Raw genomic sequence first — 144,179 nt, forward strand, 5'->3', positions numbered from 1 at the left:
GCTGGCAGTAGCTCATTGAAAGTCAGTTTCAAATGTGATAGCTTTCAAAGACCCTTTTCATATATTTTCTGACGTCTCCCTGAAAGGATCCCTTTCTTTGTGAGCAACGCTGGTGAAGATGGCCTCTATAAACCAAAATGGATTTGAAGGTAAGCATGGTTCTTGAAGGAATAGAAGCCAGATTCAGAAATGTTTATTGAACTGGAGAAATCCAACTGACTTTGCTATCCAGGCATACCAATTTTGCTCATTTTCAAAGTGGACATGACATTCTTTTTTTTTTAATACTTTTTTTAAGTTTATTTACTTTGAGAGAGAGTGTGTGAGTGGAGGAAGGGAAGAGAGAGAAGGAGAGAGAGAAAGAGAGTGAGAAAGAGAGAGAGAGCAGAATCCCAAGCACACTGTCAGCACAGAGCCCGATGCTGGGCTCTAACAGACAAACTGCGACATGTCCTGAGTGGAACTCAAGAGTTGGACGCTTAACCGACTCAGCCACCCACATGCCCCTGGACACCACATTCTAAAGGTCCAACAGCCCATTTAGGAAATCAGTGAGCAGCTGTGTCTGCACAGGCTCATGCCATGTGTCAGCACACTTTTCTATGGGATTGGGCTGCTGTGGCATTTCATGTTGTGTTCCCTGTGTCTTTTCAGCTTGTACAGTCATTTATGATCCCTGGAGTGGTTTCTCCACTGCCATCTGCCCCTAAAGTCAAATACTTTTTTTCTTTTCTGAATCTTCACTGATGTTAACTGCTTGGAAGTTTTGTTTTGTTTTGTTTTGTTTTGAGAGAAAGAGGGTGGAGGGTGGAGAGAATGAGAGAGAGAGAGAGAGAGAGAGAGAGAGAGAGAGTCCTATGCAGGCCCCACACCCAGTGTGGAGCCCAATGCAAGCCTCGATCCCACAACCTTGGGATCATGACCTGAGTCAAAATCAAGAGTTGGACACTTAACTGACTGAGCCACCCAGGTGACCCCAGATGCTTGGAACTTTTGCAAACAATGGGAATCAATTAATACAGAAGCAACAATTCAGAGCCTGGGAAGATGGGACTGGCCATCCATAAAGGATGTCTTTCAGTGTTCCTCTTGTTCTTGGGGACAGACATTAGGTGCTTGTGTCCCTCAGGGATCAAACACATAAAGCTAAACATGAGGGTTAAATGAGATAATGCCCCAGAGGCCCAACTCCAAGGTGGTCCATACTCCTCAACTCCACCCACCTTGCATCACTCTTTCTAGAAGGGAGGCAGCTGTTATGTATTCTTTGAATCTTGTCTCTCAGGGCAAACACCTGTGTGTTTTGTTTTGTTTTGTTTTGTTTTGTTTCCTTTTCAGTGTTCCTCATGCAATCAGGCCTGTGCACCTCCTCAACATATTTGTATTGTCCTTGACTTAACACTATTTCTTTTCATTTCAATTGTGATACATGGTACTGAACTCAGTGCTCCGGGGCAGGCCACCTCCAGAGAAGGGAATGGCCTTTATACCCTCTCTGAACATGATTCCTCCCTCCTATCAGACCAATTTCACTTCTTGGTTCACTCATTGTGCCTCTGATCCGTAACAAGGTGAAGATCCAGCTGTGCTCTGACTACAGCATGGCCTTCATTGACTGGTTACCGAAAACAAACAAATGAACAAACAAAAAATCCATGGTGTTATTTTCCATGAGGGTGGGAATTTCTTTCATTCAGAAGACATTTACTGATGTCACTGGTAGGCATTGGTTTATTTTTGAATAAATAGATGAATGAATCTGTACTTCATGAATTAATTGGTTCCTGTTACTCCCTTGGACTGGTTTTAACACGTGTTTTAAAGCCAAACTATGGCTTGTGCAATTTACTTTAGGGAATTGTAATGACAGCAGCCCTACTGTCATCTTCTGTCCCTCAGCAAGTATATTTCAGTTCCCTTCTCAGAAGGAACTGTCAATGGCTAAGAAATCTTAAGAGCCCACCGCTTTAACTTGTGGGGATGAACTGGTTCCGAGTAGTGTCCCTTTCTCTCACAATCTCACATATTCAGATATTTATGCTTCTGTATCCTCTCATTAATGTTTATTCTATTGTTCTTGGTCTGAAGTCTCTTCTTCGTGAAAGAAAACCAAAAAGCAAAATCGAACACATTTCTATTCCTGCTTTCTTTTGGTCATTGGTCAATATTATACTATTTGCTACAAGAAATGAACCTGTCCCTTCTGGTCTTCTAACTTTGTATAGTATTAATGGGGCCATTGTTTATGACTTAAGAAACCTAGGCCTGGACAATTGTGTCTTTCAGCTACTGATACCTCCCAGTAACTAACTGACCTGCTGAAGTTCTCACAGAGGAACTCAGAAGAGCTTGTGCTATTGATGAGCTTTTGGGTAGTGTCTAGGGTGCCAAAGTGAGCAAATACTTCTGAGCGCTCAAACTCTATTTATGGCTTATAAAAGCTTGTTTGAAAAAATATAGCATTTATATGTTTTGTTCACTATTTCCTATACAAATATTATGATGATATCAGTGATAACTACATGTATGTCACACTGGGTGCTTCATGTGTAATGCTCACAATGCTACTCTTTATTTTCTTGCCTTGTTTTTTGTTTGTTTTTGTTTTTGTTTTTTGTTTTTTGGTAAGAATGGTGACAATCTCTGTTCTGCATCCTGGGATTATAAAAGAACTCGAGATCTGGAGTTCCATAAACCCTAGTTTGAATTCCAGTTCTTCCATTTATTAGCCATATGACCGTAAGAAGTTGTAACCGCCTCTCTCTACAACCTCAGTTTCCTCATCTATGAAGTGGGTGCACTGACAGCATCCTGCAGAGTTGTCATGAGGATCAAGTGAGATGACGTGTGTACCGTGAGCCTGGTTAGAGGATCCTGTGATATCATGAGAGGAGGCCACGTTGTGACTCCGTGCAAATCAGGTTATTGTCATTAAGTGACTTGGCCAAGATCACATAGGAGGGGATGAACACCAAATAGTGTCCAGAGGTGTCCAAATGTCCCCAGACACGCAGCACTCAGAAGCGAGCCAGCAGCTTCTCTGATGGCTTGGATGGAGGGTGGGGAAGAGAAAGGTGGAAGGTAGAAGGTGGGGCTGGAAATGAGGCCGCGTGTCCATGTCTTGCATGCTGACAACAATGATGTTATGGTTTACATTTTCACAGTTGGAGTTGCTGAAGCTTCAGAGTGTGTAGTAACTCACGCAAGCTCACCCAGCTAGAACATGCGGAGTTGTGGTAGAATTCAGGTTTGCATACCTAAAGCCTGCACTTCTTCCACTACATTACCCTGCTAACTAACTTCTATTCTTCTATTTGAAAAATATATATTAAATGCCAGACACTGTTCTAAATGCTTGGGATATGTGAATGAAAAAAGGCAAAGCTTCCTGCCCTTATGAATTTTTTTTTTTTTGGGACAAGGGGAGAAAAAGAGAGAAAGTGGGGGGGGGGGGGGGGGGGGGGTGGGGGGAGGAGCAGAAGGAGAGGGAGAGAGAGAAATTTAAGCAGGCTCCAAGCCCAGCACAGAGCCCAACACATGGGGTTTGCTCTCACAACCTGAGAGATCATGACCTGAGCTGAAATCAAGAGTCAGATGCTTAACCAACTGAGCCACCCAGGTGCCCCAAAATTTTAGACTCCAGCAGGAAAGACAAAGAAACAATATAATTTTATATAAAATTTATATACTTGCTTACAGGGGACAGAGAAAAGGAGAACAGAATTAAAGGAGTCTGGAAAGCAGTGGGGCCCAGGACAGGTTGCCTTATTAGATGGATGTCATTTGAAAAAAGACTTGAAGGAAGTGAGGGAGTGAGTGAGCCATGCAGATCTCTGAGGAGAGACATTCCAGGCAGGAGGAACTGGGGGAGGAAAGGCTCTAGAAAGGGAATAGTCCCTGGCTAGTCCAGGGACCAACAAGAGACCAGGAGAGTCGAGTATAGGGAGTGAAAGGCAAAGGAACAGGAGAGGAGGTCAGAGTGGAAATAGGCCCCTGTAGGGCTGTGAATGTAATGGGTAGGTAGTGTGGACTGGAACATTTTGAGCGGTGAAGTGACTTAACCCTCAGCGGGGTCACTATATCACCCACATTGAGAAGTAACTGTCAGTAGGGAAAATGTAGAAGACAGGCTGTTTAAGAGGTATTTGTAAAAATCCAGGCAAGATTCGATATCACTTGTGTTCTGATAATCCAGACCTCAGTGGGAGCAGAGGTGGGAGTGGGAAGTGGTCAGATTCTACATGTATTTTGAAGGTAGAGCCACAGATTTGCTGAAGGAGTGGGTAAAAGAATTGAAAGAGAAAGAAAAGTCAAGATGACACCAAGGTTTTGCCCTAAGCAGCTGACAGAATAAACATGGTGTCAACTCAAACAGAAAGTCTGGGGTGAAGATAAGGAGCTTACTTTTGTTGTATTGTGGTTTAGGTGCTGGTTAGATACCGAAATGCAGTTGGGAGTAACCAGGCGGAAACTTCCCAAACAATTTATATGCATCCTCATGTAGTTTATTGATAAAATGATTTGTCCTATAAATGGTTTGAATAATTGGTAAGTCCTAAACATCTTGTCTTCATCTTCATTTGCTTATAACTATATTTGTTGGTGTGATTCGTTGAGCACCGTCATTAGATTCTAAACTGCATGAGGACAGGGATCACCTTTGTTAGTGCTCATTTCTTCTTTATGTTTCCGTCGTCTAGCAAATGTGCCTGTGAGGTGGTAGGTGCTCGAGGCAGGTATCAGCCACTCAATTCGTATTTATTAAATAAATTGATATTTGTTAAAAGAGTGGAATAAAAAATAAATAAATAAGAGTGGATTTTTTTTTTTCAAGTTTAGAAGAGGGATACTGATTTGAAAATATTTAGAGATAAGAAAAAATTTTTCAAATTTTTTCCAGTGTTACTACCATGCTGTTTTGCCACAGGTATCCACCAACTTTAATTCAGAATTTAAAAAATGATTTGATCAGAAATTATAGTCTTCTTAAATATGACATTTCAAAAAGTCTGAGGCATCATGACATGTGACTATTAATGTAGCTCGTGAAAAAATAGATATTTATTAAATATATATAAATATGTAAATTTAAACTGTGTATACAGATGTATAAGTTGTGCTCTTCAAGTGAGATGGAATGTCTGAAATGACAATGTGCCCCAAGGAAAAGCATTAATAAGGTTTATAAACATTGCAAAAAAGTAAGTCAGAACTTTTCTAGAATGCCTCAAACTTGTAAAGAGAGACTCGCTTAATATAAATGCTATGGATGGCAGTGGAAGGAGAGCAAGGAAATGGTGGGGTGACAGTGGGTGGAATATCTTGATGCAAAAACCATCAGAAGTTTGGATTTTGAGACACTCTGTGCTCCTGAGTGACCCAACCTCAAGGAAAGTAAACCATCATGTGTCCTTGGATTGATTCATCCGTGTCCTCAGTGAAGAGCTTTTCTTGAGTCTTAGAGCCACTACCTCCTCTGTCTGATGTGGTTAAAAAAAGGAATGGCCAAGACCCTTCATGTACATCCTACTTCATTCATTTCTTGGAGATCTTCTGGATTTCTCATCCCGAGATAAGGAAGGGACACACACAGAGCAACAGTGCTGCATGAGCTCTGGAAGAACTGATGGTATCTAGTTAGTTGATTTCTATGATTTTCCCAAAACACATAATTCTGACTTCCTCAGTTGAAACTGGACACAGATATGGAAAAAGTGAAATAATGTGTCTATATCTATTTTTACAATGTTTTCAGACCAGTTGGCAAGCCTGTACAATCTGAACAAGCCAAGATTTCCTATGGCTTTCTCGACCTAAAGCAGATCATTCATCAGAGTGTATATCACTCATTCATCAGAGAAATCCATCAAGGAATAAACTAGATTAAATATCACAGCCAGAGCCAGTGATATCAGTCTGCTTATTTCTTCTTACGGTTTGAATATATTTTACCAGTTCCTCATACTTCCCTCTGCAGAGTAAATGAAAATATGTGCCTTTGGCAGCCACACAAAGCAACGCTGTGCAAATTTTTTAAACTCTAAGCATCAAATTTTTAAATATATAAAATGGTTTACTAAGTGAGTACATCAGAAACTTTTTATGGGCTAATACATGTAGAGTTAACACATGCTTATGATAGCATCTGGTACAGAAGTGTTGTAAATAATCGCTTCGAATACAGACAATTTGTATGAAACATCATTGTGGTTATAAATAAAGTAGGGTGGGGTTAGAATCCAGAGTCAATTCACCTTAATTTGCTGTTGAATGCTTCCTACCCTTGGATTCAATCTTGGGCTTTCCTTAAAAGTCTTCTCCTCATTAAAAAATTACAATGGCATCCGGGTACTATGAAACATAATACTAAATAGTTTAAAATAGTTCAAAAGATAGCAAGTCTTAACTCACAACTTATTACTAGCTTGTTGAAAAACAGGCATTTTGAGGCACCTGGGTGACTCAGTCAAACACCCAACTCTTGGTTTCAGCTCAGGTTATGATCCCAGGGTCATGGGATTGAACCCCATGTCAGGCTCTGAGCTGACAGTTCAGAGCCTGCTCAGTATTCTCTCTCCCTGCCTCTGCCCTGTTCACACTCTCAAAACGAATAAATAAACATAAAAAGAAGAAGAAGAAAGGCAGGCATTCATTCAGCAGAAGGAAGGACAATGAACTCACCTGGGCAGTAGAGGTGGACACACCTTGCAACAGGTGTAGGCCAATGTGTCCCCTTCAGAATTCATAACTGCCTCTCCCATCTTCTGCAGGTCATTATCTTATCACCACATTCTTATTGTCACAGCTCAGGAATGCCTACATTCCTGATTGTGAATCCTCCCATATACTTTTTCTGCTCTTGACTTAATTGGAAGAAGTCAACAGCAAAAAAAAAAAAAAGAAATCTTTGCAGATTTAGATCTCTGTAGAAACTGAGAGCAAATACAATTCCAAATGAAAACCTGTCAACATAACTGCCATCGAGGGAACAAGGAAATACGTGAGGATCTTGCCTTAAATTGGCAGAGGCTCAAAACAAAGGGCAGAACATCAAGACAGTAGATTCTCTGGCTGCACTTGGATAAAGGTATGAAGTCCCAGAAGATACTCTCTAGGGGGGCCTCCCATGGTGGTAGTTAGTTCAGTGCTTGTGGGACTTGGGGATGGTCAGGGTTATTTCTTACCTCCAAGGCCCAGCCTCCTCCCCTTTTTCACTTCATCTGCTCTCATCTTCCCTCTCCAACTCTGCTGCAGCAACACTGGACCCCTGGGCATTCCTCAGAAAGGCCAGGCAGGCACCAGCCTCAGAGCTGTGCACCTGCCAGGTCCCTATTCCTGCAACACTCCTTCTCCAGATGCCCTTCCTCACCTCCTTCAGGACTTAGATGACACCTTCTCAGTAAGGCCTTCCCTGGCCACTATGCTTAAAATTGTAACCATCCCTCCCTAACACTCCTCTCCTCCTCCCACTTGTTTTTCTCCATAGAACTTACCATTTGCTGATACACTATGTGTTTTATTTACTTATTTTCCTTGTTATTTGCATCCCCCCAGTAAAACATAAGTGTCAGAAAGGCAGGGATTTGTGTCTCTTTCTTCATTGCTACCTTACCAGTGCCAGCCATGTGTGGGGGATAAGCTTGGGAATCCCCTAGTCTTATTCCAATGGGTTGACAAGGCATAAAGAAATACACAATCATAAAATGCTCACACCCAAGTTTGGGTAAACCAGATTGGCACCCCAAGAATGGGGGGGTGCAACAGTGCCAGAAATAGGAAGGTGCAAAGGCACCCCAAAATAGAGAAGGGTTGCTGAGCCCCCAAAATAGAGATGGAGAGGCAAAGGCCTGAAATAGAAACGGCACAAAGGTGCCCAATACATAGGTATATGAAATAAACAAGATTAGATGTTCAGGGTGGAAGCACCCCAATTCAGTACTAAAGCAGAAAAGCTGCTTTCACAGGAGGATATGGCCATGTTAGGTAAATTGGTGAATTGGACTATGGATTGCTGCCCTGCAGGCAAAGCAGCCCAGAGTGAGATGGTTAACAAAAGAAAAGGTGCCTTATTAACCCTGAGGTTATCTCCCCTGTCTCATCCCCGAGGCTAGCTAAGATAAACAGAGGTGCTGCTTCATGTCCCCTGTAAACAACCTTCCTCCCTACTGCCTGGCACCCAGATTTGGTTTTGTATTAACCCAAACCCCTAACCACAAATATCCCAAGACCCCCTTTTCCTCACATCCACAAGTTAATATTCACAGATTCATTATCTCTTTATGCACGTCCATCGCCATGTTTGTAAGCCTTCTGATCCTAATAAAAACGGGCAAGGACCCTTATTTGGGGCTCTTGTCTTTTCCTGGACATTAGCCATCTCTCACTTTCAATACTGCATCCCTCTCTTTTGCTAGACAAGAGAGAAATTTAGACCCAGAGTCTACAACAGCCATGTAATAGGCTCTCAGTATCTTTCTGTCACACACAGAGATGAATGTCCATAAAAAATGGGTGGAAGGGCCTTGATGGTGGTAGCAATGGTGGTAGTGAAGGTTAAAGCAGCTCAAGATAGCAAGGTGGACAGATTGAGGGCTGGAGAGGATTTGATAGGCCTGCTGAGGTTAAACTTATTAACTTATTTTCTTTCTTTCTTTCTTTCTTTCTTTCTTTCTTTCTTTCTTTCTTTCGAGATAGAGTGAGCCACCCATGCATGCATGAGCAGGGGAGGGGCAGAGGGAGAGGGAGAAAGAGAATCCATGCTGGGCATGGAGCTCAGTGTGGGCCCTGATCTCACAATCATGAGATCATTACCTGAGTCGAAATCAAGTATCAGACACTTAACCAACTGAGCTACCCAGACACCCCAAACCTATTTATGACCTGCTAGCTCTATATTGGAAGTAGATTAGACCACTGGTGAGGACTTCCAGGCAACTATGTCATTGATACTGATTAAGAGTACAGTTTTCTGGAAACAGGACTCTGAAGAAAATAACATAGGAACCCAATGGTCAGCAGGGTGGAGCACATCATAGGTTGTTACGGAGTGGATGGGACAGACCTAGGATGGTGAGGAGCAGAAAGGACACTAGGAAGCAGCAGAAACCAGGGCAACTGGAATATCTTGGGAATACAGAACATGAATTCATACCAAGGCTATACGTGTTCTTAGAGCTTTTCCACACCTGTTTTCTGGAAACCCTTCTCCAGATGTGCCTAGCCATTTATTGTGGATTTTTAAATTCCCTCTTAGCCAAGGGATGTTCCATCTTGTTCCACTTGCCTCATTAGGTATGAAATCCTGATTTATCTTATTCACTAATTTTTCCTTCTTTCTTTTATCCAGATAACCTACACTACCTCAAGTGGGGGAATGCTGTCAGGAGTAAGGTTCAATAAAACAAGGTTAGAAAATGAATAAGCTGATTTCAGAGTGCACAGTGCCCTTTGTGTGCATTTTTATTGTCATAGTCATTTCAGATGCTCCGTGCCCTCATCCTCTCTCTCTTCTTTCCCTATCAGAACCAGCTCCCGGTTGTCATTAACTTTTCTCCACTGAGATATAAATGCTAGATAAAACATTCTATCATCCATCTCAACAATACTTGCATTTTGGTAAATAAAGGGTTAATATAGGTAAATAAAGCATTAAGCTAATGAAAGCATTCCCAACATAGTTATTGTGTAATTTCAACATCCTGTGGTTAATGAGGGAATACTGGAACCTGGAGGTTTTGGTTTCTGAAATGAAAGTCTATGTCCGTGAACGCATGTATGAGATACACCCAGCCATGCCCACCACCTTCAGATTGGTGCTTCCTCTGCCTGGTCATCTTTGGGATCCTAGAGAGACTGATCTATGCACAATAAGTGCTTCATTTTTTTTTAATTTATTAAAATTTTTTTAACGTTTATTTTTGACAGAGAGAGAGCATGAGCAGAGGAGGAGCAGAGAGAGAAGAGGACACAAAACCCAAAGTAGGCTCCAGACTCCGAGCTGTCAGCAAAGAGCCCGACACAGGGCTCGAACTCACGAACCCTAAGATCACGACCTGAGCCAAAGTTGGATGCTTAACTGATGGAGCCATGCAGATGCCCCAGTGCTTCATTTCTGACTTTAGATTGTAGAGATCACAAAAACTTTAGACTTTATTCCTCTGGAGTCATCACTGATCAAGAAGGCTAGTCAATTATTATTGGTTACTCTGTGTGGTAAGACTTCGATCTTTATTTCTCTATAAGAAATCATCGACACAGCAACATGTAAGTGTTAATATTTCCTGATAATTCCAGCATATGTTATTTTAACTTTGCTCGTGGGTTTGAGAACTAGTAGTGCGTTCTCATTAGCAGAGCTCTATTCCAGGAGTTGGAAATTAAGAAGCAATAAATCATGAAAAATACTTTCTGGTTGTAGTAATAAGTCTGGCTGTTTCAGCGTATTTTTCTATGTTTACTTAGCAAAAGGCTTAAGTAAGCCCACACTGAATAAATATGGGTCAGGGTTCCCTTCCCTCTCTTCCATTCTACTTCTCTCCAAGGAAATTGGTGTGGAAGAAAATCGCTCTGTCTGAAATGGTGACCCTCCTTGGAACCGGACTCATCCAGATCTCCATCAGCTCACTCTCAAGACATTTAACTCAAGCTTCATACAGAACCCTTGGGCATTACATTTATAGTTTCTACAGGAAGGCTTATTGAGAAGGAGAAGAGTGAGGGCAAATATGGAACATCGGTGCCCAGGGAGCTGATGGAGGTTGGAATTCTCTTTCTTGCACCCTGGGAGAGTGGTGGTCTCATTGACACTCACTCTCAGTACAGATCTTGGTTCTGGCATGAGAAGTCGGGCAAATTCCCACAAGAAGAAGAAAGGAGGAAAAGGTATGGACAGGATCCAAAGTTTCAAACTCCCTCTTGGAAAACCAAATTAATAATAAATGATTTGAAATTTTAGAATAAAAATTTTTATTTAGTGTTTTAAATATAAAATTGTATCATAATAGTATTTCCCCCCAAATACACAAGCCTCACTGAAAGTCTAATATACTCCACAGAAGATCTTTGGTCTGAAGTATGGGTATTTCACCAGGGGTCCTGGTCACCCTGGGGTTTGGGGCTTGGGAGTCGGGGTTGGGGTGGGGGCTAGAGAAACACTGGAATTTCTTAGTTCTCCTCCCTGTAGGGAGTTTACCTTTCTAAACACTCCTGGTATTTTGGTCATATTAGGAGCATGTGGCATACCACCCAAAGAATGGATTTGGCAGTCATTCTGGTGATTTGATTAAGAAAACCCAGCCAACTGGAATAATTCAATTTGATGAGCATATTTTCTTTCTTCCCTTCTAGTTTGCCTGCTGTTTATAAAGTCATGATTCCCTAATTTTTTTAATGATTCCCAAATTTAAAACTTGTGCACAGACTGGTCCTGATACTGGTGGAAAATTTAGAACCTAGGATTCGATGCAAGCCAAGTAATTATTTTTTATGAGCTTAATTTTTTTTTTTTGGAGCAATTAATCTACGACAAAGCAGACAAGAATACACAATGGGGAAAAGACAGTCTCTTTAATAACTGATGTTGGGAAAACTGGACAGCTACATTCAAAAGAATGAAACTAGATCATTTCCTTACACCATATCCAAATATTGACACAAAAGGGATAAAATACTTGAATGTAAGACCTGAAAACACAAAACTCCTAGAAGAAAATATAGACTATAAGCTTCTTGATATTGCTCTTAGCGGTATTTTTTCTACCTGAATCCACAGGCAAGGGCAACAAAAGCAAAAATAAACAAATGGGACTACAGCAAACTAAAAAGCTTTACACAGCAAAGGAAACTATCAACAAGATGAAAAGGCAACCTACTGAATGGGAGAAACTATTTGCAAATCATCTATCGATAATATCCAAAAAATATGAAGAACTCTTATAATTCAAGAGGAAAAAACAACAAATCTAATTCAGAAGATCTGAACAGACGTTTTTCCAAAGAAGGCATGCAAATGACCAACAGGCACATGAAAAGATGCTTAACATTACTAATCATTGGAAAAATGCAAATCAAAACCATAACAAGATATCACCTCATACTTGTCAGAATGGCTATTATCAAAAAAGCAACAAACAAACAAACAAAAAAGAAATGATAAGTCTTGGTGAAGATGTAAAGAAAAGGAATTCTCATGTACTATTGGTGGGAATGCAAATTGGGCAGCCACTATGGAAAACAGTATGGAGTTTCCTCAAAAAATTAAAAATAGAATTACCATATAACCCAGCAATTCCACTTTTGGGTATTTATCTGAATAAAAACACTAACTTGAAAAGAGGCATACAGCCCTACCTTCATGGCAGTGTTATTTATAATAGTCAAGATATAGAAGTACATGTGTCCATTAATAGATAAGTGGATAAAAAAATGGTACATACACACACACACACACACACACACACACACACAATGGAATATTACTCAACCATAAAAAGAATGAAACATTACCACTTTTGACAACATGGATGGACCTGGAGGATATTGTGCTAAGTGAAATATGTAAGATGTAGAAAAAGACAAATATACGATTTCACTTAAATGTGGAATCTACAAAACAAAACAAATGAACAAACAAAATGAAACAAAACCCGACTCAGAGTTACAGAGAACAGACTGATGGTTGCCAGAGGAAAGGGCATTTGGGGGTGGGCAAAATGCATAAAGGGGGGATCAAGAGCACAAATTTTCAGTTACAAAATAAAATCATAGGAATGTAATGTCCAGCACAGGGAATATAGGCAATAATATTGTATTAACTCTGTATTGTGGCAGATGGTAACTAGACTTGTTATGGTGATCATTTTTGTAGTGTATATATGTAAATATTGAATCGCTACGTTGAACACCTAAAACTAATATAATATTGTATGCCAATTATACTTCAATAAAAAAGAAAACAAAACAAAGGGCTGTTTCTTTTAGCAGTATGGTATCTTTCAAATACTTCTTTTTACTATTAGCCAAAGAGTAATTTAAAATCAGCAGAACTATTGTATGATATACAAATTACATTATATGCATCATATGATAATAATACATCTTTGGGGAAAAAAACCACATGGGATATTGACGATTGGGCAATAGGATCAAGGAACATCCAGAATCTTCCTTATGAAAGGGTATTTGAATATTCCATTTTACCTGGAGCTGATGACGTCTTGGAATAAGAGGCTCAAAGGGAGTGAAAATAGGCCAGGATCGTGTCAAAAAGTGATATTAAGTGGCAAAGAAGTCTTAAGTGGTTTTTTTTAGGAATGAAAGTCATTATAGTCAGGAGAGGGGAAAGGGAGGGCAGGTCTGTTTATCTTATCACAGATCTTATAAAAAAGCACTCTGACTTTTATTTTTAAACTCCCATTTTACCTTGAAACAAAGGGTTAGTTTCTTGCATAGAGTTCTGTGTGTTTAGAAATTTACTTTGGATCCTCAGACAGGTCTGTAAATTTACACAATGATCACCTCAGGATAGAAGGTCCTTTGGAGCAATTAAGAAAAACCAGTTTGCCTCCTTTGTGGTTTTTAACCTGAAAAGTTTTTTTCAAGGTAAAAACACCTTTTTGTGTTCCAGTAGTCGTGGTCTGAAATTAAAAATGAGCATTAATTTAAAACATAATGTTAACAAGTTATGTTTGCCAATGCTTCGTTTGAAACAAAAAAAATAAAATCCTAGGAAGTTGAGAGTAAACAAACCACTACTCCAAAGTGGCAGATTCACTCTTTAGGAATAAATGGTTGGCTTCAATTTGCACCTGCTCCACAGTGACTATAACAGGAACACCATCACCAATTCTAAGGGTCCCTTAAAATTTACAAAGTGCTTTCAACGTCCAGAATCTTATCTTTCTTTTTTTTTTTTAATTTTTTTTAACGTTTATTTATTTTTGAGACAGAGAGAGACAGAGCATGAACAGGGGAGGGGCAGAGAGAGAGGGAGACACAGAATCTGAAACGGGCTCCAGGCTCTGAGCTGTCAGCACAGAGCCCGACGCAGGGCTCGAACTCACAGACCGTGAGATCATGACCTGAGCCGAAGTCGGACGCTTAACCGACTGAGCCACCCAGGCGCCCCTTAATTATCTTTCAAACAGCCTTTCGAGATGAGCAGAACAGATCGTATTATATTATCCTTATTTTTATAATGTGGAAACCAGGGATGCCTGGGTGGGTCAGTTGGTTGAGTGTCCGACTTTAGCTCAGGTCATGATCTCGTGGTTCAGGAGTTCAAGCCCGGTCCCGGGCTCTGTGCTGACAGCTCAGAGCCTGGAGCCTGCTTCAGATTCTCTGTGTCTCTCCCCCTCTCTCTCTCTGCCCCTACCCCACTTGTGCTCAGTCTCTCTCTCTCTCTCTCTCTCTCTGTCTCAAAAATAAATAAAAGCATTAAAAAATAAGTAAAAAAAAAAAAATGTTGAAACCAAAGCAGAAAGAAGTGAGGTTATTGGGCTAGGTCATTCAACCATGAAATAGAGAAACTAGGACTTCCACAAAGGTATTCTGATTACAAAACCTCTTCTCACCACAAAACGATACTTCTTTAACTACCTTACCAAATAGTTGCAGATCCTTCAAAATAGTATATTTGGGTGCAGTCCAGTTGGGATCCATGGATATCAGGCACAACCTAATCATGTGCTTCCCTTCCTGCTCTCACTGTCCCTTCTCTTCAAAGAGAATCTTGGCTCTTCAAAAAAGAATCCCCAAGGAAAATATCTGCAACTAATGGAAAAAGTTGTATGAGTAAATACATTTAGGAGGCAGATTTACCAAACACGTTGGAGGCTTAGAAAGAGTATTTTTATATAGGTTTTTATGACTGCCCTGGGATTCCACACAACAGATGGGCAAGTAAGTACTTAGGATGTTTTTAGTACATCACAGAATTGATGTAATGAAAACAATGAAAAAAAATGTGAAATATGGATTTTTATTTAACTTATGCAAATAACTATATTGTCAGAAAAATATAAAAATATTCAGTGCCAAATTTGGAGGGATCAGGTAGGGGGAAGAAAAGTTGGATGTTTTATCTTTGCCCTAAGTCATAGAAAGCTTAAGAAAAAAAGAAAAAGATTTATTTATATCTAGCAAACCAAACATTACAAAATTAGCAATGTTTCGGGGCACCTGAGCAGCTCAGCTGGTTAAGCTCCGACTCTTGATTTGGCTCAGGTCATGATCTCGTGGTTTGTGAGATTGAGCCCCACGTCAAGTGCAGGTCACTGCTGCCTGCTTGGAACTTTCTCTCTCCCTCTGTCTGCCCCTCTCTCCTTCAAAAATAAATAAATAACCTTAAAAAAATAGCAACGTTTCAAATAAAAAGTCATAAAAATTATAGGCGTTATTCTCAATTCATTCAGTCCCGTGTAATTACCTCTTGTTGATCTTTTATTATGAAGCCAGCAGTGTCTCCACCAAGGGTTCTATAAATTCTTACTTAGTTGAGTGATATTTGAAAGTTATCAGAAATCTGTACTCCGAAGTACCCGTTAGATTCCTTTCCTGAATTTCTCTGAAGATGAAACACGTTTTCAGGAAGCTTTTGTAAAAGGATCCAAATAAAACGGTAACCATCTATACATAACAAAAGACTTAAAACAGCCATAGTTAAACATCTGATGAGAGTTCATTATAATGCAAAAAAAAATTGACAAGATCATTTATTTCTGTGACACATAACATTTTAAGATAATAATAAATGGAATTATGGTTGATATTAGGACATATCACAATTCTAGGAATGTTATATAATTCTTAGAATGCTCATATTATTAACATTCATTTATATCATACAACCTAAGAAAGTTTACCATGGCTTATTCGACAATGCTTCTATGTAATTTAATATATTAAATAAGCCTAATTTGTGTAATATTTCTTTTATAAAAAGAGAGAATAAATCTTTTGAGATATCCCAGGGACCCTGTTAAGATTCTCAATATTTGTTTGAGGTCAAAAGACTTTATTTAGAATTTGATTTGGGGGAAGTTTGTCAAAAATACTGAAAAGGTTTTAAAACACTTGGTGAAATAGGATCATAGGTCACTGTGAAACAATACTTAGTTATCTATTTAACCAAAGTGATAATTATAGACCTTATAGGCAAACATAGATGGTTACATAGTTCTGAGCAAAACTTAGCTCCTTTAATATCAAGAGGGTTTAATTTAGTAATCAAAGACCTGATAACACAGGAAATTGTATTGGAAAAACATAGAATCCTTGTTTTCTAAGCAGATTTCTTTAAAAAAAAAAAAAAAAAACCTTTATTATCTCTTATGAGAAGCATAAATTCATGTGAGAAGCAGACCAATAGTCCAAGCAAACTTATTTGTTCTTTTAACAGATGAAAGAAAACTAAATTCCTTTTTTTTTTTTTAATTTTTTTTTCAACGTTTTTTATTTATTTTTGGGACAGAGAGAGACAGAGCATGAACGGGGGAGGGTCAGAGAGAGAGGGAGACACAGAATCGGAAACAGGCTCCAGGCTCCGAGCCATCAGCCCAGAGCCTGACGCGGGGCTCGAACTCACGGACCGCGAGATCGTGACCTGGCTGAAGTCGGACGCTTAACCGACTGCGCCACCCAGGCGCCCCCTAAATTCCATTTTGATATAAGTACACTATTGATACTCAAGCTTGGTTTTTTTAATGTTTATTTATTTATTTTTGAAAGAGAAAGAGAAAGAAAGAAGGCTTGAGCATGGGGAGTGCAGAGAGAGAGAGTGAGAGAGAGAATCTCAAGCAGGCTCCTCACTGTCAGCACAGAGCCCCGATGCAGGGCTTGATCTCATGAACCACAAGATCATGACCTGAGCCAAAACCAAGAGTCGGACACTTAACCCACTGAGCCACTCAGGCATCCCTCAAGCTTATCTTTTCAATACTAATAACAAGTCAATTCAATCCCGTCCAGCTAAATCACATAAAAATTCTTTCCCCACCATAAACCCTCTACAACTTTCTATGTCCATTTTAGTTTGTCTCGTTATCTTTCCCATTCAGAAATAATCAGCTTTATTTTGGGACAAAATTACTTTTTTTCTCTCAACAAAAATGCATCTTTATTCCTCATTCATTTGCTTGCTAAAAACATATATCCTACTGTTTTTGCATACAGAGTTCTCTCTCTTATTTCTAGTAGTTTTAATCACATATATTAGTTAGAATTCTTAACTGTTAGAAACTTTAATTTCTAGTGAAAATTAAAAAGTAAGCAATTATGAACTGTTATATCAGTATTCCTAGACTGGCAAAATTATTAATACACTTCATAATTTCTAGAAGTATATATCTCCTTATAGCACGATTTATTTAACATAACACAAGATATGTTTACTCATACACCCAAATCTCTTTAGTTTCTTTATTTAAAAAAAAAGGTCAAAAGTAGGTAAACCTAGACTTGCTTAGCAATTAACGTTTTGGTATTTTATCTTATTTGGAAATGATCTAGATATTCAATAAGTTCCCATAATTTAATTTAACTTAACAAAATCCTAAGGGTGGAAGTTCTGCAAGTTACCAAATAGATTCGGAAAACTTTTTAAGTACACCTATCATAATGCAATCATTGCTAAAAAGTCCACCTAAAAACTCTTCTGTTTGAAGAAGATGAGTAAGTACTCATCATCATCATCAACATCATTGTTGTTATTATTTAACTCATTTATTCTTATCATATTTAGACTACTCATGAGAATTTCTTGAGACATTAAAGCACTTAGTCATTACCTTAGGTTTTTTTCTTGCGGACAAATTTTGTGACAGAGATAACATGAGCTTATTTGAATTTTAGTAAACCTAGGTGGAATAAAAGTATCATATTTAATGCTGAGAACTCTAAAGACATATCTATATTCATTAAGCCAATAAACTTAAACTTGCTTTAATAACAACTGTTTTCCCAAGGCATGTAATTTTGAAGAGCAATAGAGTTAGTTTCTATTACCTTTTTTTGAGAATTGGAAATACTTAATTTATAAGCACTTAATTTTAACCTGATTAAATAGAGCTCTTTTATGAATTAATTTTGGTGATACTGTCCAGAGGTAGAAAAGTACTATATTTTAATGTACATATTATAGACATACATAGAGGAGAAACATAAATAGAGATCCTATGGCTTTAATTTTAAAATTTTAGTTATGAATCAGGTATAACAATATCAAACTCACTAGGTTATCAATAACATTCAGAATAAGTGTATCCATTCAGATAGCTAAAGCCTTTTACTATTTGCAAAGAAGATTTTTTTTTGTTTTAGTTTATTTATTTTGAAAGAGAGAGAGAGGAGGGGTTGAGGGGACAGATAGAAAGGGAGAGAGATGGGGGCAGACTGAGAGCGCAGAGACTGACGCAAGTCTCCATCTCATGAAGTGTGAGATCTTGACCTGGGCCAAAATCAAGAGTTTAATGCTGAACTGACTGAGTCACCCAGGCACCCTTGTGGAGAAGACTTTAAAGATTTGTATTTGTCACTGGAAGTGATCTTCAGGAAGCTGTGATATGGAGTTTGGGCAAGGGAGCCTTTTTAGTATTTGTATTTTTTAAAAGCCCTCTTTCTCTTTTCCCCCTTAGTATCAAGCCTCAGTGGGTTGTATTTCCATTTCAAAGACACGATAAGATTTACAGCCTCAAGAAACAGAGGAAGAATACAAGTGTTTTCCTCAGAGTTTTGGGGTATATTTGCCTATTACTGGAGGTAAGCCTGAAGTAACTACTATTTAAATTTTCATTCTTTTTCTCAGGTACAGAACAATTTTGTTTTCAGTATCTTGGTTTCTTTATAATATCTGCAAATTTCTGAAGGCAAATAGAAAAGGGTCTGAGTGAATTTTGAGCTGCTCTCAGAATTCTGCTTTTGCATTTCTCAAGTCATTATAAATTAAGAATCATTGATTTTAACTTCTGTTAAAATCTGAGCTTCCACAAGCTGTCTTAAAGAGTTGGGTAGCCTTTGCCCTTAGAATGCTTAGAGGTTGATTTGCCCACTCTACCACTTTATTTTGAATTTGCCTTTTTATATCTATTGGAAAATTCCCAGCTAAGATGGAAATCAAAAGATTTCTATGTTCTGCTGTCTAGGGAAGATGAATTTTTTTGGGAGGGCATTTTGGATACCACAAAGGACCTTGCATAGGAAGACCTGAAGCTGGCAAAGTCTGATTATAGAACCCAGCAAAAGGAGCCTGATTGCTCTTACCGGGTATTTGTGCTAAATTTATTTCTGGCCTTTTTAGCATTTACATGAGTAACTTGTAGACTTTGGGCCTAGAGATTAGGTTGGCGTGCTCTCTGTAAATCTTATAGGGAAAAGGAAGTTAAAACAAGCAGCTGAGTGTTTAAGGGATTTTCTGGGGAGGGTGGAGGGGTTTGAGGTATTAAGAAAATTTGGGGAGATGAGACCAGATTTTAAGAAGGGGAATTTATGTTGGATGTGGACTTTAATTTTGTTTAAAGTTTGTTCTGTTCTTTCATCTTGTTCATGGAGTCCCTAAGGCTGGCCATCATATTTTTTGTATTGACTTTTTAATTTGGTCTTTCTATAGGTACCAATCAGACAATTGTTTAGGATGATGGCCGTCTAAAATGTAGAAGTGTTTTTCAATTCAAAGGATCCATTGTATGACCATTGATGAATAGGATCTTATACTAATATAACTAGTGACTCAAACCAGCAGGTTTTTTGTTTTTGTTTTGTTTTAATGACTCAACCTGTTGGAAAAATGAATAAAGTACTGCACCAAAGATGGCTGACGGGACTAAAACAAGCTCTTGTCTCTCGCTTAGAGACCTCTCTTCCAGGTCCTTCTTGCCCTGTTTGCCATGCGCAGAAAACCCGCCATGGATATGGAAGCTGACAACTGTAAATTACCCTTCCCACTTGCACTCGGGGCTCAGATCCTTAGAGAAATGGTCTCCTCTGAGCCCGCCATTGTTAAATAAATCTCCGATCCACCAAGATCTCCAAGTGCTGCTTGGTTTTTCCGCCAGCATTCCAGCCTGGTTCCGTAACAAACCAAGGATGCAAGAAGCATCCCACAAGAGAGTGCAAGAGCTACAACCCTCATAGATCCAGACAGCTTAAAAGGATGGTGAAGTGAAAATGGTTTTTCTGGTCTCTCATAGGAACATGAGATGCCTCCAGTTGTAGGCCCACTAATCTGTGACATTGGGCAGGTGCTACTAAATTGAGACTTTTGTAGCATCAATGGACAACAAGGCTGAGATGACAAAGGTCCCTTATGGACTGGGACCTGTTTTGACCAATTTCCCTGAGAGCTGCACATCCAGACAAAGAGAATGCTGCTTGTAAGTTGGTATCTTGAAATCCCAGTCCATTCAACTGGCCACCAAAGTGGACACTGGTGAGTGCATCTTCTGGATGGTGGAGACCAGAGAGAATATTCTCGTTGGTCATATGGTCACACTCTCAGGACATAGAACAGGACAAAAGGTAAAGCCTCATTTAGCTTTCACACAGGGGACCCACAGCAAAGTTTGTTGTAAACTGACACTGGTTTGGTAAGAACTGTGAACTCACCAGTCTGTGAGGCTAGCTTGAACAGCAGGGCTTACAAGGTCTATGCCTGTGTTTTGCCCTGTGATTCTTGATCCTTATAAATGATATAATAGACAGAAACAAAGAGAAATAGTGGCCATGTTTGGGAGGAAAAGGATCAATACAAACTGAGGGTACTCATACAAAATCTTTACCAGAGACATTATATCCAAGGAACTAGTGGGGCACCTGGGTGGCTCAGTCAGTTAAGCATCTGACTTTGGCTCAGATCATGATCTCACAGTTCGTGAGTTCGAGCCTGGCATAGGGCTCTGTGCTGACAGCCCAGAGCCTGGAGCCTGCTTCGGATTCTGTGTCTCCTCTCTCTTTGCCCCTCCCCCACTCACGCTCTGTCTGTCTCTCTCAAAAATAAATAAACATTAAAAAAAATTATCCAAGGAACTAGTTCCACAAATATTTTCTCCTGATAATCCAAATTTCATAAAAGAGCAAAAGGATTTTCACCACTTACACTTCTGTTGAATTCTCTAGATAGAGATCTGGGAGGCTGACCGGTAAGAATTCTTACTTACTGCTGGTGCTTATCAGAGGCCCTGGGATCTTCCAGTTGTAGTACCAGAACACATGGTGTCCAGCCATTGAAGTATCCTGCCCACTGTGCCAAAACTGTTAGGGAAGGGACAGTTTCCCCAACCCCTCTTGGTTCTTTTGACTGGCCTAATACCTAAATTAACATAGCACAGATTAACAGAAGAAAAATAAATTTAATTTTGTATGTACTGAGCCTCATAAGAAAATGAGATCCAAAGAAATGACCAAAGGAGGGAGCTTTTATACCTTTTACACAAAGAAACAATAAATCTGTGAAGAAGTGATAAGACAAGGAAACTTAGATTTGTGTGCTAACTGATGAGGAAACTAAGAAGTTTGTTTACAAAGCCTACTTGACTTTGAATTCCCTACGTTTAGCAATAAGGATGACTCTATATCCTGGTGCAGGGAGGGTGCCTTTTGCATGGGACACTCATTTTCTGCTGTCGGAGAGAAAGAGTCAGAGTGTTCTTTTTGTACTGGCTCTTCTCAAGTAAGTTTAATTCTAGAGATACCATTGGCATTAAGCCTTGGCTCAAAAAAAGCAACTTCATGTTTCAGCTGCTCACCAGATGCGTCTGTCACCAACAGCTGTTTTCCAGACAATCTCAATCATGGCTTACTTCTAGTGAGCAGAAGAACCTGATTGAGTGAAACCTTAAAGTCCTTCTGCCTCTCCTGGGAATTACTTCACTTGTGTTTACAATTTTCAGCAATTGCTAGAGAGGGGGCCTAGGCCTCCAGGTCACGTGGCAGTCTCACCTCTGAGCTGGGAAGCCGATTTCTTCTTTATGCACAAAGGCCCAACGTTGTGACCCATGGAGTCCACGTCCTTCTATCTTGAAAGACACGTAATAATCTACTGAAATAAAATTTTGATACCTTTTACGATTTGTGATTTATAAAGCTCAAACATCTCTATTCTGAACAAAATGTAAAAAAAAAAAACAAAACAGAATAAATCTTTATGTTACAGTTTTTTTTTCTCAGTCAAGCATTCATTCCTATGAAGTGTCTTTGAAAGTTTGACTTCATATGATTGAGGAGAAAAAGCACAAGACATTCAATTTCCTGTGACAACCGCCTCTAGGTCATTTGTTGCAGTGCCTCAGGACTCAAATTAATTTAAAACAAAAAATATCTTTACTGATCTCCTTCCTTGACATCATTCTGCGACGTGCTTTCTTTTCAAATCTCCTTTTTGATGTATAACTTTTCTTATTTATGTGACTCCCCTTATTTTCAAAATGCATATTTGAATCTATTTTCAAATGTATATTTTATCTAATTTACTATTTCTCTTCCTATTTTCAGAATGCATATACCCGAATCCCATTTCAAATGTGTATTATTGTCATCATCTTTTTGAAGTTTCTTTTTTTTTCCACTTGTAAATTCAAGTGCCCCCCTGCTATCTGGCTCCGAAAAATATTTCCGTCAATGTTGGGAGTATCTTGAATTGTTCTCAGGTATAAAAGGGAACCCATAAAATTGGCAGATAAGAAACTGATATGTGAATGGTCTCCAGTTTATGACCCATGATTCATTTATCTCATTTCTTCCTCTCTACAGATGTTACATAATCAGCAAAGTTCAGTTTTCAAAATCATTGGGTCTTCCTCTCATTAAACCCTACTTATCTTTCGAAGTTTGGTCCAAGCATCACTTCCTCAGGGAATCCTTCTTTGACCACATCCTACCACTGGATAGGATTCCATCCTAATTCTATAGAATTATTTTCTCCACAGAATAAACATCCAGTTTTGTGCTGACAAAGAAGGAAGAGACAGGCCAACTGTATGGAGCTGGGAGAGAATTTGGCTCTCTACTTCTTAAACAGACTTTTAACCAATTATCCTGTTTTTAAGTCCAACTCCTATGCCCTATAACAGAGGTAACAGGTGCAGCTCATTCTACATATAAATCTAGTTGCATCTTGGTTTTTTTGCTTCTGGTTTAGGGTTAAACTTTCTTTGGTCTCCTAAAGCAGTTACCAAGGGTCCATCTGTTTTTCCACCCAAAGTTATATATTCTTGGTCATCTCTTCTCCACTTCTCTTTGCCCTTGTGGATTTATGCCTTTAAAAAAAATCATTCTGTTATTTTAGTTTGGTTTGGGAGAAAGAGAAAGAAAATATATATGCTTTGATCCATCACCATTTCCCAGAAGCCCCTGTTCATATTACTTCATTGTTTAATTTTTAAAAATCAGCTTTATTGAGGCACTTTTTGTATACAGTGAAATTCTTTGCTTTAAGGTGTGTTGTTTCATGAGTTTTGACATGTGTGTACATGGAGTCATGAACCACCACGATCATGATATAGAGCATTTCTATCACTCCCAAAAGCCTCCTTGTGCCCGTTTATAGTCAACACTGACATGCTTTCCAGCACTATAGTGTTGCTCTTCTAGAATTTCCCATAAAATTGTGTATAATATTATCCTTTTAATGTTCGGACGACTCATAGTGTTTGTGTCACCTGTTTCAATACCGGGAATTTGTGACTTCTCTCTTTTTTTTTCCTGGTAAGCCTAACTAGAGGTTTATAAATCTTATAAACTTTTCAAAGAAACATTTTCGGTGTCATTGATTTTCTTCCCTTTTTTCTGTTCTCAATTTCATTAATTTCTATTCTTCTCTTCACTATTTGCTTCCCTCAGCTTATCTAAATTTAATTTGTTCATTTCATTCTAAGTCATTGATTGGGAACTTCTTTGCTGATACCAGCTTAAACATCATAAAATTTCCAGTGTGTATTGATTTAGCTGCTTATAACAAATTTTGATTCATTATGTTTTCATTTTCATTAAATTAAAACTATTTCCATTTTCTCCTGTGATTTTTTTTTTTTTTTTGACCCAAGGGTTATTTACAAGTATGCTGTTGAAGGGGCACCTGGGTGGCTCTCGGTTAAGTGTCCGACTTTGGCATTGGTCATGATCTCGTGGTCCATGAGTTCCAGCCCCGCATCTGGCTCTGTGCTGACAGCTCAGAGCCTGGATCCTGCTTCAGATTCTGTGTCTCCCTCTCTCTCTGCCTCTCCCCTGCTCACAGTCTGTCTCTGTCTCTTTCCAAAATAGACATGAAAAAATTGTTTTAAAAAAGGAGTATGCTACTTAAGTGCCAAATATTTGGGAATGTTTTTATTTTTAGGTTAAATCTGTTGTGTTCAGAGAACATACTTTGTATGATTTCCATCCTCTTAAAAATATTGTGGCTTATCTTATGATCTATATTGGTTTTTTATTCCATAAGCACATTAAAAAAAGGTGTATTTGGCTGTTGGGTGGAGTTTTTTATATATATGCCCGCTATGTCATTTTGGTTGATATTGCTATTTAATTCTTCTGTATCTTTACTGACTTTCTATTTGTTCTATCAATTACTGAGAGAAGTGTTGAAATCTTCAAGTATTATTGTAGATTTATTTTTTCAAGTTTATAAGGTTTTGCATATATATTCTGATTAAGTGCATTCACATTTAGGATTGTTACATTTTCTTGATAAACTGGCCCCTTTATCATAAGAGAATGTCTGATATCCTTGGTAAGTTCTTTGTTTTTTGTTTGTTTTTAAACTTCTTTGTTGAATACTATTATAACATGCTCACATTTTTTAAATGTTTATTTATTTATTTTTGAGAGAGAGAGAGAGAAAGAGAGAGAGAGAGAGAGAGAGAGAGAGAGAGAGAGAACAAGCAGGGGAGGGGCAGAGAGAGGGAAACACAGAATCCAAAGCAGGCTCCAGGCTCTGAGGTGTCAGCACAGAGCCTGATGTGGGGCTCGAACTCAAAAACCATGAGATTATGACCTGAGCTGAAGTTGGACACTTAACCTACTGAGCCACTAAGTTGCCCCAACTAGCTTTCTTTTGATTAATGTTGCATGGTATATCTTTTTCCATCCTTTTCGTCTATCCTATCTGTCTTTACATTTAAGGTGAGTATCTTATGCATAGCATGAAATCGGGTTTTGCGTTTTTATTCAATATGGAAACTAATTAAGGTAGCTTTAAGCCATTTAAAAAAGTTTTTTTTAAATCTTTATTTACTTTTGAGAGAGAGAGAGAGAGAGAGAGAGAGCACAAGCAGGGGAGGAACAGAGAGAGAGGGAGACACAGAATCTGAAGCAGGCTTTATGTTCCGAGCTGTCAGCACAGAGCCTGATGCGGGGCTCAAACTCGTGAACTTTGAGATCATGATCTGAGCCAAAGTTGGATGCTTAACTGACTGAGCCACCCAGGTGCCCCAGTTTTAGTCCATTTATTATTATTTTTTTTTCAGGGGTAGAATTTAGTGATTCATTACTTACATATAATACCCTGTGCTCACCCCTACAAGTGCCCTTCTTAGTACCTATCTCCCATTTAGCCCATTCCCCCATCCACTTCCCCTCCAGCAACCCTCAGTTTGTTCTCTGTATTTAGAGTATCTTATGGTTTGCCTCGCTGCCTGTTTTTTATCTTATTTTTCCTTCCCTTCCCATACATTCATCAGTTTTATTTTTTTGAATTCCACATATGAGTGACATTATATGGTATTTGGCTTTCTCTGACTGATTTATTTCACTTAACATAATACACTCTAGTTCCATCCACATTGTTGCAAATGGCAAGATTTCGTTCTTTTTGATGGCTGACTAATATTCCATTGTACCTATATACCACATCTTCTTTATCCGTTCATCAGTCGATAGACATTTGGGTTCTTTCCATAATTTGGCTATTGTTGATAGTGCTGCTATAAACATTAGGGTGCATGTGCCCCTTGGAAACAGGATTTTTGTAGCCTTTGTATAAATACCAAGTAGTACAATTACTGGTTTGTAGGGAGCTCTATATTTTTTTTTTTTTTGAGGAAAAAATGGCTCAAAAGTTTTTGCAAATGGCTACAACACTTTGCATTCCCACCAACAATACCAAAGTGTTCCCCTTTCTCCACATCCTTGCCAACATCTGTCGTTTCCTGAGTTGTTACTTTTAGCCGTTCTGACAGGTGTGAGGTGGTGTCTCATTGTGGTTTTGATTTGGATTTCCTTGATGATGAGTGATGTTGAGCATCTTTTAGTGTGTCTGTCAGCCATCTGGATGTCTTGTTTTTTGTTTTTTGGGTTTTTTTTTAATTTTTTTTAACGTTTATTTATTTTTGAGACAGGGAGAGACAGCATGAACGGGGGAGGGTCAGAGAGAGAGGGAGACACAGAATCCGAAACAGGCTCCAGACTCCGAGCTGTCAGCCCAGAGCCTGACGTGGGGCTCGAACTCAGGAGCCGTGAGATCATGACCTGAGCCGAAGTCGGATGCTTAACCGACTGAGCCACCCAGGCACCCCTGGACGTCTTGTTTTTAAGGCTATTGTCAATATAAGTAGATTTAAATCTACCATATTATTTATTTTTTATATTCCCATCTTTTGTTTTTTTCCTGTTTCCTCTTTTCCTATTTTTTGGATTAATTTGAATAATTAACTATGATTCTATTTTATCTCCATTATTGGCATATTAGCTCTTTGTTTTGTTTTATTTTACAAGTGGTTTACTTAAAGTTTGCATTATACATCTTTGAACATGTCATAACTTATCCTCCAATAATTTTGTAACACTTCACCCATAGGGTATGAACTTTATAGTGGTAAATTTCCATTTCATTCTCCCATGTTGCATGTTATTGTTGCCATGTCTTTGACTTCTATGTATGTTATTATTAATTTTGCTGCAGTGAATTCTACTCTAAAGATATTAAAAGAAAAATCCCTGTATTTATCTAAACATTTACAATTTCCCATACTCTTTATGCCTTTGTATAGATTTAAATTTTGGTCTGATCCCATTTTCCTTCTTCTGAAGAACTTCCTTTGATATTTTTTTATAGTACAATTCTGCTGGGGATATATTCTTTCAGCTTAGTTTGTCTGACTATGTTTTAATTTTACCTTTGTTTTTCAAAGATATTTTTCACTGGGTAAAGAAATCTAGTTTGACAAGTGTTTTTTCTCTCTTTCCTTTGAAGATGTCTCTCCATATCTTATTGCTGCAAAAGATTCCAACAAGTCTGTTGTGATTCTTATCTTCCCTCTAACCCCCTCTGCATATAATACAGCTTTAAAAGACTTTTTAAAAGTGTTTATTTATTTATTTTTCACAGACAGAGAGCGTGAGTGGGAGAGGGTCAGAGACAGAGTGGGAGGTAGAGAATCCCAAGCAGTGGGCACTGTCTGCAGAAAGCCTGACAAGGGTCTCAAACTCATGAACCATGAGGTCAGAGTCACGGCTCACTTGAGCCAGAATCAAGTGTCAGATGCTTAACCAACTGAACAATCCAGGCGCTCCTAAAATTTTTTTTTAATGCTAGTTTTCAGCAATCTGACTACGATGTGCCTTGATACAGTTTTGTGTGTGTGTGTGTGTGTGTGTGTGTGTGTGTGTGTGTTGTGTGTCTGTTCTGCTTGGCATTTGTTCAAATTCTGAAATCTGTGAGTTGATAGATGCCTTAAAAATTGGAAAATTTTGATCCATTTATTCAATTACTTTGTTCCATTATTTCTTCAAATATTTTTTTTCCTAAACACCCGCCCCCATCTCCACCCCCAAAATCTTTTTCTGAAGTTCTAATTACATTTGTGCTCCTCAAATGTCCTTCAGGTCCCTGATGGTTTGTTCATTACTTTTTAGTCATATTTTTTTCTTTGTGTACTTATTTTGGATAGATTGTATTGCTGTGTCTTCAACTTCACTGTTCTTTCTATATACTGTTTTTAATATGCTCTTAAATCTATCCAGTGTATTTTTCTTTTCAAATATTGCATTTTTCATCACAAGAAGTTACATTTTTTTAACATCTTTCATTTTTTTCTTCATCATGCTACTGTTTTGCCTGTAACTTCTTTAATATATGAAGAATATTTATAATATGTATATAAATGTAATATGTATACAAGTGTATGATATTTATAATATGCTTTGTTATTTCTCCTAAGTCGCTACTAAAAAAAAAAAAAAAGAATTGGGCTGTTTGTTACATTTTATTAAGCCCTTATCTGCAGCTCCATCATCCCTGTCGTTTCTGGGTCTCTTTCTATTGATTAGTTTTTCTTATAGTAAAAATCATATTTTTCAGCCTCCTTAAATGTCTGGAAAGTTTTGACTGGACACTTGACATGGTGTGTTTTATGTTGTCCGTTGCTAAATTTTATTGTATTCCTTTAAATTGTGTTGGATTTTGCTTTAACACATAGTTAGTTGGTTACTTGGAATCAAGGCTACTTTTAAGCTTTTGTATGGTGGATCCAGACCAGCTTTGGCTGGGTCTATTTCAACTTCATTGTCAAGGTAATAATCTTCTGAGGAATCTATAGTGACCTGTGTTTTCTAAGGCTTTTCCACTCTGGCCAGTAAGAACACAAATGATCCCCAAAGTCTTTTTTTCCCCCTAAATGTCATCTGGACATAATTCTGGCCAGATTTTAAATTTTTTTAATGTTTACTTATTTTTGAGACAGATAGAGACAGAGCATGAGAGGGGGAGGGGCAGAGAGAGAGAGGGAGACACAGAATCTGAAGCAGGCTCCAGGCTCTGAGCTGTCAGCACAGACCCTGACACGGGGCTCAAACCTAGGAACTGTGAGATCATGACTGGAGCCGAAGTTGGATCCTTAACCGACTGAGCCACCCAGGTGCCCCATGATCCCCCAAATCTTAAGGGCACCTCTATAGATGCTCAGAGTAACCCTCTCCCCACTTTCCCTTCTCTCTCTCTTTTAGTTATTTCCTATCTGATAATTTTTCCCATAGATCACGGCTGTTTTGACTTCTCTGAATATCAATATTTGACTCTTCGATTTAGTGACACCATAGGGTTTGTTTGGATTTGTCTTCCCTGTGGCCTCAAAGTTGCCTTTCGGTTATAAGCTGATCAAATATAAAGATCACTCTGTTTTACTTATATAAAGGATAGCAGTTCTTACCTGCCTGTACTCAGTATGAAAAAAGCGTTTTTAAATGTTTTGTCTAATTTTATTTCATTGGCAATTCAGCGTTTCTTTGAAAATTCTCCTATTATTAGTGAAGACATTGCTTTCAATGTTTTGGCCGTATGCTTTTCTATTTCCATTAAGTGGCTATCTTAAAAAAAATTGGGTCATTTATCATTTTTTCTTAAGTACAAAACTTTAAATTGTCATTAACTTTAAATAATTATAAATTTCATTGCCTATTAATAAAAATAATACTTTATCTCTCATATTCATTTATTCTTTCAAAAAACTATTTGTTTGAAAGGTCAAGAACTATGAGGTACTTTTTAAAAAATCATCTACATTTTCTTTATATGCATTTGTGAGTTCCTTTTTGTTTTTGTTTTGTTTGTGTATGTATATATTTACATTTTATTTTTTGAAAGTTTATTTTGAAATAAAATGTGACATATCCCTTTTTTATTCTGTTTCTCCAATGTTTTCCTTTCAGGTGGCTTAAGGATAGAGAACTTCCCTCTGCCCCACTATACTCCATATTATAAGAATTAAAAACTCTGTCTTACACTAGGCCAGACCTCAGCCTCTGCTGCCCTGGATAATGTCACCAGCACAGTGAGGAAGAATACATTCTTATTCTTTGGGACCCACAGCTGCAACATTCTTACCTTCTCCCAAGACTTCAGACTATGCTACGATTATGGCATCTTTGTAACAAACGTTCTTTCCCATGGGTGAGAAGAAAGGCCACGTGGTCCTTTGGGTGGGCCCTTTGGGTCCCATGCTCATTCGTGACCAGCTTTCATGACCATATGGATAGAAAAAATGGGATGCCCCAGATTGGTGAATTTTAAAAAAGTCAGACCTTTTATATATGCATATCAAATGTGGTTATATACTTGGAGGCATATAAATGGATAATAATTTTGAAAAGAATAATGTTTTCATTTTTCTGCCTTCATTTCTTTCTTTCTCCTTCTTTCCCTTCCCTATTTCTTTCTGTCTGTCTTTCTCTTGTGTGAGTGATCTGATTCCTGATCAACTAGAATTATCCACCTGCCTCAGAGCTGGGTGAGGAAGGTAAGGTAGGGATCCTTAGCTTCATTATTCCAAATATACAAAGATACAAAGATAAAGGAATTGTTATTACAATCTTTCATCTAAAAGATATAATTTGAATACTTAGCAAGGCCATAGTCTTCAAAGCCAGGTGTTGTCAAGAATGAAAAGGGTTTCTAAATTTCTCAAATTTCCACAAACATTTAAGAGTGAGGCCTGAAAGAGCTGAATATTAATTTTGCTTTAAATCATGGGAATACAGAACTTAGAATGTGATATATAAGTCCCTTTTAGGCCAGAATGAGAGAAAGTTGACTTTGATGCTATGGAGTGTGGACAGGAGAAGTGAGAGCATTAATGAAAGCCCTCAGTTAGACACTTTTATGATGACTTTACCTTTTATGAGCTGAAATCCTGGATTGGGGTAAGCATTAGCAGGTTATATAGAAAGCATAAAGTACAGATGCTTTTACTCCACTTCCTGAGGAGCCCCCTGGAGGAACCATTGACAGAATGCTCCCCTGACTAATATAGTTAGGCAGAATATGAGTAGCACCCTGAGCTCTCTTTGACTTTCCTGTACAAAGGGAACGATTCACAAGTTCCTGCATGCATTTTGGGGATATGGAAAGTGCTGAGCTGAGAGCCAATGGAGTTATGACATAAACCTTACAGTTAAAGATGAGGTGACCCTAACTCCGAGAGCATAACATGAAGAGCTTGGACCATGGTTGGATGGAGGAAGTGGCTGTAATGAGAAGTATCTGTAGCCCTACCATGGGTTGAGGTAGAGTTTAATCAAATGTAAAGAGTTTCTGAGCTCTGTTGGAGCCAAGAAAACAAGTCAGACATTTACCAACCGCATTTCAGAAGACACAAGTGAATGTGCCCAGAGGCTAGATCAGACCTGACACTGCCCACATAAGATCAGCAAGACTCTAAAGACAAACCTCCAAAGAAGCAAGCCAATGCAAGCCTCTTCCACACTACTTAATAAGCGCTCTTTCTGTCCAACCCCTGCCAACAAACACCCTGGGGAGCAGAGGTATGGGAGCAAACAGAAAGAAGGGGCACAATTATCCCCCAAACACTGAGTTACTCCAAAGATACTGAAAGGGACTGAGAGAATATGCCCCAAGATCACCTCAATCCCCAGTTATCCTGTGAGATGAAGGCTTAGAAGGCAAGATCATTTAATATATGCTGTGCATCTGAATACTAACATATACGTTTGTGTCTTTTCTACACATATTTCCTAACATATCAAGAGGCTTCTAAAGAGCATGCATAATGCCCACAATCTTTTAGTAGCAATTTGTTACCTTGTATGGAACTGCCCATGGAGACCTCACAATGCTTAGAGAGTTCCAATAGTAAATAAAGCTTTGAAGAGGTTGTAGGGGATGTTTGTTGTTTGGCTATCTAGCATCCAATTGTCTTTCTTCTGGAACAACATTATATATTGGGGCATCAGTCCCTTCACACCTTAACTCAGCTCAACAAACATTCAACTTTTTTTAAATGTTTATTTATTCTTGAAAGGTGGGGGGATGAATTGGAGAGGGGCAGAGAGAGAGGGAGACACAGAATCTGAAGCAGGCTCCAGGCTCTGAGCTGTCAGCACAGAGCCTGACATGGGGTTTGAACCTAGGAACTGTGAGATCATGACTCACAGTCAGGTACTCAAGTCAGGTACTCAACCAACTGAGCCACCCAGGCGCCCCCACATTGGACTTTTTATATATTACCCCCATCACTGAGGTACCCCAAAGAAATATAAAGGGATTGAGATACTGTGATTTAGTCTCTATGGAGTGGACATGGGCACAGATAGGGAATTCCTAGGCTGGGGTTAAAATGAAAACTGAAGGAGAACTTCAATGCTTTGCAGGCTTACTTGGCATACTCAGGATAGAGTGCAAATTGAGAGCCTACGCATCAACGGATCTTTCAGGTACATTTTGTTGGCTTCCATGGCATCTTTAAAAATATTGACTCAGTTGCCAATATTTAAAATTTTAAACAAATATCAAAATTTCCGGCATTAATTAAAAAATCTGAAATGGATTTCCAGCTATGTTAGTGTAAAAGGATTTGCATATTCTCTCTACAAAATAGAAGTATAAAAATGGACAGATCTCTCAATAACAATAATTTCAGGGTTCTGTAAGTTGACCGATGGCAGACAAGTTGAGAAATATTTATTCTTGAAAAACTGCTAGGGCTTTGGATAAGAACAGTGAGAATTTGAGGCTTTCAGCCACCAGAGGGGTGGACTTAATTTGGTGGGGTAGTGGTGAGGTATGAAAATGGCAAAGGTAGAAAACAGCAGGACAAATCTGTAGCTATAAGTCCAGGGGAGTGTTAAAAAAGGTCAGAAAAAATAATCAGAATCCAAAGTTGCTACAACACATTACCTGACAGCTCAGTTTTCAACCCAAAATTACAATACATGCACAGAAACAAGAAAAAGTGATTCATATTCAAGGGGGAAAAAAATCTGTGTGTGTGTGTGTGTGTGTGTGTGTGTGTGTGTACATGTACCCTGTTCTCTTAATTTCTCTAAAAACACATAAGGTTTAAAATAATAACACTGCATCATTGGCTTTATAACACATATAGACTAACATTAAGAGCAAAAGAAAAGGATGAGGAAAGGAAGATGTATTACAGAAAAAACAAACAAACAAAAAAAAAAAACACTATATTTTCCCAGAATTAAGTCCGTAGTAATCTGAAGCAGGTGGTAAGTTAAAGAGTCATGTTATACAGAGCAACTGCTAAGAAAAACTCCTTTTGTTTTTTAACGTTTATTTACTTTTGAGACAGAGAGAGACAGGGCATGAACAGGGGAGGGTCAGAGAGAGAGGGAGACACAGAATCTGAAGCAGGCTCCAGGCTCTGAGCTGTCAGCACAGAGCCCGACGCGGGGCTCGAACTCAGGAGCCGTGAGATCATGACCTGAGCCGAAGTCGGACACTTACCCGACTGAGCCACCCAGGCGCCCCGAAAAACTCCTTTAAAAAAGCTGAAATATAACAGAGGAATTAGCCCAGTATAAAAAAAAAAAATTAACACAAATGTAAACAAGTGAAGGAAGAGCAGAGGGGGAAAAAGACATGAGGCACCTAGAAAGCAAATAGCAAAGTGGCAGACGTGAATTCAGATTGTTGGCACCTTGAGGTTTTGCTGGACATGAGGTATGAGAGATGACGGAAGTGGCAGAGATTGCGGCCAACCGGAAAGTGAAGGAGTGGGCTGGACAGCAGCTCCCTCTAGACGGGGTACGTGTTTTCCATCTTTCCACAGTGTCTATTACTCTCAGTTACAGTATACGCTTCACTCAATTTTCTGTCTGCTTGATGACAAACCATGGCTCCTCCACCCCTGAGAGGCAAGCATCCCTTCCGGACCCCACAGGCTCTCCTTTTATAGATGCGTTTTCAATGGCAGCTCTCAAACCTTTCCAGGAATTAAGTGTAACTCATGCATTATTTTTTAAACATTTTTAAATGTTTATTCATTTTTGAGAGAGAGAGAGAGAGAAAGAGAGAGAGAGTGAATGGGGGGAGAGACAGAGAGAGAGGGAGACACAGAATCTGAAGCAGGCTCCAGGATCTGAGCTGTCAGCACAGAGCCTGACGCAGGGCTGGAACTCAAGGACCGAGGGAAACTCAAGGACCGAGAGACACTTAAGAAACTGAGCCACCCAGGTGCCCCTAAATCATGCATTATTTATGTGGAAATTAAATTGCTTTATTCTGTTAGGGATGTCAGTTGAGTGATTTAAATATGGAAAGGATACACTTACTTTTTTATTATTTTTTATTTTTTTATTTTTTGAGACAGCATGAGTGGGGGAGGGGCAAAGAGAGAGTGAGAGAGCGGGGGACAGAGGATCTGAAGCTGGCTCTATGCTGACAGCAGAGAGCCCCATGTAGGGCTCAAACTCATGAACCACGAGATCATGACCTGAACCAAAGTCAGATACTTAACCGACTGAGCCACCCAGGCAGCCCTAAACATGGAAAGAATACATTTAAACTTTTATGTAAGTTGGGGAAATATTAACATTTTGTTGGCATTTGGAAATAATGATGTAGTTTTATGGTATTATTTGTAATACCAGTTTATAAACGAGGAAGCCGACTCAGAGGTCCTGCAATCTATCTGGACAAGGTCACATAGTTATCCAAGCTTCTCCCAGAGAGTGTATTTTTGTGCTTACAAAAAAGAAAGAGAAAGGATGTCATACAAAATCTTAATAATAAGTTAACACTATGGAAAACATTTTTTTCCACGTCTTACAAAGATGAAAGAGCCATGTAGTTTTTTTAGACCGGGCTAGATGTCTTTGGTGTTTTACTGGAGAATTGGAGAAAGCTGGAGAAGGTGTGGGGCAGCTGGTAAAAGAATTACTCTACAGCATATTTCCGTTTCTAAAAGCCAAGAAGAGCTGTTCCTCAATGTTGAGAAGTCACAGTTCAAACATAGATAAGTCAGTTTTATCTGGTGTTTTGGTCTTATCTGTGTCTCAAGTTTCAGGCAGCAAGGGAGAAACGTTTACATATGTCTGTAGAGTAAAACTTAAGGAATCTCATAAAATCTTAAACTCTCATCTTTACTGTTATACTAGATTAGAGTCTTCAATCATTAAAGCAAAGTGGTTTAGGACCAAGGATGAAACATTCAATACTATTTTTTTTAAGTTTATATATTTATTTTGAGAGAGAGAGAGAGAGAGAGAGAGAGAGAGAACGAACCAGCCGGGGAGGGGCAGGGGTGGGGGGCACAGGATCCAAAATGGGCCCAGAGAGCTCAATGCAGGGCTTGAACTCACAAACCGTGAGCTCATGACCTGAGACATTTAATCGACTGAGCCACCTAGGGGCCCCGAAACATTTGTATTAACCTTGGTCTAACCAAGAAAGTTGTGTTGCAGATTTATGTTTCGTGGTTCTGTTGTACTTAGGAGTGTAAAGCCATCTCTCAGACTATTTGGAATATAAACAAGACTGAGGCAAATCTTTGCTACAGGCATCGTGATGTCTGTAGCTAAATAATCTGAGTGGCATACTTGATCCATTCTTATTCCTTTGCTTTCACAATTTCAATTAGACTTTTATAGTTACCCATAGATGTTCTGACTGGCACAGGAGAGGCCTGAGCAATGTCAGAGGCCACATCCTGGTGGCCTGTTTGCCGGGCCCACCCTGCAGATGTGTTACATTTTGTTTGGACTTTCAAGTGTTTAAAGAAATTGTTTTTCTGAGTTTTGTAGACAAAGTTTTGCAATCTGGAGAACTCACACAAACATCTAAATTTCCTGTTTCTCTTGAGAAATCTATCTGGCCACAATGGGCACACAATCCTGCTGAGTAAATGCCTCACCCCTATAACAGGGCACACGGTTCACCCACAGTGGGGCTGCCTCTCTTATTTAGGGCATTTGAGTTTGTGACTGCAGACTATGCTGACGGGTCCCATGGGCGAAGCCTTCAAAGTGATGCTACAGTGAAGACACTGATTCCATGTGTTTTGTTAGGTTCAAAGCCACTTTGGACGTCTCTGTTCAGTTTCTTTTAGATTTGATACTCATTTGACCAGTCTCCGTGGCACAGATCTTTGTCCTTGAATCTGATTTTTGGAAGCAGTTAAAGGAAAATTTGGAGCCAAGTTTGGGGTAAAAAATATGTGTGAGTATGAAATAGTGAAAACCTGTTTCTCTTGGGTGGTTTGTAAAGCTGACTCAAAGGTAATTAAAAAAAAAAAAGAGCTCAATAATGTTTTGAGGGATGGCTTTTACTTCTTCCAGATGTCAGTTACCTTCCCACTAAACTTTCAAAATATCCTATTTGTGACTCTATGATGCACATATGACTTGGGTTTTATATTATTTTGTTTATTTTCTTTACCTACTTCGACCAGACTGAGAGCTATTTGATAAATATGTACTTTTATTCATCTTTGATATGGTATATATAGTTGGAGGTGAAAAGATTGAGTTGAAAAATTCATTATTGAATGAATGAATGAATGAATGAGTCAATATAAACAGAAAGCACCCTAAATTGACCATCTTAATGTTTATTTATTTTTGAGAAAGGGAATTTGAGCAGAGGAGGGTCAGAGAGAGAGAGAGAGAGAGAGAGACAGAGGGAGAGAGAGAGAGAGAGAGAGAGAGACAGAATCTGAAGTAGGCTCCAGGCTCTGAGCTGTCAGCACAGAGCCCCAGGGGCTCAACTCAGGAGATCAAGGCCTGAGCTGAAGTCTGACTCAACCCAGGGAGCCACCCAGGCGCCCCCTAAATTGACTACTTTAAAGGGAACAACACATACTTTATATCTATTAAATATCCATGAATTGCCTACATTCGTGTAACCAAAGTGGATTGAAAATGGATTGGTTTTTTACTGTATACCTTTCTTTGGACACTGAACTCAGTCCCTGGCATTGCAAGGCAGTTGAAAGTCACCGGTTTCACCTTGACAGAGAAGAATCACTTCGCTATACACGTGTGGTTTTTCCAACTGATGAGCCAGGAAATGTAAAAGTTGTAGAATCAAAGGCGAATCAAAACCCATCAAGAATTATAGCCCACCGTTCGTGTCCTAGTTCAAAAATAAGGTTTCAAAGTATTTCAGACTGTGTTAAAATGTTCAATATTGCTAACCAAGTATCAGGGTCAATTTCAGAATAAGGCAGCATGGGCATTTTGAAACCTTCAATACAGAAAGTCTAAAGGAACTAGTAAGTAAATATATTAAAGCCGGATACAACACAACACCGTGAAAAACTAAGTATCCATTATATATGAGCACTTTTGTTAACTAGACATGTTAAGGTTGGCTATTCCTGTCTCCGAGTAGAGTCGTAGTGGGTAGCAGGGCTTTGAGGGAATCCTCGCTCGCTTCTACGCAGGAGAAAAAGGTGGCCCTGTCCCACCCTCGACCCTCCAGCCGATTTGCACGTCCATGTAGAAACACAGGTCGGCCCGACTCCACTCCCCCGGCGTTAAGAAGCGGCACCAGCCTGGGCTGCATCTTTCTCCTCCTCCCGCTCTATTTTGGGGCCCCATGATCTCATGCCCTCTGCAGACCACATTCGGCAATTCCAGTCCAGGGCGATTGCTGCAAGTGTTCGGAAGGTGCCCGGGGCGCGGCGAGGGGAAAGCTCTGGGGGAAGTAAAAGATGCGCCCACGTAAAGGACCCAAAATAACCGACACGCAGAGTGCCCGAAATCAGACAGGAAGCCAAATAATCCGGGGCGTTGAGTTGCTTTCCCCTCACTTCTAGCGCGGGGCGGCTGGCACGGCGCCAAGGGTCTGGCGGCGAGGGGCGGGCACGGCGGCGGGCGGGGCGGGGCCGGCGCGGAGCCTATTAAAGGCGCAGCGAGGCGGCGGGGCCGAAGCGCCGGGGGCCACGATGGAGCGCGGCGGCGGCTCGGGGGGCGGGAGCAGCGGCGGCGAGGGCGGCCACGGTTCCCGGGAGGGCCCGGCGGGGAACGGCCACGACCCGAGCCACGGCCGCGCGGCTCAGGCACCCGGGGAAGGGCAGGCGGCCGCGTCCTTACTGGCCCCCATGGACCTGGGGGAGGAGCCGCTGGAGAAGGCGGCGCACGCCCGCACGGCCAAGGACCCCAACACCTACAAGGTGCTCTCGCTGGTAGGTCCGCGGCCCGGCGCCCGGGAGGGCGGGGAGGGCTGCGCCCGGCTCCTCCGCTCCGCGCGCGGTCAGCACCCGGGGCCCGGAGAGAGGCAGCGTTTCTGCCGCTCCTCTTCGCCTGCACGCGCTCCGCACTGTTCTTCTCTTTACCCCGGGGGAGTAGGTCACGTTCACGTGTGCCACCGATGCTTCTAAGGGCCTGCTTAGGAAATCACAGTGTTCATAGTGTGATCTTTGGAGATACCACCTCGCCCCCCCACCCCTCCCCATGAGAGTACGAAGTTTTTAGAAGGGAAAAATGACCAGCCCGCCAGCCCGAAAGTTGTCGGTCTTAGGAAGGACCAACTTTTTTTTTTTTTTTTTTTTTTTTTTTGCGACTGCAGTATTGATGACTTTCTTTGCATTAACTAATTTCACTTGAAAAGATTTAACAGAGCTCTTCAAGTTTTGTCAGGAACTTTAGGAAAAACCTTTTCTCTTAGCTCTACTGAGGAATTTCCTTGCAGCTGTTCAGAAATTCATCAATATTCATGTTATGCGAATGTGAAGAAACGTTTACCATTCTTTGTCTACTCTTTTAACCGTAGGTTACACGGTTTTTGTTGCTAACAAAAGTAGCCATTATTCCTCTGCTATTTGTTAGGACAGTTGCAAGATCCACAGTCACTTTTATAAAGTATTGGGGGAGGGGGTGGGAATTCATTCTAGATGGATGGTAGGAAGTGCTGGATGGAGCCAGAGCCTGGGTTCCTGGTTTAGTTGGTAGTTGCTAAGGCCTTGTATAACTCTCCCAAACCTCAGTTTCTTATTTGGTGCAATGAGGACATCGTCTTCATTGCCCACTGCATAGAATTATTGTGGGGATCCAATGGGAACAACGTCTGTGGGGAAGTAAATTGAAACTTGCAAGGAGCCATAATTTTTATTGTATTATATGGAAGTAACATTATCACTTGCTATGATTGAACAATGCTGTGTAGAGAATATCTTTTCTAATATATGAAATCTACTTTCCTTTCATAAGCATTTACATTTTCACTATGTTTTAGGTTTCATTGGAGAGGTTATAATGCTTTGAGGAACCAACATTCCTAAAAAGATGGTGTCGTATGCTTAGTACTTAGAAGTTAAGCCTAAGATTGGAAGGGTTGCAAACCACATAATGTTTGTATCTCAACATATATTTTTGCATCATATATCACTGTTTGAGTCTAGAACACGTGTTATTGATGAGAACCTAGGTTTTATCTATTGAGTACCTTTTTTTTCTTTCTGTTAATGTGAGACTTTTGTTTCTAGAACATGATCACTTAAATGATTTAGTATCACTATTTTCACGTGCTTAGCCCACTACAAGTTATCCAATAATTGTACATTGTGCACAACTCTAATGTGAAATCATTTCTAAATGCCTGTAGTCTTGAAAGGTTGCTAAATTGCCAATTGCTATATTCAGTTTTTAAATCTTTCCTACTCATTTACTTATAGATCCACAATAGGTATAAGCAAAGTCCTATTTTTGAAACACGCATTTCAGTCTATGACACGTGCAATCAGCTAAACAGCATTCCATTGTGCTCTGATGTTGCACCTCTAGGGATTTTAACAGTTGACGTCAAAGAGTTCTGGAACATGTCTTCTAGAAAGGAGCTGCACTTATGGGGTTCCTTTTTTCCAGTTAAACATCAACACACTTTTCACAAACTTGGATAAATGGACTAATTGCATCTGGTGTTGGGATTACTAGAGGCCAATCACTGATATGGTCCTCAGCCTCATGGTTTTTATCTAGCAGGATAATCACAAGAGCTGCCTTCCAGAGAATAATCAGTGGCAACTCTCGCATTTTTCTGAACATACTTTGGCTAAGCTTAAATGATGCAGTAAAGAAGGAAAGATCCTGCTCTACCCTCCCTTCTCTTTAGGTATGGTGTTTGATCCCAGGGAAAGAATTGCAGTCTCTGGTGGCTTTTGGCCCTGGGCCCTGGAAAGGCACTCAGCCAGACTGTGGAAAACTAAGAGGGCAAATACAAGTATTATTCTCTATATGCTTCAGTAGATATGTTAAATACTGAATGCCTTTCCCTGGTTCCAAATTAAATTTTGAACTGAAATTTTGACTTCAACTGAAGTCGTACTTGAAGATTTGAAAAAAAATTCTTGTTCCTGGTATTTTAAAGGGCAGAAAACTTTCTTCAAAAAAAAAAAAGTTATTTATTGTGAGGGGGGAGGGGCAGAGAGAGATTGGGGAGAAGGGAGAGAGAATCCCAAGCAGGCTCTACACTGTCTGCACAGAGCCTGACACAGGGCTCAATCTCACAAACCATGAGGTCATGACCTGAGCAGAAATCAAGAGCCGATGCTTAACTGACTGAGTCACCGAGGCACCCCAAGGGCAGAAAACTTTCAGCCACAATGCAGTACATTTTTCCATTGTCCAGTGAGTTCCTCTACAGCATTACTTTGTGTTTCTGGCCTTCTGCTGTGCTTATGAATACATACACCTGCGTATGTGTACAGGGCTGTATGTATGGGTGGTAGTTATGGGGGACTACTTTCACCTTTCAGTGAAAGAGTTCTTTGTAAGTGGCCGTGGTTGCCCTTGTTTATCAGAAGTTTGGGTGTGAAAATTATTACTTTGGTTAGCTTTTCTCCCCTTTTTACAACGCATTGTCTTATCTCTAAAGTACAATGTGGAGAACAATCAAGATGGTTCTCTGCTCTTAATCAGATTTGGACTTGGCATTATTCTTTGCTTTGTAAAATTTAACATCCGGCCAGCCATGGTTTCGCATATTTCAACATGACCAGAGCATCTTAGAGGTCAGAGAAGGCTCCTGTTTGCCTCTTATGGTTTTTGTGTCACACGTTGTGATAAAATGCATCACAGATTTCTAGGAGCCAAGTAAGATGATTGTATTTACTACTGGACCTAAGAAGGTGCCTTACACTCAATGTTGGCTTTTGGTTGAATGAGTGAATGCGCTGCATTTTTGCTTAGACCAAGTGACACTTTACCTTGGCAAAGGGCAAGATGGGAAGACAGAATATACATCCACAGACCCACATGACCAATTGAAGGTCAGGAGTCTCAGGAATCTAAATATAGATGCACTAGTAGGTACGGCTCTTGGGTATAAATTCAGGGATAAGATCAAAACTGGAATATCATTCCATTAGGGCGTTGGGAGATGGAAGAGGCAGTGAATGAACTATGAACCAGTTTCCAGCCAAGGCCAACCTTAGGACAGGCCAGACAAGGCCCCTGTGATCACTTGCATTCAGAATCAGGATCTCCCTACTGGGCATTCTCTCAGGTTCAAATGACCCAAGTGTGGCCATCTGGCATGCATAAGGTAGGTCATCCTGCAGGTACAAAGGAAAGTCTCCTCCACTTGTATCGAGGCCTCTTCTGTTTTGGTGACTTTGCTATCATACCCCAAATTCAGTCTTTGTGGCTTTTGTGGGGTATTGTTTTCTCCAGCATTGCTTTCTATTACTTCCTTTCTTCTGCTTTGAGTCATATTCTGGTCTCTCTGTCACCATTGATACCTCACCTATTTTCGCTCCATGGATACACAGCCATCCTGTCAACATTTTCTTTTTTCCCATCTATTCCACTTGTTCGGTTAACTCTGGACACTCAGTGTTGCTGTCCCCCACCCCCATTATTTCCTAATGGCTAGTGGCTGTGTTAAGAGACCTTATACATTGTGTATAATACAGAACTGAGGACCATTGGCTCATAATATTTATAGAAATTCTTACCATCTTCTCATCTTCCTCCAGCTAGCTTTTTTCTCAGATACTAATATTAAAGGTAAATGAAAATAGTTTTATATTCGGTTTGAGTTTGATAAATTCCACTGCAAAGTATCTGTGTGACTTGTAACTCATAGCAAATGTATTTCATCTGTGTTTATGGGCTTTTTGGACAAGCTAGAGAACTTAATTATGATTCATAATTGGGGGGGTAGGGAGAGAGACATTTCATGTTTCAAACAACTTAGGAACAAATAAGCTTTTGGAATACAACTTGTAATTAGAGAACTACCTTGGTTAAAATAAACATGCCTTTATCTACCATGAAACCTTTTAGCAAACGAGTTCAAGGCAGAGCATAGATTACTCTTTTAAGCCTAACAAGAACTGATATTCAGAAAACTGGCTCAAAATAAAAATCCTTTGACATCAAATCAAATCTAAGTGATGTATTTACCACGGAAAGTAAATACATTAATATATTTGAAAGGGCTTTTCTAAAGTGACCAGAATGTCCAGCTAAATATTAACTAGAACACTCTGTTTCCTGAGTATTTTAGTTATCTGAGGTTTAATTATAAGAATTAAGATAACATCTATAATAATCTTTATTTTATCCTCGCTCACTTTTAGATGTTAGAATAAGATTTGGTGGAAATGTAGGTGGTAAAAGTTTATCATTCACAAAGCACTTTGCAGTTTTAGAAAACATTTTCCCAGATAATTGATCCTCAATGCGTCAGCAACTCTGAAACAGTAAAGTATGGTGACAATTAATCCTACTTGATAGATTAGGAAACTGAGGCTCACAGGCATGCAGTCAGGTTTCTCAAACAGCAGAGTGCTTAGGAAACAGCCCAAAACTGTTAAGGACAACAGATTGCTGGGCTCCAATCCCAGTGGTTATGGTTCAGAAAGCTTGAAATTGTTATGGACTAAATGTCTGTGTCCTTCCCACATTCATATGGTGAAGTCATAAGCCCCCAATATAATGATATTTGGAAGTGGGGTCTTTGGGAGTTGATTAGACTCAGATGAGGTTGTGAGGGTAGGCTGTCATGATGGGATTAGTAGCTGTACAGGAAGGGGAAGAGAGAGGAGAGCTGAGCCGGCTCCCTCCCTTCCCTCCCTTCCTTCCCCCATGCCCATCTGACACTGAGGAAAGGTCCCGTGAAGACACAGTGAAAAAAAGAAGCCAGAAAGAAGAGAGTCTTCACCAGAAAGCAGTGTGGCTAGCATCCTGATCTTGGACTTGCCAGCCTCTAGACCTGTGAGAAATTTCTGTTAAATTACCCAGTCTATGACATTTTGTTACAGCAGTTTGAGTGGCACTAAGAAAGGAATGGACCCAAAGAATCTTGCATAATTATGACATGTACCTTAAGTTATTCAGGTGTAGTTGGTGTATTTATTCTATTTCTAGAAAGAGTAGGCTAAATTTATAGGCGAAAGTCATCTGCCATCTGTAAGTAGAAAACTATGCAAGGACTTTTAACTACAGATTTTTATTCTGTATTAATGGCAAATGGCATCCCATTCATATGCCTTTTTATCAGTGTGATGTCAATAATCACATGTTATTCTGAACTTCCAATGTATACAAATTTTGAGGAAAACGATTTTCATCTTCTTAATTTGAGTTTCTTTCTTTCTTTCTTTCTTTCTTTTAGTTTATTTGTTTTGGGAGAGAGAGAGCATGAGAGGGGCAGAGAGAGAGAGATGGAGAGAGAGAGAGAGAGAGAGAGAGAGAGAGAGAGAGAAAATCCCAAGCAGGCTCTACACTGTCAGTGTAGAGGGAGATATGGGGGCAGGAACTCAAGCCGTGAGCTGAAATCAAGAATCGGATGCTTAACCTACTGAGCCACCCAGGCACCCTTGAGTTTCCTTTTTTTTCTTTTTAATTTTTTTTTTTTTAATGTTTATTTATTTTTGAGACAGAGAGAGACAGAGCATGAACGGGGGAGGGTCAGAGAGAGAGGGAGACACAGAATCGGAAACAGGCTCCAGGCTCTGAGCGGTCAGCACAGAGCCCGACGTGGGGCTTGAACTCACAGACTGCGAGATCGTGACCTGAGCCGAAGTCGGACGCTTAACCGACTGAGCCACCCAGGCGCCCCTTGAGTTTCCTTTTTAATACATTTTTAAATGTACCAGAATAGGAAAATAGAGTCATGATAGAAAGTCATTGTGAAGGGAGTACATTTTCACAAGCATGTCTCATTTGTGGATCGATCGTTTTTCTCCCCATATCATAGGATTTTACACAGATTTAAGGTGGCAAACATTCTATCACAGGCATGGTCTGAGATCCTCGAAGAGCATTCTAGCTTGGTTTTCAGGAAGTATTTCAGAGAAAAGTACCTTGTTTCTAAAGCTGATTTCTTTCCCTTGAAACGCTTTTGACATTAGTAAGCGTCTGGGGCCTACGGTCTGTCGTGGAGAGAGAAATGGAAAGCAACTCAAGTAGTTTTTTATGATGCTGTTGTGCAGCAAAAGAAAATACAGCCGTCGTTATGACATTTTTCCAGATAGAGTCTCTGTTGCTCCAGAGTACCTTTATTTTGAATAGATATGTTTCTAAGCAAAAGACAACACAAGTAGAACAAAGTTTCAAGAGCCCACATCCACATAGTTTAGACCGCAGCCCTCAACCTGCAGTGGGTGGGTCCCTGGGTGGCCAGGGGGCCATGGATTGCAAACGATTTTAGCGACAGTAGTCAGATGTCGCCTGCCCTTTTCACTGTGCTGACCTTGACCCTGAGGGCATGAAGGCAGTGGCAGGGACCACTGCTGTCGCCTTAGCAGGGATCAAGGCAATGGGTCAATGGGTCGCACCAGCAGCTGCAGGTGGTCCTGCACTTGCGACTAAAACACAAAGAAGTCAGTTTCACTTAAAAGAATGTACTGGGTGAGGCGGTAAAAATGTCCTTGATGAAGCAGATTTTATTAAAGCTCAGCCATAAACTACCTACCTTTTTAATAGGTGGGAAATTGGAAGTACGCACTGCCGCGTCTGAAGTGCTTTTGTTTTCTGGAGGGGAAACTCTGTGATTGAGTTGTGAGCTGGACTGGTTGCTTTTTTTTTTTTTTTTTCTGGAACACCAGTTTTCGTTTTTATTTGAAAGAATGGCCGACACGCACTGGTTATTCGGAGTTAGTATTTGGCCCACATTTTCTCAAAATGAATAATGTTAGCTTGTCACTTGAAGGAAAACAAATTAAGGTACCTGTTGCCTATGGTAAAAATCCAGTCTTTTCAGTAAAAATCAGAATTTTGGGGAACTTGTACCTGTTATTGTATGATTGGTAGCTTCCCAACTTTTAAAGACTTTTCTGAAGAAATTGATGAAGATAGTAAGAAGTTCGACTTTTTTTTTTTCCCATAAGGTATGATGACTTGTGTCAACATTTGAAAGAACTACGTAACTCAGTGAACCAGTATTTTCCAAGGGACCAATGGATGATTTACAAAACTAGGAATGGGTGTAAGTTTCATTCAAAGGGCAAGAGAGATTAATGGATTTGAATGTAACAGTATTGAACGTTCGTTAATATTGTTTCAAGTTTGTGTCCTGAATACGTGGTCATTTTTCTTGTGGTTATTGATAAGCTTTAGTGTGACTGAATTTTTTATTTTTCCTTACTCAGGAGACATTCACATCCTTGCTACTCAAGGTGTGGTCTGCAGACCTCAGCCTCACCTCCTTGGCACCTGTACAAAATGCAGAATTTTGGGCCCCACCCCCCCCCCCAGACCTTCCAAACCAGAATCTCTGTTTTTGCAGATCCCCAGGGATTCGTCTACACGTTCATGTTTGAGGAGCAGCACTCCTTAAGGATCATGAACTGGTAGAGAAGGCACACCAGCCTGAATTTCTTTAGCTGGGGCTGCTAATTAGCCTTTGTTCTTCCACAGACCTCATACATGATGCTACGATTAAAAAAAAAAAAATCCTGACTGTTCCTTAAAGACCTCAACTGTGTTGGCTTTGGCTTGAAATGGCGCTGCTGCTGGTTGCATTTGGCCCCTTTCTTTCCTTGGACCTCAGAGGCGCCTTGCTTAAAGGTGCCCATTCATTGCTCTCGTTGCGTGTACAGGACATGACATACACTGTCTCTTCCCTCCCATCACGTGTGCAGTTTCCATGTGGCAGGAGCTGGCCTGCACTCTCATTTGTTTCTTGTACTTTAACTGCCTTTTCCTCACTCTGTCCTGGCTTGTCCTTTAATTGCTCTTCATTGCTCTCAGCTGTGCCAGCTTCTGCCTTTGCTGTGACCTGATAATATTTGGATGTTCCTTCCAATTCAAACATCCATCTGAATACCCAGCGGGTTTCACTTTTACATCACACCATCAATAGAACTCTTCAGTTCAGACTTTCCACTGCCAGTACCTTCTCAACGATCAACAATATACTTGACACAAAACCAAAACAAAGAAATCTTGGACCAGGGCATTTTCAGGTGGCATTGAGTCAGGTGAAGTGTCCTTGGTGCAGAGTTTATTCCATAATATTTCATCATCCAAACACATAGGCTTCCTATAGAGAGCCATCCAGCATCACTTAGATTAGAATCTCCTGGAAACTAGGAAACAGGTGAATGGAGTCTATTCAGGTGGGAAGGGTGTGGGTTAGGAGCATTATGAATAGACCATGTTGTTCTTGTCTCTCTTTGAATTAAGAAATAAGTACAGAACAACTCTACATGTACACTAAAATACCTTACTGATCAGCTCAAAAGAAGTAAATGTGAGGAATGTTGCCATATAAAAGTATTTATACATTGGTCATCTCTTGGAAAGTGTTTTTTGGTAAAAAAAAAAAAAAATGTTCACTTATTTTGAGAGAGAGAGAGAGGTTGTGGGGGAGGGGTGGACAAAGAGGGTGACGGAGAATCCCAAGCAGGCTCCATGCTGTTAGCACAGAGCCAAATGCAGGGCTCAAACTCAAACCGTGAGATCATGACCTGAGCTGCAGGCAAGAGTCGGACGCCTAACTGACTGAGCCACTCAGGCATCCCAGGTCTGGAAGCTTTTAAAGGAAAAGGGGGCATTGATTTTTCTGGGATGACTCAAGCAAGTTTTAAGAGACAGGGGTCATGTAAAGAGCCTGAAACTTGGAGTTATAGGAAGTAGTTGCTATGCGACCTTTGAACATTTGCTCTGCTTCTCTGACTTTCAGTTTCTTTGACCATGATACAAGGGGTTTGGAGTTGGTTGGCTTTCTTCTAGGTCTAAAATCTTTGTATCGAGAGCTTATAATTTTCCCCTCGTTATAAAAATACTTCATATTACAGGTGGTGTAAAGTTCAGAAAATGTGAAAAACTGTAAGAAAATAAAGATTGCGTTCTTTTTATCTGCTGTTAATCTTTCTTTTTAACCTCAGGAGTTTTCCATGTGTGCATTTCACTTCCTTTTCTAACAAAAATGAGATCACCTTACAGATACTGCTCCACTTCTTTTCATTTGTATTCTACCACGAGATTTTGTCAGTGCTAGACAGTTTTTCAGCCTTTCAAGAATAGGATTTCAAGACTTTTATTTTACTAGTTCACGGGGTAAACTTTGGAGGCGTCTCTACTCATACCTTAGTCCCCAGTAATCAAAACAAATTTTTTTAGAACACATTTTTTGTTTTATTCGTTCGTTCATTCATTCATTCATTCATTCAGATTTTTTTTAGAACACAGTTTTTGTTTTATTCATTGCTCAGCTTTACCTCCACTGCTCAGGCTTCTTTCTTATGGTTCAGTTGTTAGTTTTCCTAAACATAATACATGAGGGGAAGTGTGTGCCCCTAAACTCAGCCTTCTTTTTGCCTGTTTCTCACTGCTTGAGTACCAGTGTTACCACTTGGGGACTGGGCGTTTCAGCTTCATCCAGTCACAGCAGTCCTGGAGGTCTGTGATGTATATGTGTGGCCATGGGTCAGGCGGTATTTGTCAAGCACTTAAAGTAGACCTTTGTGCATGGTAAGAGCTCTGGAGGTGTTTGGCGAATTTATACATGCCTTTATGGAGTTGACTCTTTGTCAAACTCGACGTGAAGCACTTTTTCTCCTTTGATTGGCAAAGTTGTACGATGTAAGAGGGAGCACACGTGATGGCTGGTAAGTCCGGTCTGGGACCCACCTGTTAGGGGGACCCTGTGTCCTTTCTGTAAGATGGGACATGTGTACGTTATATGCCTAATTTGGATTCAGATGTTCGAAGACTCAGCTTGTTTTCAACTTCTGTTCTTATGCTACTGGGCCAGTTGAGAGAGTCAGACGGGGTCTCAGGATGTGTGCCCCCCGGTGTCCCAGCTCTGCTGAAACATACCTTCTATTATCGTCGGCTCAGATTTGTACTGTTTTCCAAATACACTTTGTGTTAATGATTTCTGTTTTCTACCCCAGGAATGATTTTTTTTTTTCTTTTACCTCCCTATTTCTTACCTGACGCCAGATACTCCCTGGGATCCAACTCAGCTTCCCCTGTCACGGGAAACATTCCTTAGCTGCTCTTTGTCTCAATATCCCCCGTCCCTGAAGGTCTCAGTTGCTACTTTATCACAGAGAGGTCATCGAGCTTAGTGGTTAAGGGCCAGACTGCTGGAATTGAAACCTGTCTTTCCAGTAAGTACTGTGTGCCCTTGGGCAAGTCCTTTAACTTCTCTGTGCCCCAGTTTCCTCATCTGTAAAATGGGGATAATAACAGTAGCTAGCTACCTCAGAGGTTTGTTTTAAGGGTTAAATGAATTAACATATGTACACTAATGAGTAAAGTACCTGAGACAGTATAGATGCTAGATTAGGGTTTATTGTTATTGCTGAGGTTGATAACTTACTAAACAAATATTTAGAGTTCCTACTGTGTGAGCAATCTTGTGTAAGAAGCTGGGGGCCAAATGGAGGCTAGGGGAAGGGAAAGACTTCCTCCCTGTTCTCATGGTCCACCCCCACAGGACCAGAGAGTTATCAAAGAATCCTACAAGACTGTCTCATGTTGACGCAGTGATATGTGCTGTCTAGAAGCTAGGGGGGCCCTGAGGGAGAGTCCTGAGGGGGAGGGGACCTAGTCACAGAGGTCGAAGGTGTCCTGGGGGAAGTGACCGGTGACCCAAGAGGATTCTGCTGTACACAGGCCCTGGGAGAGCCAGGAGTAGTGTCCATTCCCGAATTGGAAGGAGACCAGGCTAGGTGGTGTGCACAGGTGTGTGATGGGTGATGAGGCTGGAAAGGGGGTCTGGGGCCAGGTCCAGGCTGGGCCTTGCAGACAGACTATTGGACAGATTTTGCTTTTTAAGAGCAATTGGACATCACTGAAGTGTTTTCCTGTCTGTTTTTGTTTCTATTTTCATTCTTAATGACAAAATCTGATTTACGTTTTGGAAAGACCATTTTAGTTTCAGTGGTAGGAACAAATTAAAAAAGGATGGCTGCTGAGGAAAGTTCGCTTTTACTCTCTTTTTACTTGGCCGTTTCATAACTGCTTTCTCTTTTCCTGCTAGATGTAAGTTCCGCATGTAGTTATTTAAGTTAAAATTTATATCAACTAAAGTCCTATGAAATAAAAAGGAACTCAGGTTTTCAGTCACGTCAGCCACTTTTCAAGTGCCCAGTGGTGAAGCTACCAAAGGGGGCAATTCAGGCAAATGCCACAGTAGCGTCTTAAAAACTTCTGTGCTAGGACTTGAGGGTTGTAATATTACAGGTTTTGTTGTTGGGTTTTTGTTTGTTTGTTTGTTTTGTTTTTACTTTTATAGTTCTTCCAGCAAGTAATAATGAAAATGTATATGGAACAGATGTTCTTTGTTCAAGAAACATTTGTTAGAACAAAATAAATTGCTCAAAAGGCTTAATTTTGTGATTGTTCATACAAATGTAATTTTAAGATTTTTTTTTCCCAAATGAATGAGTGTAATGAAGTTGACTTAAGCCTAAATATACACATTAAAAGGTGACACATTTCTAAAATTATGTTCCCTCCTAAATTATAAGCCCTTGTATTCCCTTGTAATTTTTAAGTTCTGTCTTTAAGTCTCCACTGTAATTGTGACCGAGTAACTATTGTGTCTCTACTGAAAGTAAGTGGTCATTGGTTATCTCCCTGTTATCCCGTTTTCTGTCCTTGGGGAGAATTACCAGGAATCCTCTGGATAGTTTTTTTTTTGCTGTTTATTTCCCTCCGGGCCCATCTTTCAAGAATAAATGTAAGGTACTCTTCTGATCATTATGTTCCAAAATTTATTTTGGAAAAAACGCAGGAACAAATCACATAAACCTAACTGAGCACAATGTCCTGTCTCCACCTTTTGTGTTTTATCTCTGATCTACCATCTGTGAAGGCAAGATACCTGCCTAGGCAAGAAAAACAGTGTACCTTGGATAAAATCCATAGTTCCTTACCTTTTAGTCCATCTGTTTTGTCCACAGCCTGAGGGTATGTCTTATACCATAAAGGAGCTGCTTTTCCCTCTTTTTTCTGTCTCATGAGCTTAACAGACTTAAAATTTTTTTGTTCTAAAATCATTTACTAGTACTTTTATTTAATGACTCATATCTGTCTTGATCGTAGCTTCAAAAGAAACACCATTTTCAGGATTATTTTGGCAGACATTTTTTTTCTTGAAATCCAACTGAAGCAAGATCTAATTAAAAATATATATTTTTGTATCTAGGAGATTGAGAATGAAAAACACATGAATCTTCAAAATGGAAAGTTCTTTGCCAATATTCATTTTAGTTTAGATTATGCCTTTAGATCATGCCTTGGTGTGTGTGTGTGTGTGTGTGTGTGTGTGTGTGTGTGTGAGAGAGAGAGAGAGAGAGAGAGAGAGAGAGAGAGAGAGATCACTTGCTCTATTCACCAGGGTCCAATCACAAAAAGGCCATACTTGGTAATTTAATTAGGAGAATTTAGTATAAGAAACAAGTTGGAAAGGTGTTGGGGAGGACTGGACTGAAAGCCAGACTGGATAGTGTGGCAATGAGGCCGCCACATGAAGGGGAGCTGGAAGGAACTGCCACCCTCTGGAGGGCAGGAGGGGCAAAGGGAGAAGGTGGTGCAGCCAGAGCCCGGATGATTAACAGCTTGCTTTAGTCTGGTGCATTTGTCACAGCTAAAGAACCAATATGGGTATAGCCTTTTTGACTAGAGTCCTTGCTCTATTTGCATCTCCTTAGTTTTTCCCTGATGTCCTTTTCTGTTTGCTGTTCCCGTATCCCATCCAGGAGCACCACATTACGTTTCGTTGTCCCATCTCTGTAGCTTCCTCGTGGCTGTGTTTCTCAGACTTCCTTGGTTTTGATGCCTCTGACAGTTTTGAGGAGTGCTAGTCATGTATTTTGTGGAATGTCCTGCAATTGCGGTTTGTCCGACGGTTTTCTCACGAGTAGAGTGGGAACGTTCACTTTGGGGAGGCAGACCACTGAGCTAGTGTTTTTCAGCGTTCTTCGCTGTAGAGATAGTCTTTTTTTGTACTTTTCCATCCTGTACTCTTTGAAAGCCCAGCCCACACTTACAGAGTAGAGTATGTTCTACTTTGAAGGTGGTTCATCCACATAAATTATGCCGAATTCTGTACTGGAGATTGGTCTGTTCTTATTTATACAGTCATTTATTTATATCAATTTGAACTCATTCATATTTATTTTATGCTTTATATCCAAAAATATGTTATTTGTACTTTTGCTCAAATTGTTCCAGCTTTGGCCATTGGGAGTTGGGGCCTGTGTCCCTTTGACACACCCCCATCACTCCGTGTGTGTGTGTGTGTGTGTGTGTGTGTTTGTGTAACACTTCCTTCACTTTCTGGTACTACAAGAGGATTCAGACTTTCAGGCTCATCTTGTCCTATTTTTTCCCCCTAAACATTTACTAATATTCTTAATACTATAAACTAGTGAGTATAACCCAGTCTACTTTTCCACTTGAAAATTAGAAGTGGACTTGCATAAATGTTTGCGCCTAAATTCTCTGCGCATCTAGCAAAGGGAGTAAAGTACTCATCACATCGCTCACATCCCCATATCACTGTGTGGAGTATTTTTCAGGCGTTTCCCTTCGTCCAGTGAAGTGCTCAGGAACCAGGTCATTACTCTGAATGAAGCTGGCCATTTGTGTATTTAAGCAGAGTCAACTCTTCCATTGCTTCATCGATCATTTTACCTCGGGAATGATTTAGGCACAAAATCTGGGAGACGTGTGTCCTCTCCTATGGTCAGAGAGGCATACTGGTTGGTACTACCAACTTGATTGATAAATTCATCCCTGTTCAGCATCTGGTCATCAGTTGTGCAGATTCAAAACCCTCTTATGGTATTTGATGAATCAGGAATTTGGAAAAAGCTTGGCCGGGCAGGTGTGGCTCAGGGTCTGTCATGTGGTTGCAGTCAGATGGTGGCTGGAGTTGCAGCAGCATGGAGTGGGGCATCTGCTCCACTGGCCAGGCATCCTGCTCCCATGGAGGGGCCTCTGCCTGTGGTCTGTATGTTTGCATGGGATAGTTTGGACATACGGCATGCTAGCCTCAGAGTAGACTGCGTACATGGGGGCTGAAGGCTTTAAGAGGAAACACACTGGTGATGGATTTACCTAATTTCAAAATAATTGATCAGTGTTTTCTATTGTTCGGGTCTACCATAATGTATTGTATTTATTCAGTTGTTTATTAACAGAAATTTTAGGTTCTTCGCATATTTTTTTGCTGTTATAAATAATGCTGCAATAAAGAAATATCTCTGTATGCATATCCTTATACGCTTATGTGAAAACTTCTAGCAGATGAATTATTAAACTCGGAATGGCAGGAGTGGCGATTCTGTACATTTTGAATTTAGGTAGATTAATCTAAGTGACCTTTTGGAAAGGAACATACGTTTTTATGAAGATAGTGGGGAAAGTGCCTGTCTCTTTTTACATCCTTGCCAACTACATCCTTGTAGTTACTAATCTTTTTTAATGATTCTCAATTTCATTGGCTAAGAAAGGGACTCTGATTTATAGTTCTTTGATTTTTAATGAAGGTGAATGTCGTATTTTTATTAGCTGTTTCTCTTTTTTGCCTAGACTAGTTTATTACTTTTGGTATTTTAAAACCGTGGGTTATCTTTTCCTACTTGGTTTTTATGCACTCATTATCTATCATCGACATTAACCTTCTGTTGTGTGTTGAAAATGTGTTTTATCCTAGTTCCCCCACTCCAGTTTTTCTTGTGGTCGATGTTCTTTTTCTTTGGCATTACAGACATTTCTTATTTTTATGAATCAAATACGTTAACTTTTCCATTCTAGTTTTTGGAGTTTGTGCCATCCTTGTGATGGTGTTCACCACCCTAAAATGATAAACATTTTGCCCATGGTTTTCTTCTAGTGATTTCTCATTAAACCTTTAAATATTTACTCCATCAGTCATTTTATTTTGTTAGAAGGCAAGAGATAGAAATCCAGTTTACTAAACATGCTCCTGAAGATCTTTTCTCAATTGCTTTTCTTAAGAAACCACAGTAAGTCAGATTACATAAAGAAAAGCCACAAAAATGTAGTTTGCTAACTGAAGATAAACAACAGTTAAATAAGCCATCAGACCAAGAAGAGAGCGTTGATATTTAATAATTCTTTCATCACTGGTGAGCATGATCCTTGTGTGGGTGTAAACAGAAGCCCTCATGGCAGGAAGCTGCATCTGAGGAGTTGCCCTCCAGCCTTTTGAAGAGCAGCCCCTGCTTTGTTTTGAGGTGTTTTCTGTTCCTGAAAACCTTGTTCATTAGGTGCTTACCTCTCAAGATTCCGTGAGGGCGTACAGGTCATGGAGTGAAGGTTGCCGTCCGAGCTAAATCTCTATTGAAACCATCGCTTTTTACTACTGAAATAGCCACCAAATGCACCAAATGACTGTTTTACCCTTGACCTTTAACTTCAGAGAGAAATGGTCTGTGAGAGCAATTGGTGAGATCTTAGAGAAGTGATTTGCTGGATATTCTTCCCTTTGAAGTGCTTGGTACTTTTTGAAACAAAAATAAACGGACAAGTTTTTCTTTTTATTGTATCTCTGTGAGATGATGGCTTTTAGCCAAACCATGGTGATCATTTCACAATATATGTCAATCAAACCATCGTCCTATGTGTCTTAAACTTATACCGTGATGTATGTCAGTTATTTCTCAAACTGAAAAAAAAATTAAATGAACATAATAGGAAGGGACACTTGAGAATTCAGCTCTCTGGAGGCCTTGCAGCATCCCAGGAAAAATTTTAACTATGGAGGATATGCTCAGGTGAGTTTCTGATCCCCTTTCTGCTTTGCCTGCAGAAGTAAGGCTCCAGGGGTGGTGTTTCCAGTTCTTTTTATGATAACAGGCCTAATAGTTATTCCACTGGCCTGTGTTTAGCCAAGAATTTTTTTTTTTTCTTTTTCAAGTTTTTATTTAAATTCCACTTAGTTAACATACAGTTTAATATTAGTTTCAGGTGTAGAATGTAGTGATTCATCACTTATATATAACACCCAGTGCTCATCACAGGTGCCCTCCCTAATCCCCATCACCCATTTAACCCATCCCCCCCCCCCCCCCCACCTCGCTTCCGACAACCCATAGTTTGTTGTTTATAGTTAAGAGCCTGTTTTATGGATTTCCTTTCTTTTTCTTCTATGTTCATCTGTTGGGTTTCTTAAATTCCATATATGAGTAAAATCATTATGGTATTTGTCTTTCTCTGACTTATTTTCCTTAGCATAATACTCTCTAGCTCCATCCAAGTTGTTGCAAACCTTTTTATGGTCGAGTAGTATTCTACTGTGTGTGTGTATATGTGTGTATGTATATGCTGCTGTAAACATTGGGACCATGTGTCCTTTCAAATCAGTGTTTTTGTATCCTTTTGGTAAATGCCTCATAGAGCAATTGCTGGATCATAGGGTAGTTCTATTTTTAACTTTTTGAGGAACCTCCATACTATGTTCCAGAGTCAGCCAAGAATCTCTTCTTTTTGTTGTTTTTTGTCTTAATGGTTGTTCATTCTTTGAGAGAGAGGCAGAGTCAGCATGGATGGTGGAGGGGCAGAGAAAGAGGGAGACACAAAATCTAAAACAGGCTCCAGGCTCCAAGCTGTCAGCACAGAGCCCAATGCGGAGCTTGAACCCATGAGCCATGAGATCATGATGTGAGCCAAAGTCGGTCGCTCAACTGACTGAGCCACCTAGGCACCCCAAGAATTTTAATACATTTACATATACGGAGTAATATTCCTTAAGAGGGGAGGGTATAGGAGATGGGGTCAGGAGTGATCCAAATAAAGGTAGGATCAATTGTCAGAGAGAAGTAGATTCTTAGGTATTTTAGGTTTATCAGGCACCATAGAAAATATTCCATCCCAATGTGGGACTATAGATGATGTGGCTTCCTTGGTATCACAAAACTTCAAATGTAATGCACATCCTTATTTGAAAATAAAGGCATGAGAGTTATTGCTCTTTTTGTGATTAGGGCCACAATTTTGCCATACTTATATCTTTAATTGAAAACAGTTACGATTTTAATGATTTCCTCATGGTTTATGGCAAAGTACTAACATTGTTTCTGTTTTCTTAAGCAAGCCTTTTAATTTGATATTTTATTTTAATCTGCCCTAAGAAGATTATTTTTCAATGATCATCACCAGCCCTATTGGCTATCAATATGAGCTTTCTTTGAGGCTTTTCTAAAAATGCTTGCTTAGTGAGGATAGATATGTCATTGAAAATCGGGGAATTGTTGAAATGACTATTTGCTTAAGTATTAAAGATGCCGAAAGCTCTTTTCTGGACTACTAATTCTAGTTAAGGGGAGAATCTCATTGTTTTATCAGCCCAAGAGACTAGTTCAACCAAATGTGAAATTTGTTTATTCAACATAATTGTTTGGAACTGCACATTCTTTTATCAGTAGCGCCTAACAGATTTATGTTAGACTGGGGGCATTGCCTTCTCCATCTTTCATATACATACTATGAGACCTGAATGTTATAAGATATCTATTGGCTATTTTCTTTCTTTCTCACCTAGGAAAAGGTTAGATGCCCAGAGCCCCGGAGTGACAAATGGTAGCATTTAAGAGAGCCAGTATTTAAAATAGTAATAATTTAAGGATTTCGATTTTGTGTCCTACTACACTGCTGTACCTCCTTCTGACTTTATTTCTCTCTCTCTCTCTCTTTTTTAAAGATACTAGAAAAAGAACCTAAATCTTCCAAAGAAGAGCGTGTGGTTTTTCATTGTGAATATACTTCCCCTTACTCACAACAAGAATCTACTTTGATAAAGTCTGTTAAACTAAGCCTGCTCTTGATTTCCCCTGCTTACTAAATATGAGAAGTATCTGCCATTTAAAAAAATGTAACAGATTCATAGCACGATTTCTGACAAATTAGAAGCAAGTACCGTTTGAAATGGTGGCATACATTCAGCAATTCTGTTAATCAGTATTGTAAAAAAATGTGTTGATGATGGAGTTTTAGAAGGTCAAACAAAATTTCTGTGATATGTCTTCAAAGATTGTTTTTGTGGACTCCTGTCTTAATACCTCTCACTTTAAAGTTGATATTTCCCCCTTTATGTTTGTGGAAAGTGCTGTACTGGTATCCATGGAGCAGATTTATTTATTTATCAATTTATTTATATTTATGTTTAAATTTATGTTTATATTTATATTATTTATATTTATTTATTTAAATCCACAGTACTAGGAATGTCTCTGAGGGACAGTGCTGTGGCTTATGATCTTAGCTTGCTTGTAATAGAGTGTTCCTAGAAGTGCTTTAGCAGCTGGGTTTGAGCAGGGAGTAGTAACAAGTTGTGCCTCATATGCGTGGATCTTTGTAGATCCAAAGGAACCACAATAGTGTCCCCTCTGTTGGGTTGTCATTAGTCTTCCGATTGGTCCTTCTAGTTACTCTTCGAAGCAGTGGTTTGATAGCAAATGGTTTTGTCCACCAAAACCGTAGGGATTTTTTGGGTTTTGTTGTGTGTGTGTGTGTGTGTGTGTGTGTGTGTGTGTGTGTGGTTCAATAAATTGCTAGTTATTCCTGAAAGCTTCATAAAATGACTGTTCTATTTCTCTTTTGTTCTAGCACCTGCTCCTCATTCTGTCCTTGTAGTCGTGCACCTATACTAGCTATAAGATGATAAATATTACTATAATGATTTCTGCGACTCTTAATTGAGACCTATTAATGAGATAATAAAAATATCACTATTTCCATAAGTGCCAAAATTGACCTAATTGTGAGGATAAAGGGCATTCTACTTAAGACAGTTATCATATTAGATGTCCCCTGATACAGTAAAGGCAAGCATTAATATTTCTTAAACTGAATTTGACGAGCTTGACAATTGGTAAGAGAGACAGAAATATAAAAGGTATATTTCTGGAACATACCATAAATCAGAAATAAAGTTTTGAAGTCATTCTTTAAAGAAACTGTGCATGCTTATATATCTTATATGCTATGAATTATGTTCTAAATATATTACATTTGTATTATGTTATATGAAGTTAGAACAATCTGTGAAGGACCTAGCTACTGTGTAATTTATGGTATATTTCCCATAAATAAAGATATATGCAAGTTGATCTCACTTTATCTACCTCAAGTTGTGAAGATGGTCTCAAACTTGAAGTTTCTCTAATGTTTTTGGCAGGAGCAAATATAAATCCTATCTGGAGGAAAACACTTTCATCCTAGGCTTTAAAAACTCCTGAAAATCTTTAACATCAATAAACAGAACACAGTTAAAAACAACCAGGCACACGGAGGAAAATGGCACCGTGAGCAAAAGCCAGCAGGAATCCCACACAGCAGAAGCAGACAAGCAGTGACTTCAGATGGTAGTGTTATCAGACACAGGTTATAAAAGCCTTGACTATTTTTGAAGAAAATATGGAAGAAATAATATTGAATTGGAAGAAGGGTAATTTCTTGTCATCTTTCTTTTTGTGATATATATCAGATAATGTCTTCTGGACTGTCTTCCAGCTTACTAATTCTGTTTTTCACTGTGTCCCTTTTGATGTGAAGCCTCATCACTGAATTAATTTATTTTTTTATTTCTAGACATTTTATAAACATTTTATTTTTTAGTGTTTATTCATTTTTGAGAGACAGAGAATGAGTGAAAGAAAGAGTGTGAGTGGGGCTGGGGCAGAGAGAGAGAGACACACAGAATCCAAAGCAGACTCTAAGCTCTGAGCTGTCAGCACAGAGCCTGATGCAGGGCTTAAACCCATGAACCATGAGATCATGACCTGAGCTAATGTCAGATGCTCAGCCGATGAGCCACCCAGGCACCCCTATTTCTAGAAATTTTATTTGGTTTTTTAAAGACTTTCTAGGTCACTTTTTGTAGTTTAATATTTTCCTGTTAATATTATCCATTTTTTCCTTTTATTTTGAATACTATCTGAAGAGGTGGCAATTTTCTAGAACGGATGAAAGACACCAATCCTCAGATTTAAGTAGCACATTGAATCTTAAGCAGAATAAATTATATATATATATATATATATATATATATATATAGTCAACAAATGACAGAATAACATTGCAGAATGCAAAAGTAAAAGTAAGCATTTTTTTTAAAAGTAAGCATATTTAAAGGTATTAAAAAAAGACCTATTTCCTTCAAAAGTACAATAGACTGACAGCTGAATTCTCAATAGCAATGATTAAAAGCATAAGATAGTGTAATGACATCTTCCCTGTGCTGAAAGAAAATAATTGCCAAATTGCAATTATATATCCAGAAAAGAAATGCCTTTCAAGAATGAGAACAAAATAAAGACATGTATAAACTAACAAATACTGAAAGAATCTGCCATCAGGAAAATTCCAAAAGATATATTTTAGGTAGAAGAAAATGGGTTCTAGACGACTCCAGATGAAAGGTGCAAAGGAAAATGCATTAAAATGCATAAAGTCATAAATATTTGGATAAATCTAAATGAACTTATAAAACAACAATGACTTAAGGGGTTTAAAAATTAGAATAAAAGTAATATTAAAAGAGAAAAAAGTCTATAAAGCTATAACCTAAGTGTCTATATCTATAACTTATTAAAAGAAAAACAGAGTAAAATTAAACCTAGGATACAAAAGGAAAGAAAAAAATAAAGACAAGACCAAAAATCAGTAAAACAAAAAATAAACATATCAAAGAGAAGATTGACAAAGCAAAAAGTAGATTCTTTAAAATAGAGTATTATTTCTGGTGAGCCTAATTAAGCCAAGAAAGAAAGAAGGCACATTATATCAGGGAGGAACGAAGGATCACAAATACAAAATGTACAAACACTGGAAAAATAACAAAGGGCTACTATAAATCACTTTATACTAATGTATTTGAAAATGTAGGTGAAGTGAAAAATTCCAAGAAGAAATACAACTTACCAAAACCGACTCAAGAAAAAATTAGAGCATCTAGATAATTCTATAAACCCATGAAGGGATTGAACCAGAAATTAATAAGCTTACTACACAGATCTTTCTAGGCCCACAGAGCTTTACCAGTGAGTTCTACTAAACCTCTAAAGAAAAACTAACTCCAATCTTATACATCTTTATTGTTCTGTTTTGTTTTGTTTTTTAAATGAAGTTGGCATAGCTTTTCCTTTAAGGTCTTTTTGTCATTGGTGTTCTGGAATTTGAAAATCATGTAAGTATGAGCCTTCTTTGATATATCATTTTGGATATTTGACATTAGGACTTTTGGATTTGAGGATTTGCACAAATCTTGAATCCCACTGAGAATACTAATTATATGTTTGTTTTTAATATTTTTCTCTCTTCCTCTCCCTTTTTTTTCCTTTGTGTTGATATTACACTTTTTGTTTATCTTATATTGTAGGCTTACCTCAGATGAGTGGTGAATCATGGCTGTTGACTGATATTTAAGAATGAGGGAGGGGTGCCTGGGTGGCTCAGTTGGTTAAGCGTCGGACTTCGGCTCAGGTCATGATTTCACAGTCTGTGAGTTCAAGCCCGGTGTCGGGCTCTGTGCTGTCAGTTCAGAGCCTGGAGCCTGCTTCGGATTCTGTGTCTCCCTGTCTCTCTGCCCCTACCCCACTCACTCTCTGTCTCTCAAAATATGAATAAACATTAAAAAAATTTAAAAAAGAAAGAATGAGGGATATTTAAGAATGAGGTTGAATGCAATGCCTTGGTGATTCAGTCGGTTAAGCATCTGACTCTTGATTTTAGCTCACGTCATGATCTCCCGGTTCATGGGTTCGAGCCCCACATCAGGCCCTGCGCTGGTGGTGCTGAGCCTGCTTGGGATCTTGGGATTCCTTCCCTTTCTCTCTCTGCCCCTCCTCTGCTAGCTCTCACTGTCTCTAAAAAAAAAAAAAAAAAAAAAAGAGGTTGAATGGAATCAGAATTTGTTGATTGGAGTTTGCTTAGAGTATGTAGGCAGGGAGGAGTTGCCTTTTATGCTGAAAGATCCCTAAAATGTCAAAATGGGAAAACTTTACTCTGGGTCACTAATACCCATCTACTAGCCCCCTTAGTTCTTCTGCATATGGGTTCACTGTGGAAACTTTGGAAAATAAAGGTAAGTACCAAGAAGGAAAAAAAAATCACATATGAGCCCATCAGGCAGATGTAAGACTATTTATAAAAAATATACATGTATAGCAGAAAATTAGGACTATACTGCCATTTTATTTTATAATTTATAGTTTATAGTCAATAATGTGTCTTTCCCCATGCTATTAAATTTCTTCAATGTCATCATTATTGGCTGTATAGTATTCAATTACATAAGTATTTCATATTTAGACATTTTCAATTGCTGGAGATTGCGTATGTGTCTATTTTTTTCTTGTAAGGAATGCTACATGTAAATATTTGTAATAAATATTTATAGATAATTTTTTATCTTAAAGAAACTGCAAGAAGTGTAATTTTTGAGTCAAACAATATGAATATTTTAAGGTGTTTCAGAATTTTTCTATAGCTTCTTATTCCCACAGCATTTGAATCAGCCCAAGCATACTTTGTCACATGTGCAAACGTGGATCTGAAGTGTTCTTTAATATGCAGATTGGTGTTTATATGGGTCCCTTTTTCATTAGCATGGTTTGGAGAGCTGTTGTATGGATATACCTAAAATTACTGCTACCACCATCCCCGACAAAATACTACTTTGCCTTTTTTCTGTTTCGGTTGCATCCTTTGGATAGGGTTCTTTTTAACCACTGCATGGTCTTCAACAACTGTTGAAAACAGATTACTGCAGACTTAGTAACAACAACAAAAAAGAAATAAGAAGAAGAAGAAGAAGAAGAAAGTGTTAATATAGTAATTTATGGCATTTCTTTTAACAGCATATAAAAAAGAATACCCTGTAGTTGGCTTAACCATTGGTTATATTGTGGCTGTGTAAGAATCTATAGGGGGCTCTTAGTGAGTTGTTCCTAGTAGGAATGGTCATTTATTGAGCACCTCTGTGCCCCCCCGTCACCAATCCGGACACTTTCTGTACATTATGCTCAAAGCTTGTGCCAACTTTGTAAGGTAGGTATTATCAGCATTAGAAATGTTTCTAATGTTTAAAACATTAGAAATGTTTTAAAAATGAGGTTTAGTTAGGATATGAAGCATTCCCTTATCACACATTTCGTGGTTGTCTAGAAGTCACTGGAATGTAAGCTCTATGTAAGCACTGAAATCATTTTGTTCACTGGTGTATTCCCAGCATTAGTTCAGTCTTGACATGTAGGCTCTGAAGAAATGTTTGTTGAATGCTGACAAAAATAAATTGAGAGAGGTGGGATTTGAACCCTAGCCATTCTGAACCTGAAACTCTACCAGGAAGAAGCCAGCTTCTTCAGAGGTTTAATATTTTACTCAGAGATTGAGTTTGGTTTGCCCCAAAGTGATAGACTTGTTCAGTGCTTGGTGTCTTTTTTCCTCATTTTCATTTGATCATTTATATAAATTACATAAAATATCACTGCCATTTGGGAAAACCTTCAATTAAGTCAAACATAACTAAAATGGTAGAGAGGGTATAAGAGGCCAAGCAAAAGTGAGAACTCTTTCCTTAAAAAGTTCTTTAATCCACTCAAGCAGTTGTTCTAACGTGTACTTTAAACTTTGTAATACTTAAAAGTTCTTCAAGAGTACAGCATTTCCTTTGAACCTCCCTTTGAATCTCCTGTGGAAGTTTCTGAGTATCTAATCCTCATCTTCTGGGGAAAAAAAAAGAAATCCCTGCAGACTCAGCACTGTGTCGATCTGAGTTTTTACAGAGTTGTTTTCAGAAGGCATGCAGCTTTGGCCAGAGGCCAGAGGAGTGATAGGCAGTGTGGTCAGCTAATTTGTCTTCATCGGATAGGCGTTTATATGACACCTGTCACATTTGAATACCAAATCCGGCAATATACCATTTCCTAAAAAAATGTTTTCGTGTCTACGTATTGTAGACATCCTTTATATAAAGCAGATACAAAGGTACTTAAACTGGCTGACTTTGTGAAGTCATATGAAGAAAAGGGGGAGGATTATGGTTTCCCCCAAATTATGTTTAATGAAGTCACAACTTGCTGATTATCAGCTCAACAGTTATTTGTCGAATGTCTGCTATGTGCTAGGCACCATGCTAGACATGGAAAATAGAGAAATAAGTAAATCACCCCCCCCGGAACTCACAGTCTGGTCAGTGACATGGATCTCATAGAACATGGTGAGAGCCGTAGTGGTTGGGATGAGGAAAGACGGAGGAGGACAGAGCGTCTCCTGAGAAAGGAGAGGCAGGTAAGACCAAGCGCTGAAATCATTTCACTCTTGGACTCATACCAGAGCTTTCCATAATGTTGCCAAAGACTCTTTTTAGAATTTGTAAATCCAGGGACACCTGGGTGGCTCAGTCGGTTAAGTGTCCGACTCTTGGTTTCTACTCAGGTCATGATCTCACAGTTGGTAAGTTTGAGCCTTGCCTTGAGCTCCGCGCTGATAGCGCAGATTGGGGTTCTCTCTCCCCCCTCCTCTGTTTGCCCCTCCCCCCGCTCGCTCTCACTGTCTCTCTCTCAAAAGAGATAAACTTAAAAAAAAAAAAAGAATTTGTAAATCCAATCATATCAGTTTCATATTTTAATGCCCCAGCAGCTCCCTGCTGCCTGCTCCCAAGGCACAGTCCTCTTTCAGGCACTCCCGTGTCCCCCTATTGCCCCACTGCTTACAGCCTGACTGCCTAAATTCGGATCTTGCCCCTGCCACTGGTCAGCAATCTGCAGCTCCATTTTCTTAAACCGGGTTAATCTCAGTAATCTGTGTCATAATGTGAAGATTAAACGATTTGATGCAAAACTCTGAGAAAAGTCCCTAGCACGTAGTACTGTAGAAGCCATGCTTATTGTCGTTACCACTCTCCTTCTTTCTCCCAGACCGCGGTGGTTTTCTGTACCTCCCTGCCTTTGCACAAAGTGCCATTGCACGGATTGTCGCTACCCTGTGATTTAATTCTTAGGCTGCTTCTCACCATTTCCTGTATTTGTCATTAACAAATTCTAAAGTCATCACCCTGATTGGATGGTAAACTCTGAGATTAGGGATTTCACCACAAATTCTTTTTTTGTTTTATTTTGGACCCCTCCCTCCTCCTCAGAATCTAAATACAGTGCATATTGCAGACACTCAAACATTTGTATATTGACCGAAGGGGAAATCCCTTTGTCTCCAGATCTGTCTTTGTGAAGTTCTTTTAATCACCATTCTTTCCTTTTTTTCTCTCCACTGTGCTATTAGCATGTTAACATTTTTAAAAAATGTTTTATTTATTTCTGAGAGAGACAGCGTGAGTGGGGGAGGAGTAGAGAGAGAGGGAGACCTAGAATCTGAAGCAGGCTCCAGACTCTGAGCTGTCATAACAGAGCCTGACACAGGGCTTGAACTCATGAACCATGAGATCATGACCTGAGCCGAAGTCAGACTCTTAATCTACTGAGCCACCCAGGCGCTCCAGCATGTTAAAAGTTTTTTACATATATCTGCTGTAGCTCCATTGTAATCATTTATTTTCATGCCCTCCGCACCCCGCCCCCCCCAGCTTCATTTCTCTGTCAGGGTGTGAGTTGCTTTCATTTGTCTCTCTGGCCTTTAGCAAAGGGTCTGTGTACAGTAGGCACTCATATTTAAATGAATGCTCAATAAAGAATAATACATGTTGTATTAATACGTTTTAGGGAATCTGTGAGAAAAAAAAAATTGAGTGATTTCTTTATATCTATTTCTTTTGGTTCATTAAATGTCCAAGAAAGGCCAAACGATTTAGGTACTCTAAACAAGCAGGAAACTCCCAAATCAATAGTCTTCTAACGTAGAGGCAAAATATTCTGCCAATTTACTTGTATGTCTGGTGGCTCTATGTGGTCTAAGGTAAAATATCTCATCTTTAGTTTCTAAGAGAGTATCAAAATATGAAAACTACCTAAATTGTTATAGAGGTAAAAAATGAATAGTGGATTTTGACATTGCTGTTTTAATCTACTTTGAGAAGAAATTAAAATTGAATTAGATTTCACAGCTCTGAAATTTCCTACTAAAAACTATCCTGAGTGGGAGTTGGGTAACACAGTAGTAGGTGATGTAAGTTTCATCTTTTATAGGCGTGATTATAGATGAGAATTGATTGTTCCTCTTGTCATACTTCTGTTTCATTTCCATGCTCTGCATTATCTTATAAAAGTTAAATCTAGGGGTGCGTGGGTGGCTTGGTCGGTTAAGCATCCGACTTCGGCTCAGGTCATGATCTCACGGTCCGTGAGTTCGAGCCCCGCGTCGGGCTCTGTGCTGACAGCTCAGAGCCTGGAGCCTGTTTCAGATTCTGTGTCTCCCTCTCTCTCTGCTCCTCCCCTGTTCCTGCTCTGTCTCTCTCTGTCTCAAAAATAAAATAAACGTTAAAAAAATTTTTAAAAAGAAATAAAAGTTAAATCTAAGTAACATTTTTTTAGCAATGAAGAGGTAATAAAAAAAAAAAAAATCATCATGCCCCTGCTGCAGTTTAATGAGAGGAGAGACCTATATATACTGGGTGTGTTTTAAACGCATGCTTACGATTAAAAAGACATTTTTTCCCAATGTTTATTTATTTATTTTGAGAGAGAGACACAGAGCATGAGCGGGGGAAGGGCAGAGAGAGAGGGAGACACAGAATCCGAAGCAGGCTCCAGGCCCTGAGCTGTCAGCACAGAGCCCAATGCGGGGCTTGAACTCTCAAACCGTGAGATCATGACCTGAGCCAAAGTCGGATGCTTGACCCACTGAGCCACCCAGGGTACCCCCGCGTGCTTATGATTTAAATGCTTGCTTACCACCAAATCTTCCCATAGTTTTCATCATCAAGGTGAGACTTAATTGTAACAGAACTGTTGGCAAGTTCTTTTTTATATTTGGGAAGGACAGTACAGTTGTGGGTAATACAGCTCCATGACTGAATTTCTTACAGCAGTGAGGGAGTATGTCTTTTAAGGCAATACATTTCTGAATGTAAAAAAGTTCTCTCACTGTGATTTGTATTTGTTGGTATAAACTTAACTCTGATTACTAGTGCAAGTACTTGGACTTTTGGGCCATCTTGCTTCCAAGGAGTATTTTCTGCCGATTTCAGGTTTCTCCCTTTGGTTTCACCTCCATTCCAAACTGTCCCACTTCAGAGCACTCAGACTCTGAAATTGCTTTCAGGCTCGTAACTTCCATCCCTCCTCCTTCCTTGATCCCTCCCCGTTCCCACTTCCACATGCACCAGATCCCCTGTCTTCTCCCAGTTCTCGAACCTCCATGTGCACATGGTCTCAACCCTGTTCAGCCTTTGCAGCCACCTTTTGACTTTTATCAGCTTTTCTGCTCTGTTTCCCCTGCTTCCCATCCCCCATGCCATGTTATCATTTTGTCCCATCTCCCTATTCCCAGCCCTGGAATTCCAGGCCACTTGGGTCCATTATAATCCACGTATTGGGGTTCAGCTGGGCTCCCAGAGCTTGAAGGTCTTTATGCTTTTGTTGACTCTGTCTCCCTTGTTACCACATATTTGCAGCCATCCTCACTTAGGATGTCCTGCACCCCCTCCTTACTAAGAGCCCCAGGTAGACTTCTTCACTCTCTGGAGATATTCTTACTTGCCCAAGGAGATTGAGGGAGTGCCTCCTCAGCTTCTGGCTTCTTCTGGCTCTATCTCAGTTTTGTTGTTGTTATCGTCGTCTTTACCTTCCTCTCTGACTTCTGACATGCCTATCTCTGAGGCTGACCTCCTGAGATTGTGTTGATGAAACTGACTTTTTAAGCCAGTTTCTTAACGTGATGAACGTGGGTTATAGTTCTTGTTTTTTTGTTTGTTTTCGTGTCTGTTCATTGTGGATACAAGCGGTTTTGAAATGAGCATCTTTGGACAGCTGTATTGCCCACTTGTACGAGTACAGGCAGCCCAGGTTTGCAGGACTCTGGCATGCTCAGTTTCGGTCACCACAGTTTAATTAAATAACACCAGTCCCCAAACAACATGGTTCAAATTTCAGTTCCAAGATTTATTAACTGGGGGGAGTTGCGTAGAGTGCAGCCTTTGCTGCTAGCTTTTTCAGTCCACAGATCACTGCGTACATAACACATGCGTGTGGTGGTCAGTGACCAACGTGGGTCCTTTTAAAGCCTGTCAGTGATTGGTTACTGTCTGCTTCTGTTGCTCAGCAGCTCACAGACAGCAGGGCAAGTGGTGGGTTGCTTCTGTGTCTCCTGGTGGTGAATGTACGTGACAGTTTATAAAATGGATAATTGAAAGAGAGAATTGGCCGATAAAGATGCAAACTAGGTAATGTGATAATGCCAGAAGTGAAATTCAGTTCAAAAGTAAATGGGGTTATGGAAGGAAAAGCAAACTGCGGGAATGTTCACACTGCCTCTGTTCACCAGCCTCCAGCTCTGTGGCCAGAGGAACTCGGGGATGGCGAGGTTATCCCCCTGGTGAGGAGTGTGGTTGTGATGAAAGGATGCAGATGTCCCAGAGGAAATGACACTGGCACAAGAATTCATATTAATCGAACTCCTGCAGATACTTGACGATATTAAAAGTGCAAAGGTTACAACATGGGGAACTGATCTAAGCTTGCAAAGGAATGTGGCAGTTTGTTAAGGCACGGAAAAGTTTCTCACTATGGATTGCAAATTATGTGATGAGAAGAAGAGAAAGCACTGTTCAGACTATTCTTGATAAGTTTATTACTAAGAAAACTTTAACCCTCCATGTTTTAAATTACAGTGTAGGAAATACAGATGAGATGTACAATTTTTTCATTTCCTTGTATGTTTATAATTGACCATAAGAGTTCTTAATGTTTTTGATAGAAACGTAAAAATTACCTCTCATGGAGCGCCTGGGTGGCTCAGTTGGTTAAGCCTCTGACTCTTGATATCGGCTCAGATCATGATCTCACGATTCCTGAGTTTGAGCCCCATGTCCAGCTCTGTGCTGACAGTGCAGGTCCTGCTTGGGATTCTCTCTCTCTCTCTCTCTCTCTCTCTCTCTCTGCCCCCGCCCCCACTTGCACTCTTGCTCTCTCTCAAAATAAATAAGCATTAATTTTTTTTAAAATTACCTTTCATATGTTTGTGTTAGTTTACACCTCAAAAGGTTTAGGAGAATCCCTTAGTGTTCTGGTACTTTGTTCCATTTTTCATTATTTACATATTTGTTCGAGCTTTTCCTCTGATGACTCTCTATTTGAATGGACGTGTGTACGCTTAGGTTTTTTTATTTCCTTAAAAAAAGGTTTCACCTAGACCCAGTTGTGTTTGAGACCCACTACACTCTTGCTTTCCCTTCCCTTACCCCATTTTCTTCTGCAATAAGTTAGACCTCCTGATTCAATTTACTTACGGTTTACTTTCTCTTTAGTTTTTACAGTCACTTGACATTAGGCACCTTGAGGACAAAGGTCATGTCTGTTTTGTTACTGAGTATTCAGTACCTAAACCTGGGGACTGGTATATATGGTCAGTACTTGATATGTTTTATTTGAGGGAGTGAGTTCCTAAAAGCCCGCACCCAACATCCACCCTGCCCCATTCACCCATTTCTCTTGTGGAGCCTTCTCTGATCTCTCTCTCCCCAACCACCCCAAACTTTCTCCTTCTTTAAACAACTATGTAACTGCAGGTGCCTCCTAGAGCCTGCCAAATATGAGCCATTTATGCTGTTATTTTTACCCTTGCCCACACAAATAGCAGCTCCCTGAGGTATGTCTTTCCTGTGCATAACATAGTCATTACACATAGTTGGTACTGAATGCGTATTTTGTTGGATTTTCCTGCAAAGTGAGATTCCAGAGAGCTGTCAAGGAAACTCCATCCCACTAAAAAAATTAAGGGTTGTTCTAGAATCTACGTATCCCCCCCCCTTTTTTTTCTAATTCGCAAACAAAAATTCTGTCTGGTGTATGTACTTATTTTAAAATCAAAGGCCACAAGAGTGGGGAATTGAGAAAGTGGCAAAATGTTAGAGCTGGAAAGATTTTTAGAGATCCATATAGTCTCACCCTTTAATTTTATAGGTGAATAATTTGATGTCTGGAACACTTAAGTGATCTTCCCCAAATCACACAACCAGTTTGTGGTAACATTTGGGGCCACAGTGCAGTTGCCTAACCCTATCCAGTGCCCGTTCCCATAGGCTGCCATGGGGCATACGAGAATATTGTTCAGGTTTGTGTAGTTAACCTGTTCAAAGAGGCAGCTAATATTCTCATATTGCGTTTTATGGATTAGCAAGTAGGAAATTGAATCTGTAAATTGATTTTCCCCACTCCATCCCTTAATTATTTCAAGTTCTCTGACTAGATTCATTTGCATTAACTGGGAAATTCTGGAAACATTCGTCCTGGATGGCACAGATTTGTTTGCTGACATGTAAGCAAACTTTTTCTTGAAGTATAACATACATGCAGAAAAGTGCACAAAGCGTAGGCATGGGGTTTGAATTTTCACGAAGCACGCATATCCACGTGACCTGTACCCACAGCAGGAGACAGAGCGGCCCCAGCACGCTGAGAAACATTTGAAGAAATAGAAGGGTTTTGAAACTATATAATTTTCTTTTTTCTCCCTGCAGGTATTGTCAGTCTGTGTGTTAACAACAATCCTTGGTTGTATATTTGGGCTGAAACCAAGCTGTGCCAAAGAAGGTAATTGCTACAGTATTTAGGGTGTGTGTGTGCACACATGGGTGTGTGTTGCTACTTAGTCCTCTTCAGAATGTGACTGAGAAAAGTGTCCTGTCCTAATCTGTGGGTACTCCATAGTTATTGCAGATGTGATAATGGTTTGAGTCTTCTTAAAACTCTTTTATTATTTTAGCCATGTAATGTTTTTTTAGTTGTAAAACTTCATCCTAAAACAATGAAGAGGGGCTATCACCAAAAAATCAACCAAAGAACAAATCCCCAAAACAACAAAAAATAAATTAAGAGCAGTGAAACATACAAGCCAATATGGCCTAAATGTTTTGGTGCTGCGCCCTGGAGCCCTTCTCCCTGGACTCTCTCCAGGAACTCTGAGGACACTCTTTTTTTTTTTTTCCCAAGGAGTTAGTTGCTGAAGCAGCCTGGAAAGATTACTTGGTAACCAGTTAGCATCGCTGGGCAATCAGAAATTTATCATTATGTGCCCTAACGGCTTTTAAAATTACGAGCATTTGTGGTTTCAAAGCTATAGTGAAATGACAATTTTAAGCTTCTACATATTTTTTTTCTTTATATTGAGTGCAGAAATCTATCCAGCATTGATGAGATTACTGTAACTAACAAAACTCTGAATCATAGTACATTGCAGTAGTCATTATTTTGGCTCTGAGGTAGGTTTCTCCCCCATGTGAAATCACTGATGGTCTTCCTAGGGAATTCAGTTTTAAAATTTTTTTAAATGTTTTTATTTCTTTTTGAGCCAGAGAGAGACAAAGCATGAGCAGGGGAGGAGCAGAGAGAGAGGGAGACACAGAATCTGAAGTGGGCTCCAGGCTCTGAGCTGTCAGCACAGAGCCTGGTGCGAGGCTCGAACTCATGGACCGCGAGATCATGACCTGAGCTGAAGTTGAAATGCTCACCCAACTGAGCCACCCAGGCGCCCTGGGAATTCAGTTTTGAAAATTGAAAAATTATTTTCCTGTTCAACTCTTCTGTGATTATAATATTGGTCATTTAAACAAGTGTACTGATTTTTAAGTTTTCACTTATTGCTTAAATGAATTAAATGTAGTAATTTCATGTGTTTGGTCAGCCATCTATCCACAGCAAAACTGTCTTAAGTTTAACAAGATGAAATAGCTACAGACTTTAATGTTCATCTAGGCATAGGCATGAAGTAGTTTAGTTTGAGTTTAAACTTTGAGTTTAGTTTAACACATAAAAATAAAACTGAAGGTTTAAAAAAAGTAATTTTAATCTAAACCTAACATAGTATGTGCAGTATTTTACAAACTACTAGGTGCTTAATAATGAGCCTCAAGTAGTAGCTATTATTCTAACAGCTCTCCCTGGCCCTGCCCAGGTCAGGAACGTTAGTATTCCTGACCTTAGAAATCACTGTTGTCATTTCATATCTTTAAAATTGCCAATTTTCCCAGTGTCATGAGGGTTAAATTCTATGGCAGTGTCTTCTTGGGTTAGGAGATCCCTAAAGTTAGGAGCTAGGATTATTCTTTTTTTTTTTTTCTGTTGGACTTTCATTATTTTACAAGTGGGTTTGTTTTTTTTTTTTCCTTACCATACTGATGTTTTAGTAATCTGATGAGAACCTAGCTTTTTCCAGGTATATAGTAAGCACAACATAAAATTATTGTATTTAATTAAAAGTTTTCCTTCCATATCCGCCATTTATCCATTTAACAAAAACTTACTGGTATCAGCTATAGTCAAGCATCTTGCTGGGCTCTAGGGATGCGGTGTGCTGGGTACAATGCAGGTGTGGACTTTGCTCTCAAGAAGTTGGTAGTCCAGGGATGCCTGAATGGCTCAGTTGGTTAAGCGTCTGACTCTTGATTTCAGTTTAGGTCATGATCTCACAGTCTGTGGGTTTGAGCCCCACATCTGGCTCTGTGCTGACAGTGCTGAGCCTGCTTGGGATTCTCTCTCACTCTCTCTCTCTCTCTCTCTCTCTCTCTCTCTGTCTCTCTGCCCTAACCCTGCTTGCACTCTCTCTCTCTCTGAATGAATGAATGAATGAATGGAAGTTGGTAGTTCAGTGTGAGACTGGGATATTAACCAAATACTCTAGTTCAAATGGAATTAGTGACTGAGGGGAAGGACAAGGTTTTACAAAAGCTTAAACAAAGGAAATTGGACCTTGACTGGGGAGTGTAGGAACCCGATTGGATCTGAAGGTGAAATGTGTACGTTAGGTGATGGTGGGAGGGACAGTCCTGCAGAATGTCCTGCATAAGCACATTACTTCTTTGATACACCAAGAGTGAGAGTACGGTGGGTCAGGTATTCTTTCTCCTCCTGAAATATTCAGATAATCACTTTTAAAGTCTTTTCTCACAGTTTGAAATTTTAGAGAATGTTATATAAGCATAAAACTTTCAGAACAAGTCCTTATTCAGAGGGGTGCCTGGGTGGCTCAGTCTGTTAAGCGTCTGACTCGATTTCTGCTCAGGTCATGATCTCATGATTCCTGAGTTCGAGCCCTGCATTAAACTCTGTGCTGACAATGTGGAGCCTGCTTGGGATTCTCTCTCTCCCTCTCTCTTTCCCTCCTCTGCTTGCTCTCTCGCTCTCTCTGTCTCTCAAAATAAATAAACTTAAAAAAAAATAAAAAGAACAAGTCCTTATTCTGACTTTTCTTTACCATGCCATAAATATTGAAGTCTTATCAGACCCGGTAAGGTTCGTAATAAATTTTAAAACTTCTTTTTTTCCCCCCTATGACAAGAGATAGAGTTTTCTTTTTGTGCCACTTTCTATGTGTATTTTGTGAAAAGATTCTTGGATAACTTCATTACCCCATCTGTATTTTCTAAAGTAGGATTTGAATCTAGCTTATGTATACTAGTTGATGTTTGCTTCTTGATTCTGTGATTAGAAACTTCTAACTCATTATTCAATATTTTCAGTTAAAAGTTGCAAAGGTCGCTGTTTTGAGAGAACATTTGGAAACTGCCGCTGTGATGTTGCTTGTGTTGACCTTGGAAACTGCTGTCTGGATTACCAGGAGACGTGTATAGAACCAGGTAAATAAAAATACGCAGGGGAAAAGATGATGTCATGGGCACTAGTCAAAGATCAAAAAAAAAAAGTTCTGCATTTTTTAGAAATGTGATTTATTGAACTCACTTGAGGCTTTTTTAAAAAATTGGCCTTTGTATTTCCTTAGAGAAGAAATTTCACGTATTTTGCCTTTGTTAAACACTTTATGGATAGCAAAACTGTGCTTGTTTTTAATGTATGCCAAGAGCCTGCGTAATTGAACTTGCACTTACACTGCAAAAAGTCTTCTTGAAACATATGAGTATTTTCAGTGTGGGCTCACTAAAGCAAGAGTTCTTAGACATCCACTTCTTTTTACTGAAGTGTAGCTGACACAGAATGTCACATTCGTTCCAGGTGTACTTAGAAACCTGCCTAACACTTTGAAATAAAACCGTCAGAATGTGTATATTTTCTGTTCCATTCGGATTTGTCTACATAGGACTTATTTCCTATTTAAATGGGAGTAAGCCAGTTTCAGATTAAATGTTGAGAACCCTGAAAATGGCTGGTGGAGAAAGCCAAGATCTGTATATGAATTGTATAATAACCATGTTTGCCCATGTTTTCAAATGATGAAATTCTGTTTTCTTTAGTGAAACAATAACAGCTGTTGCTTGTATGCTTTCTGTTTGTTAGTTCAGGTCGACCACTGTGGTGGCAGATTCTGTGAGTAACTGAGTTATGAAATAATTCATTGTCCCTCCTGGATCGTGCTCCAGAAGAGAACAGTTCTGTGTCTACTTCGGATGTGTTAAATTGGGACCATAACACGCCTTTTGTTGTTATTTGTTTCTAGAACATATATGGACTTGCAGCAAGTTCAGGTGTGGTGAGAAAAGATTGCCCAGAAGCCTTTGCTCCTGTTCGGATGACTGCAGGGACAAGGGTGACTGCTGTGTCAACTATAGCTCTGTGTGCCGAGGTCAGGTTCCCATGCGCCCATCGGGCTCTGCAGCAGCCCGACATCCTTCTAGCTGTTAGCTGGGTTTTGCACAGGTGTCATTTTTTACATTAGGAGTCATATTTGTTGACCAACTGTCTTAGCTGAAAAAATACTTAAAAAACATCTTATTAGAGTAAAATTCAAATAAAGAATGTAATGAATCTTGTACTCATCAGTCTTTTAAGAATCACTTTTATCTACACATCGCAAATCTTGTTCTGTCTATAGTAGTTCACTCTCCTGCTGCCACCCCTTCATTGTTTTTTTGATATTAGCTACATTTTTAATGCTGCTTTGTGGAAAGATCACTTTTTGTAGTCCTGGCTATCTTTACGTTCCAGGTTCCCTCGTAATGTAAATGAGGGCAATGTATGCCATGTGTTGAAAGAGTAGATGTGAAATTACTGCCCGAGGTTATATGGGGTATTATGTAAACCGATGCTGTTGTGAGGTTTCATCCAGTTACAGGGTTCTTTGAAACTGATAAGAGGAACTAAGACATCAAGGATTTAATACTAGAAGATGTTAGTGGATAAAGGAGGGTTGTAAATGTTGGCTGAAAATATGAACAACTTGAAAATGGAAAAGATGCCTTTAAGTTCTCACAAATACAGTCACATGTTTGAGTCTTGCGTTTAGTTTTCCATTCACTGTTTTTCTTCCTGATATCAACTGGCTGTTATTTTGAGACATAATAACTTACTGAATTTATTGTATTTCCCTAGAACCATGACCCATATTACGTATATATGTGTTAACATGGTTTGTTTTTGGAATCTGTCCTAAGATGTCTCACAGCATCACAGTTATTGTCACTATTCAATATGTTCACTTTGTTTTATTTCTTGAAAATATTTTAGGAGAGAAGAGTTGGGTAGAAGAAACATGTGAGAACATTAATGAGCCAAAGTGTCCAGCAGGGTAAGATGATATTCTGAGATACTGTTTTGTTAAGGTACTATTTTTTTTCTCTTTCTAAATTGAAAAGATAGAAGTAATAATTAGTCATTGGTTCATTAAATGTTATTTTTAGTCAGGCCCTGTGGTGGGCACTTGTGGCATACGGTTGATTATGGAATGATCCCCACTCTGGAAGCTAATGGAAAAAAGAGAGGTCACGACTATTTAGTCTTTAGTATTCATGAGGGTCGCTGGAAGTGTGTTGTCTTTCTCCTTAGGAAGAAAGGCCCTTTACTTAGTTTTAAGAATGAAACCTGTAGCCAGTTACTTTACAGCTTCCTTTTTATTTTTTGTATTTTGGTTCGCTTATAAATTCGGGAGATAAGCAACGTGTCTGTGAACGAATGTTGTGTAAGTTTTATAATTCATCTTTGTTCTTTTTGTCCTTAAAGTATTTTGCCCAGTACCTTATGGATACTAGGCCATCAAAAAATCTTGTGTGGAATTCAAAGGGGGAGATTTTGTGAAGATGTAACGTAAATTTTCTTTGCTCCACTTGAGATCTACTATTTCATATAATTTGGCTCATTCATCTTCAGAAACATATTTTTACCTTTTTAAAGTAATGAGTTTTTTTCCAAACTGTTAAACATTTTAAAGCTGTACTTTAGCTTATTTTGTTTGTGTATATAATTTAGTTTTGCTTTATAAGATGGGCGTTTTTTTTTTCTTTTGGATGAAAGAGTACTTTTTTTTTTTTTTTTTTGTTTAAAGCAACAGTAATAGCAGCAGCAAAAACTAAACCCAAACCAAAATATTCCAACAGAAGAGACTTTTTTCAAAGGGTACGCTCCTGTGCCTTGAGCTGTCTTTTAAGTTCAAGATATCTTGGAAAATTTAGACTTAGTGAATTTTGAATCTTTCTTTTCCTTCTACGTATTGATCATTACTTTTCAGTTGTAATGTTGATCCTTGTAGTGGATCTGTAACTCTTCCTTTCTTTACAATAAGATCATAAGTTAGAACATGTGTTATTCTACTGGAAGTTAAACCAGTGTATTTACCTGATGGCACAATAAACTGTTTATGTTTTATGTTGATTGAATACAAATAATTTTATACAGTGATTGACCACTGAGACCCTAGGCATTGGTTCTGGAATCTTCCAACTGAGCTATGATGCAAATACTAGTTAGTGGAAATCACATACCAATATATATATTCTTTTCTTCTTCCTTTTGTGTTTGCATGTGAGAGTAAGCTGAGGAGGAGGTAGAATTGAAAAAGGCAAGAAGAGTTTAGCATTTGCTCTCAAATTTTAAATTACTGAGTAAGCTTTAAGTGGAAAGTTTTTTTACAGTTATCCTGCAGTGTTCAACTCCCTACAGTCTCCCAATTATCGTTAGAAGTTCAAAATTTCTGAACCATGCCCATTTTGGTTTGGCCATGTAACAGTTTTCCATAGTTATTCACTTTGACTGAGCACATCATTGTACGTGTTTGTTTGTTTTTTTTTTTTTTTTTTGCCTCCTTTGGAGTTGTGCACCACATACATCGTGTGTGTGTGTGTGTGCGCGCGCGCACGCACACATGCATGCACACGCACGTGCCCTCATTGTTCATTTCTAGCTTTGGATCATTTGTTGTTTATTTATTTAAATGTAGTAAATACATCTCAAACTTCTCAACTAAATAGTAACATCTTTCAAATACAGTAAACTTAAAAACCAAATGTTATGGGGGCGCCTGGGTGGCTCAGTCGGTTGAGCGTCCGACTTCGGCTCAGGTCGTGATCTCGCTGTCTGTGAGTTTGAGCCCCGCATCGGGCTCTGTGCTGACAGCTCAGAGCCTGAAGCCTGTTTCAGATTCTGTGTCTCCCTCTCTCTCTGACCCTCCCTTGTTCATGCTCTGTCTCTCTCTGTCTCAAAAAAAAAAGGAATAAACGTTAGAAAAAAAATTTAAAAAAACACAAATATTATGTATAATTTTTGTGATATGGGGGTACCATCTATTAGATTCATGTAGACAATATCAAAAAGTGGTTGTTCAGGAAAAATCTTAATGGAAATAAAAACATAATTTAGAAAATGCTGTTACTAACATTTATTCTCCTGGAGATTGGGAAAATATTATTACATTTTAGTAACATTTGGTCCAGCTTTTGGAATAGCAGGAACCATGAATGATGTTCTCCATATGGTGGCTCAAAATGGTGTAAATGCTTGAAAATACTATTAGATGATATATATATACATATGTATATATATATGTGTGTGTGCGTGTGTGTGTGTGTATGACATATATATATAGTGAAATATAAAAGCATATATATGAATATAAATGTAATATCTCCTTTATAAGAATGCTTGTTGAACTTGTTAATTTACTTTAGATTACATACTGACCTCAGTGAAAAATTTTCATTTTTCATTTTTCCCTGTGCCAGGGAAAAATCTTCATTGGATGTGTATCCTCCTTCTTCTTCTTTAAACATTGTTTTTCTTCTTTCTCATTACCCAGGTTTGAAGCGCCTCCTACCCTCTTATTTTCTTTGGATGGCTTCAGGGCAGAATATTTACACACTTGGGGTGGCCTTCTTCCTGTTATTAGCAGACTAAGTAAGTAACTTCAGAGTTCACTGTTGAGGTGTCACAGTTTCAGCGAGATAGACTAGAGAGGCAGTCTTTTTTTTGGAAAAATACTGGCAGAATGTGTTTTACCAAACCTCTCTATGGCAAAGTAGTTGAACCTGATGATAAGGAACTAGTCTTCAATATTGTAATTACTTTGAAGTTGCCTTTTAAATACTTCTAAGATAGTACAGTTATACACACACACACACACACACACACACACACACACACAAGCACATACAACATGTGTATATATACGGTTATATATAAATATATACACACGCATATAAATCTGTATGTATTTTTAGAATTTTGGATTCCTTTTGTGGAAAAATCATTTAATAATTATTACATCTTAAAATAGAATTTCAAAAACTGAAGGTATTTCTGATATGCTTCTAGTAGTGTAGACATTGAGTATTTGCTAGTTATCCTATAGTACCATGTAGCATCCTTCCAATTTCTTTGCTTCACTCAAGGCCTTAATTGGATGATTATTCTGTAATCAGAATTGATTACAATTGATGCAATAGAATAGTTTGCAATTATTGATGCAATAGTAGAATAGTTTTTTCTTAATATTAATGCCAGGGTTTTAAACCACATTAACCCCCAGTTATATGGGTATTACTTGTATCATCGTTACTGAAAAAGGAAAAAAAATAGTTTATGGGTATAAAAATTAGAGAACTTTGCTCATTATCAGTGATCAATAATTAAGTAGTTCCAGTGGAACGCTAAACTGAAATGGAAGTAAATACAACTATGTTGGAGTTCTGAATTGTAAAATATTATTTATTAGGCTTGAGTGTATGAGATTAGTTTAAACATTAAAATCACTCTCAGTACATACATGTGCACATTTATTATACTTCTTTTATGACAAACCAAAATAATTTGGGAGTATCTTTTTAAAATTTCAGTTTTTCTAAATGTTTATTTATTTTGAGAGAGAGAGAGAGAGAGGGAGAGAAAGGAGAGTGTGAGCAGGGGAGGGGCAGAGAGAGAGGGAGATACAGAATCTGAAGCAGGCTCCAGGCTCTGAGCTGTCAGCACAGAGCCTGATGCGGGGCTCGAACTCATGGACTGCGAGATCATGACCTGAGCCAAACTGGGATGCTTAACTGACTGAGCCACCCAGGTGCCCAAAATTTCAGTTTTTAATTTCTACCTAGAAGAAAATCGTTTTTGTAAATAATTGTTTGACATGAAAAAAAAAGTCTTCAGCAAAAAGCATGCAAGAGCAGGGAAGGCTTTATTCTGACCTGTTAGGCCCATGATGGGCTTTGAAGCTTGAATCCCGCCCTTTGTTGCCATTAAAAGGAAAGTTTGTTTCAATGGCACCAAACATTGCATCCTGAGTTCAGAATTAAATAGCTGTAGCTACCTGTATGTGACGTTTAAAAGAAATCAGTACACCATTTGCCTAAGCCCCAGCTTTGGATAATTGAGGAACATACTCTGTAATTCTGGACTGTTTGGAAGGCATTGAGATAGACACATGCCAACCTGAGGGACATTTTTTTGGCAATGATTTATTGAGATGCTAGAATCATTAGGTGTATGTATTTTTTTTTTTTTTTTTTTTTTTAATAGTAGAGGCGGGAGAAAAGGAGCGTGACACCAGGGCTAAATCTGGAACAGTCTGACTTCTGTGCCTTTCTCTAACTTGAAGCCAGAAGATGCCTTTTTGTCTTTAGAGCAGTGTTGAGTATGTCCAGAGTGAGCTGATTCTGGATTTTCAGACTGAGACACTGCCACCCCAGCTACTGCTTCACCATTGTTTTAATTTTGCAGATTTTGCTACTCGTGCAGTTTGTTTTTTCTCTCCTTTATTTTTTAATCAGTGATTCATCACTTACATATGATGCCCAGTGCTCATGCCAACAAGTGCCCTCCCTTCATATCCATCACCCATTTAGCCCATCCCTTCACCCAACACCCCTCCAACAACCCTCAGTTTGTTCTCTGCATTTAAGAGTTTCTTATGGTTTGCCTCCCTCTCTGTTTTTATTTTATTTTTCCTTCTCTTCCCCTGTGGGCATCTGTTGAGTTTCTCAAATTCCACATATGAGTGAAATCATAGGATGCAGTTTGCTTTTTTTAAATTATCTCTTGTAATTTAGGTATGTGACCACCAAATAATATCAGACAAAGATCTAGTAGGCATCATTAGTACAAATGGTCTACCCAGAACTTAATGTTTTTGATAAGTATGGGATAATTATTTCATAGACTTAATTATTTCCTTTAATATTTATCTGAGGAAAACTAACTTGAACACTGAATTTGAATCTGCAGTGTTGCTTTATAATTAACCCTAAATTTTCATATGGTTCTAAATCCCTCCTGGGTTAGTTTTTTTTAATACTATTTAGACTTACTTCGTACCAAAGCTAGATGAATTAAACAGATTATTGATTGCATTTAACAACAATCTTTGATTTTTTTTTTCCCTTATAGAAAACTGTGGAACATATACCAGAAACATGAGACCAGTATATCCAACAAAAACTTTTCCCAATCACTACAGCATTGTCACCGTAAGCTCCACATTTCAACTTTTATATGTTCACAGAAGTGAGATGTAAATGTTACATTTTTCGAGGGAATAATTAGACATCTGATCAGAAAAGAATAACTTTTTTCCAAAATGTAGTTAAGCAAGGAAACCTAGGTTTTGGTCTTTGCCTCTGCCACCAACTAGGTGTAGTTTGGGGAGGATCCCTTTCATTCTGGTCTCAATTTTTCCATCTTGAAAAGAGGTGACTGAAGACTCTAAGAACTGAGTTCTTGGTTTCCTTTCAGCTTTAAGATTCTCCAATTTTTGTGTCTTGTTTCTTCTTATGGCTTTGTAGCTTGCTTTGTTGGTACAAATCTGTCCTACACTCATGGATTCTCAACCTGTTCCAGTCATCTTGATGTATGAGTTTAAGCAAGCCACTTTGCCTGACTCTAGATAGGATTACAGCCCTGTTTTTGTTTCAAAGTTTGCCAATTTAATTGGAGTCCAAGAGAAAAGTCAAATTCATTAGGTGTTAGGGTTCAGGCCAGAAAATGAATTCTTTAGCTTGTATTAATGCAAGCTCTTCTCAGACTGAACCAAAACATAGTTTGTTCTACAGAAATTCCTTACTCAGCAATGCAATGGGAAAATAGGGCACTTTTTTAGAAATTGAGGAAGCTGCCTATTAATATAGGCCCTTATCCATAGCATTCCTACTTACTTTCTCCTGTTAAATAAAGTACAAATACTATATAAAACCTTGAGTGGTTGGTTGTATTTTAAAAATCCCAAAGTTTTGTTCTTCCCTCCTTAACTCTGCCAAGTTCCCTGTAGCTTCGGTTACATGTTTCTCTTTGATGATTTTGTTTTGTGATTTTATTTAACATTAAAACAAAAAATACCTCACAACTTGCATAAAACCTGTTTTTATATTTTTTAGGGACTTTATCCAGAATCCCATGGCATAATTGACAATAAAATGTATGATCCCAAGATGAATGCTTACTTTGCACTTAAAAGTAAAGAGAAATTTAATCCTGAGTGGTACAAAGGAGAACCAGTGAGTTGTTTGTTTGTTTTGGCTACTAAGATTTTTTTTTTTTTAATTCTCTTCTATTTCAATCAGAGTAAACTACCAGATTCTCTGGAGCTTTTAATAACCTACTTCATTTATTGTGTCGTGGCCATCCTTTTGTAAATGGAGACAGATGCTGATCATCCTGAACACAGCTTGTATCATTGCGTAATGAGAGTAGTTTATTTCATAACTGGGTTTGGGTAATTCTGAACCATTTTTCTTTTCTGCTTCATTCCACCTTCTATACACTAGGAGTGTATAGAAGTCGTCGGGGCAATCTTTTGATCCACACAAAACTAATGGTTTCTGAAGGAGGTAAACTTTGACTTCATTTGCATTGGCTAACACCGGAAGATTCTTTCTGGCCATGATTTAGATGTGTTTCTTTGTATTTTTCAGAAATTTCCACAAAAATCCCATGGGGTCTTTTTAGATAGTCTTGATATTCCTCTTAGAAGGAAAAAGAGCATGATGTGTAATTTACAGGGTATAAATTCAAATTTTAGTGCTGACACTTAAAGTTATGTGACTTTGGGCAAATTATTCTTTCTCTGCCTCCATTTTCTCATGTTTATACTGTAGATAATACTGTTAACTACCTTACGGGGTTATTGTGAGGATTATCTAAATTAATAATTGAGATGCTTAGGGGGATACTATTTAGAACTGAAATTGGCAATAAGTGCTTAATAAATGTTAGTTACATAACAAAAATGTCAGCACATTAAGCACATGTATATTTGGGGTTTTTTTCTTCTTTCCAGGGGAAACCCCATTAAGTAGGGGTGTGGCTCTGAAAGTTGCAGAGATTTCTGAAAACGGACTGTCTATATTTTTTAGGTTAATTTAAGTTCTAATTATTTCATTTTGCTGCTGTTCAGAGTCATATTAAGTGATTATTTTATAGTCTCGCTGCTGGAGCTCATTAACCTCAAACATAGTCTAGCACTTGAGAGAAACACACTGATGTTACATGAGTGTATACTTTGCTAAGAAGTGAACAGTTGTGTAATTTTCTGACTTGCCTTCATTCTCTTCCCCAGATTTGGATCACTGCTAAATATCAAGGCCTGAAAAGCGGTACATTTTTCTGGCCAGGATCAGACGTGGAAATTAATGGAATTTTCCCAGACATCTATAAAATGTATAATAGGTAGGTATAGATGCACTTTTTCAGAATTGCTCATTTATTTATTTTTTAATCTCAGCTTCTCCTTTTTATCAAGTCCTAAGTGATAGCATTTGCATAGAACGTTAGCTGAAAAATGAGAATGGTCAGAATAAGAACTCTATCTCAGATAGCTTTTAGGTGGAGGGTAGGTGAGTTTTGAAGGGATGGATGGACAGTGAAACTAGACAAAGTTTTTTCTGAAGGTTTTCTAGAAAGTGCTGGTTACATGTTACAGTTTGCATTCAGATCTTTGGGCAGGAATAAAAAATGAAGTCATAGTGACTGACTCCAACTTTAGCTGGACGTCCAACTTTTTAAGAGTCACGAGCAAGTGAGTTCTCCATCAGGTACCTTTTGTGAAATGTATGGTGGACACATGGGTTATTCATGTGGTAGCAATTGCTATTCTCAGATACAGACATAATATCATCAAGTAGATGTCAGAAGCACATTTTTAAACCTAGGTGCAGCTTTCATTGGGATGCTTATGGGGACACCATTTAGAACTGTAATTGGCAATAAATGCTTAATAAATATTAGTTACATAACAAAAATGTCAGCAAATTAAACACTTGCCTTCATTCTCTTCCCCAGATGGAAGCTTCCCCAATGTGAACCTTAACTTTTGGTCCTTTATTGGGAAAACAAGTTGGAGTTTTCAAATAAAACTTATACATTGTTTCAAACACAATTAATGCATGCAATTGCTTTAGTCTTTCAGTGTGCTTTTCAATAAGAAACACACTGATATTTTAAACTCAAACAATGTCACAGACTATTTCATTTTGTTTATCCTTAATTTTAGTTCAGTACCATTTGAAGAAAGGATTTTAGCTGTTCTTAAGTGGTTGCAGCTTCCTAAAGATGAAAGGTATGTAGATGACTAATTTGTATGGTAACTACTCCTTTGTTTTATAGATATCACAGAATATTTAAAAATAAGCAGCAAGAAAACTTTGCAGTTGGCTCTGGCATTTTATATCCAAATAAACTCTTTAGGGAGCTCTTATGGCTACCATTTTGAAGAACTCCAAATCTGCAAATTATTTCTCAGAAAGATTAGAAATGTTACCCCAGTGTTGTAGACTTTTTAATCACTATCAATTGTGAAGTTATACTTTCCATTCTGTTTTACAATGTGTTTATAAAATATTACATTTTGATGCTGTTTGATTTAGACCACACTTTTACACTCTGTATTTAGAAGAACCAGATTCTTCAGGTCATTCATATGGACCAGTCAGCAGTGAGGTAAGTACCTTTTTATCAGTGATCACTTCATGAAACCTGGTGTCATGTAACTAAACCTGCTTTGAAGCAGGTTTCTAGACCATTCTAGCAAGATTCCATGATTCTGGGAAGAGTAGTAAGCACAATTTTACTAAACCAAAGGATGCACTCTAGTAAAAATAACAGTAGTCTGGTCTATACTTTCCACAGTGCTCAGTTGAACTGATGATAAATTAAATTCTATATTCTCATTTCCAAAGCCTTTATCCACTCCATTTATCCCTACATTGGCTTAAAAACTAAGGGTCTTTAGAAGTTTTGTAAATGGGTAGGACTCCAATTTTCTTTTTTCTTTCTTTTTCAATCTTGACTTATTTTATTCTGTGTTTGAGAAACAAGAGTGTGGATAGCAAAGGTTCAGATAGCCAGGGTTCTGGCCTGTCCATAGACTGGTTTCTTTTTTTTCTTTTTTTTTTTTTTTAGTTCTTGTTTTGATGTTTGTTTATTTATTTATTTATTTTTTTTTTGAGAGAGAGAGGCAGAGTATGAACAGGGGAGAGGGGCAGAGAGAGGGAGACACTGAATCCGAAGCAGGCTCCACGCTCTGAGCCGTCAGCACAGAGCCCAATGTGGGGCTTGAACTCACGAACTGTGAGATCATGACCTGAGCCGAAGTCGGACGCTTAACTGACTGAGCCACCCAGGCACCCCTAAGTTTTGTTTTTTTCTTCTTAATTCAAGTTACTTAACATACAGTATAGTCTTGGCTTCAGGAGTAGAACCCAGTGATTCCTCTCTTACATATGACATCCAGTGCTCAATTTTCTATGTAAATATAGGAGAATTAGTCAAATAACACAAGAAGCCTACTATGATCTCTCCGCCTTAGGAGATCTAGCTCTGACCTCTGAGATCATGCTTACAACAGAGCTTGGGCATTAAAGAATAGGAGATTTTGTCAACACTATAGAAAATTTCAAATAACCATGGTTTTATTGAACAGTTACTAGGAAGTTAGAGATGGGGAAATGGTTCATGTACTAAGGCTGTCAACATGAGATCTTACTTGACCTGACGCCCTTTTAGGAACTTAGCCAACCCCTGGCTAGGTTTGTAATCGGTATAGTGCTTTGAAAGATCAAATACTGCTTTCAGTTTTTGTGCGGCCATAGAATTTTTATATCTTGGAGCAGAGGAAGCATTGGAACAGAAAACGATTTGAGCTTCTTTCCTTGTACTTCTAAGCTGACTTCCCTTATGCTGTATATTTTATCTGTGACCCAAGATCTGAAAAGAAACAGGGAGTAAGGATCTAGGCATATTGGTGGTCATGATGAAAGGAAGAAGAGGTATAGCCAGGGTCCCTAATCTCAGAATCCTTGTTATCTTTTCCCCCATATGACTGCTTACAGTCCCCCATATGACTGCTTACAGATAAAAGACTAGGGATAGCTAGAATTTCACCCTAGTCTGCATGGTTTGTGAGCCTCAAAGTCTCTTTAGCACAGAGTCCAGACCAGAGCCTATCCTAACATGTCTATTAGCTCCTAACATCTCCAGCAGCTCTAATGTAGTTACTAATTGTGTGTGCCCTTGCTTTGCTCTTTAGAGGTGAGGTAAGGAAGACACATGGTCAATAAGGTGACTGGGTCATAACTGGTGACAGGGAAAAGTTTTGTGTCAGTGTTTTCTTGGTTTGACAATTGACCAGATGCTAGTGTAATTTTTATTCTTTCACTAAATTCACTGACACAACTCATGTCTAGGTCAGTCTGGCTACAAGGAAGTCTGAGGATCATTTTGTAATTGTTTGGTTATCAGCTCATATAAATTATGAAATCGGTGCTGCCTTTTCTAATTTCACTGAAGATTTTCCAAAGGACTATTTTTGTGATTCATCTTCATTCAAGATTGAGCCCCTTGCTTTTTGTATCATAGTCACCAGCTTGTAAACTCTGTTAAATTCTAATATTACTGGCACATCAAAACCCACTTGATTTTAATACTTAAAAACTCCAACTTGCATTACTTGGGTGGCTTTGAATGAAAGACCATATTGAAGGAGGTTGTTTCATTATTACAGTGGAATAAATTGACTATAGAGATAAGACTGATTTGATACATTACAGAAAGCACATGTAGAGCTGCAAAGAATTTTCCTGGTTTTGCAAGGAGAGCCGAAAAGAGAAATGTCAAAAGCAAGTTACTAAAACTATTTGCTAGTCTGTCCTCGTGATAGATGTGTGCAAAATACATGCAGTTTGCAAGGAAATAATGGGTTGTATTCCTAGGAGTTCTAATTTAAAACATTTTTGTCAATGTTTATTTATTTTTGAGAGAGAGACACACACACAGAGTGTGAGTGGGGATGGGCAGAGAGAGGGAGACACAGAATCGGAAGCAGGCTCCAAACTCTGAGCTGTCACCCGATACGGGGCTCGAACCTACGAACCGTGAGATCATGACCTGAGCCAAAGTTGGAGGCTTAACTGACTGAGCCACCCAGGCACACCCTAGGAGTTCTAGTTTTAAAAATCAAACATAATGAACTATAAAGCATTTCATGAATAATTTTAACATTTTTGGCAATTTAGACGATCAGGTCGGCTAGTGACATTTCCAGTACTTAGGATTGAGCATGTACCGGATTTGGGCCCTTCTTTTTATTAATGGGCATTGTCTTACCTGGCTTGTCTTAGCCTAATGCAAATCATATGTAGTTCATCATAGTAGTTGCATCCACTGAACTTTTCCTTTATGAACAGAGATAGCTTTACATAGAAATAGCCGTTAATATGGAATCCATCACATGAAATTGCTTCCCTTTCTTAGGTCATCAGAGCTTTGCAGAGGGTTGACAACATGGTTGGCATGCTGATGGACGGTCTAAAGGAGCTGAACTTGCATCAGTGCCTGAACCTCGTCCTTGTTTCAGATCATGGTAACCTGAATTTTCATCATTTACCCTTCAGGTTAAATGGTGCCCCAAAAAAAGGTTCCTTGACTGGTTATTGTTTCATTATTTCTTCTGATTGTTATAGTTAATTCTTTGTTGTTTTTTTTTAATGTAGTTTGTTGTGGAAAATGTTTAGGAAAAAATTATATAAAATATAAAGTACAAGTAAAGCACAGAATTCACAGCTATCAATGATAATGCACCCATTTCCTGATTTGAGGAAGGTTTGTACCAGGAATTTTGAAAAGTTAAAAAAAGTTTTTTAATGTTTAATTTTGATAAATGTAGTGTAGTAATTTTAGATTTAATGAATACATTATTATGTACATCTTCTATTTAGCATAAAAATCTGATTTTAGAAGCAGTATGTATTAATTTTAGTACTATGTTAATTTCACTTTTTACTTATTTTGACCTTTAGAACATGTTTGTGTAACAGCCTTGAGAGTGCAGAAGCAATGAATGTACAAGAAAATAGAAAACACGCCCTTTGCATTTGTTTTTTTTTTTTCTTGTTGTTATTGTTTGTGTCAGAAATAATTGCTAAAAGCTATTTCTAGAAATAGCTGTAAGAAGTTTTGTTCCAAAGAAAATGCAGTTCTGGAATGACACTGAGAATTTTATAATACCAGTTACTATTCTAGGTGATCTTATGAAAACAACTAAGCTTTGCTATTTGGTCTGAAGCTGTGATATTCCTCCTCACCTACCTAAATTAGAAGAAACAATAAAGTAATTGTGGATGAAGGGGAAAATATTTTTTTTAAGTGAGATGGTGGATACAGCTGAAGTTCTGTGTCTTACCTACTAGATGTTAACTCACATGAGCACTGAGCACATATTTATTGAATTACATTCTGGAAGTGAAGGAAATTCTCTTCTATGTGTGAAATTCCTTATTGAAGTTGTAACATGTTTGGGAATTTTTTCTCCTAGGCATGGAACAGGGCAGTTGCAAGAAATACGTGTATCTGAATAAATATTTGGGAGATGTTAAAAATATTAAAATTGTATATGGACCTGCCGCTCGCTTGAGACCCTCTGATGTCCCGGATAAGTACTTTTCATGTAAGTATATATGGATGCTAACTTTGAATGTGATTACATTCTGAATACATTCCTCTAAATTATTGTATCTCTACACTAAAGTGCATCAAGTTAATTTCCTTTGCATGATTAAATCTCCAATGCAGGTCTTCTGCACCCAAAGGGATTTTATTCAAGACATAGATCTAACCACTTATTTTTGTTTTTTGTTGCTAAGCATATTATATGTGTGTGCTCAGTACATTTTTATGTCGTAGTGTGTGTTTTACTTGTATTGGGTTCGAGATTACTTGTACTAAAAATAAAAACAAAAACAAAAAACAAAACAAAACTTAAAAGTTCATCTGCATTTATTCAAGTTTCATTAATGACATTTCATTAAAATAACTTAGAGCTGTTATAAAATAATATTCTGTCACAAGGAGGAATGCAGGAAATTCTGTAATTCTTATAATTCCATAAATAGCTGGTTTCTGTCCTCAGAAATGACTTTCTTTTACCATTCTAAAACACAGTGAGAATGTGTTTTGTAAACAGAGAAGAAGAAATTTCAATTCTGTGTTGACCACATGTGCAACCCAAATTGCCAAGGAAATTTTTTAAATGTTAATTCTTTTGCAAGTCAAGTGCATTTCCTAACTGTTTGCACCTCTGTTGTAGCCTGCTTAAAAGTCGTATACAATTGTTATAAAACCTGTTATAAAACCATATAGGTGGAGGCAGTGCCCAGAGATGTTTAGGATGGGATGACTAAGCTTTAGCTTTCTCTCATTAGGCCTCTGTTTCCCAAATTAAGGCAAAAATATCTATATTTATTTATCAATATACATACATGAAATATAAATACAAAACATTTATTGTATCTGAAATTTTTTTTCAAACTTTTCTAAAGTATGGCTAGAAGAATCTTTGGAAATCTAGACATATATTGATTTGTAGCACAGAAGACACTAAGTAAACCTGTGTGGTCTTGCTATGCAAATTCAGTTACAAAACTATCTACTTGCTCTCTCTTCTACATTTTCCAGTGTCCTTTTTATTTGGAAATTCTGGAGTTACCAAATATCAAAGTATATAAAATAAAAAGTAACGGTTTCCTTAAATCTCCCTAATTCACACCTCATTTCCTCTCTCTAGAGATTAAACACTGTTAGGCTTGGAATGTCTTCCCAGATATCTGCTATGCGTATATAAAACACTATTTTTTTTTTAATTTTTACACTATGAAATCATACTAGATCTAGATGCATGGTCATATAGATGGATGGCCAGATGAATGGACACACATATGGATGAACAGATGGATGGATAGATAGATATTCTTTAACTTGTCTCTTCATTTAACAGTACGACATGATTTCACAGGCACGGAGTGGTTCCTAAAGATCTGTCTCATTCCTACCAACCACTAATATATAATGGTTTAAATAAGCTGTTTGGAACCTGCTTTGAGTTTGAGTCTGACATTCAACATTTTTGTTTTATTTTTATTTCTAATTGTAGCATAACATCCATGATTAATTCTTATCTTTGTCCCCCTTCAGTTGATTATGAAGACCTTGCCAGAAATCTTTCCGTGAGTGTATTTATTTTTCCATTATTTACCTATTGTTAGTTTTAATATATATTTAGAAAAAAAGTTCAGTATCTGTTCTTGGGATTTTTTAGCATTAGAATTTTTGAGTATGTGGGCCAACATTTAAACGCCCTATAGTTTTTATTTTTCAACTTTTTTTTTTTTTTAATTTTTTTTTTAATTTTTGGGACAGAGAGAGACAGAGCATGAACGGGGGAGGGGCAGAGAGAGAGGGAGACACAGAATCGGAAACAGGCTCCAGGCTCCGAGCCATCAGCCCAGAGCCTGACGCGGGGCTCGAACTCACGGACCGCGAGATCGTGACCTGGCTGAAGTCGGACGCTTAACCGACTGCGCCACCCAGGCGCCCCTAAACGCCCTATAGTTTTTAAAGATTTTTAAGGACACACCCCAATAAACCAGCATTGAAAGTTTTTAAGAATTCATTTATTGTCATCAATTAATTTTTATAACAGTAAAGAAATAATTGGAAAAAATAGAAGGGAAAAAGTCTATAGCTATCTCAGCATAGGTACTGTTGGCATTGTTATATATTTCCTGCCAATCCTTTTATGCCCATTTAAAAAATAAATTCTTGACTTGGTGATGAGTTATCTATAGTACATTTTTTTTACTTGATATGTTTTATTTATTTATTTATTAAAGTTTATTTATTTGTTTTGAGAGAGAGAGCGCACACAAGCAGTGGAGGGACAGAGAGAGGGAGAGAGAGAATCCCAAGCAGTCTCGGCACAGTGTGAATGGGGCTCCAGCTCACAAAACTGTAAGATCATGACCTGAGCCGAAACCAAGAGTCAGACACTTAACTGACTGAGCCACCCAGGGGCCCCGAAGTGTTTTAAATATTGAAGAAAATGATTACCATTGCAGTTATAAGAATGTTTGGAAATGGTATCATCGATAGTAACCCAAATATTAATGAATGGCATAGTCTAAGAATTTTAGTTTTTTTTTTTATGTAGCAATTATGATTTCCTGTAAAAAATACGAATATTGAATCGTTGGGAATAGAGGGACTCCGTTATTTTTGCATCTGTGACTTACTGAGCAGACTGGTAAAATTTTTAACAGAAAAAAAATCTTACGGAATTAGAATACAGTCTCAAAAGAAGTTTACACCTAAGAAAATATCGAAATAAGAGTTTTTCTTTACCTTCTGTAATATCAGTGCCGGGAGCCAAACCAGCACTTCAAACCTTACCTCAAGCATTTCTTACCGAAGCGTTTGCACTTTGCCAAAAACGACAGGATTGAGCCCTTGACATTCTATTTGGATCCTCAGTGGCAACTTGCATTGTAAGTTCTGATGGTTTCCAGGTAAACCTCACCTGATATGTTAGTCATTCAGCGTAACTGTTGGGCCCTTTTCAACAATGTTATTGTGTGAAAACTGTGCACAGATGATTCTCTTCACTCTGTCCTGGGGCTTCTCAACCCGGGATTGACCTTTTGGGGTCAGACCATTCTTTGTTGTGGAGGGCTGTCCTGTGCTCCTGTGCATTGTGGGATGTTTGAAAGCATCCCTGGCTTCTACCCACTAGATGAAAAAGCACCCTTTCCATGGTTGAGCCAACCAAAAATGTCTGCAGACATTGCTATAGGTTCCCTGGGGAGGGCCATTCACCCCCAGCTGGGAGCCACTCCTCTGCCCACATCCATGTCGATTATTTATGTTCCATGTTGGTGTTACCACTTGCCGCTCTTATCTCTTCCGCACATTACAGTTATCCTAATAATACCTTCAGATCCAGCGAATAATTGGTAAAACCTCTTTATGATAATGAGCAATTGCTTTCTTCATTTTACAAAGTTGTTTTTTCAGCTCAGTTTATTGATGTGTTGGAGAATTATTTGGATGGTTAATATTGTTAATATCTCAAAACCTGATAATTAACTCTTTGGATGGTTGCCAGGAAGCCAGGGACAATAAATACCCCTGTCAAGCAAAACCTAAGCAATGAACCAGGATTCACTTTAAGAGTTTCACTGTCTCTACTTTGTCTCTACTTTTACTAGAGGGCTGTGCTTTTCGTGTTTGGAAGAAAAACATTGAAAGAAGGGATGGTTCTTGCCTTCATGGGAGAACCAATATTTTACGAACATCTATATTCCAAAGATTGCTTTAGGCTAAGCCATTTAATTTGTACAGACAACCCAATACAACAAGATTGAAACGAAGATAAGAGAACTACATGGCCAGTGTCACAGCTAGCAAATAGCATAGTCAGGGTTCAAAACTAGTTTTGTGTCAGTGCTAGTGGCTTTTTTCCTCTATGCCATCCTGCATTTATGGTTGATTTGTCTGCAAAATAAAAGATAAGGGTGGCCTCTTACTGCTTTGCAAAGCCAGGTGGTTTTGTTTACCATTTTTTGGTTTGTTTAACAAAATAGTTACTTATTCTTGATTAACAGAAATAATGTGACTTTAAATTTTGCACTATGAATAGACTTCACATCATTAATTCATACTATGTCAAAATTAGGAATCCTGCAGAAAGGAAGCATTGTGGAATTGGATTCCATGGTTCTGACAATATATTTTCAAATATGCAAGTAAGTAAATCTGATATACTTAAAAAAAATAGTAGTTTGTATCTGAAGAAAAACTGATATACAAAGTTTTGATTTATTTATTTATTTATTTAAATATGAAATTTATTGTCACATTGGTTTCCATACAACACCCAGTGCTTGGTCGAAGAGGACGACCTTCCCCGATAGAGGAGGACCGTTCTTTGGTCAAGGGTATACGAGTAGCTGCGCTCCCCTGCTAGAACCTCCAAACAAGCTCTCAAAGTTTAGATTTAGAAACATGGATTGTGCTTACATGTCTTGGATGAGAATTAATGTAGCATATGATTGCATGTAGTCATTTTATTTTGAGCATGGTATTAATAGAATTTGTTAAAATATTCATGTTTCAGGCATGTATGACGTATTATATGACTTATACCTCATACTAAATTTCTAATAATCATTTTGCATATGTTTGTGTTCCGTTAAGAATATTGCTTTCACAGTAAATGAAAGCTGGTGATTTAAGAGGAGAAAAGATATCATACTTGTTCTAAATGAAGGTAATGCCTTACATTCATCTAGCAATTTAAAAGTTCAAAATATACGCACAACAGTTATTTAATTTGATCCCTACAGCACTGTGTAGGGTGGGCAGAGTGACATTTATATCCCATTTCACAGATGAGAAACAATTTCATCATCTGTTCTCTTCTGACTGTCAAGTCAGGAATCACAGTAAAGCTGAGAGAAGTATCCTACATGTCCTTAGATTACATGTGCAACAGGGGTTAACACCATATCCTATGAAGCCTGTGGGCACGGTATTTTTCTGATATCTTAACATAACCAGTTTATATATGTACAATATGGATAATATAAAGTAATTTTTTTCACCAGCTACATACATAGCTGATATGAACTGATAAACTGTTAACTTTTCTGGCCAATCTAGGCTCTCTTTATCGGCTATGGACCTGGCTTCAAGCACAGCATCGAAGTTGACTCTTTTGAAAGTATTGAAGTCTATAATTTAATGTGTGGTAAGTGTGAACAGGCTTCTTTCATTTCTTCTGAAAACAGAGCTGGAATAGGATTATGAAAAGTAAGTCACACGGTGGGCATCTCTGTAGAGATGAAGATGATGTGAGACAGATCACATTTTTACCTTTCACCTTCCTGACCCAGAGTCATTGAAAAAAATATGTGGATCATTGCCATCTGATTACTGGTGTCTCTTCCATGGGTTTGCACACAGGTAAACTGCAACACCCAGAGCTGTGAGGTCTGTACATCCCCAATGCCTAGCAGTTTGCCAGGCCCTTGGCTTAATGATACGACGATTGACTCAGGCGTCAGGTGGAAGCCAGGGAAAGAGTTTGGAGTCTGTGAAGGGAACACAAAAGAGGCGGAACCTCTGGTAGCAATAATAGTTGAATGGATGACGATGTCACAGTTGTAGAAATGGAGGAGGACCCATTAGATATATTACTGACTTACTCTGTACTTTCTTAATTAATACCTTTATGGTTGGATATTATGTTTTAAGTATTACTTCCTTTTTCTGATAATGATACTAGACATTTGCAAAACCTTAAATTTGTCCTGAGTATGATTCTTTCAGTGGGGGCCTATACGCTCAAATGAATTAATATATCTTAAAGCACTTAAAACAGTGCCAGGCATATCCTAAGTGCTTTACTGTTTAAGTGTTTGCTATTGTTATTATCAAGAGCATGAGTTTTATTTTATTTTATTTTTTTTAATTTTTTTTAACGTTTATTTATTTTTGGGACAGAGAGAGAGACAGAGCATGAATGGGGGAGGGGCAGAGAGAGAGGGAGACACAGAATTGGAAGCAGGCTCCAGGCTCTGAGCCATCAGCCCAGAGCCCGACGTGGGGCTCGAACTCACGGACCGCGAGATCGTCACCTGAGCTGAAGTCGGATGCTCAACTGACTGAGCCACCCAGGCGCCCCAAGAGCAGGAGTTTTAGACTCAGACAAAGCTGGTTTTGAAGCATAGGTCTTACTACATTAGTAGCTTTGAGGCCTTGAGCAAAGCACTGTGATTATTCATCTACCAAATGTTGACAATAACTTATTAAATTGTTTTGAGGATTAATTAAGAAAAATATATTGGCACAGTGATTGACATTAGTATGCAATGGTGGTAACTATAGTTATTATACACTTTAAACTTCAGAAGTTTCGTTAGAGACGCACAGCAGAATATCAGTAATTCCATTAAGAATAGCATAGTCATGTGCTTGCTTCAGCAGCATATATGCTAAAAAAAAAAAAACAATAGCATAGTCATAAATGCTCTCAAATTCAAGAGAGTTTTATAGTTTTATTTTAGGTAGAGAGTAAAGAAGCCTTACATACATTTAGTTCTAAAAAGATAAAAATAGTGTAAGTCTACCATTTATTTGATTTTGAAACCTCGAGGTAACCATTTACCATTCTTGGCATTATGCAGATTTACTGAATTTGTCACCTGCTCCTAATAATGGAACTCACGGAAGTCTTAACCACCTTCTAAAGAATCCTGTTTACACCCCAACACATCCCAAAGAAGCCCACCCCCTGGCACAGTGCCCCTTCACAAGAACGCCCAGACATAACCTTGACTGTTCATGTGATCCCTCCGTAAGTATTGACAAAAAGTGTAGCCCAGTTTGTGTGATTCTGCAGCACCCTCTGCATAGCATGTGCTATAGAAACACTTCATGGTCAAATTAAAATGTGTAAGTGAGCATAAATATATATTTATGTTTAATTCCAAATAAGCACGCACGTGCAGCCCTTTTATTATTTATTTTTCCTCTTCCTGGTTTTTGCATTTTCACATATTTTTAAATTTTTATTTATTTATTTTTGAGAGAGAGAGAAAGTGCAGGCGGGGGAGGGGCAGAGAGGAAGGGAGACCGAGAATCCGAAGCAGGCTCCACACTGTCAATGCACAGCCTGTCATAGGGCTCAAAGCCACGAACCATGAGATGTGACCTGAGCTGAAATCGGATGCTTAACTTTGCCCAGGCAGCCCTCACTTCTGTTTTTATCCCTTGGTGCTGTGACTTGACTTGGGTGCAGGTTGGAAGAAGTCCAGCTAAGTTCTGGAGCATCCTGAATCATGGAATCTGTGCTACTGTCCTAGCAGTGAGGTCTTGATTATAAACCAGTCACAGTATTCTTTTCCTAAACTATATCTCAGTTTATTTTAAAGTATTTTTTAATGTTTATTTATTTTGAGAGAGAGAGAGTGAACTGGGGAAGGGAGGGAGAGAGTCCCAAGCAGGCTCTGCACTGACAATGCAGGGCTCAGTCTAGGAACCTGTGAGATTATGACTTGAACCAAAATCAAGAGTCCAATGTTTAACTGACTGAGCCACCCAGGCACCCCTCAGTTCATCTTAAATTTAGAGGCAAAATAACATTTTTTGGCAAGAAATGGATATATGGCACTTTACTTTTTAAGTTTATTTATTTTGAGAGAGACAGAAACAGTGCAAATGGGGGAGGGGCAGAGAGAGAGAAAGAATCCCAAGCAAGCTCCAAGTTGTCAATGCAGAGCCTGATGCAGGGCTCGGTCTCATGAACCATGAGATCATGACCTGAGCCAAAACCAAGAGTCGGACGCTTAATGGACTGAGCCACCCAGGCGCCCCGGCACTGTTTTCTTTTTACTCCTATCTTAACATACAGTTTTAAGAAGATAAACATTTGTGATAACAAGTGAACAAAATTGATAGTGTCCATGAAGATAGAGATTTGGGGAACAGTTGATTTTATGCCTTCCGTTTTGTTTTAGGCTCATAGAAAGACTGTCAGAGTAGGGATAAAAATGATAAAACAGCAATTCTTATTTTTCATTGATAGTGTTGTGCTTATGTAACAATTTTGTCTTCTTGCAGCTGTCATCCGAATTTTTATCTTCTTCCTCAAAAAAAATAACTTTCACTTGTACAAGATGGTTTTATCATTGTCCCACGATGGAACAATGAGGCTGTAGAAATTGTTACAAAATTAAAACACATATCAAAACAAACAAAAAAAACATGTCTCTCATCGCTTAAAATAGTATTATTAACTTTTAGGTTTTGCCAGTTGTGGATTTTGAGATACAGTTGAATTTGACTGTGGCAGAAGGTAAGTAAGGCATCCTTACTCTTGAGCTCGGAATGTGGAAACAGGTTTTTTCTCAACAGTGTCAACCACAGAGAACTGGTCTGGGGACATTAGCTGAGAATAGCCAGTAACATAAAGGTAGTAGGGGAGGACGACCTGATGAAACATGGCAATGTCCTTGCTCAACAGTCTAGACTGCTAGTCAGACTGGAAGGAAGGAAGGGATAGTTACAGCGCATCATGCATTTAGTGGAAGCTGAAAAACTCTTTATGAACAGAGTTGAGGTGGTTTGAGATTTTGGAGATTTTTACAAGTTTATAAGAGACCCTCAGATTTCCATTGAAAATACTGTTAAATTTCTATCTCACCTGGTTCTTAGTTAATTACAGGAGAGTATAAGTTGATTGATTTATCTAAAATTATTTCTTCATAGATTTTTTTTTTTTTTTTGAGAGAGAGAGTGTAAGCTGGGAGAGGCAGAGAAAGAGAATGAGAATCTTAATTAGGCTCCATGCTGGGCATAGACTTTGGGGCTCCATGCAGAGTTAGATCCCATGACCCTAAGATCGTGACCTGAGCCAAAATCAAGAGTCAGACGCCTAACTGACTAAGCCATCCCGGTGCCCCTCTTCATAACTTTTGAGTGAAAATTAAGCATATTTAATACACAGACAACTGAGAACATTTGTCAGCTGGGACTTGGATGCTCAGTGTCACTTTGATATGATCTCTGATACACTTTGATGTAGTCTCTGATCATTAAGTTACTTGGCTCAGTTTTTTCCTTCTGGAATAAAAAGGTGAATTCTATATTATTCCCAAACTGAATTTGCCTATATAAAATCTCTACATGTTTAGAGAAATCTTTGATGGCCCATGGTGACAAAGCATAGTCAAAGATGACACTTTTGGAATTGAGTAGATCTGTGTTTGAATATGAGCTTAGGAACTGTATGTCCATTGGAAAAGTATTTACTCCCTGTAAACTACTGTATTCTCATCTGTACAATGGACATAAAACCTTAATTCATAGGACTGTTTAAGAATTCAATTAGATGATGTCTACAAAGGACTCTACAAAGCACTTGACACTTGGAAAAAGCGCAGTAAACGGTATATACACTATCACTGTTTCATTCAGCTTTATCTCATAATTTCAGTTCTGAATTTTTGTTTTCCAAGCACATACATCATCCTCAAATTTTTCTTTCTGGAGATTTGCTCTAAAGAATAAGTCATTAAAGTAATGCTAAAGAATTTTAGTAATATTATTTAAGACCTATTTGCTGAAATTTCTAGCAATTTCATAGTGTCCCCTTGTGAGATCTTGATATTACACTGATCTCTCAGAATCTTCATAGGCAAAAACTGTGGTGAATCCCTTTTATTTTCTAAATCATTTATGGTTCTGCTCTTTGTAATTAGTTTGTGTGGTTTTTTTTTTTGTAGTAAAAAATAATTTTTCAATAGGGTCTTAAGGAAAGAATTAGATGAATGTTATCATTATATATATTATCATATAGTTCACAGTAAGTTTGTTTGAACGGTGGTTTCATTTTTCTCCTATGACCCAAGAGAAGGTTATTAAGCGTGGCACTGTACCCTATGGAAGACCCAGAGTTCTCCAGAGGGACAGCACAGTTTGCCTTCTTTACCAGCACCGGTTTGTGAGTGCTTACAGCCATGACATCCTGATGCCCCTTTGGACATCCTACACTGTCGACAGAAATGCAAGTATTGGTTGCCCCTCTAGCTACGTGTGATTATTTCATTAATTATCATTAAGCAGAACATTAAAAGCATGGTTAATTTGGGCCAAACTAATCTTGGCTTCATAATCAGTTCCTATATTAGGAGATCACTGAATTGGGAGTTGCAGGAATTAAGTTCTGATTCTAGCTCTGTGACTTTGAGACTCCGAGCAAATTTCTTCTTCTGGGAAGTGAGGAATGTGCATGAAAGTATCTCCCTTGCCTTGTGTTTGTTTTCATATTTTATGATTCTAACTTATGTAATCAGTTTTGCAGTCAGTCACAAGTATTCGTCTCTAAATGCATAGATGTATGAGTATAAGGACTTTCCTTGGTTGTACTCACCTTAGGGGGTCCTCACTGATGGGGAAGGCCATTAAAACTCAGTAATTTTTCAGTGTGTAACACCTATGGGAAGATCCTCAAATCAAACTACAGAGAGGCTAGGGATCCCGTCCACCTCCCAGACCACAGGAAGCCCTTGAAAGGAGTTGTGGGTAGACGTGGTATGGAATATCCCAGAATAAGACCACCATTCCCCCTCATCCCTGTCCCCTGGCTGCTGTAGTAGAAAGAGAAGCAGAAGATAGGCCTTGAAAGAGAGAAGTGGAGAGGGAATGAGATTTAGATTTTGATCAAATTAAAGTTTTAAACTAGTCTGACCAAATTTTCAAAGACTGAATGCCTGGCAAGCTACAGGAAGCCCTTAAGGGATGGAAAGGGGATTTGAGAGAGCTAGTTGAGTCTAGCAGTTGGATTTAAAAAATAAAACTATTGTTAATACTCACTGAGAAAGCTAAATAAAAAAGGTAGGGATGTGTGCATGTATATATGTAATGTCTATGTTAAAAAAATATGTATATATTACGCACCCCCACATATTCTCATATTTACATAAAGTTTCAGCCATAAATTTGTTCTAATTTTGACGACTATCTTCAAACACTACAAACATGTTTTGTACTTGACTTTGTAATATGTAGGAGTCTAGCCAGTATTGTGTAGGTCCCCATCAGATTTATTGTTTAATGCCTTAATTACGGTGTTCTTTGCTTTGGTTTGAATGTTCTGTTTTGTAATACAATCAAAGCAGCATAAATTCAATCATCAGTGCTCCTGAGGTTTTCATGCTGCATTGTTAATTCAGTGGCTCCCCAAGCACCAGCTTTCAAGTCTATGCAGTTGTCTTTGGAAGATAGGCTCAGGTCCCCCCAAAATCGGCATTTCGCTCCCTGAAAGTTTGAAACTTGTAAACAAAATGAACCCAGCATAATAGGCCAATATTTGCACATGTGACAAATGACTAATATCCTTAATAGTATAAAGAGTTGTTGCCTTTCAGTTAGAAAAAAGATGAATACACTGTTCGAAAAATGGGAAAATGGAGTAGAACCTAAAGGGACAAGTAGGGTGATGTTCACAGACCTTGTAGGGTGTGGTTCACCCTCAACTCTTCATAAAGCAGTCTTCTTTTCTTTTATATGCCTGATACCTCATGGCTCTTTACATTTTGTTTTTCAGGACAGTTTCTCTACAGAAGACTTTTCCAACTGTCTCCACCAGGATCTTCGAATTTCCCTCAATCCTGTCCATAAGTGTTCGTTTTATAAAAATAATGCTGAACTGAGTTACGGGTTCCTCTACCCACCACGTAAGTTTCTTCCTCCCTGACCTGCCCTTTCCCTGGTCTTCTTTCTCTCTTCCTTCTCCTTTTCTTTCTTTTGGGGCAATGGACACCATCTTTTTATTGTTGATCATCACGAATGAGAAGTATAACTCTTAGGGGAAATTTTCTAAAGCATCTAAAACTTGAATTTTACAAAACCTTTAGCTTTTGTTTGGAGGGTAGTTGATTTAGTGCAGACACTGTAGATAGGACATTCTTCATTTTTTCTACCTTTCTTTTACACAGAATTTGAGAAAACTTGAGTCAGAAGGATACAGCAGGGGTCTTAGGAGGGAGATATCATTTTGTTTGTTAAAAAGAAAAACAATTTGTCAAAGAATTAGGAATAGGTAGAGCCCAAGTGTGCTTGCCCTTTACGGGGACAGAGCCACTGGGGAAGATTTTTCTCTCTCTTTTTTCTTTTTTTTTTTTAGGTTAAGTGTTCTCTTTTTAATGTAGCAAATTTGTATGTTAATGAGAAGACATTTTGAGGCTGGCCTTAAAAGGCAAAAATCAGAAGTCTCCAGGTGCTTAAATACTTTCAGTATCCAGTCCAGCCCCCAGAATAAGTGTCTGAAGTCAGAACTTGGTTATTGCTTTATGAAAATAGAGCAGATCCAAGCTGAAAATCCATACAAAGAAGCCTTGTACAGCATTTCGAGGCAGACGTCCTGTGATGTTTTTTTAGGGCAGTAGGTGTTGTTCTGAAGCCAGATATCCTCTTTTTTCCTTTCACTGTAAAAGAGTTGAAGGAAAGAAGATTGTCCACACAATACATCATAGTTGAAATAAGGCAAATAAGGTAAAAATTGAACACGTTTATTTTGGGGCTCTTATTAAGCTTTTGTTTCTTTGCTAAATTCATCTTGAGGAAGAAAATACTTAGATATTTTCCTTTTTTTTTTTTTTTTTTAACGTTTATTTATTTTTGAGACAGAGAGAGACAGAGCATGAACGGGGGAGGGGCAGAGACAGAGGGAGACACAGAATCGGAAGCAGGCTCCAGGCTCTGAGCCATCAGCCCAGAGCCCGACGCGGGGCTCGAACTCATGGACCGCGAGATCGTGACCTGAGCCGAAGTCGGCCGCCCAACCGACTGAGCCACCCAGGCGCCCCAATATTTTCCTTTTTTTAAAGGGACTTGACCAAGCACATTGCCCTTTCCCTTGACCCAGTACCTGGGAAAGTTTTATGGGTTTAAGGTGATAGCTAATTTTTAAAAATGCTACTCCCATGAAAAAGTATAATGTCTAATGCTACTCATGAAGAATGAAATAGTTGTCTTTTTTATTTTTATTTTTTTTGTAGAACTAAATAAAGGTTCAAGTCAACTATATTCTGAAGCATTGCTTAATACTAACATAGTGCCAATGTACCAGAGTTTTCAAGGTAAAAAATTTTAACCCTATATTTCATAATCTCAATGAATTTCTGTGTATTATAGGTATAATTTATATTAATAAGGTTGACCCTCTAAATTAAATGACTATCTGATACATTCTTATCGGTTTAACTTGGACAACACCAATACACAAAAATTCTACAACTATTAGACTCATGATATATTCCAATACCATTTATTCTACTCTGTATTTAAATCTCTATAAATGACATTTTTTGGTGGAAAAAGTATGTAGTCTTCTTGGAAAGTTATCCAGTTAATATAATCTACAACATCTACATAAACTTTCGGTATGTTTCCTTATTTAACTTTTGGAAGTTCTTGATAATTGCTTTTGATCTTAAAATGTATGGATTTTACATCGTTATTAATTATCGCAGCATTTGGCTCTTACAAGGATAAATATAAATTTATACCTCAAGTGACATATAGGATTTCACAATATAGAGCATACAGGAGATTTTTACTCTAATTTACATGGAGAGTACTTGTGACTATTTCAAAAGGAATGTTCAGATATTAACAATAAATCTGAATAACCTGCCTTGTTTACTGATGTTCATGGTTTTTTATGCTTTGTGGTGGTCTGTGATCACAAATTCATGGTGATGCACATGATCAGTCATGTCCAAAATAGTCTTGAATTCAACATTTGTTTATTAGTTCTGCCAGAGGCCAAAGTTGAGCAATGGATTTTTGGCCTCACGTTAACACTGAAGCCAAATTCGACTTTGTCTCTGATTATTACAGATGCTGATTTCAAATGAGGTTGTTGAGTTTTTGTAACACAACAGCATGGCACCTTATTCTTTTGAAACTGCACTGACTTCCTTCTTGTTTCAGTTATATGGCACTACTTTCATGGCACCCTACTGCACAGGTATGCAGAAGAAAGAAATGGTGTCAATGTTGTCAGTGGCCCTGTGTTTGACTCTGATTATGATGGATGCTATGATTCCTCAGAGACCCTGAAGCAGTAAGACATATTTCATTTCCTCTTAAAAACAGCTGTCAAGTGGGATTACCATCCAGTTGAGTCACCAGAGCCTTTTCTGTCTGATAGTATTCATATTGATGCACGTGACATTTCCGATTACACTGAGAGCCCCTTGAAATACCTGATTAATTTTGATGTTTTGCTCAGTGTTCAGTAAAATGTTTTTTGGAGGAAAGAAGGAGTGTTTCTCTCCCACGCAGCTTAGATAAGTAATTCTTGAGCTCAGATTAAGCACTGAACTCACTGTATGTTAAGAAGGTAACATCCATGTTTAAAATCTCTATGTGTGGCTAATTGTTAAAATACTGTCTTAATTAACATACTGCTGGCTAGAAGATGAACACGTGCTGTGGCTAGAGGCATCCTGAAAGAACCAACAGGGTTATAAATCTATAGTGTCCAAGCTTAGGCCTTGAGTGAATGTCACAGCTTTTACCCAACTTTGGTTAGAGGGAGATGGAGTGACCATCTTGAAAAAAAAAACCAACAGTGGTTTTTCATAAAGGAGAGGAGAACATTTTATTTTTTTTTATTTTTATTTTATTTTTATTTTTTTTTTAACATTTATTTATTTTTGAGAAAGAGAGAGACAGAGCATGAACGGGGGAGGGTCAGAGAGAGAGGGAGACACAGAATCCGAAACAGGGTCCAGGCTCTGAGCCGTCAGCACAGAGCCCAACGCGGGGCTCGAACTCACATACCGCGAGATCGTGACCTGAGCGAAGTCGGACGCTTAACCGACTGAGCCACCCAGGCGCCCCTATTTTTATTTTTTTTAATTCACATCCAAATTAGTTAGCATATAGTGCAACAATGATTTCAGGAGTAGATTCCTTAGCGCCCCTTACCCATTTAGCCCATCCCCCCTCCCACAATCCCTCCAGGAACCCTCTGTTTATTCTGCATATTTAAGAGTCTCTTCTGTTTTGTCCCCCTCCCTGTTTTGATGTTATTTTTGTTTCCCTTCCCTTATGTTCATCTGTTTTGTCTTTTAAAGTCCTCATATGAGTGAAGTCATATGATTTTTGTCTTTCTCTGACTAATGTCACTTAGCATAATACCCTCCAGTTCCATCCATGTAGTTGCAAATGGCGATATTTCATTCTTTTTGATTGCCGACTAATACTCCATTGTATGTCTGTATATACCACATCTTTTTTATCCATTCATCCATCGATGGACATTTGGGCTCTTTCCATACTTTGGCTATTGTTGATAGTGCTGCTATAAACATAAGGTTGCATGTGTCCCTTCGAAATAGCACACCTGGATCCCTCCATTTGATCTTTCTTAAAAAAATAACATGAGTTTTGGAAGCAATTTTGCTATTAAGGCTCCAGGATAAAGAAATTGAAACATCTGCTGAGATTCACCTCTTCCCTGAGCACCGTTCTTCCAGGCAGGCTCGGAAATTACTCTTCACACACATATATCTGTAGCACATTAGTTTGTAAAATGCCAGGGGTTTTTTTTGTTTGTTTGTTTGTTTGTTTTAAACTATATCCCTTGAGGAATAAGGGTCCTAACATAACTGCCTCAGAGGTCACAGCAGTAGAATGGGTAAAGAAGAGAACTTTATACATTTTGCATTCTACCAGAGCTCTCTGTTTTAATCCATCTTCTATATTATGGCTCCACAGAAGATTAAAATTGAAAACAATGCTCCCACTACCTTAAATTTTGAAAGATGCTGAAAAACAAACAAACCTAGCTTTGAGCCCCAAGGAAATAGAATTACGATGAGGTAAAGGTGTTACTTGGGACCTCTTCGAGAATATACTACAATTTAAATTTTTTTTTTTAATGTTTATTTATTTTTGAGACAGAGAGAGACAGAGCATGAACAGGGGAGGGTCACCGAGAGGGAGACACAGAATCTGAAACAGGCTCCAGGCTCTGAGCTGTCAGCACAGAGCCCGACGCGGGGCTCAAACTCACGGACCGCGAGATCGTGACCTGAGCTGGAGTCGGCCGCTTAACCGACTGAGCCACCCAGGCGCCCCGAGAATATACTACAATTTAAAAGAAGTTATTGGGATGGGAAAGGAAATGCCTTTAAAACAAAGAAGAGTCACAGTTTACATCAAAATGTAAAAACATATGACTTCTCTGGAGGGGATGGAACAGAAAAAAATCCCAGACTAGTTTCCTCTCTGTCTACTATCTGCACAGTTGCATAGGGTTGAAAATACTTATCAATAATGCTTTAGAATTTTGGCTGTAGGTATTCGAGAATGGTACATATTTTTTTTCTTTAGCATCTCCATTCCAATGTGTTAAGGTAGAAACAAAAAAAAATCTGAAGTTCAATAAATTCTTATAGAAAACAAAAAGTATTTAGTGTATGTTTCTCTGAGTGTCTTCTAATTCATTGTCTCAGTCTGGCAGATATGTTGAGGTATCACAATGACTAACTTCATACTACCATTTAATTATTTGCATTGTATTTTTAGATGCATTGCATTAAAATTATACTTTCCTGATGTATTCATTAAAAAGAAGATAGTTATTTCTTTCTTAAAGTGAATATTGCCTTATCTTACAGAAACAGCAGACACATCCGTAATCGAGAAATTCTGATCCCGACTCACTTCTTCATTGTGCTAACAAGTTGTAAAAACACATTCCAGACTCCCTCACAGTGTGGAGATTTAGACACCTTAGCTTTCATTTTGCCTCACAGGAGTGACAACAGTGAGAGCTGTGTGGTAAGTAGCCTTTGTTAGCTTACCTGACACGTTGAAAATGCGGATATAAGTATATTGGTGTGTTGTATCTAACATTACTCTGGGCAAAAACGGAACTTGAATATGCATGTACTTTGAAAGGATGCACTTCACATGAACTTTGCAGGACGGTTTTAAATCTGATACTCTGAGATGACCTATCTCTGGAGAAGACCACCCTTGCCTGTTAAAAACACAAACCAGGGGTGCCTCTGTGGCTCAGTCAGTTGAGCGTCTGACTTTGGCTCAGGTCATGATCTCATGGTTTGTGAGATCGAGCCCCACGTTGGGCTCTCTGTTAGCTCAGAGCCTGCTCGGGAACCTCTGCCCCCTCTGTCTTTGCCCTCCCCCTCCCTGCCCCACCCCATGCTCGCGTGTGCATGTGCTGTGTGTCTCTCTCAAAAAAAAAAAATTTTTTTTAAACACAATAAAATAGATCAAAATGTAAAAACATACGAATGCCTTCATATGGCATAGCCACTAAATTCTAGGTTTATTTGAGCTATGAATTTATTCTTGTTCCCAAACTGGATTTATAATTCCCAGAGTGTTAACATTGTTATAAATTAGTCTTAAAGTTATAGTTCTGTAGTATTTCAGATTAATTTTCTGTATACGACTTTATTATAAAATTCAGGTTTGTCTTTAATTATCTTTTCTTATTCTATGGTCATTCAGCATTTAGAAATAATTGTTTTATGTTACCTTATTTGCTCAGAATTTAAAATACCTAAACTCGTCTTTGAACATCAAGACTCCATTAAAATTTTAGGAATTTTAAAGTTTTTCCTTATGGTGAGCCAAATTTTTTTTGTTTTTTTTTTCAGAGTACTTCCCAGATTTCCCAGTAGATTTTTTTTTTCACTTTTTTTTTTTGTCCATTGAACTTACACCCTCTAAGTTTAGATCTAAGTTGGCAACAAGATGTGGCTTTCTTACCAGCCTCATTTGAATGGGTGGTGGATATCTGGAGTCCTGTGGTCAAAAGGATGAGTCTGAGCTCAGCAGGAGAGAGTGCTATGATTGCTTATTCATTCCTCCCTTTATTTATTCATGTATCCCTTCTTGGATCCAGCCGTTCTTTTCTTTAATAACTACCTGTTGCCAGGGACTCTTAGTACAGAGAACACAGCAGTGAACAAAACAGATTGTGGTTTCTGCTGTGGGCCCAGGAGTGGAAAATAGGGATGTATTGCCCTCCTTGATCTAGGAGTCTATGTGTCATTCGTTAAGAATTAATGAAGATATTTCACTCTTTAATTGTTTCTCTGATAAACTTTGAGATTGATCAGTTCTCATAGAAGATATTTCTCATTAAGTTATTTTTCCTTATTCTTCAGAATTAAGTACAGAAGAGCAGGATTTTACCTTTTTTACCTATGCCAACAGGCATCTAAGTCTGCTAACTGTTCAATGTTCAACACTGTATGAGTATTCCCTTGTTCATTGATTTCTTTTTTCCCAAGAGATTAAATGATCACTAAAGGTATCAGTTAGTGTTCTGCAGAAAATAAGAGGACCATGTACAGTGACTTGAGCAAGTCCTCATGTAATGGGCCATCCAGAGGTAGACAGTCTTGGGTCAGCAGCACCATTAGGGACCCAGACCTTTCCTGTGTTCCTTTGCTGCTATTATTAGCATGTAGCGTATGTGGGCTGAAGATGGTTTCTACTTCTCTAGATATCATGTCTGAATTCTGGGCCCTTTCCCCCCAAAAGAAGGCAGCAACAGACTTACGCTTACATTTCATGACCAAAATAATGTCAGGTGTCATGAGTTAGGCACTGAGTTCCTTTCCTATCTCTATCATTCCAAAAACTCTTGTACAAACATTTTATCAAATTCTATAATAGCAATGTGCCTTGAAGACACTAACTATTGGACTTGAACCAGAGAGAGGATTATTTGAAGGTATATCACCCATACTTACTGATTCCTTCTGTTTCGTCTCTGAAGTAGTGACTAAGGATCAACAGGATATTGGCCTGAGAAAACAGATGTCTTACATGTACTTTGCATCTTTTCCTGTGTATGTTGGGACAGATGAAAAATATCTACTGGCCAAGTAATGCACTGAGTCAGGGCTATTCCTTTGAGGGCCAGAGTGAAGATTGCTGCAGAGAAAAACTGAGTGGGGCAGCAATTAGTACTGGGTATAGTGATGATTGGAGGCTAATGGGAAAATGGAAACTATTGATCCATTCCCTTTTTATGTGAAAAGTCTATATTTGTCCTTACCAACTAATAATGTCCCAAGGGTACAGGGATCTTTATTGAAGGATGTCTTTAAAGTACAATCATAGGGGCTCAGTCAGCTAAGTGTCTGACTCTTGATTTCCGTTCAGGTCATGATGTCATGGTTAACGAGTTCGAGCCCCACATCAGGCTCTGTGCTGACGGCACGGAGATTGCTTGGGATCCTCCGTCTTCCCTGCTCCCTGCCTCTCCCTCACTCTCTGTCCCTCTCTCAAAAAATAAATAACGTTAAAAAAAAATCAAGTACAATTATAGACCACCAATCAGCGGATACTTTCTTCACCTGACCCTCTACAGGAGCCAGATGCAGAAAAATGGTACTTATGCATGAATGTATGATTTCTATCTCTGTTACCTGCCTCAGCTACCACTTCTGCTTCCATGTGCCAGAGCACATGCCTTTACTTCTTGTCTGATCTCATGTTAGCTGAGACTTCGCTACCAAACCAGCTGAAATTGTGTTTCACCACTTCCCCCAACGCTGTCTTCATTGCAACTGTGTAGATAACGGATTCTGATAAGAGCTGGTGTTTTTATAGTTTGCACACATCATTACATTTGATCCTCAAAAACAACCTTATAAGGAGGGTGCAGGTAAGAGAATCAGGATTCAGATGTTAACCAACTTGCCTCAGTTTACGTGGTATGAAAATGATGGAACCAGGACTTGAACCCAACTTTCTTTCTACTAATTCCCACATTCTTTCGGCCATGCCACATTGCTTCTGTTTTCCAGCATTTTTTTTAACCTCACACTGATCCAGTCTCTTGCACCAATGCAATATATGAGCATCTATTCCAGGTGTACTTTCCTTTCCCCAGATTTGAGACATCTAATTAAACAAACGTGCATAGTATATGTTAGATAGTGAGCTACTCAAGAGCAGGGATTGTACCTAACAAATCTTGTGGCCTCTGCCACCTGGGAACCAAAGTGCCATAGCTGATTGAAATGGGAAGACAAAGTGCTTGTACAGAAAGTGAACGGACTGTTCTCTAGTGACTGTTTGTTTTACATTTCCCACCTTCATAGTATGGGAAGCAGGACTCCTCGTGGGTTGAAGAGTTACTGAAGTTACACAGAGCTCGGATCGCAGATGTCGAACACATCACTGGACTCAGCTTCTATCAAGAGAGAAAAGAGCCAATCTCAGACATTTTAAAGTTGAAAACACAGTTGCCAACTTTTAACGAAGAAGACTGATATTTTTTATTCCAAAAAACACATCATAAATGTTTTTGAAAGAACCTTCTATTTTATACAGCCCTCTGTTCACGCTGTCGCGTTGTTTGGAAACTGTCGACCAGAGTTAGAGCTGAGAATCCTCTGTGATACGACCGTCTCAGGGAACCCTGTGGCCTCGGCCTGGCAGTAGGAAAATGTTCTTCTTGAGTCTCGCACATGTTTGAATGTGTCAGAATCGTTCCGATTTGGGAAATAAAGACAGACCATACCTAAAACTGCTCTTCTATATTCTCTTAAGGGCAGAAGTAGCTGTGAACGTTGTCTGGACACCAGACATTTGACTCTTCCTTTCGTTAATAAACTTCTGTGGAACTGGCAAACAGGGCGCTAATGGATAGGATTGGAATAATCCGTGTTACAGCATTAGTATTTTCGTAAGAATTTAAAAGTGATTCTGGATTCTTTTTAACTTGGAGTTTTATTCATCTGAGTTTTAACCAAAAAATTCAGTGGAAGTAAAAATATCTCTGAGGCCCTCTTTCTGTCTTTTCTGTATACCCTTTCCAAAGCCAAACTATGCAGTCCTGTGGGTTTTTGTTTTTAATTGTGATTTAGCAATTTCAGATTTAATGTCTTTAGCAAGTTAAACTTTGAGGCAACATCTGTGAATTATCTACCTGCTATAAAATATTACCCTACATTTGCATTAAAAAAAAGAAAGATATTCCCATCCTGCTCACTGGTAATTAACACAGGTTGAAAATAGCTCTAAAGTAGTTGTTTTAGACTGTTACAAATGTCTTGATGAAACTTCGGAGAACTTGTCAATACATGCAAGGTGACATTTTTCATCAAGGTGGTAGGAACATTTTCCTCTGTGCATGAAAATGACCCCACCAGTAGCAGAATCATGCTGAATTGTTCATTTTGTTGAAGAGAATGTGTAGCCATTGCTTTATATCTTCTTGGTGGTCATGATAAATGAACTTGATCCACTATATAGACTATACCTGTTAGTCCCGTCCTGTGGACCTCCAAAAGCTACTTTCATTTTTGGCTACGTGGGTTTGATTTAGGTGTTATATTAGTACACCACAATTTTTATTTGTCGTTCATATGCTGATCATTCTTCAACAGACTGTGGACCACAAAATCCTTTAGATAATACAATTTATATCTAAAAATCATTTAATAATTTGGAAGATGTCATTGGTTTTTGTATTAGTCCCATTGGCCTGGAGGGTTTGTACATTGTATTGTTTTGTTTATTTTTTTTTTTCTTCCAGTCTGTCTTCTCTCTGTTGTTCCGTTTGGGGCATTTCTATTGTTCTAAGTTCACTGATTATTTTCTCTCTCTAATCCATTTTGTTGTTGAGCCCGTCCATTGATTTTTGTATTTCAGTTACTGTTTTTGTTTTTGTGTCTAAAATTTCCATTTGGTTCTTCTTCATATCTTTTATTTCTTTGCTGAGAATTTTTATTTTTATTTTGGCTGAGACTTTGTATTTTCTCACTTATTCCATGCATATTCATAATATTCACTGAAGCATTTCTGTGATGGCTGCTGTAAAATTCTTTCAAATAATGCCAACATCTACATCATCTCAGAGGTTGGCATCTTTTGTCTTTTTTTCATTGAAAAAGATTTTCCTGGTTCTTGGCATGATGGATGATTCTTGATGAAAACCTGAATATTTTAGGTATCATGTGGCTAGGGATCTTAGTTAAACCTTCTGTTTTAGCTGACTTTCTCTGGCATCAGCCTAGCGAGGGCACGGGGGCCTAGTGCGGGAATGAAGGACACTGTCTAGTTATTTCCAGGTGTGGCTACGAGTCCAGGTTTTCCATTCAGCTGCCATTGACACTAGGGGCGAGATGGGACCCTTGTCACTGCTGGGCAGGGTGGGAGTGCAGCTCCCCACTGGGTCACCATTGATGCCTCCCTGGCAGGGATGTGTAGGGTGTCTTGTCACTGCTCCCACGTCGTGTCCACTGACACTATTGGCAGGAAAGCTGGGAAGACTTTATTATGACCAGGTGGGGGTGAAATGACCAGTTCCCTGCTCAGCCTTCTCAGAAATCACCCTGTCAGGGGAGTGAGAGCACTTCATTATAGCCTGCCAAGAGTGGAAGTCTAGGCTCCCCGCATGGCCTTTGCTGGTGTGGGTGGGGCCGTGGCATTTTCTGTGGGGTTTGCTGGAGTGGTGCAATTACTGTTCTCTCTCTTGCTAGGCTGCTTGTCTTCTAGTCCTTTGGCTAGAGAGCAGGACTTTCTTAGGACTTCTTTTTGGCTGCTCTGTTGGCATTTATAGGTTGGGAACTCTTCAGTTCCAAGTCTGGGACATTTGAGCAAAAGAGCAAACTCAGGAGAACTTATCACAGTTTTGTTCCTTGGGTTCCAAGATCCCTAGCCTGCCTGCCTTGTCTCCACCTTTCAGAATCTTCCTATTTTTGTTTTATGTATATCTAAGCTTTTTATCTGCACTTAGCAGAAGGATATATACTTCTTTGTAGAAGTGTCTCATTGATTTTTATATATTCTTCAAAATACATGCAGACACATGATTGCCTCTATGTAAAGCATTCTAGCAGATCTTAATTAAATGGGTAGGTGTCTCTTGCCTTTGCCAGTCACCAGGAATATGAAGAATGACAAGTTATAATCCTTACAGTTTGGGGGAGGGAGAGAAGGCAGCAGAAGTGTATGTGATTCCTAAGGGGGGGCAGTAGGAGCCACGGGCAGGGTGCTAGGGAGGACAAAGAACACACTGGGTGGGACTTGACAGGTCTCAGCAGTAACTTCCTAGATGTGGTGGCATTGGGCTAGAACTTGAAGATGAATTGGAACTCTTCAGGTGAACAGGCAAAGAAAGGACATTCTAACATCCCTTGGATAGAGGTGTTTTTGGCATTTTCCCATTTACCACTACTTTTGATATTTTCTACAGGTTTTGCTATGACCAACTTATGATTTGCAACTTTTATTTTTCTTACAGTTATTATAATCTCCTGTTCTTAAAAGTCAGACTGTAAGTGAATGCTATGCTGACTCTTTAAAGGGCATCCACATCTGTTCCTATTAGTTTTTTTTTTCAGTTGCTCTTATGCAGTATTCTTATTCTTATCTTGAAAGAGATCTCTCCTCTTACTATTTCATCAGTTGAAAACATGTGACTGGCCTACTTCCCCAGTTTGAATGGTAAATTCACATGACTATATTTGAAAATGTCTGTACCCTACTGTGTACAATAAAGGCTATTCTTGGCTTTTCATATGCAAAGCAAAACCTTTACTTATCCCTAACTTTATTGCCCTGCCTCTGATCAGTACTTCCTTAATGAGGTAAATAACTTCCATATAAGATTTCATAGCTAAGTCAGCTCATTCATGGCAGAGCAAACAACCAGGTGGAACTTAAAAATATTTCCAAGTTTCAGAGAAAAGAGGGCAAACCTTAGGGGGAAGAAGGCAAATGCTCAGGTCCCAGGAGGGCAGGTCAATGTTAGGCTAGTTGGTCTAGTCCTGGTTTTAGACCAGATTGGAGCTAAGACCACCTACTTCCCCAGGAGAGGCTGTTACCCCCTGAACCTTTACTTTTTTCTGTCGTTAGCTACAGTAGCTGTACTGCCTTGACCTGTGGGTACGTGCTTATCTATAATAGGAACAGGCATTTGAACTTTGAAACTAAATGTGGTGATTACACTTCATGCTGAAACCTATCACAGGAATTTGGTGTGTGGGTGCTTTCGTAAGCATTAAGTAAAATTTTAACATGGCTACAGTCCAAGGATGTTTTCCTTGTTTTTTGGCAGTCTCAATATTATCAGGGAGAGGGAAGAATCTACAGAATATAAGTCTCTAAACTAAGAAATGTGGATTTACCAATAAAAGTTGTATATACAGAAGCTTGGCTGCTTATGTCTGTGTGTGTGTGTGCGTGTGCGTGTGTGTGTGTGTGTGTGTGTGTGTGTGTGTGTGCGTGTGTGTGTGTGTGTGTGTTTGGAGGATGGGGGCAGGGAATGGGTGGTGGTGTTTTCCCAGGGATGATACTGAGTACAGGGGTTGTAGACAATTAACCACAGCTGTATTACTGGAAGAGAAAAAAGTTCCAAAGTTCATTTCAAATTCACAGAGTAAACATCAGCTTCTGACCTATATTCTTGTTTTTGTATTTTAATTATTTGCAATCATACTTCCAGGTAAAAACAAGACAGGCATGTATAAATTTCTTTCCAGTATATAGAATTGTCTGAAACCAGAGGGAAAGCATCCAAATTATAACTTCCGTAGATTTTTTTCGACGTGAAATTTTTGTACTTACCCTTTCCATTCTACATAAATAACAATTGAAGGAAAAATAAAGATTTTACTATAAATTATAGCCATGGAAGAAACTAGAGATACATAAAATGTGTTTTAGTCTGCTAGAAATGAAAGAAACTCTGGAAAAGGATTTATTTTCATAAGAAGTCAAAAGGAAGCAACAGAAAAGATGCACCTTTCATTCCACCCCAGTGTCATTGTTTTAATGTTTATTTTTGAGAGAGAGTGTGTGAGTGAGGGGCAGAGAGAGAAGGGGAGAGAGAGAGAGAGAGAGAGAGAGAGAGCGAGAATCCCAAGCAGGCTCCATGCTGTCAGCGCTGAGCCTGACGTGGGGCTCAAATCCATGAACCCGGGAGATCATGACCCAAGCTGAAATCAAGAGTCAGACATTTAACAGACTCAGCCACCCAGGTGCCCCCACAATGTTATCATTATAAATTTAACTTCATGCTTGCCCATAAATCCTCAACTCAGGGGGCAGGATTTTAATAAAAATAACACATTCACTTTTAAAACTCTTGTAGGATTTCTGGGTGCCTGGGTGGCTCAGTCAGTTAAACATCTGACTTTGGCTCGGGTCATGGTCTTGTGGTTCATGGGTTCAGGCTTCATGTGGGGGTCTGTGCTCAGAACTCAGAGCCTGGACCCTGCATTGGATTCTGTGTCTCCCTCTCTGCCCCTCCCATGCTTGCATTCTCTCTCTCTCTCTCTCAAAAATAAACATTAAAAAAAAAAAAACCAAAAAATAAAGGTAATAAGTCTTTAAAAAAAAACTCTTGTAGGATTTCATTATGTATCAAATTCAGATCTCATAATTAGGATACACTTCAGCCTTCACAGAATTGAGATACAAAGAAATATAATAAATATCCAGGAAATGAGGTTTTTCTATCTCTTGATAATTTTGCCCTAAGACATCCAGGTACTTTTTACTATCAAAATGTTTTATGCCGATGCCTAGATAACATTGTGCTGAATATAATACAAAGACGGTGAAACAAAGATCTCAGGACTGAAAGTTCGTAAGTTAATAGAGACTGGAAATGATTTTAAATAAATGAGACCAAAATTTCCTCAGTTCAATGAATAGATCTCATTGCTCGAATTTTTATCATTTAAAAAAATCTCAGATAAAACCTATAATTTTGAATCTTCCATCATAACCCATTCTAGACCTTGACACAATTTCACTGTTTTGAAGAGTCGCTCACTTTTATGAAAGTCCGAACAGAAAGAGTGGTTAATCTGTGAGGCCTTTGTGCACTTGCGTGTTTTTCAGATCCCACCCCTGTTTAACTCATAACACTTTAACACATTCCACTAGATTAGATGCAATTAGATCAAGACCGACAACAGATTTCAAAGCTGTGTTTACTCTGTGTCAAGGAAATAGGCATTAGGGCTAAATCCGGGGAACAAGACAGATGGGATACCTCCCCCTTGGTGCTTACTTAGCAACAGTCCATCTTGATTTCAAGATCTCGCCCAAGGCCTGTATCCTTTTGACACCAGTCTTCTCTGTACCCCTAAGCATGGTCATGTGATCTGTGGTCAGACCCTCCCAGACCTTGTAGGTGACAGAGCACCAGCCCTCAGGCGAGTCATTGTTGGTAATTGCAACCAGCTGTGTGCATGATGCATTTTACTGCCCTATAATCTGTATACAATGTTGTTAGATGGCCTTGCAATGTCCTAAGAAGTTGTACTCAGCCCCTGATGCTAGATCCAAATGCATGGCTTGCTAATGGTGGGTGGTCTGCGACCATAAAAGGGAATCGTTTCAGGGTGGGGTGGTTAGTGGTATGTGAAGATTGTTAGCTTCCATGTGGGGCTTCCAGGAACCTGGGAGTATCTTATCCTAAAGAGAACACATTCCACAAACCTCATAAGAAAATTAAAAAGTCCTAAGAAGCTGTATTAGCTGAGCATTTCCTAGCCTGTGATCTTCTGTTAAACTTGCTAAGGCTGTACCCTTTGAGTTTTTTTCCCCAAAACTGTAACTTCGATGAGATTCATGTCAAGAGTGCACTGTTCCACAAGGAATACAACTCAATCCTGTGGGATTTTTCCCTGGTGGTTGTAACTCCCATTTAACATTAAGCAGATATTTTTTTTAAATTGATAGATTTCTTCTCATGTATTGTCTCCAAAATCATCTGTCACGGAGAACAGAAAAACTCTTTATAGCTGCTGTTTCTAGTACGGTGCCTGGCACATAGTAGTTGGTCAATTAAAAAAAAATGTCCAGATGAATGAAACTCAATAAGATGATCCTACTAAAACATCCATTTAAGATAGCTCAGGAATCACAGGTTACAGAAATGTAGCTATAGGACAATCACATTGACATTAATTATTCTTTGCCTCCCCACCTTTTTTAAGTGCTAGATGGTATTTTCAATGGGGTATTTTTAAAAAGCAGGGCATCTATAGGTATCTTCCTAGTACACAAGGCAGAATTTTAAAAATATTATAAATATAACACAAATATAAAAAATAAAAATACAATAAATATACAATAAAAAATTCCTTTCAAGGGCCATTCACAGTTTTCATTCACCACATCCTGCGTCAAGCATCATGCCTGGTGAACTTTTCAGAGTTTTGACATCTCCGATGAAAAACCTCTCTACAAAGCATATGGTGTATCTCCAGCGACAAACTGCCGTCATAAACATTCACTGACAAAGGTAGAGAAGCACAGGAGCATCTGTTCGTTCTCACTTCCATCAACTTCAGGTAACACTTCTGCTGTGAGGAAAAGCGTATCAGCCTGGAAGAAAATAAGTAGGCGGTAGCAACCATGCTGGAGCTTCTAGAACAAATATTTCAGGCAACTTCACTTTACTAAAAAGGAGAGACATACCCCTTCTTACTGTCTTTGAAATTCCGGGCGACAGAATTTAGCACTGGCTGAGATAGTAATGAACTAAGTATTAGTGATGTGAAATCATCTCTCTCCCTCATGGAAGGTTGACAGTAAACAAATTAAATATTTATATACCCTATGAATCAGTCACATTATTATGATAACAAAGACATCTGTGAAACTAGATCAAATATGATGACAATTATAAGGATAGCTACCCTTGGGGCGCCTGGGCGGCTGTGGGTTGAGCGACCGACTTCAGCTTAGGTCATGATCTCACGGTTCATGGGTTCAAGACCCGCGTTGGGCTCTGTGCTAATGGCTCAGAGCCTGGAGCCTGTTTCGGAATCCGTGTCTTCTTCACTTTTTGCCCCTCCCCCACTCGCACTCTGTCTCTCTCAAAAATAAATAAACATTAAAAAATTAGGGGCACCTGGGTGGCTCAGTCGGTTAAGCGTCCGACTTCAGCTCAGGTCACCATCTCGCGGTTTGTGAGTTCGAGCCCCGCGTCAGGCTCTGGGCTGATGGCTCAGAGCCTGGAGCCTGCTTCTGATTCTGCTTCCCTCTCTCTCTTTCCCTCCCCCGTTCATGCTCTGTCTCTCTCTGTCTCAAAAATAAATAAAGGTTAAAAAAATTAAAAAAAAATAAAAATAAATAGATACTCTTCACTGGGTACATATTTAGTTCCAGACATTGTGCTAAATGATTCACATATATTTTCTCAATTATTTTCTCAACAATTCTGTAATGTGAAACTACTAACCTTTACCCTGGCTAGTAGGTTATCCCTGGCAGGGATCTGAGCCCAGGTCTTGCTAAAACTCATGTATTTAAACAGCATGTCACATTGCCTCCTTGAAAAGCACATTGAAAATGTTCAAATTCATCAAATTCTACTCCATCAGCAGTTGAATCCCAAGCCAGTTCTTGAATTAAATTCATTAATGGAGTATTAATAGCTCGAAATACCATCATTTAAAAAAAGTGCTTATAAACAAAATAAAGGGGTACTTGGGTGGCTCAGTTGGTTAAGCGTCCAACTCTTGATTTCAGCTTAGGTAATGCTGTCATGGTTTGTGGGATAGAGTCCTGCATTGGGCTCTGTGCTGACAGTGTGGACCCTGCTTGGGATTCTCTCTCTCTCTCTCTCTCTCTCTCTCTCTCTCTTCCCTTTCTCTCTCTGCCCCTCCCCTGCTCTTTCTCGCAAAATAAACAAAAACATTAAAAAAAAAAAACAAAATAAAAAATGTTAACTCTCCACTGAAAAACTGGCAAAAGTCTGGAAAAAAACATTCATAGGAAAGAACTGTAAAAAAACAAATTAACCAGCATGTTTTAGCTCATAAATTAAATGCAAATGACATTTTTGTGTTTACCACGTGGGAAACGTTTTAAAAGGCGCAGACCCCCAGTGTTGCAAAGTTAATCAGCAGTGCCGGGGTTTGGGGTGGTCCTCCCTTTCTTGTTCCCCTGTAAGTCATTACTTTTATAATCTGGAAAAAAAAGACACTAGTAAAATTTGTTTAGACAAAAAAATGCTCTTCAATCATAAAGTATTTGAAGTGTCTTCACCCTTATCTATTTATGTGGTGATGCACATCCAAACAGCAGAAAAGGTCCCAGTACCTAAGGATATCGCTTAGGTGTTGACTAAGGGGTGAGTGATACTCCCTCATTTCATTGCTCGTCACCATGGTGATGTTAACACAGTTCAAAAGGCCCACTGGGACTTGAATTCCACCATACTATACAAAACCTTTGTCTTTGGTCATCTTCCTTTCCCTTCCAAGCTTCTGGTGTTCACACCTGCCCACCTTCCTTCCAGTCCCTTACGGAGAAAGTGTGATTCTTTTGTTTTTTCAGACCTGAGTTCTCATTTCCTCCCAGGCTCTGTTTTCTTCGTTATTGACCTTTCTTTCTCATGCACACTTCTGTGATTCCCATCTCTCTGCTGCTGCCGTCTCTCTGCTTTGAGTAGGTACTTGTGCTTCCGTTTTCCAATGGCGTCCACCCTGTTTTGTCTGTCCCTCGAGCTCTCACCGTGAGACCGGACAAATAGGTGCCTGGTTTACATCTCCTCACTTTATTTCCTTGTTAACTTCTCCCGTTTTTTGAAACTCTGGTGAGTTGGTTAATGACCGCTCCCCTCGCCCCCCTTCCCATAACCTCTCTTTTTTTAAAAAAGAACAATGATTTCCTAATTGACAGATTTCATTTTTATTTTGGAAATGACAAAATATGCTGCAAACTATAAGGAGGGAAATAACCATTATCCCACGCAGCCTCTCACTGTTAACATCCCAGCTCCTTTATTAGCTTCTTGATTATTGCATTAATCTTTCTTGAATATATTTTCAATCACTGCTACTGTCTCAAACATCCCTCTATGCCCCTGATTCGAGTTTTCAGCATGTTTGTTCTCTTCTTTGCTATTTGTAAGTTATCATTTTTGTATTATTATTTCTTTGGACCTGCCATCCCCTCTTTTGAAATCTCCTTTTATGGTTTTATCCTATCTTCTTCGAGATTGTTTTTATTTATTGGATTCATGCATCTATTTTCTTTTTCTTGTTTGACCTATGTTGTCTTCTAGGTGAAATTGATGGAATGACTTTTCCTTCCTTCCCTCTCACTCTGCCTCCTTCCTTCCTCTCTTCCTCTTCCCCATGCACCTTCCTCCTTTTCTAGCCCATAGTATATTTGCTGAGTTTAATGCCATTTCTTTTCATCTTACTCCTGTTTGACATTCCATTTTACTCTGAGATGGAGTAGGTAACCATCTTCCAATTGTATCTGAGAGTCGTTTGTTTTTTCCTTTAAATTACAGTTTCAGGGAAGAATATTTTGCTTCCTGTCCACTGTTTTTAAAGCCCAAGGGTAGAGTAGTGGTGGGAGAAAAGACAGTTTGAGATTGTCTTAGACTTTCTATGATATTTGGGCTCCTTCCCTCTTCCGAGATTGTTCCTTGTACAAATGTTCACGTCATCTGGAGTGTAAATTCCAGTATTGGACACTCATGGACTTTGGTTCATTTCCTCAATTTAGTTCATGCCCAGGAGATTTCACAACTCTGTCAACCCTTTTTTCTCTTTCCCTATTTTACTTGTAGTTTCCATTACATTTGCCGGTTCACCACTATAGTAGATTGCTCTTTTTGTCCTGCATGCTTCTCTGCAGTGTGACTTTGTTCCTCCAATGCACAAAAGCCTTGTGACTTGCTCTGACCATTAGAATGTGGCCAAAGTGACTTTTTTTCACTTATGAGGTTGTCCTTAAGGGTCCTTACACCCTATGCTTTGGGCTCTGAAAATTCTCCTACCACCAGGTAAGGAAGCCAGGGCTAACCCGCTGAGTGATGAGAGACTGTGTAGAAGAGAGGCTCAGCCTACAGCCGGCACCAAGGCCCTGTAAGAGAGGGTAAGGCCATTTGTGCCCTCCAGGACTAATGGAGCTGCCTGAAGGCTGCAGTGAAAGGTGTGAGTGGCCCTAAGGAGACCACCAGAAGAACCACTCAGCTGAGCACAGCCAGAACCATGAGAAATATTGAATCATTCTTTTAAGCTACTATGTCTTGGAATGTTTTTAGGCAACAATACATAATTGCAACCTGAGTAATACTAAGTGCTACTTGAAAGATGTGGCATCGGCTTTGGCATCAGGCAGTGGGCAGAGGCTGGAAAATGGTAGAGTGACATACTGTTGAAGGCAGAGGAAAAGAGGACTACCTTCACGATATGCTATATAATGTTTGGATCCTTCAAAAACCTATCTCCAGTTGTTTATGAAGGCAACAAGGCTGAGTTAAAAGTTGAGATCCAAGTCATTCGTGTGTGTGTATGTACTGATTCATATTTAAAAGGCCAGGTTGATGCATACCATGTTTGTGGTGGAAGTATTCACAATAGCCAAGAGGCGGAAGCAACTTAAATGTACATTGACAGTTGGATGGATAAGCAAAATATGGTATATGCATACAGGTAAATATTATTCAGCTTTAAAAAGAAGGAAAATCTATCACGGGCAACCTTGAGGACATGGGGCCGAGTGAAATAAGCCAGACAAAAAGCCAATCTTGTACAGTTCCACTAATATGTGGTATCTAAAGGAGTCAAACGCGTAGAAGAAGAAAGAATGGTAGTTACCAGAGGATGGAGAGGGGAAGGATATGAGAGCAGTCTAGGTAGAGAGCTTCAACTTGGCAAGATGGAACATTGCAAAATGAATATATTTACCACTATAGAACTGTGCACCTAAAAATGGCTAAGATGGCAAGTGTTATGCTATATGTTTTTTATTTTTACCAGAATTTAAAGAAAAATTGAGAAGGGAGAGGACATGGTGACAGATTAGATGGTTAAGTCTTGATTACACATGGGGAATGTGCAGGTTTATGAATATGCATCACAGCAATAATAAATATAACGGTAGTAAAAATAACAAAAACAGTCATCACTTTAGAAACATCTTTAGCTCTATAAATGTAGGCATTGGGTAAAATCAAACATACCATAGCCACAAATACAGGTTTCCCCCACTCTCCGAAAGTAGAGCAGTCCTGTGAACCTTTTTCTAAGTAGAAATGGCATAAAGTAAAGAAGCAATGACCATTAAATTCTGGGGGAATTTTTTTGAGCATTCCCAGACTGATACCTTAGGACACATCTTGCTAACAGAGGCACAAACTAAACTGAGAGAAAGCACAGATGCTCCCAGACACAGTTCAAAGCTACGGCATCTTGGTGCTGAAATGCTGAGTGTAGTTCTGGGGCCAGGGGCTTGACGGGGTCCCTCTCGAGACTGGTGCGTGCTGCCTGGGTCAAGGCTGCAAGCACGGAAAAGCAAGTGCTGAACGCTGTTTTTGCTCTTCGACATTTTTGTAAAAACAAAAACCCTCTTCGCATTTCTTTTGGTTCGCGAAAACAGGTACTGATGTAGGTTGGTTGGTTTGTTGTAAAAGCAACGAGGCGTAACGTGCACATCGGAAAAACAGGGGTAACTGTTGAGTAGTTTGGATGCCAACTCTAAACTGAGGAGTAGTTCTCCCCCTGCTGGTCATCTTGGAATTGTTCGGTTTTAGGAAAAACCGGGACTGCTGGAGTGAGAACATGCCCCGGAAGATTCTGCTGTCATTAAAATGTGGACAAAAAAAACAAAAACAAAAACAAAACACACACACACACACACACACACACAAATAAATAAAAAAAAATAAAATGTGGACAACAGATGAACATAGGGGAAGGGAAGGAAAAATAAGATTAAAACAGAGAGAGAGGCAAGTCATAAGAAACTCTTAAATACAGAGAACAAACTGAGGGTTGCTGGAGGGGAGGTGGGTGGAGGGATGGGCTAAATGGGTGATGGATATTAAGGAGGGCACTTGGGATGAGCACTGGGTGTCATACGTAAGAGATGAATCACTGGGTTCTACTCCTGAAGCCAAGACTACACTGTATGTTAACTAACCTGAATATAAATACATAAATTGAAAAATATGTAGACATTTTCATTCACCAAAATATTTCCTGTAAACTCTCATAGCCATTATCTGCAAGTATTCACTCATTCATTCTTCCATTTATTAAAATTAACATCCAGTTTATTTGGATATAGCTCATTGACTGACCCATGTATAATCTTAACAGCGTCAGGAACTGTACTAAACACTGAGGTTTCAAAAGGTGATATTGGTGTGGACCTGGGTGTGACATTTAATGGAATAATGTACACATGTGAATCATTAAATCAAATGCAGTATAGAGTTATGAGTTGATAGTCACTCATGTACTAGAGTGTAATAATTGGGGCATAAATAAGGCAGTAAAGCAATTCAGCAGAACTATAATTAGTTAATTGGATTCTTGCCCTTGGAATTCATTAATAAGAGGTAATCTGGTCATATACAGGTACACAGATATATTAATTGTCAATAAGCATTTTTTTCTAGTTGGATTTTTAAAAGTAGCTTTTTATTTTGAAATAATTATAATTGACCCTTGAACAATGTGGGGATTAGGGGTACCAACTCCAGTGTTGTAAAAAATCCTCATATAACTTTTGACTCCCCCAAAACTTACCTACAAAAAGGCTACTATTGCCCAGAAGCCTTACCAATAGCATGAACAGTTAATACATATCTTATATATTACACATATTATATACACTGTATTCTTACAATAAAGTAAGCAAGAGAAGAGAGGATGTTACTAATAAAATTGTAAGGAAGAGAAAATATACTTACAGTATAGTATAGTTTTATACTGCAAAACTTTACTTTTATAGCATAGTTAAAAAAAATTTTTTTTAACATTTATTTATTGTTGAGGGACAGAGACAGACAGAGCATGGGCAAGAGAGGGGCAGAGAGAGAGGGAGACACAGAATCCAAAACAGGCTCCTGCCTCTGAGCTGTCAGCACAGAGCCCGGCGCGGGACTCGAACCCACGAACCGTGAAATCATGACCTGATCCAAAGTTGGACGCTCAACCGACTGAGCCACCCAGGCACCCCAAGGCAGGCTAGCGTAGTTTTATCCATACTATAAGGTTATGTCATCTGTTTACGAGATAAATCGTCAGTACGTCAGTAAAACATAAATACCATTTTATATGATACAAAACACGGTAGATGCTACACGTATTACTAACACTAGAAATAAAAAATGAAAATTCATATTTATTTATAGGTACAATGATTCATGCATTGATAAGAATCAGCAGTATGCTTACTTTATAGCAGTCTAGTACAATCAACATGATTGCTTCAAGTAGCTTAACTTATACATGAATGGTCCTTATAAAATTTTATAGCATACAATATTACAGTCATGTTTATAATACAGCATTAGAAACATTGTTACAGTCTTTATAAAAATCACTTATGTGTGATGATAGAATGATACCCTGTTCCTCCAGTTATGAGAGAAGCATACAATATGGTACTATAATTCTCTAGAAGCAAAGCTATAAACAGTAACAAAACTAACATCTTATTAATTTTATGTTAAAAGTTACTCACCTTACACCTGTGTAAGGATAGGCTGTCCATTTCCATATAAGTCTTGCAGACAGTATTCTACACAATGAATACTTAGGCGATAAGACTGATGACACAAAAATGTCTCATACAGTTCTTGCCATAGATATTTGCACATGAAGACATTCACACACACACGACAGATAAGTTGATGAACTCTATAGCGTGATGATTATGTACTATTGTTAAGTGGAAGGGGATCATCGTAAAGGAGGAAGGGGGGGTGGTCTTGCTTTCTCAGGGGCGGCAGAGGCAGAAGAGAAGGAGGAGGTGGGAGGGGAGCAGGAGAGACAAACAGTTGGTGTAACTTTACACAACTATATCGTAATTTCTGTCGGACATTTTTGTACACTCCTTGGGATTTTTTATGTAGGCAATCATACCATCTGCAAATGAAGACAGTTTATTTCTCCCTTTCCAACCTATCATCATTTCATTTCCTTTTCTGCTTGTTTTATTTCACTGACTGGAACTTACAGTATCATGTTAAATAGCAGTGGTGAGTGGAATTTTTACCTTGTTCCCAATTCTACCAGGGAAACATTGTCTTTCACCCTGAACAGTGATGTTAGCTGTAGTTTTGTGTGTGTGCGTGTGTGTGGCAAATGTTGGTAGTTTCTCTTGATAGACATGTAAATGTTTAATTTATCCATTATTCTAAAATGCAAGAAATGCCATTTTATTTAATTTTTCTCAAATTAAATCTGAACATCAGTTGCTACATTTATGATGAGTATTCATTGTTTTGTATAAAAACAGGAAGTTTTAAAATAAAAAGTTAGAAAAAAAGAATAAATAATACAAAAAACTTGCACTCCTAGTAAAATTTTATAGTAATCGTATGGATATATTCATAAAATTTTAAATTTCACCTTGCAGTAATTATGTGAAAAGCAGTGATCGCATTCATAGTTAGCTAACCAATTAATTTGAAATACCTTTTGTGTCATCTTTTGGGTGCTTGATTTTCTTTTCATGATGAAGTTCTTATCCTTATGCATTATAGAAAATAAAGTAAGTCAGCAACTTACTGGCCTTAGTTGGCCTTGCAATTATGTTTATGTAGAATTGATAAGGTTTTTTTTTGACATAATGACTTTGACAAAAAAAAAAGACTCATCTTATTGATAGAATAAAGTGGATAATATGAACTTTTAAAAATACTATTAGATCTCAGAGATATATCACCACAGGTATCTTCAGTTTAGGAAATACTAGGGGCATATGGACTAAATATACAGACGACATAGGAACTCCCTGGGAACCATGGCCTGTTTGAGTATTCATCGAGAGCACTGAACACGAAGAGGAACTATTTACAGGAGCATCATATGTGAGAAGCTCCTTTCCTTGTATCTTGAAAGGTCCCTGAAGTCTGGGCAAATCAGCAGAAATCTTCACCAGGCATGTAGAAGCTCTGAGAACAGCCAGCAATGGCTGAAGATGCCACTGGTTATGTTTCTCTGAACTGCATGGACCATCTTCAACTGGCTTTTACTTTAACAATAACAATGACACCAGGGCCATACAAATAGCCCAGAAGTTGTAGCGTATGCAGATATTTGAGATAATTTGACCTTGAGTGCTGCACCTCTTCACCCAGCAGGTGGCAGTAAGCGATCACGGAAAACACGGTAAAAGGCATCAGTGTAAAGGACCTAGGAACCAGGGTTATTTGGAAAGGTCATTCCAAGAGCATATTGGATATGATGCTAATATGAAGTTAATGTTGAATTTGAATATAACCTGCCATACTGTTTCATTTGGACCCTCTAAACTGGTGAAGTGATACTTGCTGCTTAAGCATAAAGCAGATTAACAACAGAGCTGCTTTCTTTGAATAGGGGCACGAAACCCAGAGCTTAACTTCTCAGTGCCACATTCCCCAAATATAGCAGACCTCTGAGACTTTGAAGACCTTGCTTTGACTCAGCTTCTCACAGGAACAAGAGACTTGTAATTCTTACTGGTCACCTTCATCTAGGTGTCTGCCAGTCATTTCAAATTCAACTTGTTCCAGCTAGGCCGTAGTTTACTGGATCCAGCCTCTAGGGGCTCAAGAGAGCCAACTGATAAATTGTCAGAGATTTTTGCAAGCTGGTGGACTTTGAGATTGGCTATCATGGAAGCATTTACAGTAGAAAGTTTCTATTGTTGCAAACCAGGATCTTCCACCTCTTCCAGCTGGTTGTTAAATATTCACCAGTATTCCACTGATGCAAGCACAGTTACTTTGTCCCTTAGCAATATCTCTTCTTCTGCTCATATGTCCTATCAATTTCCAAACCTCTGATTATCTCACTCTGCAAAGCCCAGTTCAAATTCACCTAATATTTGTGACCAACCAATGTTTTCCAAGAATATTCAATGGAGAAAAGACAGTCTCTTCAATAAATAGTGCTGGGAAAATTGGATATTCACATATAAAAAAAAAATGAAACGACCCCTATTTTATACCACTCACAAAAATAAATTTAAAAGGAATCAAAAACTTACATGTAAAAACTTACATTAAATTCCAAGAAGAAAATACAGGAAAAAAGCTTCTTGACAGGTCTTGGCAATAATTTTTTGGATAAGACACCTAGAGCACAAAGCAACAAAAGCAAAAATAAACAAGTGAACTATGTCAAACTAAAAAGCTTCTGCACAGCAAAAGAAACGATCAGTAAAATAAAATGACAACCTATATAATAGGAAAAACTATTTGCAAACCATATATCTGATAAGGGATTAATAGCCGAAATATATAAGGAACTCACAAAACTTAACAGCAATAATAATAATAATCCAATTTTAAAATGGGCAAAGGATCTGAGTAGACATTTTTCCCAAAGAAGACATTCGACAGATACATGAAAAGGTGCCCAACATCACTAAGCATCAGGGAAATGCAAATCAAAGCCACAGAAAACACAAAACCTTACACTGTTAGAATGGCTATCATCAAAAAGACAAGATAACAAGCATTGGAAAGTGTAGAGAAAAAGGAAGTGTAAGACAGTACAGCCATCATGGAAAACAGTATGGAGTTTCCTCAAAGAATTAAAAATAGACTATCATATGATCCTTTGGGTATATATTCAAAGGAAATGAAATCACTGTCTCAAAGAGATATCTGCATCCCCATGTTTACTGCAGTATGATTTACAATAGCCAAGACATGGAAACAACCTAAGTGTTCATTGATGGGTAAATGGATAAAGAAAAAAATACACACACACACACACACACACACACACACACACACAGTAAAACCTTGGCTTTTGAGCATAATTCATTCTGGAAACATGCTTGTAATCCAAAGTACTTGTATATCAAAGCAAATTTCAAGAACTATTGGCTCAGTTGTGATCATGTGACATTCAGCATCACGTACTACTTGTATCACAAGACATCATTGGTTTATCAAGTCAAAATTTATTAGAAATGTTTGCTCATCTTGCAAAACACTCTCAGAACAAGTTACTTGTAATCCAGGGTTTTACTCTATATGCAATGGAATACTATTCAACCATAAAAAAAGAAACAAAACTTGCCATTTGCAACAACATGGATGGACAGTATTATGCTGAGTGAGATAAATCATACAGAGAAAGCCAAGTACCGTATCATCTCACTTGTATGTGAAATCTAAAAACAAAAAGCAACAACAAAAAAACCCTTAACTTCTAGAAACAGAACAGATTGGTGGGGGTAGGGAAAATGAGTGAAGATGGTCAAAATGTAAAAGCGAAAGCCAAATTCACCTCCTCTCGTAGTGACACGGAACCTCTGGCTTCCTGAGGCACTTTGTTCATTACGGGTTAAAATAGCCTCGTATAATGTGTGTTTCTCAAGAGTCTAGTGACTAGACAGTAGACTGTGAGTTCCTAGAGGGGACTTTGAGGACTGTGCCTGGGACACTGGTGGTAACCTCAGTGGCTATGGTAGAACTTGGCACATAGCAGATACTAAGACGGCTGTGGTTTTGGTCATCACCACAAAATAACTTTGCACTTCTTTTACATTCACCTCTGACCCCAACCAACTTACTAACATTATTTTTTATTCCTCATCTTTATTCGTCCTGTTTAATTTGTTACATTTTGCTCACACCGAGGCCCTTGGAGTGCCCGTAGCCAACCTCCCATCTTCTCCATCTTTGAGTCTGCTTTTCCGTGTCTCCGTGGAGTGCCCTTCCCCATTTCCTTCAGGCTGTTGCTCAAATGCCACTTTTTTCCATGGAGCTTTTCCCTCCTTACCCTTTCGATTCTACCACTCTAAGTTATCTGATCTCTCAACAGCAAGAGTCTTGAAATCGGTCCACTAGCTCCTAAAATTCTGTTAAAATGGGAAACTGAACTAATCCGCTGTGGTTGGCTAGACCGCAAAGAGGAATGCTGGAGGTCATGAGGAATATTCTGAGACTTGCCAAAGTCACTCCCTTGTCCAGACCAAACAGTGCGAATGATGGATAGAGATTTCGGATGTGGGGCACGATGAACGGGAGGAGGGCCGAGTTCTGTCTATTTAAAGTGGCTGCCTGTTTGGCAACCTTCCCTGGAGGCGCAAGGGCTGTTTGTGCTCTCATCCATATCAAAGGTGCCCTTAACACCCCACCGTCCAGGTCTGTTAGCCTTCCTCATAAAACCATGTTTGGAGAGATATCTCTGGGGAGGGAATTTGGGTTTGAAACAGGAAGAAAGCAAGCCTGAAACTTAATTAGGAAACAAGAGATAGATCAAGGGGGAAAAATCAACAATTCTGAAGTGGAAAATATCTTGAGGAGTAAAAATAGTGGCTTTTACGTGGCATCTGAGGCAGTTCTGCTGCTAACCCTTTCATTAGCTGACTTCCTGTGCCCCACTGGGACGTGTTCTCTGAGGGCTGATTGCTGCTTTTGATGCTTCTAACCAGCTGGTGTCACCCCTCAGGTCCTGGATTCTATGATTCCAGAAAGATAGGTCTTTGAGCAAAGAGTTAAAGAAGCTTTGCTTCAGGAAAGCTGATCTATCAATCACTTACCAAAACTTTGTTGAACACCTGCTATGTGCCAAGAATAGTGACAGGTGCTGCGGGAGGGGAAGGATGCAAAAATAATTTTTTTTTTGGATGCTCTGGATAGAGTGAATGGCTCTCATTTGTCTGGGAAGACGATGTAAAGAATGAAGGGATTGCTTATGTTAAAAATGATTCGGTCTTCTGACTTATAACTCTGCCCACTCCTCTTCTTCAATTCAATTTTGCACCCTTTTTATTAAAGTTGATGTGCTAAGTGCTTTAATAGGCCCAAGGGATACACACTTGAATGAAATATTGTCCATTTTTCTCCAGGAAGCTCATTGCCTAGTGCTGGAGACAGATTCATAAACTTCTAACCTTAGTCCCTAAAATATGATAATAAACAGGTGTACAAAATGTAGTGGGAACACACAGGAGGGAGTAAGTTGAGGAAGGACTTAATATTTCACTGCTACTCCTTTCTCTTTGAGTCATAGACGTTTTCATCACTGTTTGATGGGTCCTGGCATCCCTCATCAGAGAGATAAAATAAACAAAAACTTCCAATTGTAAGAGAACACTATGCATGACAATTAGGCTTTTCCACTGAGCCTGGACTTGGCCTCAGAATCCTCTCAACACAGAGCTCAGGGGAGCAACGCACTGCCGTTACCATTTGCAGAGTTCCTATTTCTAGCCGCCGCTCTGTCCCAAAATGATGTCCTGCTCCTCTTTTCTGTGAATTCTTAGGGGTCTAAAATTCCTACTTTTGTGCCCTAACATTCCCTCATGAGAGATTACTTGCATACATGTTTTATAGTTTTGAATTGTGAATTCATCTGTATCTATGGAAATTCTCCCCAGCTTGGTTTGGGAATATGCATCTCCAAGAAGGTTTCCACTTTGCTTTAGTTGGGCACGCTGGAAATATTAGCATTTTAGAACTAACTTTATATTAATGTCCTAACTTGGGGGTTCCCAGACCACATAAATAGTGTTATTTCAAACCTCAAACTGCTCGTGGGAAGGCCCACAGCTACAAATGCCAGGAGAGATTATTTCCTATTCGGCAGACCAACTTTTTCCTCCTGTGCTAGTTTTTTGTTTGTTTCTTTGTTGTTTGTTGTTTGTTTTTTTGCTTTCCCCCAAGTCACCCTTCTAAGCGTGCTGGCTTTGGGGGGGTGGGAAGAGCATAAGGTAGTGGTCTTATTTTCATCTCTACCTCCTGGGATCAGGGCTTCATATTCTGTGCTCATGTAGTCGCTAAGACCCCAGACTTCTGGAAACCCTCTCCCCTTCCAAGGTAGCCTCTGTGTTATTTTGCACTCATAGCTTTAGTTTTTAAATTCTGATTATTTGAAGTCCTTATAGGATTCCCTTTTTTCTGGAGAGTTCAACAACGCGTTTTAAAGAATGTTGCTTATATTTTATCCAGCATTTCTAGCTTTGCAGTGGGAGAATGTTCATGTTATCCTCCACTGTCCAAAGCCAGAGATCTTTCCAGCAAATCCTAAATGCCAAGTATCATTCAAGCACTCCTGAGCATCCTTCGGCACACATGACAACAGGGGGTACCTGTGACTGCTGCTCCTTACCTGACTGATTATCGGCATCTCTCCAGGTCTAGATACGGAACACGGAGTCCTGCTGATTCTCCCCATAGCAGAAACAAACAATATACTTCAGGCATGAGCCAAGTCACCAATGTTTAGTGACAAATGTAGTCACTTTTCTTTATTTTTCTGTGTAATCACTTAAAATCCAAACGCCTTTATTGAAAGAGTCTAGTGTCTCTCTTTTGAGGCCTCACTCTCTCCAACAAATCACTCAAGAACTCCCAGGGATTATTTAGTACAAAGGGAGGCAGTCCTCTTCCAAGCGCCGGACAGAGCAAACTGTTCTGTCCCTCAGCACAGCTATTGTCAGTCATGGTCACATGGTGTCACTGTTGAACATGGGTCCTGCTGGGCCCAGAGCCAGTTCTTGACTGCTACAATATCTTCCTTGCTGGTACCCTCATTTGGACAGAGAGGTTACAGCTCTTTTAGTTCACTCCCAGATTTTCAGCAACTGTTTTCTAAAGCTGTGACAGAATAAGGCCTTTGAGCCTCAGCCAAGCACCGTGCCAAACCGGCTCCTTCTCTCTCACCCAGATTCGCCCTCCCTTCTGCTTTGCAGTAGTGTTTAGACTGCATTTATTTTTCCAAGGATATTAAGCTGTCCATTCTTTTCATTTTCAATACTAGTATAAATAGTAAGTGTCACTGATGTGGGGCCTTACCATTTCAGAATTCATTGACACTCAAAACCCACTCTCTGCAGGCAGCCCAGAAGTCCAGAGAGGGCAAGTGACTTTCCTAAGAGAATTCTACAAATAAATAGAAAAACTGGAACTCCCCTTGTCCTCATACTGTGTCTTTCAGGCTAACTCTTGCCACCCAGGTGAAAACCAAATATCTCCTGTAAATCTACACACATCCTTGCCTATGAGGCTGCTATGAGGCTGCTCTACAGTGTCTGGATTCTAGTAGATTCTCAACGTGTGGTCCCTAGACCAGGAGTATTTAGCATCACCAGGGAACATGTTAGAAATGCCATTCTCAGATCCCACCCCAGACCTCCTGAGTCAAAACCTCTGAAGGTGGGGACCAGCAATCTTTGTTTTAACAAGGCCTGCAGGGATTCTGATGATCACCAAAGTAGGAGAAACCTTTATTAGAACACTTCACTGGCTGGGGCACCTGGGTGGCTCCGTGGGTTAAACATTCAGCTTCAGCTCAGGTCATGATCTCACTGTTTGTGAGTTTGAGCCTCGCATCAGGCTCTCTGAGCCTGCTTCAGATTCTCTTTTCCCTTTACCTCTCTGCCCCTACCCTGATCAGCACTCTCGAAAGTAAATAAGCATAAAAAAAAAAAAAAAAGAACTCTTTAAGAGTTTTATCTGTTAGGTATTCTAAATACAACACTTGCCTAGAGGCAAAAGGTTTTGCAGGCTTACAAAGGGTTTATAATTTGAAAAACAAATTTGAAAATATAATTTGAAATTTATAAAATTTCAAATATAATTTGAAAAACAAAAACAAGTTTTGGGGCGCCTGGGGGGCTCAGTAGGTTAAGCATCAGACTTTGGCTCAGATCATGATCTCAAGGTCTGTGAGTTCCAGCCCCACCCTGGGCTCTGTGCTGACAGCTCAGAACCTGGAGGCTGCTTCACATTGTGTCTCCCTCTCTCTCTACCCCTTCCCCACTCATGTTCTGTCTCTCTCTCTCTCTCTCTCTCTCTCAAAAATAAATAAACATTAAAAAAAAAAGAGGAAAAACAAGTTTTATTTCCAGTCAGAAAAAGAAAACACCAAGTTGTAAATCAGACGTAATAAATAGTTCATTAATTGTCTATAACACAAAACAGTATATCCACTAGTCAATTTCAGTTCTTAAGATTATCAATATAATATGTTTAATTAGGAATGTGTATGCATTTGACTATGTTTGATATGTATAACAGAGCCTCCAAAATACACATATACTTCCATCTTGTTTTGTCGTTTAATTCTTGAATATAGAGACTGAATTCCTCATATGGCATCTCTGCAGATTAAGGTTTAATAAATGGGAATGATAATTGTCAATTTCCAGACATGTATTTAGATGACAACAAGTATCAGTACAATTAACGAAAAGAGCAAATGACTACATTTCAGTGGACTTCCACTAAAATATCTTTTAAAATTAAGTTATTATAAGTAAGTAAAATGAGAAAAAAAACTCAAACTGTATATAGTCCTAATATTCTATACCGGCAGAGTGTTGTGCTTTCTTTCAATTTTCTTCCTTTTTTAATGTTTTTATTTATTTTTCAGAGAAAGAGAGAGAGAGCATGAATGGGGGAAGGGCAGAGAGAGAGGGAGACAAGGATCTGAAGTGGGCTCGGCACTGACAGCAGAGAGCCTGATGTGGGGCTCAAACCCACAAACCCTGAGATCCTGACATGAGCTGAAGTCGGATGCTTAACTGCAGGTGCCGTGATTTTAATTTTCTTCTTATCTCTACCCTTTTCCCTGTGTATTCTCTAACCAGATTAGATGTTTAAGTAACATGAGGTGGAGAAAGAAGAATATTTACCGATTGCTTATTATATATCAGCTACTATATGCCTAGCACATAATAAATACATCCACTGAATGCAATACTCATTTGACATTCATCTTGAAGTACAAGGCATTTATTATTGCTTCTTTTTACGAATGTGGAAACTGAGATTTAAGAAGCTTAAATTATATTCTAAGGTCATACAACCAGTAATGTGCATCCAGGATTTAAATGCCAGCCTTTGAGACACTAGAAACTCATGATTTTCCCACACTACCATGTACCTTACTGAGAGGTAGAATTAATAGTGACTATTGCTTCTGAACAATTTTTACTGTGCAAGGAATATTGATGCCAATAACTATTGCTTTGGCACATGGAAATTTGTGAAGTAATTAAGCCTTTCTATGTCAGGATCTGTAGATTATTGCTTATGGATGAGAAGTCCAGCTTTGCTATTTGAATTGAATTTCAGAAGTTGACATTTAAGGGGAAAACTGCTTATAAGAAAATCTATTTTGAGACTTTATTACTCCCTGTTCTCTTATAAGACTTTAACCTAGCAAATCTCATCAATCTGTTTTGTATTGGTTGCTTAGAGGCAGTCTATGACTATTGCATGATTTGTCGATTATACAGAGTCACCTCCTAAAAATAGTATTATTGCTTGATCATAAGCCTGTGTGAGAGAATAGCCCAGAGCTATTGCAGACCGACAATATTCTGTTATTTTTACCTCAGCTAGGGCAAATGTAAAGGTTTAGCTCATAAATGCTCCCTTCAGACATCTGATTCCTGGAAACACAGCTCATTGAATGGTCCAGGGCTCTGCTACCTGTTATCTCTCCACCCTCAATATTTTAGGAAAAAGTCTAACTAAGGAATGGAGATTCAGCTCATAAAATCTTCTCAGCAATAAATTCATGCCAATAAACAAGTATCTCATTCATTTTAGTCCAGATGAAGGTACAGATGATATCTATTCATAGGACAAAATGTTCTTGACATGTGAAGAAGTGAAGAGGTTATTAAATAGTTCATATAGTATTTTACCATTAAAATTAAAATCTTAATCTAGAGGATGTATATGAATATGTAATAGAGGAGCATTGTTCAATAGAAATATGAGTCACGTATGTAATTTTTAACTCTCTAGAAGTTAAATTTAAAAAGTAAAAAGAGGGGTACCTGCGTGGCTCAGTCAGTTAAGCATCCAACTTCAGCTCAGGTCATGACCTCACAGTCCATGAGTTTGAGCCCCAGGTCAGGCTCTGTGCTGACCGCTCAGAGCCTGGACCTGCTTGGGATTCTGTGACTCCCTCTCTCTCTGCCCCTCCGCCTCTCACGCTCTGTCTCTCAAAAATAAATAAACATTAAAAAACATTTTTAAAAGGTAAAAAGAAACAATAAAAATTAATTGTAACAATATATTAATTTATTCTAAAATGTTTTAATTTTACATATATAATTATATATTTTATATAAAATATAGGAATGTTTAGCATATTTACATTTAAACATATTAGGTTAATATGAAAGTAATATACTTTAACAATAAATCTTTACTTTTTAATTAATTTTAATAATTAATGATATATTTTATTTAACCCAATATGCTATTATTTTAACATGATATTAATATTAAATGATTACTATATTTTACATTTCTTTCATACTTAGTCTGTGAAATCTAGTGCATATTTGCACGTGTAGCCCATCTCAGTTGGACACTAAATTTGGGGGAGAAATATTTGATGTGTTTAGATTACATAAATGTATAGCTATAAAATAGATTCGTTACCCAAGTTGTTCTCATCACGTGAAATTTTCTGACAACGGTACTGAGTAGCAATTTTAAGTTAATCAAAATTAAATAAGTTTAAAAATTAGTTCCTCAGTCACCCTAGACACATTTCAAGTGCTCAACAGCTACCATTCTGGACGTCACAGTAGTAATTTCCATCAAGTCTCAAACTGCATGATCACTTCAGACCTCACAGGGTGGCTTTGCTTGCTCTGAAACCCTGGATGGCCCAGGCTCTGCCCTCTGCTGGCTTGTCCTGCTTCCAACGCCATTTCTCTGTTGTTGGGCTGAGTTCCCTTTGTCAAATCCATAGCGCACAATCACGCAGATGGTGCACTGGGTAATTTTAAGGGACATCACTCGCACCGTAGTGTGCGGCGAGTGGCCTTCAGTGATAACGTTGGGTCAGATGCCTCCTCGTCTGAAGCTTGGCATGATGGGGTAAAGCATCCAGAGAACCCTCAATTCCAGGTTCTCCCTTTGTAATGCCTGAAGTTCCTAAACCTCCCACAAAAGACCACCAGAGTCGTAAGTCAAAGCCAAGCGGCAAGGGTCGTTTATTGCAGGTTCGAACCTGGACCTCTGCGCACTCGTTGCCGGTGACGCTAAGAGGCCACGATCAGTGTTGGTATAACGTTTTTATAGACAGAGACAAATAGCACAGGGGAGGTTTCAAATTATGAGGGGCCTGATTAGTTGATTTTAAAGTAAGGACATTTGTTGTTCTCTGATTGGGCGTCCTTTGTCCTTTGGCGGGAAGGCTTTGTCCGTTACTTGTGGCGGGAGGAAAAAAGGGGGAAGGGGGTAGGTGAGGAATGTGCTAAGCAAGCAGGTTTACAGAAGCGAGAAATGCCGGTTAGTTTATGTACAATCACTCATTCCATTACATATCAGACTACATTTAGGAAGTTTTACAGCCCATTCTACTACACAGCGGGTTACAATCAGGAAAGGTCTCACAATGCTCATAGCAAACAGCAAGCAAAACAGACTTCTCAGCAATTGTATTTCTTATCAAAGATATATAATAAGCAGAAAAGAGAACCTAGCTTTAAACTAAGGCAGGGCTGTCATTTGGATTCAAAGCTGTTCCTTTCACCTTCATCAGCCTCCTTCATGCTCTGTTCGGTCTCCTTAACTTCCCTCCGATCTGGCCAGGATTGGGGCAGACACCCGTGTTGTCTCTGATGATACTTCTCTCCGGAAGAGCTCTTTACCATGGACAGACACCTCCATAACGGCTCCATGGTCAGAGAGAGTTTGAGAAAATATCTTGTCCTCATCCTTCCTGATGAAGAAGGAATGAGAATTAGGGCTGGGAGTCCTCATCAACCAGGGTATCATTACTAAAGATGAAAAAAATTTTTTTTGTAAAAAAAAAAAAGAAACAGCAATTATATTTCAGAAGTTCTTTTGCAAGGATGAGGTAAACAGACACTTGATTTTACCATTAGAGAGAAACTGTGGAAACAATTTTACTGATGGTATATCCATCATCTCTGCTTCAAAGTCAAATGAAAGCCTAGTGGTCTTCTTCAGACTGAAAACATGAAGTCAGTGGGAAATGGGAAAAGTCAGAGGGCTGAGCTGTTCCATCATAGTCAGAGAAACCCTTTAATCATTGAGGCCACATGGCTCCATGAGTAACGGTGAGTGTTAAGTATAAGGGAGTGAGAATGGATGTGGATGGAAATCACTTTGAATCTTGGAAGCAAAAGTCAGCTGCACCCACAGAAGGAATCTGCCTCAACAACTGAACAGACAGTTTCCATTAGACAAGTCCAATCAAGAAGAAAGAAACACATCAGAAAAGATATAGGCTTTTCCGGGATCAAGTCAACAGCTCTCCATTCAAAGTTCAGGACAACCAAAGGTCCAAGGGAGGAATCTCAGGGAAGGGAGTCCCTCCTGCAAGGAGCCCGGAAGGAAAGCTACAGCTCTTAGAAAACTGGGAAGGGTAAGAACAGTGTCAGTGTAGGAGTTCTGTACTCCTGGGGAGCAGTCATTTGGGGCAAGAATGTGAAGGTACATTTTTTGTCCCAGGTTAACCATAAAAACATGCTGCTTCTTAGCGGCCCCTACCTCTGCAGAGGCCACGGAGGCACCAGTACCTGCAGTGATCTCACTGCTTAAGAACCCCTTTTCCCCTCCCTCCCATTCCTCCTATTCTTCAGGTTTAATCTCAAATTTATTGCTTTAGTCCTGCTGTCTCACACATAGATTCTACTCTTTGATCTTTGGACAATATTTGACTTTTTATTGTAGTTTCTTCTCAAGGCTCTGTCTCGGGCCCCATGTTTTAAGGATGCATTTTTCCTCACCCAGAATAGTTCTGGGATAAATCATCTTCAGGGCTATTTAATCCATCGGGCGGCATAGGCACAAATCTAGGAGCCTAGGAGGTTTTCAGAGACCAGGAAACATGTTTGAGTCCTGAAAAAAAAAATACATATGGGCTTCAAATAAGGTAAAGAAACTAAAAAACTGAAAGTGATAAATGGTTAATTAAAATCTACAAATATAACAGTAGTCAACTGTCTTGTCAATTTTAGTATTTACATAAATTTCATTGCATTTGGATATAATTTTGGAAGTTGAAGTACATTACATTGAAATACTTCCTAAGTATAAATAGTAATAGCTAACAAATCATAGCCAGTCATAAATTAAATGCTACCTGTAGCCAAACAGTTTTAAAAGTAAAAACATCCTTTCAAAAAAAATTTACAGCCGAAAATTATATTTAGTGTGGGATGAAGGTTTGTTTTGATACGTTTTATATGATGCACAGTGGAGCCTCCATAGTAAAAGAATTCAGAGCCTACCAAGGCCTTAAAATGACCCTGGAAACCACTCTCCACCAACTCCATAGTCAGCTTTTCCCTTTCCTGGATGAGGCCGTTTCACATCGTAGCAGTACAACACGTCGGGAAAGTCAGTGAAATTTACATCCTGGACATACCAATTTCCAGCAGTGAGGAATTTGGCAATTTCATTAACCTCTCAGACTTCCACTTACGTGAATATGCAGAGGATTCCTTAAGATGACAAGTGGGTCCAGTACCTAGTACTAGGCTGGCAGGAGTACCTAGTAGGTTGGTAGCAGAGTCTACAGAAAAGAGATGGGTTCAATCCTTGTGTCCTATGAGAGGGCAGAATTGAACAGAATTCAGAATTTGAGAATGGAATTCAAGATCAAGGATGTAAGGAGTTAAACTGTAGGAGGCTTCAGAACCTCAAACCTTATAAAATTCAGCATAGTCTGTTAGGGGGAAGGATAGACTTAGGATGAGTGTGCTCCTGGCTCCTCGGGTAGGTTGCACTGTTGTCTCCACCGACTCCCTCCCTTCCCCGTGGGGTAATTATCCATTCTCACCCATTGCCATGTCTGTTGCAGAGCCACCATATGGGTAGAATACACTTCCTGCACCATATCAGCTTCGCCACGTGACTTACCTCAGCCAATGGAAGTACAAAGGCCACGTGCAAGCAACAGCTTTAAGGGCAGTTGTGTGATTTGGCTCTGTCTCTTGTATTTTACCCTCGGCTTAATAATGATGTTGTGTACCAAAAAGGGGCTACTTTTTTAGTCTGGCTCTTGGCATGAGAAGGCACGCGGGAGCAAAGCCACAGCTGCTGAGGTACAGCTGCTAACGTGGAATCGTGCAAGACATAAAACTTTTCTTGGTATAAGCCACTGGGGTTGGGGACCGGTTTGTCACTACAGGAAAACCGATTAATATGGGTGTTCAGAAAGAAAGATCCCCAAAGAGAGAGGGCTATTCTCATTGTCCCTTTATGGGTCTCATTTGAAAAAAAAAAAAAAAAAAAGAAAAGAAAGATTTTTGCATTAATCAGCAAAAAAGAAAATCAGCACGTTCCACTGCCTCCGTAATTATGTTGTGCATGCTTTACAGCAATTAGCACTTTAACAGAATTAGAAAGGTAACATTAAAGTTAATCCCTGTGCCACTCACGTCACACAGCCACAAGGGTCCATGTCAGGATGCTGGGAGTAAAGTCATGGAGCTGTTTCCACGGGCAATGAAGTTACTAGTCTGTCCCTAATGACACCTTTTGGGATTTACTGACATAGGCATTTTACGATTTTCAATTACAAGTGTGAAATATTGTTTGTTGCCAATTTCATTAGCATTAACAATTCTTTGCAAAATTCTTTCTGCGCTCCTTAGAAAATCAGCATTAGTTAAATCAGCTCATTTCCCAATGGCTTAATTTAGCACAGTACTTATTTCTCTATGGTGCAAAGCTGTTCTCTGAACTCTAGATAAATGAAGTACCTTGATGAAGAAGAGCATAAACTTTCATCAGTCATAGTGAAGTAGCAACTACTAAGATTTTATTGTTGTCCTGGTTTATTTTTACTTATTGAGCGGATGCTACTTTTAAATTTTCTTAGTATAGCCATCTGACCAGGCACTGAAATTTGAAACCGAGAGATTGTCTTTCTTTTGGAACCTTGGAATTATGGCACTAATCTGAACATTTTGCATTATCCCATCGTCTACATATCCGCGCTCCTTAGTCTTACCGTATTTGTTTTATTCATTCATTCCGAAAATATTTATTGGCTATGTCAAGTCCTGTTCTGTACCTTAGATATGCTGGAGAATAAGAGAAAGAACACATCACTCTACTAGATTTAGAAATTCGTAAGAAAAGATCTGCCTAGGTGGAGGGAATAGAAAGATCAAAACCATGACACAAGGCTGAGCTCAGAGCATTTGAGGGATTTCCGGAAGACAGTGTTGCTAGAAAGGTTGAGAAAGTCTAGACCTTCAGGGCCTTGTGAACTATTTTAAGGAGTTTGGATTTTATTCTAATGGCAAGCCATGGGAAGATTTATATTTGAGAAACATCCCTCTGGCTGCTGAATAGAGAAAGGGCATTAGAGGAGCAAGCAGGAAGGAGACCCATGAGAAGGCTCTTGGAGAAACATAGAGGATGGTCAGTAGTGACATCGACTGGAGTTGTAGCAGTGGAGGTAGGAAGAGGTGGTCAGATTCAGTATGTAATTTGGATGTAGAACTTGCTGACCGGCTGGGTGTGCAGTGTGAGCAGAAAAATGTCAAGGATGACACTTCAGCTTTTGACCTGGATGATTGGGTAAAAGGCAGTACCATTACCTGTTATGGGCAAGATTAGGAAAGAAGCATATTATTTTTGGGTAGGCCAAGGGGGAGATATTACATATCTTCCCATATGAAAGTGTTATATGTAGGGGGAAATTATGTGTTGCTGAGCTGCCTACAGGCTTGTTACTGTGATGGCTGTCACTTCTCCTCCTGGGTTCTAAGATTTGCAAAAGCCACCTGGACATCTGGTAGACCATTTTAATTTGAAGCCAGGTAAACTTGCAAGAAAGTTGCAAGAAAGCCTCCTAAAAGTCATCTGTTAAGATTCTCATTATAAAGGAGGAGATGATTCAAAGACCCAGAAAAGCAGGCATATCTGTACTACATTATGCATGTAGAGACATCTGCTCATATTTGTTTTCATTGCCTGACTTCCATCCCAGTAATTGTACTCAGTTTCTCTCTAGTGCATGAGTTGGAAAACTATGGCCTGTAGACAAAATCTGGCCTGTCTCCTTATTTTATAAATAAAGCTTTATTGGTACATAGCCATCCCTATTTGTTGCTGCAATGTCCGCGACTACTTTTAGGCTACAATGGCAGAGTTGAACAGACAGAACCTGTGTGGCCCACAAAGGGTAAAATGTTTATTATTGGTCCTTTTACAGAAAAACATGGCTGATTCCTGCATTGGTGGGACCATCATCCCCCAGCCTTCAGCCCATGTGTTTTGGGTAAAGCTGCACTCACAGACTCCATTGTTCACCTGGGCTAAACCAAACTCCACATTCCCTCTTACTGGCAGGAGTGATCCCTTTAGGGGTAAGTGTTGGCCCCAGCTTGTCTAATCCATGAGAGCTCAAAATTTTGCCTGGAATTCTGGGACAAAGACTTTAGCTTTTTGGGCTGCTTGTGAGTCTAGAGGATGAAGCCCTAGGAGTGCTGGGAGCTACTTGGGACAGCTTTTTGGGGACCTATAGTAACACAAGACAGAAAAGAAGAGGTCTAGAGAGAGAGAGAGAGAGAGGGAGGGAGAGAGAGGGAAGCCTAAATTCTGGTCACGTGTCTTGAGTTCCTTCATCAAGTCCTGCCTGAAGCCAGTGTACCTAGGACTTTCCTGTCAAATTCCTTTTTCTTAATAAATTCCTTTTTGCTTAAGCCAAGCTAGATTGATTTTTTTGTCATTTGCAACTGAAAAAAACTAATGTATATAAATAGATATAATGCTGGATTGTAATGTATGTGATTTGATAATGAGATGAAATTTAAAAATGTATGCCTTTTGACATTCTATCTTTCCTATAAAATCCAGCTCAAATTCTTTCTTTGCCATAAAGTCTCAGCTGAAAGTGTATTTTCATTCCTTTACCTTCTCATAAGATTTTTTTCCTATGCAATTTTTGGAATATTTAAAATGTTCTACTTTATTCCATGGTTATTTGAAGGAAATTGTGTCTTCTGTACATGTGTTAAGGTCTGTGAGAGCAGAAGCCACATCTTACCTTTACATTTCCCCTAATACCTAATACAATGCACAGCACTCCTGTAGTAAGGACTAAAGAGATGACAAATTATTGAGTGTGCCTCAGTTTTGCACACTACCAATTAAAGATGAGGCAAAATGAGAGGGAGAAGGTTGAATGAAAGAGAAGATTAGTCCTGTTGCTTCCCCACCACCTCTGCAACCTTTGCCCCCCACTTCTCTGAACTGGGAGGAGAGAATATTTAAATTAGATGCCAGATTAAAGTGTTGAACTTTTAAAAGTACTTGAATGATAAAAAGCATATAATAACCCAAATAACCCTAAAGCTCTGGGATCTACCCAAATGTTGCAAAGAAATAGGATCATCAGATCTATCAAAACATATTTAAGGGCTTGATGTAGGGGGTGGGTGACAAAGAAAACCTTTTTCTAAGTGTGCTCTACTGAATTCAGTCCATTCCATACTCTATTCATAAATTCTGTGCCTGGTTGCTTTGTCTTGCATTTTTGGCTTTGGAATTTAAATGCCAAACATCAAATCTTTAAATATTTAAATTCCTTAAATTATCTACAATGAAACATTAGACTTTACAGAGTAATTTATTTTTAAAGATATATTCCATATCATGTAATTCATCATTATGTATTATGTATTCACATTAGCTACTTATCAAATGGTATAATTAAATAACCAATTTAATTTAGCACATGTTTACGGAGACTATTTCATGTCCACGACGAGTTTCTGAGCTCAAGAACTCTGGAGCTGATAGGGAGAGAAATAAAACAAATCTATACACAACTAGAACAGTGCTTTCAAGTATAGCTTTCTGTGATGATGAAAGTGTTTTACCTTCACATCATCCCACGTAGAAGCCACTGGCCACATGTTGTTCCTGAGCCTTTGATATATTCCTAGTGCTACAAAAAATTGAATTTCACATTTTATTTAATTTTAATTCCCTCAAATTTAATGGCCACATTTGTCTGTGGTTACCATCTGGACAGAAAAGAACCAGGATATGACATAAGTGACATAATACGGTTATGAACAGAATGTTTGGTAGAGCATTTAAAGGAAAAAGGGGCTGTTGCTGGTGAGAGGACCCATACAAGCGACTTCTGGGAAGAGCATACAAGGTTGGTAGGATTGATTTATATATAAATGTACGCAGGGGGGATGGGTTCAATGGGTGGTGGGTGTTAAGGAGGGCACACGTTGTGAAGAGCACCGGGTGTTGTATGTAAGTGATGAATCCCTAAATCCTACAATTGAAACTAATGTCACACTGTATGGTAACCAACTGGAATTTAAACGAAAACTTTGAATACAAAAATGAGTGCGTAATTGTATGCACACACACGTTATGGAAGGAGCAGAGAAAGAATGTTCTAGACAGAGGGACTAGGGTGAGTCAAGGCAAAACTATTTGGGAAATATGAGTAAGTCCGGTTTTGGTTTTGGCATAAAGAAGTGTACAGGAGTACTTGGAGATTATTCTGACTTGGTCCTTTGGTACCAATTTGCAGATCTTGAATGCCATGCTGGCTGAAAGGGTAGTGTTTACCTTGACAATAGTTTTTGCTTCCTATTTTGGAGCATCGAACTTATGTGACCAGAGATACTAATCTGGTGGCAGTAATTAGGGAGACTTGTGGAGGAACAGGAAAACTAATTAGCAGTCCCATCCAAATATCACTGGCAAAAATCATGAGATCTGTAATAAGAATGGAAATAATGATGGAAATGGAAAGTTGGAGATGGTTTAGAATTTTTTCAGTTTGGAGGCATGTGAATAGAGATTGGTACCTACTTTTTTGTCTAGGGATTTGTGAAGATAGGATAGCTTGCAAAAGTAGCTTTCACCATTACGGTGAAACCTGGGAATACGCTGGAGGGGAGTCCAACCCAATGTCAGCTTATGAAGACTTCAGAGAGAGGAAAGAAAGAAGACCTCAGCGGTCTCTGCTGTTAATTGAAGCATCTAGAGAAGGGGCAGAAGTGACAGAGCTTCTGGTGACTACTTGGATTCTTCAGGAAGCTCTGCTGAGGCAGTCATTTAGTTAAAAATATTTTAAAATTTCTCTTGAGATTTTTCCTTTGGTCCATGTGTTATTGAGAAGTGTGTTGTTTAATTTATGGGTAGTTGGGGGTTTTTCTAGCTAGCTTTGTATTACTGATTTCTAGTTTAGTTCCATTGTAGTCTGAGAGAGCAGACATTGTATGGTTTCTATTATCTTAAACTTGTTAAGGTATATTTTATGGCCCAGAATATAGTCTATTTTGGTGACTGTTCTACGTGAGTCTAAGAAGAATGTGCAATCTGCTGTTGTTGGATGAAATAACCTATATATGTCAATTATATCCAGTTATTTGATGGTGCTACTCAATTCAACTCTGTCCTTCCTTGCTGCTTGCTGGATTTTTCCATTTCTGATAGGGAGGTGCCAAAGTCTCCAGGTGTAATGGTGGATTCATTTATTTCTCCTTGTAGTTCTATCAGTTTTCGCATCATATATTTTGATCCTCACATGTTGTTAGGTGTATACACATTCAGGATTGTTATGTCTTTTTGGAGTAGTGGCCCCCTTATCATTATGCAATGCCCTTCTGTATCCCTAGCATTCCTTTCTCTAAAGTCAGCTCGGTGTGAAATTAACGCAGCTACTCCTACTTTCCTTTGACTGCTGTTGGCATGATATATCTTTCTTCACTCCTTTATTTTTTTTTTAATTGAAGTATAATTGATGCACTATGTTACATTGGTTTCAAGTGTATTCCACCCCTTTAAAGTGGGTTTATTGTAGACACTCGGTAGTTGGGTCTTGTTTTTTGATCCATTCTGGCAATGCCTGTCTTTTAATTGGTATGTTTTAAACACTGACATTTAATGTGATTATGAATATAGTTGGATTGATAATCTTGTATAATTCCATTTTCTCTCCTTGTTTGGAATATCAGTTATATGCCTCTTTTAAAATTTTTTTAGTAGTTGCCTAGAGTTTGCATGATACGTTTACAACTAATCCCTGTCCACTTTCAAATAACACCATATCACTTTTCAGGTAGTGCAAGTATTTTATAATAATAAAATAATCCTATTTCCTCCCTCCAATCTTTTGTATCATTGTTGTCATTCATTTCGCTTACATATAAACATACATAACTGAATACATTTTTGCTATTATTATTTTGAACAAATTGCTTTTTTAGATGATCTAAAAACCGAAGTTTTTGTTTTACCTTACATATTCCTTCTCTGATGCTCTTTCTTTATGTAGTTTCACAAGGTAGATAATTCTACATTGATTTTTTTCTCTCATTTATTATTTCATAAGCTCTGTTCTTTCTTGCGTAGTTTATGAGAAAAAGTCGATAGAATTCCTATTTCTGCTCCTCTATAGATAAGGTATTTTCTCTCTCCCTCTGTCTCTTTCGAAGAATTTTTCTTTATCTTTGGTTTTCTCAAGTTGAATATGACATACCTAGGCGTAGCTTTTTGTAGCTTGATGTTCTTTGAGTTTCCTAGATCTGTATGGCATTAATTTAGGGGAAAATCTCAGTCATTATTGCTTCAAATATTTCTTCTGTTATCTTCTCTTTCTTCTCCTTCTGGTATTCTCATAATGTGTATGTTATGCCTTTTGTCATTGTCCCAGAGTCTTTGGATATTCTGGGTTTTTTTCAATCTTTTTTTCCTCTTTGCTTTTCAGTTTTGGAAGTAGCTAATGTCATATCAAGTTTAGCTATATCCAGTTTACTAATGAGCCCATAAAATACATTCTTCATTTGTTACAGTGTTTTTTTTTATCTTTAGCATTTTGTTTTGATTGTTTATTAGAATTGTCATCTCTCTGCTTACATTATCTCTTCATTCTTGCATGTTGTCTACTTTTTGCATTAAACTCCTTAGCATATTAATTATGTATATATTTAAATTCCTAGTCTGATTATTTCAACATTTTTGCCATCTCTGGCTCTGGTTCTGATGCATGTTCAGTCTCTTCAAACTGTGTTTTCTACCCTTTTAGTTTGCTTTGTAGTTTTTTGTTGAAAGGTGCACAGAATGTACTGAATAAAAGAAACGAAAGAGGACTTTAGTAATGCAGTAGTAAAGTGTGGGGGAAGGGGGAGGACTCTACAATTTTATGATTAGGCCTCAGTCCTTTGGTGAGCCTGTGCCCCTGTGAACTTCATCAGTACTTCTCAGTTTTCCTCTCCTTAGGTGTGACCACGTAGCTAGAGGAAACTGGAGTTAGGTAGTTCTCCAGGTAGGTTAGGTTCTGACAAAACTCTAATAGATTAGGCTTTGGTAAAATAATTTATCCTGAGGGCTGGCCTTGCTAAGAAGAACAAAGTGCTTTGGTGTATTTAAAAATGGTTAGGGGCGCCTGGGTGGCTCAGTTGGTTAAGCATCTGACTCTTGGTTTCAGTTCAGGTCATGGTCTCAGGTCGTGGGATTGGGCCCCATGTTGGGCTCCATGCTGGGGATTCTCTCTCTCTCTCTCTCTCTCTCTCTCTCTCTGCCTCTCTCCTGCTCACACTCTCTTTCTCAAAATAAATAAATGAACACACAAAAAATGGTTAATTTTCCCTTTCCTCTGAGCGAAGCGAGAAGGGATTTTCCTTCAATATTCATAGACCTCCTGGAGGTAAAACTCACAAAAGCATGGAGCCCTTTGTGATTGGCTCTGGGATCACTTTCCCTACAAATGAATTTATAAATAGAAGTTAAAATATTTGAGCATGGGTAAAAGGGAAGCGGAGGATTCCATGATCATGGGGTGTTTCCACCTGGGTAATAAAGAGATTAATAGTGCTATTAATAGAAATGCAGGATCACACGGAGAAGCTGATTTTGAGGGAAATTATGATGCCTTTAGTGTGGAGCACAATAAGATCGATAGTACTTCTTTTTTCCCCCTAACATCAAGAATGATTCAGCTAAGCATGTTTAAACAAAACAAACAACCTCCTCGCCCTAACTCGGGTAGACGATCCCAGACACAGTTCTCTATTAGTGACACCCATTGGTGCTTCCAGTCAACATCTCCCAGTAAAGTCTCTCACCTGTTGTTCTTGGCAATGACAGTTTCCACTGGCCACTACTTCCAACAGTGGTTAGCATGAGTTGCCATAGTAACAGCTTCCAGTGGCCGCCCACATTGTCACTGGTCCTAAGCAGCAACACCTCCCAGCAGATCTTCCTGCTGGTGAGCACTGCTCCAAGTGATTGCCAGCAGCTCCTGACTTCTATTTTCTTGGGATCCCATTAACACTTTAAAAAGTTAAATTTTAAAGGACCTGAACCCCAAAGACCTCAAGAAAGCTCCTGGTTTCCCTCAGTAGCTACTGGCAGCATTAAACTTCCAGCATCATCCCTCAAGGTCAGCTCTCAATAGGCTCCCTATAAAGCCATTCATTAGGAGTAGTTACAGTGCCGCACTGTTCTTTCCAAGTTCTTTGTATCTCCACTGGCTACTCCACATACCTCTGGTAGAAAAATCCCACAGCTGGAGATGTTGAGCTTCCGGCTTGAAAGACCAATATGTGCTTTCTCACTGTGGGGTCCCCTATGTACTCCAGCTCATGGGACAATCTGTGTGTGTAGGAGGTCACGAGACAACCATGCCATGTTTGGAATAGTGAGACACAAAGACTACCACAACAGAGTGTAGAATATTGACAAAGACTCATACCCAAAACAATGAAAGCCACGAATGTTGTATGAGTGAACTAACAGTGTGTATAGTAGCCCCCAGGACCCTGTTTCTCTTGCCTTTCCCACTTTCTTTTGCTGGGTGTCGAGGCAGAACACATGAACTGGTTTTCCCCGAGCTCCAGCACAGCCCCCGTCGTCCCTAGAAGGCTGTCTCCCAAAGGTCACACTATTAAGTCCATGACGCCCTCCCAAAGTCCATGGAACTACATTGTCTG

At 38.9% G+C, this 144,179-nt stretch overlaps 1 protein-coding gene across 1 annotated transcript; it reads left to right on the forward strand.

The window, feature by feature from the left end:
• The first annotated feature begins 37,579 nt into the window (after positions 1-37,579).
• On the forward strand, positions 37,580-107,133 carry ENPP1 (ectonucleotide pyrophosphatase/phosphodiesterase 1). The gene is made up of 25 exons (XM_049654383.1): positions 37,580-37,856; positions 68,735-68,807; positions 71,732-71,848; positions 72,664-72,789; positions 73,671-73,731; positions 76,231-76,328; positions 78,807-78,886; positions 79,790-79,909; positions 80,971-81,080; positions 81,904-81,969; positions 82,277-82,349; positions 85,161-85,269; positions 86,221-86,352; positions 87,876-87,907; positions 89,097-89,224; positions 90,412-90,481; positions 91,398-91,485; positions 92,924-93,093; positions 94,542-94,593; positions 96,149-96,303; positions 97,846-97,975; positions 99,299-99,379; positions 100,236-100,368; positions 102,935-103,097; positions 106,406-107,133. Exons 1-25 carry the CDS (start codon positions 37,617-37,619, stop codon positions 106,574-106,576), a joined length of 2,778 nt encoding a protein of 925 aa, XP_049510340.1. The 5' UTR covers positions 37,580-37,616; the 3' UTR covers positions 106,577-107,133.
• Positions 107,134-144,179: the final 37,046 nt, after the last annotated feature.

Source organism: Panthera uncia (genome assembly GCF_023721935.1).
Source record: "Panthera uncia isolate 11264 chromosome B2 unlocalized genomic scaffold, Puncia_PCG_1.0 HiC_scaffold_24, whole genome shotgun sequence".
Taxonomy (NCBI): Eukaryota; Metazoa; Chordata; class Mammalia; order Carnivora; family Felidae; genus Panthera; species Panthera uncia.

Bases quoted from the DNA above. Each gene is read 5' to 3' on its own strand.
- ENPP1 (XM_049654383.1), top strand. From the start codon at position 37,617: ATGGAGCGCGGCGGCGGCTCGGGGGGCGGGAGCAGCGGCGGCGAGGGC. The intron at 37,857-68,734 runs GTAGGTCCGCGG...TTCTCCCTGCAG, and splicing joins CCTACAAGGTGCTCTCGCTG to GTATTGTCAGTCTGTGTGTT. The intron at 72,790-73,670 runs GTCAGGTTCCCA...AAAATATTTTAG, and splicing joins CTATAGCTCTGTGTGCCGAG to GAGAGAAGAGTTGGGTAGAA.